Below are 144,179 nucleotides of genomic sequence, written 5' to 3'. Positions count from 1 at the left end.
ATTTACACAGGAGATTTGGGAAACAACCTTAGCTGGAGGTACCTTTGCTTTGCAAGATAAAGCACAACCCTATGAAAAGATGACTCAGTCGCTGCTCCTGGCATTGTCTCTGATTTCTTAAAGCTGGATAGGAGTTTATGGGATTCATTTATCTCCCTGATCCATTTTCTATGGCCTCCTTATTGAAGCTTCTTCATGGTAACATCTGGAAACTGGTAAGAGTCCTAAGTGGCTGAAAGCAAGGGTTGAACTACACATTACATACAAATGGCAGCGGTGGGTGCTTCTGGGTGAAGCAGCTCTGTGAGAGGGCAGCCCCCAGCAGAGAAAGAGCAGGAGGAGAGCTGTGGTGGCACAAGCATTGTCAAATGGATTTTTTTTTGCAATGTGCTTCATGTGGGGCTGTCCCTTGGGCTTGGTTCAGAAGCTGCAAGCAGCGCAGAATATTGTGGTAAAGCTGGTGAGTAGCAGCTAGTGGCAAATATGGTACAGTGGTACCTCGGGTTACATACGCTTCAGGCTACAGACTCCTCTAGCCCAGAAATAGTACCTCGGGTTAAGAACTTTGCTTCAGGATGAGAAGAGAAATCGTGCTCCAGCGGCCCCATTAGCTAAAGTGGTGCTTCAGGTTAAGAACAGTTTCAGGTTAAGAACAGACTTCCGGAACGAATTAAATACTTAACCCAAGGTACCACTGTACAACAGTTTGAGGAATTGCACCAGTTGCCAAGAACAGCTGGTGGGAAGGCATATTCCATGGACCTGGCCTCCTGGAAGTGCTGCTGCTTACTGGAGTGGTGTGGGAGCGATGTGGCAGCAAGGTTGTGGTGGGCGCATCTGTAGGATGAACTCCGCCAGGGCGTCCCTACCACCTTGCCCTCGCCACACAACCCAGAACTGCTATTGCTGGAGGCCAGGCCTGCAGCGCTGCTCCCCCCTGGCCTCTTCTGCTTGCTGCCAGTTAACTATCAAGCCAGGTACTTGTGTTGATCCGTAAATGGCTTAGGGCCCAGGAAGGCAGTTTCTGCATCACCTCCTCCTCCCCTATATATGCCAGCCTACTCCTTGAGATCAAGTGGACTGGAGACACCCTCTAACAATGCCATGCTTGCCATTGGGGTGACATGGGAGAAGACATTCTTAATAGTGGCACCCCAACAGTGGAATGCCCTCCCCTCGCAGTTTGGTTGGTTCCAACAGTGATGAGCTTTAAGCAACTTGTAGAGACATAACAGGGCTTTTTTTCCAGGGGGAACTCACAATAACTCAGTTCCGGCACCTCTCAGGTGGGCACAATTGCCATTCTTAGAGAACAAGGGAGGCATTCATGGTGAGTTCCAGCCAGGGACGCGGACTTATAAAAAATATTGGGGGGTCCCGGGAAAGCTCATGAATAATAAATAAGCTCATGAATATGCAAATAAAGTGGCTCCGGCCCTAAATAGGGCAAGCCACGCCCCCCAGCCAGCCGATTGGCTGGCTGGGAGGTGTGGCCAGTCGGGATTCCCCTGTTCTCGCGGGATTTCCGGCAGTGCCTTGGCAGTGGCGGTGGTGCTGCAAAGCAGCGAGGCAGGAGCCCCCGCCCCCGGGGATTCCCTAATCTCGCGGGGGACGGCCGGGGCTCTCCGATTAGGGCGCGCGGCTGGCTGGCTGGCTGGCGAAGGAGCAGGTGGGGAGGAGGCGGGGGACGGCGGCGGCGCTCTGCTGGAAGGGCGCCCGAGATTATTGGGGGGGCTGAGCCCCCCAAAAAAATTTTTTGAGGGGGCTCAAGCCCCCTCAGGCCCCATGGAGTCGGCGCCTATGGTTCCAGCACCTCTATTTCTAGAAAAATAGCACTGGACATACTGAGGCATTTCCTTAAGTTGGCTGGAGAAGTTTTGTTGCTCTCCTGGTGCTGCAATGCAAGCTGACACATTGTTGCCATTTGATTCTTCAGATTTTATTATGTCTTATATATTTATGTTGCATCCCAATCTGTAAGGGGGTTATAAAACCTTCAAGACTGCTGCTTTTCCACTACCATTTCCCTCTGCCATAAAACAGAGGCTGCTGCTTCTATGGGTGGCAATGCAGCTACAGAAGGAAAGTAGTCATGGTGAAACCACCCTCACTTCTCTGCAGACAACCATTCCTATTGAAGCCACTGGCACTTTGTTGAACACAGGTCTGAACTTCAGTGTATCCAGGCAGAAGCCCAACACACACACCCTTATTCTACAATATCTTCTCTTTACAATGCCTCCAGGCCCAAACAAACAAACCCAAAGGAATACATACATAATTTGTGCATGTGTGATAAGAAGAATCTGGGGGCATATGCAAAGAAATCTCAGATTTAGAACACAAAAGAGCACTTTTCTAGCCTGTAAGGTTTCAAATAATTAAGAAGTTGATACAGATTTCAGTTTCCTGCAGTCAGTGAGTATGGTTTCCATGCAACTTGTATAGCCTTTCCAGGCAAGCTCCTTCTAGTCTGGTGGAGCCCAGCCCAAGCTCTTTTCTGTTGACCCTATGTGCAATAATTATCCTTGAATTAAAGACCATTTATCCAGTTCCTCTTGAATAGTTTAATCATTAGGGGAATGAAAGAAATTTGGGGAAGCAAGAATTATGGCCAATGTTCCAGCTAACAACCTGGTATGAAGTCTTCTCTTATTTTGCTCCTCTTTAAGGCAGACAAGGGGAAAGAGAAAACACTCTATTTGGTGCAGAAATGATGTCACTGCAGCATTCTTGCATGCCACGTTGTTCCTGCTCTTATACCATAGCTAGGCAAACTGAGGCCCAGGGGCCGGATCCGGCCCAATCACCATCTAAATCCAGCCCGCAGACAGTCCGGGAATCGGCGTGTTTTTACATGAGTAGAATGTGTCCTTTTAATTAAAATACATCTCTGGGTTATTTATGGGGCATTCATTCATTTCCCCCCCTCCAAAATATAGTCCAGCCCTCCACAAGGGGGACAGTGGGCCGGCCCCCTGCTGAAAAAGTTTGCTGACCCCTGTCTTATACTAACTCAGATCTGCTCGTGCATCTAGCTCAGTATTGACTAGTAATGGCTTCCCAGGGTTTCCTACCTGACAATGCTGGGTATAGAATATGGCACCTTTTGCTGCAAGATGCAACCTCGTTTTTCCCGTGAGTTAAGGAATGCCCTACATACATCAACAAGATGTTGCACCATGATGCATGGGAAACGAATGGGGCAGAGACTGTGCCGGCACCTGGAGAACATGCACACTGGAGATCAGCAGAGTTTTGAACTGTGCTCAGCATGTAAAGGATGGGCAAATATCAGAAAACAGATTGGATATTCAGAAAAAACACAAATATATATTTAATAAACGCACACACACAAAATTACATGTTCAAAATGTTATCAATGATTTTTAGGGAAATCACTTACACCAAAGAGGCACATTTTATTTGCTTCATGTCACTGTTTTGTCTTCCTGAGAATGCATTTGCATTGTTTATTTTCAATCTCTGACAGAGAGTAACAGTTTCTCTTGGTTCTCTAAGCACTCTTTCAGTTTATCTTCCGTCAAAGTCAGGCGCTGCTCCAAGATTGAGACAGTCTGTTAGGAGAACAGGGCAACAAATGCTTATTATTGATTGTAATGTTTTATTTACAAAATAACTTCTCTTAATACACTAAAGAAACCAGAGAACTGTAAGATTTGATTCAGATATTCCACCATTTCAGTAGCTCACGGAAACTTTAAAAATACATGGGTTTTTTGCCGTGCTAAACACATCATGGTCTCGGCATCAAAATAAAACCAACTATTGGAGAAGAACTCTAAAATCCAATTTTTTTTCCTGGCAGAGCATCCCTGTATGTGCTATGTATTCAGTTGTATCAGACTAGAGTATTGATTCGGAGAATAAAGCCTCCAGCTTCTATAACTCTGGAAACTAAAGTGCTGAGAGTTCCCCTTTCAAAGCTGATACCCACAGGGCCACATGAGATGTTCTGCACACACGCCAGGGTTTTTCCAAATCTCTCCCTTCCCCCAAACAGGTGTAGCCCTGAACAGCTGCAGGTAAGGCATGTGATGTGGAGACTGCAGCTGGGGAAGAATGAGTGACACACCCCTCCGTACCCTTGGAAGCGCCTTCTCAGGGGGTCCTCAGGTCTTGGCACGTAAATATTGTGAGTTATGAAGGGACTTCAGCAAGGGCTTGGATGGACATCACAAATGTCTGAAATACTTTGTTGTATCAGAATCCAACTTTTCCGTGATATCTGCTTTCAAATATATTCTCCACTCTATTGTGGAACACATTAAATTGATAGGAATGGTGTTACTGAGAAGTGTTGAGCAAGTTTTTGTGGATCTGAACACACCATGTAAGACACGTTCTGTGTTTCTCGGGTACCAGTAGAAATTGGGTAATGCTCTGATAGACCTTAATTACATCGACAATAACAAAAATGATTAAAGGATGTATTTTTTTCTTTTTCTTGGTCATATTTTTTTTTTCTTTTCACAAGTTTTACAAATTTACTTAAGTTTCCAAATATGTTTTTCTTAAAATTTTGACTTCTCACCCTTACCACAATGATGTATTTTATTCCTACGTTATACCTACTGCTTTATATAACATACTTTTATCTAATACAATTATCCTCTATTTCACCCATTATTGTTTTCATTCTGCAGCTGATATATTTTTTCTAGGAGCTCAAAGTACTTCACATATAAAGCAGTTTGTTTTAAATCAGTAGATCACATTTGATAAAATTAAGTTTAGGATTTGCTGAAATAATTTTGGAAATTGGGATGTAGAAAGGGGAGGTTTGGGGGAGTCCGAGAAGTGAGGTTTATGAAAAAAAGGATATGAAATTATACATGTTTGTTTCTTTATTTGTTTGTATTGTTCATAAAAATTTTGTAAAATCAATAAAAAAAATTAAAAAAAATTAAATCAGTAGTTCTATCTACTAAGGCATTTGCTAATTGGGGTGGGGAGGAATTTGTTATCCGTTGGGCTGAGCAATTTTTTTTTATTGTGGAAAACTTCTTTTTCGACACTATTTTAGCTCAGGTATGTTAATTATGGTGGCATATCCATCTGATAAAGAGTAGCAACTTTTATTATATTTAAAGTGCTTCTACTTCCTTCAATATCTCAGAAAGACATATACTGGCATTGACATATGATATGCAATTTCTTTCGCTGACTAATCAAAAGTCCTACTTCACAAACATAATATTGGTAATTATTACAACTCTGTAGATAGTATTATTATGCATTTATGATCAACGAAGGGCTGAGGCAGAGAGACCGAGTGTAGCCTGCCTTAGGTCAATGAACTTGTGAAGGAGTTACCATTTGTGTAGGCCCACCTGAGAAAGTTTTTGAATAGAAAGTTTCTGATGTCAATCTTTAAAATAGATAAATGTTGAACTGAGGGCCCAGAGGCGTAAGGAGACAGGAAGAGTCCTGCTAGACCAAACGCAAGGCCCAGCTGGCCCCTGAAGTAGGAACAGGGCTATTTGTCGCTTCACCACTAGCCCCAAGAAGCCTAGTGATTTATTATTTACTTGCAGGCAATCCAGTACATGCAATGGTGTTGGGGATTTACTCACAAGAGTAAGAACATCCAGCTGCTCCACAATGTGTTCCAAGGCATTAGTCAAAACGGGAGAAATGCCTACTGGCTCATCCATGGTGTGCGCAATGTATTTACTTCCGTCTTCCAAACTTGTCCTTGTTGCTCTTGGTGAGGATAAAACTGAATGCTGCTGCATGTCTTGGCTGTTCATTCCATCTTGCTGCATGATCACTCTCTCTTGTTGCATGGAAGGTTGAGCTAAAGGCATACTTGGCTTTGTCTTCGATTAAAAGGAAAAGCAGACGGTGGTAAGCTTGAAAAAGTTCAGCATCCTCTTTTCCCTTTCGGGAAAAAACAGAGGAGGTTCCTCCTCAGCCTGCATCTTTTCTCTCTCACATTTCCCCAAAAGGACTTACCAGTTTTAATAACTCGTATTCATTTTTCTTTTATTCTCTGCTGTTCTGGAAGCTCCCAGAAGTATTTTACTTGTAGCCTTTCACTATCATGAAGTGGTTTGCAAAATAAATCTCCCTGGTGACTGCTAGCAGGAAGACTCGCCATGAGACTGAACTAACACATAGTGATTAGAAGCCTGGTTTTGCATGCCCTTGAGGGTTGGTTCCCAAGGCTGCAAAGCAAGTTCTTTATGAGTTGGAGGGGCCTACTAGGCAAGCCCAAGCTCTCAGGGCCACCTAAAGTAGCTCTTTAGATCTCAGCCACAGTTAGAAGTGTTACTGCACCAAAACAGTTTTTTCTGCATGGAAGCAGTTTCGGCAGATTCCAGTCTTGAGTGTGGCAACATCTGAACCTGCTAAGTGGGCTGAGGTTATTACAGACTCCAATGCAAAATAAAATAAAATCAGGACTATTCTTAAATAAGGTTGTAGGGGTGGGGGGGGGGGCGGAGGTATTCTGTACGTATGTTGAAACACATATGGGAAATAAAAGGAACATAAAGTGAATTCTCTGTAGCTTAAATAATGAAAGCTAAAAAGATAGAGCCAAGTATTTAGCATCACAAAGCATCACAGAGAAATAAATTCTCTTCTCCACATTAAACCAAGGCTAAGTTCTTATTTGTTTTTTTTCATAAAACTGATATACGGCTTGATCGTAGAAAAAACCTCAGTACAGCAGTCCTGCACGAAGCTTGTTCTAGTCAGTGTCCCTCCCATTTGACAGATACAACAAGCAGGCCTAGTCAAAGAGACCAGGTGCTGCTCTCCCTGAATCTAGGCAAGAAGGAATTTATTCCGTGTAGATCTGCCATATAGCTAATGACATCAAACACTGGTACAATTCAAAGGCAAAAGCACATCCTTAACAGAATCTATTTAACTCCAAAGTATATCAGTTGTAAGAATTTTGCCTGCAAATAAACTAAGTCATAGCGTTCTGGAGAAAGTTCATGCCATGTTATCCGACTCAAAAACCATCTGCATTTAATCTCTGGCCAGGCATCACACACATAAACCATATCTGACAGCTTCCTGTGGAATACCAGGAATGATCTCATGACAAACAAGGATTTGAAGATAGGCTTTCTAATGAATCATGACGTTGGTGAGGCATGTACTTTAAAAATAGGATGGCCAGCTTCTGATGTTGAACTTTTTTGTATTGCTCTGTTGCATGCAAGGTGAAAAACACACACTCTACCTCTTATTTAAGAACAGACTAGGTACGTAATATGGGAGTTCATTAAGAACTAGATCTTCACAGTGATATATGCTTAAGGAGTAGCTATTATAGAAATAAATATCAGTATATCTGACTGCATTGTTTGGAAGGAAGCTTATGCATTTTCCTCGACAGTCTAATAGTTTATTAAATCACAAACCAGATGACGATAATTGAATTGAATTTTGTTCAAGCAAAATAAATACAAATAGCCAGTTTGTAATCATTTATTATTACTCCTACCATATTACTTCCTTTGTAGCCAATTGGTTCTAGTCCTTTGATATTACTTACTTTTTTCACACATTTGAAGTGTCAAAACCAACCATAGCTTTATTATAGTGCCATCTGAATTCGTGACACCTTACAAAGAATGAGAGAGCAGGCAGTTCTCTATCTTCAAGGCATATACAATCATACCTTGGTTTTCAAACAGCCTAGTTCTCAAACATTTTGGCTCCCGAACAATCAAAACTTGGAAATGAGCGTTCCGGTTTTTTAATGTTCTTTTGGAAGCCGAACGTCCGACGAGGCTTCCGCGGCTTCTGATTGGCTGCAGCAGCTTCCTGCAGCCATTCAGAATCTGCGCTTTGGTTTTCAAATGTTTTGGAAGTCAAATAGAATTCTGGAATGGATTCTGTTTGACTTCCAAGGTATGACTGTGTGTGTGTGTATACACACACACACACACACACACACACACACACACACACACCTTGAACCTATCAGGTAACACACACACCCCATGTGACTGTGGAAGAAAGCAATTACTATATACGTTTTATGTATTCCATCCCAGCAACCCTATCAAAACTACTGGAATCTGCAATGGCAGCAAGACTTGGTGGGCTGCACCCTAAGCAGGTTAGGCTTTTAGCTGATGTCTGACATTTGTACAATGTTACCCAGGGATGGGACACTTCAGTTTCTGAAGTAAAACACAGAGTTTTCAATTAAAGTTCATATTCCCTTGATTGATGCAGAGTTCAGAAAAGTGCCTGAATATACAGAATAATAAAATGTTAGTAACAATTTTAATTTATAGGACTTCCAGGTTGGCGCGATCTGGAAATGGCGGATTCCCTCCGAGCTGCGGAGGGAATCGGCTCAACTGAGGACGGGTCTTGCCGCGCCGGCGATGCGGGGACCCTTAGAAACCGCAGGCGCTGAAGCCTGCGGACTAGAAGACTCGGTGGGCGCCTTAAGCGCCCCCCGACCCACGAAGAGCCTTTTTAAAGGCTGCGGAGAGGGTACGGAGGGTGGCGTGGCGCTGAGAGTCGATCGCTACCTCGGTTGAGCGGAGCCGCGAGCCATGACTGGAGAGCGCTGACTTCCTTCCTTGAAATTCGGACTGAAAAAAGAATAACCCGTAAGATGAAATTGGACTTTAAGAATATTTTCCTGTGAATTCGAGACGACCGGGGGGGGTGCTAAAAGGAAGTCCGCACCCCCCCCTCTTGCAGACGATCTAAAGCAACTATAGAAGAACTAAGCTGGAGAGCCTACCCTTTGTGGGGTGAGTTAAAAAAGACATTAACTTCCAAGATTTGGCAAAAAGAAATTTTGAGCTGGAGTGAAAGAGTGGAATTTTAGAAGCTTTTTTTCTGTTGTATGCAACCCCCCCTCCCGGGCCTGGGAGCGTCCTATAATTGAGCTTGTGGAAGAGGAATGCGGAGTTTGACAGCTGTCAAAGCTGTCAAACGGACAGTTTAAAGTTGAAAAATTGTTATCTAAGATCCCTCTGGATTAAAATCAGTTAAAATTGAACTAAAATTGTTGGAAACAAAGTAACAACAACAAGTCAGAGGATTATTGGAGAAAGATTATTAAGTAACCAGATTCCCTCTTTGGGGAACTCTGTGACATTACAATGGCTGTGGATGGAAAGTTACTAGTGGAAATTCAAAGAATGTTTCATTTGGTGGGAATCTTACAAGAGCAGAGTCTGGCTATGAATAAACAACTCATGACCTTGACTTCTGGAACAAGCAGCTCTGCTGAATGTATTGAGGACCTGAATGAGAAAGGATCTGCAGCTGAATCGGAAATGATAACTCAAGAAGTGGAGGAGACTAAACAAGGAGAAGAGAAAGCAAAGATGGAAAGCACCAACCAGAAGCTTACACCAGTGGAATATAAGCAAGGAAACTTTTGGATTACATTGACTACAAATCTGCGAAAGATGCAAAAGACGAAGGAGGAGGCCCCGGGAGTATATGGAATACAGGAACTCAAAATAAAGAAGAAATATGATTGGGGCCTTCACTCTGACTCTGAAGATGCATGGCCTGAGGAACTTTTGCAGCAGTTGTTTTCAAATGTCCTTGTGGGAAGAGAACCTGGTTTGATGGGGACAGAATTCCTTCGAGATTCGACAACCAATATAAAGGACTACCAACAAGACCGGCGGAGAGGGACTGAAAGAGACCTGAAAGCCTCGGACGTGAGGAATCCAGGCTAAGAACTGTTATTTTGGACATGTACTGGGGAAGGGACGAAAACCGGGGATGGGAGGGAGGGAAGAATAGAATGTTAAAAACACTCAGGACTTTTGGGTTTAGTTAATTTGACTTTTACCTAAGACAAAATGGGAAATCGATGGAAGGGAATTTGAGTCCAACTTAGAAAAACTTTTTTTCTTCAATAAAAGAGGTAATATTAAGATGGTTAAGAGGAGAAATACCAATTTGCTGACATAATTATGGGAATTGGGATGCATGAAGGGGGGTGGGGGGAAGTTAAGGAACAAGGTTAAGAAAGTAGGATTTTCTGAAATTATACATGTTTTCGTCTTTTGTCTTTTCTGTGTGTGTTATGTATTCATAAAAGGTGAAAAACCAATAAAAATTATTTTAAAAAAAACAAACAATTTTAATTTATAAAAAAGAAGTGATTACGACTATTCTCTTAAGGTTAGGTGTTTTACTATGTTCAGTTTCTTGTTCAACAGACTGATCCTATGATTCAAGAAAAGGCGAAGCCTAAGGATCTTTCTACTAGCTTTACACTACAAAGATTGTTTGGCGCAGGACAACAGAGGACTCAAGAGTCCTCCTTGCACATCACAGCAGTTATGCACAGGGAAGTTTGTATTGCTTTGGGGAAGGGGAGGAGAGAGAACATGACCAACTTTTAAAACGTGCACTGCTTTCTATTCACCTTCATAATCCACAGAAGCTCAAAGTCTGGCACAAATGTACCCTGGCTAATTCTATAAAACAGGGAATGGAGAAGTACTCAAGGAAAGCTTCCCAGGGAGACAGAAGCAGAAGTAGCCTCATATATTCTTGCAGCCTAAGCCCTAGGAATGAGCTGTAAATCTGTGGCAGAGCAGGGACACCCCCCCAAACCACAAGGGGCAAAACTAACAGGATTACCAGCTCCCTTAATGAACCCAACATTTTCACAGCTCACTTTGTTATTATTACTAATTTAGCATAAAGCTGGTCAAGCTTTTGGAGGGCACCAGGTCATTTCAGAACAAGAAAATAAAAATAAAACCTCATCAACTTGATTATATGATAACATATGCAAGGGAAATAAACTCAGCTCCCCAGTTGCTGCCTTTGCAGCTGTGGTTGGGGAAGCTGGTTTTATTTATTTATTTGCTGAGGTTGACAGCTGTGCTATATTTAGCACAACTACAATGGCATTAAATAGCAGCTGTTTTTCAGCCATGGTCGATCGGAACAGTAAGTGGGTCTATATGGTCTGTTTGACAGATCTGGGTTTGGGGTGCGAAATATGGAAAGCCCCATGAGTGTTGTGCTTCAGACTGCAAATGGTCTTAAAGGAAGCTTCCTGAATAGCTTGTAAATCAATGGTTATCGCTTAGCATTTTTAACACAGGAAAAAAGATCTAGCCTATTACAGGTGTGCGCAAGGGCTGCAGACGCGCACAACAGGAAATGCCAATATTCACTAGTTCTGTGAGCTTGATTAACCTGTCCCATCCTCTTCAGTGTCAAGCTATGCCCCAAATATGAGACATTGGAGAGAACAAAGCATTTTCTACCCCAGTGAAGAAATGTGCTCTATTAGAGCAATGTGTAGGTATTGGTTGCATATAATCACTTGCATAAAATTATACTTCTGTGGAGATATGAATGTTAAAACATTGAATTTTTATATTAAGTCAATATTTTCCATGACCTTTTCATATGCTAAATTTAATTTACATTTAAAAATGCAAGCTGAATTTTCATCTATCAGCAAAACAGGTTGAGTTTAAAAAGAAAAAAGGGGGGGAAAGAGGGCACCACCAGAGACTAAAATCATCAGGCTCTGGGCTCCCAAAGGTGAGAAATTCCCTGACAGGAAGTCAACTCTAAATATAAATGCTTCAGGAAGGAGAACATACAAGTGCCTTCATAAACTACAAAAATTCTTGTGAAGACCAGAGGCGCCAAAAATAACAATATGATCTCTACAGAGAGGGGTAAAGAAATGCCATAAAGGCTGGTTTTCAGTGTCCCTGCAAACAGCTGGGAATGAGAAGGACAAATAACTCAAAACCGCTGAAACATTCCCACTATTTGCTATCAAAATAAAAATGAGCCAAGTTTTATTTGCAGCAAGTTTTTTTCAGACCATAGTTAAGACCTTATAGCGAGGCCTTTTGGCAAAGGTGCAGAGCAACCTATCTCTTTCCTGGTGTGGAGTTCTAGCACCTTCTCCAAAAACAGCTTAACAAGCTCTACTCCTCCTTCCTGCCTTCCCTCTATCTTGTCTTTGATGCACAAGAGGACATGCCACATGAATACACCATCTTTGTCAACTGGATTTTCAGTCTGAAATGGTGCAGAACTGATATATATGGAATCTACTCCAAGCTAAGCAGTTCACCAGCGCTGACTGAACATTTTCTTTCCTTACAAAAGTTGTGGTCCACTTGAAACACAGAGAATACTTAGGGAGCAATTTCACACTCTCTTAATAGTGAGCCATCTTGGTTGCAAGTCCTGAAAGACCTGCTCCCTGCCTTGCAGGCTTTCCCTCACCTGGCCTGGGAGGGCAGCACCTGGACTGACTCCAGCTACAAAAGCTGAGTGTTGGACCTTCTCTTGTTAGCATAATGATTCCATGATGGCTGCATGCAAGCTTGTATTCAGAATGGCTTTGTTCACAAGGAATAATAAACTTTAAGCTTCTTCCTCCCCCCCCCCCCCCGCTACCAGCAGTCTCGCCAGACTAATTTTCTGCACTCTGCTGCTATATATATATATATATATATATATATATATATATATATATATACACACACACACACACACACACACACACACACACACACCAAAATCTAGCAGCAAGGAATGTTGAGTGTCATATGGAAATTTTTAAAAAAGGAAAAGGTGGAGTGAAGAGTCTTAAATTGTTTGCTCAAGTTCATAACAGTTCATAGAAAGGTACAGTGGTACCTCGGGTTACCGGTAAGTACCTAATTCGTTCCGGAGGCCCGTTCTTAACCTGAAACTGTTCTTAACCTGAAGCAACACTTTAGCTAATGGGGCCTCCTGCTGCTGCTGCGCCGCCGGAGCACGATTTCTGTTCTTATCCTGAAGCAAAGTTCTTAACCTGAAGCACTATTTCTGGGTTAGCGGAGTCTGTAACCTGAAGCATATGTAACCCGAGGTACACTGTACTCTGAACAGAACACTACCACTGTGGGGTGAAGAGATGATATGCTGTAATATTTTGTTGTAGGTTGAAATAATATTTTGCATAGATATTGATTTTGAATGGTCACACTGTTTTGCATCTAATCATCCTGCTAAACCTTGCAATAGCTCAGTAAGACTGGGAGCAACAATACTAACCTTATTGCAAATTGTGGGAGGACAAGATGGAGATGGGCAAACAATAAGGCACAAGGAGAAGGAAAACTTTACAAAAACACTGCGACTCTGCGAAACACTGCGAAACATTACAAAAACACTGCAACTCTATGATGGAAAGCACACATATTGTTGTCATGTGTGGGACTAAACTCAGGAGAAACAAGTTCTGCTAGTCTGAAGGACAAGGGACAGTGAAGAGCACCGACTATCTCAGTGCCTGAGATATCACAGGTGACGTTTTCTAGATTGTACAAGCTTTCTTTATGAAAAGCAATTTAAACACGTGTTTCTTTGAAGGCATAAATGTGCAAATAGCAGATAGCTCTTCAGAGGCCTGGGGAAGACAATAGTGTGTTGAGGAAATGAGCATCCACTACAGGGTCAGGTATGCATGGCATCTGGAGAGTGACAGCAAGGGAAAGGTCACCCTTCAGAAGCTAAATACTTTAGCGTCTGCTTTGATGTAGGTCTGTCAAACCCCTGGTGACTTTTGAGCCAGAGGCAAGATTTGAATCCAGCACCTCCAGATTCACAGGCTCAGCTTGGTTTCTTTCCTGCTACACCATAAAAGATTGCAGTTTGTCTGAACCAGTTTTCAATTGTAATTACGGCCCTACTCTAGAACCACTGAATTTCTATGCCTTAGCTTTATCGTGACCCAGAATCTTACCACTCTCTCCCGCATCCCTCATAACACCACAGTGTGTGTGTGTGTGTGTGTGTGTGTGTGTGTGTGTGTGTGTGGAGGGGAACCCTCTTAGATTCCAAGAGCCTTTTGGCCTTCAAACAAGTGCATGTCTCTCATTTACCAAACTGCATGTCTTTCCTCAAGGCTGCATTCTTAACATAGGGACACAATCCAGCCAGAGAGTTTAAACTGCCATGCTGATTTCAATCGGTTGACTTCAGAGGAAAACGGGCATAGAATTGTTCTGTTAAAGTGCTCAGCTTTAGCTGGAACATGAACAAGGGGGGGAATGCAACAGGTTTTTGCATCTTGTAGGCATGGGCGTAGCCAGGATTTTTGTTAGGGGGGCAGGCCTTTTGTTGGGGGGAGCAGAACCGCAGTTTGCTATGTATTTTTATTGAATTTTATTGATGGAGAAGGCAGCTGCCCCTCTCCCGCCTGCGCCCACGCTTGTAGGTCAAGACAACACACAAATTTCTGTTTTGACTGTGCCCATTTTCAGGGGATGGGTGTTTTTGGTGGCATAATTAGCAATGACTGGGGGGGATGGACCTCCCACTCCCCATCATGTGTGTGACATTTATCCTTGGCTCAGCTATATCCTACTCATTTTTAAGTTATCTGAAGGCTGTGCACTCCCTATGCGGCGTGTAATGCACATATATCTAAGATTTCCAAAAGAAGAGCAGGCAGGCAGACATACACATGGTTATTCTGCAATGACATGGTCATTTCCCTTATCACCACCCATCTATCACCACCACCCCATTATGTGTGGGTAGGTAGGGAGGCGGGTGGTGCTGTGGTCTGAACCACAGAGCCTAGGGCTTGCTGATCAGAAGGTCGGCGGTTCGAATCCCCACAACGAGGTGAGCTCTTGTTGCTCAGTCCCTGCTCCTGCCAACCTAGCAGTTCGAAAGCATGTCAAAGTGCAAGTAGATAAATAGGTACCGCTCTGGTGGGGAGGTAAACAGTGTTTCCATGCGCTGCTCTGGTTTGCCAGAAGCAGCTTTGTCATGCTGGCCACATGACCTGGAAGCTGTCTGCGGACAAACACCAGCTCCCTCAGCCAGTAGAACGAGATGAGCGCTGCAACCCCAGAGTCATCCACGACTGGACCTAACGGTCAGGGGTCCCTTTACCTTTACCTAGGTAGGGTACTGTACTATTGTCACTGAAGAGGAAAGCCTGGACTGTTGTGCAGAGGCTCATGCTTCAATTTCCCCAGAAAAATGGGCCTTACAAATATTCCTAACGGAGTTAACTATACAAATAGGGCAAGGGCAATGCTCCAGATTCAGATACAGCACTGCTTCTCTATGACTTCCTTTCATTTCAATGGGGCACATCAAGATGGCTGATGGAAGCCTTCTGTGTCCTGTTTCAACTATTTGTGCTATAGGCATTGAATGCTTAAAAAAGAAATCGTTTACATTTAATGTTAAAAAAGTAAAATTGTTTGTAAATGGTTCCGTGATTCGCAACAATATTTTCCACTTTGGAAAGCAGGCACAATTTGCTACCTAACCATACTTGATGGAATCTGAACAAGCTCGGCCAAAGATATGTGTGCCTACCACATTCAAGTTTAAAGCAGGGCAGTTACAGATTTACAGAACTGCTGATTGCCAGCTTCATTAGCCGCTGGTTATGCTTACAGACTGGCAAAGGCATTGAGATCAGTAGTAAATCATCTTGTAGGTCAGCAGGAAGCTCATTATGGGCAGACAGTCCAAGTGACAGAAGCACTTTCTGAGAGTGCTAGAGTAGTAATTTCCTGTGTGAAAGGCCTGCCGCTGTTTCTGCATTCCTCAGGGTACAGCTCTCAGAGAATGTTGCTTTTCCACAGGAAGAGGAAGGAAGCAGTTGTTCGTGATGGCTGTGAGGAATTTTATATATGCCCCAGAATCAGCTGTGAGAATAATGGTCACAGCTTAGATTCCCAGAAAAATGGGGGAAATGAGAAGGTGTGAAGGAGAGAATTGGTGATGGAGGCAGGATGTCACAGTTCACAAGTAAAATACCCTATGAATGTACTATAGGAAAGCAATACAGAGTGAGCGTCTATGCCCAAATCCCACAGAGTCACTGAGGTGTTAATGCAGCGACAAAGGAATCCTCCTTTCACACAAAGCACTTGGTAAAGACTATTAATGAACAACACAGTGGTGCACATTTTCACTTAATTTCAGAACACATATTCTAGATCTCTAGGATCTATTGGTTGCTATAACATATACTGAACTATTATTTGTCTTTTCAAAGTGACACCTTTGGTCAAGAAAATGCTCCCTAGCTGCAGTATACAAAGGGGAGGTCTCATCCAGAAAAGTGGAGCAGATCTTTACAGTGGTACCTCGGGTTAAGAACTTAATTCGTTCCGGAGGTCCGTTCTTAACCTGAAACTGTTCTTAACCTCAGGTACCACTTTAGCTAATGGGGCCTTCTGCTACTGCCGCGCTGCCGCCATGCGATTTCTGTTCTCATCCTGAGGTAAACTTCTTAACCCGAGGTACTATTTCTGGGTTAGCGGAGTCTGTAACCTGAAGCGTCTGCAACCTGAAGCGTCTGTAACCCGAGGTACCACTGTACTTGTAGTTCATTGAGCCAGAGTAGCCACCAACAGCTCTTGCCCTGGCATCTTTGGCAACAGTCTCACAGGGCTGAATCAAAAACTCTAGCATGCAGCATTTATTGGTGATGGTCTACAAAAATCACATAAGAAGAAATCTGAAAATAATACACCCAGCAACATCAAAACAGAAGGAGAGCCTTTGGGCATAAGGTAATCTGTAGCATTGGATACCCTTGTAATTTGGCTGTAATTAAATAAATAAGGCATGAGTACCAGATGCTGTGCAGGATTTGGAAGTCAACCCTATCCAAACATATGTACAGCTTTTTAATTGCTCTGGATTAGAAAAAAAGTATTAGAATCAATGTTTGGATTATATTTTAGTTTGTAATTCATCCTTGGAAAACTTACCAGTAAAACAGAAGGTGAGGTAATATCTACGACAGGAGGGTCAAGTGTTTGCATATCTGTGACGTCGTAGCTGGGATCTATCTGTTGAAAATCAGAGTTGAAAATATTATGATTGTTTCAGCTACAGAAAATGGACACAGGATGAAACCCTCAAAGACCACATGTCAAGATAATATTCTCCTTGTCAAACTATTAAATGTGTATCAAAATCACAGAATTGCAGAGTTGGAAGGTGCTTTAATATAGGAATAGTAATCTCAGTTAGTAGCAGCCATTTACAAACAGCACAATTTTCTTCTGTATGGCTTGGTTTCTGCCAAGGTAACTGGATTTCTCCTCAAGGTGTTTTGAGCAATTACTAGTTATAAGCCACATTCTTACTTCTAAGATGAACCAGTGCTTTTAAAAACGGTAAGTAAAAAAATGTCTGTTGGAAGCCTTATCCACAAATGCAGAGTGCTAACAGCAGGACTCTCACCGTGACAAAGCATCCTAAAATCACACTAAAATATATCTGAGACAGTCAAGAACAGATCAGTCACAATCAATGACATGATGTTAAAATATCCCTCTGTCACATCAAAACCTTTAAAAAGCTTGCTAACATAATTTTTTAAACATCAACAATTATGTGCAGATGCACACCTCACTATGAGTGCAGCAATCGGCCTGGAAAGCCCCATTCAATCCTGACATTGTTTCAACTTCTTCCATGGATGGGACTTCAAGCAAGGCCTCACAAAGCCTAGAGGAATCTAGTGCAGTAGCTTCTGGGTAACTGCCAAACAGGGTCCATGTGCTCCTGTCTTCATTTAACTTGTCAGGAGAGGGGCTAAGGCATTTGGTACCAACCAAAGCTTCCAAATGTTAGCAGCTTCTGGATCATAAAGCAATTTCAACTCTCTTTTCCAAGTCACCAGATTTAAAACAGTTTTACAAAACTGGTGTGTGCATGTGTGTGCAAAATAAAGGATGGCAGAAGGAAACTAAAAAGTTTAGGAAATTGAGGCCCGGAGAACTTTTTATGGTAATCTCTTGCCTGTGGCTGTAAAAGTTATCCATATCCTGGTCCTTCATCACATATATTGCCCAGGTAAGATTGAAACTATGGGACAGAGTGTGACATTTCCAGTATTTAAAAACATATTCATTCTGGGGGAAAAAATATATTTCATACTGGCTGTGCAAACTATTCTTAAATTTTAGTGCCATCTAGTGTCTGTTTGCCTTAGATGACAACTATTGATTTAATTTTTTTATGGAAAGCATATAGAGCAGGGGTCAGCAAACTTTTTCAGCGGGGGAGGGGTCCACTGTCCCTCAGACCTTGGGGGGGGCAGACTATTTTTTTTGGGGGGGGGGAATGAACGAATTCCTATGCCCCACAAATAACCCAGAAATGCATTTTAAATCAAAGCACACATTCTACTCATGTAAAAACCAGGCAGGCCTCACTAATAACCCAGAGATGCATTTTAAATAAAAGGACACATTCTACTCATGTAAAAACACACTGATTCCTGGACGGTCCGCGGGCCAGATTTAGAAGGTGGTTGGGTCGGATTTGGCCCCTGGGCGTTAGTTTGCCTACCCATGATATAGAGCTATCCTATACTGTACAGAATCTTGGATGATGATACAATGATAACATGACATGGTCTATCAGCATTATTCCTGGGCATCAAGAAGATGACTGAGAGTATTATAAAAAAATCTACAGTTGGTAAATATAGAATAGCCATATTAAAAGGTGTTATTTTTCATTAATGGGAATACTTAATAAACCCAACAATTATGGTGACTGCCTTTCACTGTATGACACTGTTCCCTTCTTTTTGCATGTCTGCATGTATTTCTGTCCTTCTCTGTCTATACCTGTGCACAAATATTTATTTAGTTGATAAAGATATGTACCGATCTATTTGACTTCTATTAAGTTAGCTTGGTCCCAGCTCCTGCCAACCTAGCAGTTTGAAAGCATGTCAAAGTGCAAGTAGATAAATAGGTACCGCTACGGTGGGAAGGTAAACGGCATTTCTGTGCACTGCTCTGGTTTGCCAGAAGTGGCTTAGTCATGCTGGCCACATGACCCAGAAAAACTGTGGACAAACGCCGGCTCCCTCGGCCTATAGAGTGAGATGAACGCTGCAACCCCAGAGTCATCCACGACTGTACCTAACGGTGAGGGGTACCTCTACCTAAGTTAGCAAAAACGTATAAGACAAGTACAAATACCTGCTGGAAATGTAAAGAAAAAGAAGGTACCGTTTACCATATGTGGTGGTCATGTAAAGTAATAAAAGCATTCTGGGAAATGATATATAATGAAATGAAAAAAATGTTTAAAATAACTTTTATTTTAAAAAACCAGAAGCTTTTTTTTATTAGGAATTATAGGTACTGACATCCCAAAGGACCAGAAAAGACTTGTATGTGACGACAGCTGTGCGGATGCTACTAACCCAGAGATGGAAAGAAGACAAAGTCCCGACCAAAGAGGAATGGCAAACTAAGCTGGTGGACTACGCCAAAGTGGCAAAACCGACCAGAAAGCTCAGGAATCAAGAAGACAAAAACTTTAAAAAATAATGGGGGAAAATTGTAATATATCTAGGAGGCCACTGTAAGCAGATGAAAACATTAGCAGGATTTTAATAACACTTGTAATGTAACAATCACTATGGACAATATGGGCAGATACAAAACATGGATCACGAAATTATATGAAGTTGAAAATGTTGGCACTAAGACCCAAGGAGGGAATGGGGGGGGGGAAGTCAGGAGATTCAGAGAAATCTCAAAATGTGGACATTCATTTGGTATTGTTATAACTTTATTTTTGTAAAACCAAATAAAAATTATTTTCAAAAGGAAAAAACCAGACTTGAACTGATGTACATTTCTGCATTAAAGGGAGGGGTGAATATTGGGGTCTGTGCTGGTACTGATTCAATGATTACAGATTTGAGTTACTGAGTGAACACATTAATTCATTACTGATTTGATAACAAGCTAGTTTTTGTTGGGCTTATTTAGGAACATGGGGAAATGGACCATATAAAACCTCAGGGTCTGTAGAAGAGCAAAAGAGTAGATTGAGAGGGAATGGAATAGCCTGGAAGTGAGACTGGTTGGCTGACATTCCAGGAAGCAATATTTTGCTGCAGGTCTCACTTGCAGGCAACTACTTGTTAACTTGTGAATAGTTAGATGTTAGAAGCCATAATGCTTACCTCAACAGATTGTGGTTTTGCATCATGGCGATGAGGTGATCGAGGGTAAATATCAAGAAGGTGAGGGGGTTCATCCCCATGTAATTTCCGCATGTGATTTTTAAGAACTTTCTTGTATTCAAATGCATCAAAGTTTGTTTTCCAGAACAACACCTGTAAAAAGTCATAAATAAAAATATTGACTGAGGTTTAACTCACACTTACTTTTTTGGTTTTGCGGCCCTTGCATTTGGCACAAGGACACAGGAGAGACACTGCAAACTACTTTGCCTCTCTTAGGCAGGGAGGCATCTCAAGGCAAGACCTCGCAGATGCGCAAACAAAGGGGCAGGGGCTCAAATTATAATAATGTCAGTAAGACTGTTAAGAAAGTATTAATAAAACACAGTAAACTCTTAATTGTTTAGAGCATCTAATAAAATTATGTTTTACGTTAAGAAATCAAAATATTTAACAAACCTGTGCATCCACACCACCAGAGACGAATGTTTCTCCACCTTTTGAAAAGGCTACAGAGAGAACAGGTCCCTAGTCAAAAAGAAGAAAAGAAGCCAGATTAAAAATAAAATTAAAAGACTTTATAGTGTTTATAATTTTAATATATTTTCCTCCTCCCCTCCATAATAACCCTATCCTTTTCTTGCCCATCATCTTTCCTATTCCTGTGTACTTGAAGGAGTGTCTCTGATCCCATCATTCAGCCTGGACACTGAGGTCTAGTGCTGAGGGCCTTCTGGCCTTCACAGTGAGAAGTGAAAGGACAGAGAACCAGAGGGCCTTCTAGGCAGTTGTGTCCGCGCTGTGGAACACCCTCCCATCAGATGTCAAAGAGATAAACAACTATATGATTTTTAGAAGACATCTGAAGGGAAGCTTTAAACGTTTGAGGTTGATGTCTCATTTCAACTTGACAACTCAAAGCAAAAAAAATTGAAATTTTTAATTAATATTGCCTGTGTCACAGGCAGAAATTTAAGCCCCTCTCCTTTTCTACAATGCAGTTTACATTGGGGCCATAACATTGTTAGCCATTCATTAGCATGGCCTTTTGCTCCCTTTGAAACAAAAATATAAAACACGTATGATGTTCATTACCCTATCCCCTGTGAAGTCCTACTGAGCTTCATTCTAGCTCTAGGCCTGTTTCAAAAGATATACAGAACTGAGCAAGACTGCATACAAATTGGAAGCTCAGATAAACACACTGATAACACCCAGCTTCACTTTTTCTATCCCTCCAACTCTGTTTAGGCTGTCTCAGGACTGTTTCAAGCTAAGCAGATACCAGTCCAAATTGTATGGTGGCTGCATCCCTGTGATAGCGGCTCATCTCTCAAGTCCTGTGTGAACTAATGCAGTCATGGCTGGCTGTGGCTGGTGTGACAGGTAGTCCAAAAAAACTAGAGGGCACCAGGTTGGTGAAATCCAGGCCACTAAGTAGGATAGAAATTGAATAAATGATTAAGCCCAGTTCTGTTTCCCAGCGGAAGCGAAGTGCCTCCAGAATCAGCAGCCTGCACCAGCACACTGCTCATTCACGTTAAACCAAACTTTATCTTCCCTTTGGCTTCACTTGATGTGTGAACCAGGCCTGTGTAACTCAGTTCAGTTCTCTTAGCCTTAATTCAGTGTAGGAAATCAGTTTTATTGTAACATGTGAAGTAAAACAGCCAAAGATACACCTGTTGAACATTTTGTGTTTGCTAAGTTTGCTGAACGGTTGTATTCACAGCCCAAGCACATACATTGCCACACTTTTCCCATTCCAGTAACTCTGTATTTCCGTTCGAAACAATTATGTCTTGCAAGAAAGCAGCAATGTATGAGGTGGTCCTTAGAAGCCCAAACAAGCAAGAGGGTAGAAGAGAGAACAACATGCTACCTCATGCCCATGAAGCGTGTACAAAAGCCTTCCTCCTAAAAGATCCAAAATCTTAACAGTACTGTCGCTGGAAGCTGTGAGGAGATAGTTGCCAGAAGGATGGAATGACGCGCAGTTCACGCCGGATCTGTGAACTGATTTAAGTAAAAAAGAATTCAGATTTTGATGGCAAAGAAAGGAGCCAATATCTGCACTGGCTAACACCGCAATCCACAGCATGCTTACTGAGAATTGTTTTCAAAGGCACTTACTCCCAGATACATGTTCATAAGAGTGCAGCTGAAAACTGATTCATCAATATAAATGAAGTTCATTCTCTAATGAACAACACCTTTTGTTTTAATTCTGCAGTAATCATCAAAGTATTTTCTACCTATCCCTGCCTCTAACCTTCCTGATTCACTGCCACTCTATTATCCCTAAACCAGGCATGGCCAAACTTGGCCCTCCAGCTGTTTTGGGACTACAATTTCCATCATCCCTAGCTAACAGGACCAGTAGTCAGGAATGATGGGAATTGTAGTCCCAAAACAGCTGGAGGGCCAAGTTTGGCCATGCCTGCCCTAAACTGTGCCTATAGTTCCCCCTCAGCTGCTTCTCCTTTGTGTTGCATTGTGGTTAGGACTGCTTCATTTTGTTGAGCAAAACCCAGCAACCCTGTGTTCTTCTGCAGAATTGCACACAAAGTTGTTAACAGATGCACTGAACGGTGCCGCTTAAGATGGAGGCATATGATCATCAACTGAGGCCCTTCTCCTTATGCCTCCTCTGTGAGAGGTCGGCAACACAAGAACAGGGCCTTTTCTACAATGGCTCCCTTCTTGTGGAATGCTCTGGCTTGCGTGGCACCTTTGTTACATATATTTAGATATCAGGAAAAAGCATTCCTCTTCTCCTAGGCCCTTGGATACCTAAACATCCCATGGCCTTTTAAACTGTTTGTGTCATGGGGGGTGGGTATTGTTTTGCTTGTTACTATGTTTTGCATTTTTGTGTTTTTAAATTGTAAAGCTCCCTGTAATCCTTGGGTGAAAGGCAGTAAATAATAAAATAATAATAATAATAATAGAGCTTTGTGACTCACAAATCCAAAATATTCAAGAGGTAGGCTGGGAACAGAAGGCACAGAGTTATCTAGTCCTTGGGCATGGCCTTCAAAGAAGATACTGCCTTGCTTGCTATACTCCAGGGCAGGGATAATCAATGTGGTGCTCACCTGATGCTATTGGACCACAAATCCCATCATTCATGTTCACAGGCTATACTGGCTAAGGCTGATGGGAATTGGAGTCTGTCAACATCTGGAGGGGAAAATGTTGCTTACTGTTCCAGGGTAAAAGTCCAGATCTTACAGCTGAATCCCTGAACCAGCTGTCTAGAAACGATTTTTAAGAAGGCTGGTTAAATGAATGATTTGGAAAACCACCCATTTTCAAGGGGTTTCAAACCATATGTAAGGGATCTGACATGGGTTTCAGAGAGAATGGCTGTACTTTCGGATTCTCCTGCCCTGGTTTTAACTGAAAGAGCCTGTAGACCAGAGGTGAGGAACTTTTTTGGGTTCCATGGGAAGTTTCCATATTAGATCTAGCCTTGTGGACCCACCTTGTCAACCACCTGACATCCCAATGCCATCAGATGATTAGGACGTTTGAAGCTTCGAAGTTGAGACTTCAAAGCACCACACAGAGCTTGCAAAGAGACCTGCACAGTGCTTTAAAGTGCCTGAGGCTTCAGCTTTCTGCAAGCACTGGTTATGCAAAAGAGATCCAGACAGCTCCAGCTCTGCTACCCATCCAATGGTGGTGTGAGCCAATCCTATAGGCTTTGGCTCTGCTGCAGGTGGTACACAATGAAATGCATCGTATAACATGAGTAAAGAAGAGCTTTTGGCTTCTGAAAGAAATGAATCTCCACACACTAACAGAGAATGATTACAGGGTTAGGGATGGGTCTTTGGGTACAGAGAATCTGAACCCCTTCAACAACCAAATGCAAGAAAAGCAGAGCATAGAAACACAAGCTGGTTTTATTTTTCTCTCCTAGGTCAAGCTCAAAGTATCTACTTTATTAGGGGATTGAAAAAGATACTGGGGATTTTTATCGACACTACTGTGCTGCCATCCTGTGGCTTAAAGTAGCAAGAACACTTAGTTCTTATTGAGGGAAAGCAGATGGATTCTTTTAAAGCCTTGATCAAGAGTCCCAGGGGTCAGCAAACTTTTTCAGCAGGGGGCTGGTCCACTGTCCCTCAGACCTTGTGGGAGGCCGGACTAATTTTTTTTTTTGGGGGGGGGGAGGGAATGAACAAATTCCTATGCCCCAGAAATAACCCAGAGATGCATTTTAAATAAAAGCACACATTCTATTCATGTAAAAATACGCTGGTTCCCGGACCGTCTATGGGCCGGATTTAGAAGGCGATTGGGCCGCATCCTGCCCCCGGGCCTTAGTTTGCCTAACCATGATCAAGAATAAGGGCTCATCCAGACTTCTGCTTGTCCTGCCACTTTGGCCTGGGAAACTCTGAACTTTAGCACAGAATTGGAGCAAACATAAATTGGGTTTTCTGCAAGCTGGTTTTTGCTCTGATTTAGCGCAAAAGAGCAGGTTTTCTAGGGGGAAACAGTGGGACAAGCAGAAAACAACTGTGACCCATGCTTTCTAGGTGCAGTATTGAGGAAATGTGGTTGAGCCCTGAAGTTTCAGAAAGTACATGTTGGTCAAAAAGGAATGTTTCATTAAACAAACAGCAATATCCAGACAATTAAACTATAAGAAGAATATATAGCAACTGTAACTAATTTTACAAAGGCATGTTACTACTTGGCTACACGTTTTAATTTTTGTTTTTCTTATTTACAATGCAGGACCGTATGAGAAAAATTGAGTGTATTTTTATATTTATATCTTGCCATTCCTCCAAGATGAGGGATCCACAAATTCACAAAACACATTGGATAGCCCTCCCTGTTGTGGCATGTTTGGCAAGCTCCTGTCCTCCCCCTGAACTTCAATCTGGAGAGGAGAAGGAGAAGTTCTCCCTATGGTTGAACCGTGCATTGGAGGCACTCCAAGTTACAGCACAGTGTATCACAGACAAGTCCCCACCTTTCTCCTGCTCTTGGAGATAGGAAGGGTGTGTGGGATTGTTCCTGCATATGGACTGTGCTTCTCTAAAGCTCAGGGTAGCATCAGAGGGAGTTGGGGGAAGGGCATGCTTGTGTCTGCAAGTTTTTGCTAGCTACCAAGACCAGCCAAAAATCTGGGGACCACTGACACTAGAAGCATACAATGGGTTATCCTATAAAGTAAAATAGGGCTGAGAGGTTGCAGATTTTACATGGCCACAGAATGAGTTTAAGAAGTGAGCTGGGATATTAATTCCAGCCATTGTGGTCTTCTATGGTTTATCATTGCTATAGAGTTGCCATCTTTTCAGATTTACACACCCAATGCTTTGGGGTTCATCATTTACTATGGCCCTAAAGTGGAAATTGTGTCAGCATTCTGACCTTGCTAAATGTGAATTTACTAGCATGGTACATTGGGCAGTCTACAGCTTGAACTAATATGTTTCTCAAGAAGATTTAGTGGGCAAGAAAAAGCCCATACTGATTCAAGGGCAGTGTTGACACCAAATAAAACCAAAGCAACAGCATAAATAGAACATAAGGGAACATACTTTTAAAATGGCTCATGCAATTTATATAATTACATGCTGCTATATTAGCCATATGCTTATCAAACAGTCCTCTTTTAAAATATTAGTTTTGCATTAATGTATGCTTTCAGATGCTCAGAATACCAGATTTAAATTCCTTCTGAAATATTTAGGGCAAGTCTGTAACATAGGCTTGCTTTATTATCCCCAAGTAAAAGATAAGAGACAAAGGCTTGGCCAGTGAACAACAGAGATATGATTGTAACTGGAAACTTTCTGGGACACAGCCGGCATTCTTAGTTACTAAGACCTTTACTAGCTTTTAGAGAAATTACAAAAGGAAGAGGTTTAGTAACCTTTTACCTCGGTGCTGCTGCAATAATTTGTTTATTCGAATGTCCCAGATCTTTACTGCGTGATCGGAGCCTGCGCAAGCTATACACGTACCATCAGGACTGAAATCCACATAGTTGGCAAATCTATAAGGAAACATTAAAAATAACGATTTGTCATTTGTTACAAGAACAATGCCATCCACTTGGCTTACTTTATTGGCCCATGTTTTTTAATGAGTTTTCCATCACATCCTAAGGACTCAGAGCCATGCTGTCTGCCCTCACTATAGCCCTGTGAGGTAGGCCACACTGAGATACGTTTATTTATTTCATAGTACTTATACAGTGGTACCTCGGGTTAAGAACTTAATTCGTTCTGGAGGTCTGTTCTTAACCTGAAACTGTTCTTAACCTGAAGCACCACTTTAGCTAATGGGGCCTCCCGCTGCCGCTGCACCGCCACTGTACGATTTCTGTTCTCATCCTGAAGCAAAGTTCTTAACCCGAGGTAATATTTCTGGGTTAGCGGAGTCTGTAACCTGAAGCGTATGTAACCCGAAGCGTGTGTAACCCGAGGTACCACTATATTATGATTGTAAACAACAACAAAAAACCTCAAAGCAGTTTCCATAAAGAATAAAATGAAGTTGTTAGCAGAAGCTATCTTACTGAGCAGGATTTGAACCTAGATACCCCTTGCCAAGATACAATACTTTCTCTCGACAGCCATGCTGGGGTCACTTGCATGCCAGAAAGTCCCTCTTTTCACAGCAGTGATGGGTTGTTGCTTCCCTGACTTTCTGGCCTATTTAAACTCCTATCGCCTGCTTCCCAAACTCATGTCCCACTGAGTGGGCCCCTGGAGACTACTACTGTCAGTGTTTTTCTGTGGCTGCCTTTGTCATATTTCCTACCCCTTTCCCTTGGTTGCCTGGCCAAAGAGTCTGAATCTCAGATGCTACCCTGGGATGGCTGTGTGCACTCTCAGCTTGCCTCCTGTTCAGGGAGTAATGTCCTCTCCTTTCCTTCTTTGTGCACTAGGTTGCATGCAAACACAGTTTTGGAGCTCGAGGAAATTTGAGCTCCTGCCTAGAAAGTGGCAGAAGAGGAATTGTTGATACTGGCTGTATCAGTGGGGCTGATGGTTAGGGGCACTGTGCATGTTGTCAAGTCTAGCCTGGGCTCATCATTGTGAGTTGACTCCCTCCGTCTATGGGTGTCACCAAGAGTTCCTGACTGGTGAGTGTCATGCCAAGCTAAGTAGACTCTGCATGCCTCTTTAAGAAATCCTACTGCTGCCGCAGAGATTTTCTTCTCCATCACAGAGGCACAAACACAGATTGCATTTCCTGCACTTCACCTCCACCCACAAGGACAAGGCTAAAGTCTGTTTAGTCTTGCCCAATGGAAAATGGCCCTGATTCTAAACACTCCTTTCTGACCACTTCTTAAGGTGCCCTGAATTTCACAAATATGTGAAACATACGCTTTTGATCCCCTGCCATCTTTCCAATGGCTGAGCTCCTCAAGCTGTCACTCATTTACTTCCCAAGTCCCACAACAAAAATAGAACAGTTTTGGTCATGTTTTTGCTTTCGGTGTCGGAAACCCAAGCGATCTCCACCATGTAAGAGAATTTAGCTTGTGCAGTTTATGCTAGCTTAACGATACTTGGTGTTTCATTTTTGCCTGTACTCTGCTTATTTCTTTCCTAAGCTTTTTATTTTTAAAACAAACTCTAATTAGGAAAACTAGGGATTGGCTTACTACTTGGCATCATCCAAATTATTATGTGTTCCATATCTAAACAGCGTACCTTCCAGGAAAGAGTAGTAGTAAAGGAAGGTATCCAAACACAGCAGACTGGATTGTACTAGGTTTACGTTATCTGAGACCAAGGACTTTTCATTATAGCCCAAACATGGCTATAGAGCAGAATGGAAAACTAAAGCACACCAGAAGCACACCTAATACGTTACAGCACAGTAGAATTCTCTGAAGAGCCTTAAAAGACAGAGACAAACATAGTTACAAACCCCCTTTGGGCCTTGTCTCTGAGTCTGGAAGATTGGTCATGGAGACAGCAAATGGCGCTGCACCTCCAACACTTTGCTTTTCACAACAACTGAAGAGGCCTCTAGCAGATCTGCAAGTGTCACTACAACACTGCCACATTTCCTTTCATATATGAAGACTGCTTACCCTTCATGATCTATTATATCATCAACACAGGTTTTGTTTCTTAAATCCCAGATTTTAACAGTTTTATCATCGCTGCAAGAAACTATTAATCTTCCATCTGGTGAGTATCTAGAAAGGAAAGAAATATACCGCAGCTTTAAAAACGCCGACATCTAGCATCTAAATCAATTGCCGCTTGCAAAGTTAGTGACCATTTTATCCTGAATTGAACAGACATGAGAAGCTGTTTTAAAAAGACCAAAAAAAAGTTACTGCTTTTCAAAAACCAAGAAGGCAAAGCATGCAAACACTCACTTGGCACAGCGCACCCAGTGTGTGTGCTGGAATAAGGTAAACAAAAGACGCTGGCTGTAAACACTCCAGACTTTTACAGACTTGTCGTTGGATGCAGTAGCTAGAAATTGACTGTCGTACGAGAAGTTCACGCTACGGACTGCTGATGTATGGCCTTTTAATGGTGTGGATTCACCGTGACTGTATATAAAATATGTTGCACGTGCATTAGTCCCACAACCACATAACAGATTAATCCAATTTCCCCGCCCCTCAACCCAAATCAAACCTAGTTTGTATCCTCAAAGAGACAGCTTCCCTTGCTTCTTTGTCCCAGCGCGAAACCCAAAACCTTTTGCGCAAAGTACAGAAGACGAGAGCAGAGCTGGGGGACTCAAGGGCCAAATTGAGTCCTCCAGAACTTTCTGTCTAGCCCTTGGGACTCTTAGGCTGCACCCAGTCCTTTGCCTGCCCTGCCCAACAGCCTCTTTTGCCTGGCTGGAATGTGTCTGCAAACTGTCATAATGCATTTGCTTGCCTCAATGGAGATGTGTGTGGGGTGGAATATAGAAGCTTCTGACTTGTACGTGGATAGAACACAGCCTATTGTAGAAAGGCAAGAATAACATCCATGGCTCCACCCATATTTGCCTCTGGTCCCACCCACCACTTGCATACAACCTCTAGAAGGTTTCCCTTGAAGGAATCCAAGTGGATAGCTCAGTTGGTTAGAGTGTGGCGCTGATAATGCCAAGGTAGCAGGTTCGATTCCTGTATGGGACACCTGCATATTCCTACATCGCAGGGTACCTCCCCAACTATGATTATATGAATCAGGCCTCTCTGAACTAGAGGAAGCAATACAATGCCTAAGCCCAACATCCCTTCAGAAACCAAAAACCCTGGAAATATTTAATAATTTTCAGTAATACTTACATACATGGAATCCATAGCCTGGCTGTCCTATCCTGAGAAGCAGATGCCAGCAAGTTTCCATCTGGTGAAAACTGTACACTGGTCACACCTTCCAAGTGACCCACAAATCTGAAGGCTTTGGTGTTTGGCTTCAAGTTCCATATCATAAGAAACCTATCCAAAGAAGAGGTAGCTGGCAAGAAATAATTATAAAGCTCCACACTTAGATATCAATTTTGTGTTCCAACATAAAGGTCTGTTTTACTACCAATTTCATGAACTGATATAAAAATAAGATACAGAATCTAATGAAGTCCAATCATTCTAGTTTGAGATCTAGGACAATAATTCCACAGAGAATTCAGCCAAATAACAAACTATGTTACCTATTTAGTGTTTGGATGAAGAATGAAAATGGGTAAGCAAATAGGTTTGTCACTACTTATTTGCATATTTTACAAAAACATTATTGTAAGGTGACCATTGTTAAATGCACTGTTAAATCCTCTTGTCATGGAGCTGTGATACCATAGGCTTATCCTTGGTTAGATCATGACTCAAAAGGCATCAAGAGGCCTGGGGCTGCGAAATGCTCAGAAGTGTTGGGATCTTGCCTTAAGTTGCCAGAGAAGGTGGAGGGCATCAAAGCAAAACCAGTGCAACTGAAACAAAGCCTGCAATTCTGTGTGCATTTCCTTGAACTCAACTGAGCTTATTGTTTCTCAGTACAGTGTTTCCCAACCTTTTTTGGGCAAAGGCACACTTGTTTGATGAAAAAAATCTCGAGGCACACCAGCATTACAGCCCCGTGACGTCAGCGCGCAGCGTCACGCCGGGAGGGACGCACGAAAGTGTAAGTTTCAATTTTTCCCCTCCCCCTTGCCTTCCTTCTGTGCCAACCGCCAAAAAGCCAAGAATCGCGGGACCGCCGGCGGAGGGGGGGAGGGCAGGCGGAGGCAGCGGCGAGCCCCGTTCCTCCCCATCCGCCCCATTCCGTGCAAGGAGCGCGAGCAGCAAAGCGAGGCAGGAAGGAGAGCGCGGCTTGGCTGGGTGAGCTTTGGCAGGGGCAGGGAATGAGAGCCGCGAGGCGGGCGCTGTGGACGGAGGCGCTGCCCGCCGAGCTCGCAGGCAGCCAGGCAGGCAGACAGCGAGAGCCCCACGCTGGGCGGCCTCTCCTCGCCGCCGCCGCCCCGCCTCTCGCCGCCCGACTCGCCCGCCTCCCTCCAGGCAACATCTCGTGGCACACCAGGCAACATCTCGCGGCACACTAGTGTGCCGCGGAACAGTGGTTGAAAAACACTGTCTCAGTAAACAGGGTGTGGTGCACATTGCAGAGCAGCAATCCTATGCATGCTTATTCCAATAAGTGATTCACCCTCAGATAAAATGTGCGTGGCCTTACAGCCTTACAGTGCATTCTCAAGGTCACCCATAGTGCAATCCTAAAAACATCTACCAACAATAAGTCCTCCTGAGTTCAATGGGACTAACTCCCATAAGTGTGTACAGTATTACAGCCTTAAAAGACTAGTTACCCAACACTTGCACTACCCTCCCAAACTTGCAATCAAGGCAAATAAAAGTACCCCAATAAATGCAGAGGGAGGGCTCTCATTTTGATACCTGGTGTTTTTGTTGGGAAATATATATTTGCCATTAATACAGTCCTTAACTCTGAAGTGTTGAAGACAAATCATTTGGGGCAGAATTCCAAGGCATTCAGCCTCATATTTACAACTGCCCAACAGGCAAATAACTTATGGAATATCCAAGAGACCACACAAATCATTTGTTCATTTATGCTTCAACAAGTAAGCTTACCAAGTGCTCTAGTAGTTGGATTGAAGGCAACACAGGTGACTGCATCTTTGTGGCCTTTAAAATGACGGATCAAAACCGGATCCTCCTAGAGGAGAAGAAACCTTCTGTGGTTTTCAAAGTTTACTTCAAGCAGTCACCTAATCTGATCATTGAATTGCTTCAATCAATCTATCTATCAATCAATCAATCAAATAGTACAATCAAGCTGTTAGTGCCACAAGAGTCAAAGACCTGGTTTGCACATAACACTTAGCACAAATATGAAAGCTCCTGGAAACGAGATTGCAGCTGTTTTGTCCTCTTCCATGCCTGCTGCTGCAAGCTCAGCTGTGGTTTGGCTTAGTGCGTTGTCTAAACCCAGGGCTCATAGTTATAGCCAAGCCTTGTTGTATGGCTTCTCATTCTGCTATTTTTAAACAAGCCAGCTATAGAAACAGAACAATGATACCTTGTAACAATAAACTTAATACATGAAATAAATGTGTTAACCTCTGTAGAAGCATGCTTTCTATTCTGTAAAAAAATCAATAAAGGTGTCTGTTCTATGAAGAAATAATTCACTGTCTCCCTTCTCTTACTCTCTAATTGTTCGGTCAAGTCATTTTTGAAGATACAGTAGTGTGATCCTAACAGAACTTTCTAAAGAGTAATGTTTGAATAAATATGTGTCGGACTACACTGTTAGGCACACGCTATCAATGCACCTTTCCAGTCAGCAAGGTACAAGATTCTGCCCAGCAAGGCTTTCTGTACCTGTCCAGGTGGTCATGTGAAACAAGAACTGAGGTGTGCATGGGGTGTGTGGGATGGAATAGCACAGTTCTGGGACTCCCCACCGCACTTCAAGCAACAGCAGTGACATATGACCGGCCCTCCTTCTCTGGCTAGTGAGTGAAAGGATAATGAATATTTCAAGTTAGCATAAGAGCATAATAGCCCTTCAGGATCAGGCCAGTGTCCCATCTAGACCAGCACCCTGTTTTCACAGCGACCAACCAAATGCCCACCAGGAAGCCTGCAAGCAGGTCCTGAGAGCAACAACACACTCCCTTCCTGCGGTTTCCAGCAACTGGTTTTCAGAAGCATTATAGCCTTATCCTCCTTGAACTTGCCCAATCCTCTTTCAAAAGCCATCCAAGTTGGTGGGCCATCACCACTTTGTGTTCACTTCTTGTAGGGAAGCACGGAGGAAGTCAGAGGGCGAGCGAGGTGGGTGGGTGGGGAACAGCCATCCATCAAGGGCTAGGCGTTCCTTCCTTTTGGTGCAACTCCTACCCCAAGCTAGCAGCTGAAGCAGGCACCACTTCTTTCGCAAGGTCGCTCGCATTTATTTTCTTTTTCAATAGTTTTTATCGAAGATTTTGTGTGTGTGTGTGTGTTACAAAATAATACAAATAGGTTGTTTGCATTTCTGATCAAAGGATGAACTTCTGCTGGCTGCAGATCTTTGTTTTTGTGTGTGTGTATATATATATATATATATATATACATATAATTTTTATTAAATTTTCTGTTTTACAATTTAGACTACTCATTTAAACATCCTTAAAATATCAACGACTTCTCTTTCCACGGTTCATTTTACAAATCATAAATCCCTGCTAAACTAAATCATTCAGTATTCCATTATTACATCCATCACAATTTATTTACACTGTTGAATTTATCTTAATGCTGTGTTTTCAATGGCTGGAGATCTTTGTATGCGTCTCCATGCTGCACCTCCTACAAGCCACGAAGGAAGCACAAAGGATTTTCCCTCCCAGCTCATCGCAGCCAGCAGCTCTGCTAACATCGCGGGGCGGGGATTGAACCCGGGGCTTCCCGTGAGCCCCCGCGCCTCGTTCACTACACCCGCCGACGGAACTCCCCGCGACAAGGGAAACAACGACGGGGAAGAGGAGCCGCGCCCTGAATGGCCAGCGTCGCTGCCGGCTGCCCAGGGGACCCGCCCTAGACTCTCCTACCAGCGCCGCCGCCGCCATCGGCCTCCCGGGGCCTCCGCTCTCCCGGCCAACCACCTCCCGCGGCCCTGTCAAAATCCCCGCTCTCCAGACCATATCAGTCGAGTCCCGACCCAAGGCTGGCCCAGCCTCACCCGCGGAGATAGGCGGGCGCTCGAGGCGGGGAAGGGAGGAGGAGGAGAGCGAAGAAGCGCCGCTCGGCCTCTTTTCGAAGCCGAGCTCGCCCATCCATGCCATCGGCGTTCGACGATCCCTTAAAGGGGCCGGCTTTCTCCGAGGAAGCGGAGGCGGTTGCCTAGTGACGGCGCGCGCGTCGCGGAGCTTTCGCAATTGGGGGGGGGGGGAGAAGAACGCAAAGAGGAAAGGACAAGGGCAACGTCACCTAGAACTACGGAGAGGAGCGAAGAGTTGTAGGCCCCGACTAAAGGGGGTCTCTAGCGGGTGCGCTTCGGCCTGAGGAGCAGGTGAGAGTGACGTTAGGTCAGTTAAGAAGTTCAGAAAAATCGTACTTCATGGATCTGGGAAGGGGGGCAACTTTTTCTCAGCTCCCTGCTGGGGAAATGCAGACGCACCTATGCATATATGTGCACATGCACATCTATGTCTACATGCAGAGGGAGCTGGAGAAGTTAAAACGTATGGTATCACGGATGTGCAAGGCTTTCTTTTCTCTTTGCCTTAAGCATGCAAACAACGCCACCACAACGCACTTCTGATATGTGGGAAGAGCCTGGAATCTCTTGTATGCAAAGCGGTTGCTGTGCCATTGAGCTTAACAATGTGGCTGTCCAGTCTAGAATTATAAGTAAGGCAGAAATTCACCAGGACCAGTTTTCCCCCAGAAAAAGCACCAGCTCTTTAGTTCTTGGCGCAGAAGTTTGCAAACAGGGATTGGGGAGAGGGAGTGGCAATCCCACCCCCCACTGAAATTCTATGTCCATTATGTGTTAAATCGAATTAACATTTATATTTTCCATTTCCATGCTAAGTTGGGTAAAGTTCACCGCAAAATCATTTTCTGAAAGAACAAGGGCTTTGACACTGAGAAAAAAGTGATCGCAACAGCGGCTTGCTTTGGACACCATGATGCATGCAGGGTTTAGATTAAGATTTGTTATTTCCAGCTCATTATATAAGTTTTTAAAACTTAAAACTGTAGTGTAGTTAGCCTACCTGAGTGTCTTGCCAGCTAGAAAGGCTGAATTGGTGTTCATCCTCAGAGACTCACTACACCAAGAACAGTAATACTAGGGGACCCAGAGGCAATCTGCTTGTGGGGCATGACAAAGAGCTCACTCACACCAATCCTGTGAGGTGGGGCAAGCTGGGAGGCACTGCTTCTTATATTTAGTCCTTGATAGACTAAAAGGAAAGGTGGTGTAGAGATCCAGACTTAGAGTAGTTATAATGATCTGAGCTATATACTGTACTGATCTGAGCTGATACTATCCCAAATCCCCGACTTGTTACAAGTAGCCAGAGCCCAATCTTCAATTCCCAGCATCTCTCCTTGAAAGTTTGGAGGGTGGGAAAGCAAATTTGTTGGGTAACATTAACATGAGCAGCTCCTGCAGCTGGGCAAGATATCAGAGTTCAAAATAGAAAGATCATGTTTATTTAAATCAGTAGAAGAGTAGAAGAAAAGGGAACAAGCTTTAAAAGAAAGCACATATAACTAAAGCAGTCCAAACTATTTACGAAAAATATATATTCATGCAACAGCAGCATAGGTTCATCCTACGCAAGACATTTGATTGTTGTTCATCCTACGCAAAACATTTGATTGTTGTTAGCCGCCCTGAGCCCGGCTCAGCTGGGGAGGGCGGGATATAAATAAAATTTATTATTATTATTATTATTAAGGCAGTCTTCGTCAACCTTTCGTTCAGTCCCCAGATTATGATGCAGCACAACTTCTTTTATCTCTGACCATTGGCTGAGAATGATGGGAGTTACAGCCCAGCAATATCTGGGGATCCAAGGTTAAAAAAGGGAGAAACAAAAAAACACTGGATCCTCACTCCTTTTATCACAGGAAATATCTGTGGCAGGATCGGACTGGTAGGGTCCAGGATCCTAGCAGCAGGTGGAACTAGAGCAAATGGCAGGCAGAGCCAACTAATTCTGGCTTTGTCCGCATCTTCCTCCATGGTGAGTTTTACAGGGATTGAGGAGGAAGTTGACAGCCAGGCATCCCACCTCCAGCTGTTTGCAGGAAAGAAGACAGGCAGGTAGGTAGGGGGCTGGCTGAAGATATTTTGAAGGTGTGGCAGTACCGTATCTGCCCTTGTGGTCAGGGCAGAACCCCACTGGGTTCCATTGAAAGGCGTTATAATTTTCCTACAATTCCTGAAAATTCTCAGCTTGGTGTCCAACATCTTGTAGCAGCAAGTCATGTGAAACAGCTTGGCCAAGTTCCACCACTCTGTCAGCTTACACAGAAGACTCCTGTACTCACTTCTTCCTTCTGCTGACAATCATCAGCATGGGATTTTGATGAGGTGACTCTGCTCCTTTAGGAACAGCACCGTTCAAAACTTGAGTCACCATCTCAGCAGGAAAACTTTCCTCCAGTGCTCTGATGTCATTTGACAACATTTGCCTTAAATGAATTCATCATGAAATTGTAAAGAATTGCACACTTCCACCTCTTTTCACACCACCAATTCTTTTGTACAGATTGTGGACAATTTCAGGGTGCCCATTCTGAATGGAGAATTGCCAGAAAGAAGTATGCTGCTTTCTGTACACACATGACTGCAATGGCAATGCATCTACAGCAAAATTTTGTTTCAAACGAACTTAACATTAGGAGATCAATGGCTATGCAACTGAAGTAAGAGGTCCTAATATAATGATTCTCTCCCTCCCCCAAAAAACACCTGGGCACAAAGTAAAAAGAGTACCCATTTTACTGCAAGTTCCCTAAAGCATGCTGGGGGGGGGAACCCTACAAAATTTACACTGATTTAATCATCGTTATTAAATTTATTACCCACCTTTCACCAGCAGGTTCCATAGCAATGCATAGCTAGTCCCATTGACTATTCACTGCTTCATACATTGTTAACCTAAGGTCATGAAACATCTGAGAACTGCTCCTGCTGTAGATATACCTGCCTGTACCAAGCTTGCCAGCAAACACTGCCCGCAGACCTCCTACATGTTAGGGAGATAGGCATCCTGTTTTCGCCACATGGTCTCCTTCCACCTCCACAAGGAAGGAAGTTCAGGCAGCACAGGTCTAGAAAGGTTCGTCCTAGACTGAAGCAAGAGACCACTCAGGCAGGCACCCTAAGGTGATCAGAGGGAAACAGTATATAACTGCATCATAAAATGACATTGCACCTTTCACAGACTTTACAGTCAGGAAAGACAGCTTCAAATGATTCATTTCTGGTGTCACTCATTTGTTGCATGGAGCATTTGTAAGCCAAAGAAGAAGAAAAACAGCCTGTGTTCAAATATTATTATTTTATAGATCCCCACCATTCCTGACCAAGTACTGTGAATGAAAAACCAGTATGTATTCTTGTGTTGTGATAAGAGCTAGAAGTTTACATTCTGTAAATGTGCGGTTCATTTTATTAAAAAGTGCAATTAATATTTATCACATAGTTTCTTTTATTTGCCATACATGCAATAACTTCAAAAGGAAAAGAAGATCAGGGGGGGGGGGGAAATGCAGCTCTTTCATGCCAAGATGCAAGAGGATTCCTTGTGAACAAAACTGTGTTCACCACTATGCATTATTTTTAACTTACCGGTATATGTAATGAAATGGGACAATAGCACCCTCTGTTTCAGTATTTCTAAATTATAATTTCTGAGAGATCCAACAGAATTTGAAAATGTAGTGACAAAAGGAACAAAAGCATCAACTTCTAAGTAAAGACGTAAGATATGTATGAATATAGATACAAATTATTTGTATCAAAGTAACAGCAAAAATGAGACAGAATATTCTGAATGAATACGGCAACCAGTGCCACAGCAGACATTATGCACATTTAAAAGAAAGTTTCCTAAAACTGTTATTTAAACACCTGTGTACTTTAGTCACAAGGTATAATTTTGCAGTTAATCTTAGTTACTACAACTTCTGTTACTACGTTTTTTAGTTGTGTACCAAAATAGAGATATTTGGAAATTAAACTAAATTGGTAACAGGGTACAAATCTGCAAAATATCCCTTAATAAACGTATTTGGATATGTCAAAGATATAGTAGGATTAGTGGATGCAGAGCAAGTCAATATACTTGCAATAAATATACATTTAATCATCTGTTACAATTAGAAGAAATAATTTATTCTCAAGATGGGTAAGTAAGTAGATTATAAGAATTTGGGAACTGGTCCACAGGGTAAAGTTAACATTGGAAGGGTACTTGAAGGTAAACAGACTGCTTCATTTTTACTAGTGTAAATACTAATCAGATATTCATCCATACAGGCTATTGGAAACAAGTTAGTGATTTATAGAATAATTCGTTTGCTCAGCAGTTTTTATGGTTCCTTTTACGTTCCTTTTGTTGTTGTTGTAAAAACTAATTATACATACTTGAAAACTTTTTTTATACTTGTATGTTATACCAATAAAAAACCCCCACTAATTTGAATAAAGATGTAAGGTTTATGTTATTTAAAATCTAGGTTTAAAAATAAAGTTCTCCTGAATTAATATCCATGTTTTCCCCCTTCAACATGCTCCCACATTTCTGAGAGATGAAAATTTTCAAGGGTAATACTACAGTATTTTGTTTCCTTTGGATGAGAATGCGCTAGAGACTTGGGGCAATGTTATTGTTTGTTTTATTTACTAATCTACAGGACGAGCATATCAGAAACACACAACAAGTAGCTAATCTTCTAGCCCTACGAAAGGTTTTCAGATCATGCCCTTGCATTCAAAATCGCTTCACTTTTAGCCAGTTTATAGCTCCTTTCTCCCCAAATGTAAAATTGCAGCAACTTGTTTCAAAGTTTTTTCCTATCTCTTCTCCAACCAGGTTGGTGAGTATTTGCATTATGTCATTTAGGTTGTATTCATGGAACATCATTTGCCATTAGACAAAGGATAAGATCCCCATATCCATAATACAGCTATGTCCATATATGAAATACAGGACAAGGAAGAACTGCACTTACACCAAATGATAAATGACCTGGGAAAGAAAATAAAGAGAATCTATTGAGGTTTTAACCAGAGGAAGAGTAGGATGTCAGCATAAAACTGCCAGTGTCTTCTCTAGTGTGCTGCAATAGAGAGAGCAGTTCCAACAGCCCCATGAGGAACGATTACAACATTTGGAAATTGCTCTCTAAAACTTAGTAGAAGTGCCAATTATCCAAATAAGTTGAATTGCACCATATGAACGGGGCCACAATTGTTAATATTGTTAATACCTGCCTTCGTCAAGATTCTTGCTCTTTCTCTCACATCGTGATTTCTGTTTCTGCGCCCTTACAAATCCAGTTTATCTTCCCTTGCCACCCTCAATTCCAAGGCAAATATTCAACATTTCCCCATCCCCCCATCTTCAATAATCCCAAACACATGCACATAACAGAGTGCATCCTGTCCTGCTATATACACACATCCCAACAGATCCCAAACTTGTCAGAGAGTAGCTCCTAAGTATGTGCTACCGATTTGGTTCAGAGGAGATTAATAGTAGAAATCGCCAACATGGTGCCTCCTCCGGAAGTTGTGAGCTACAACACCAGTCACTCCCAAGCATTGGTCATGCAGGCTGGGACTGATGGGAATTGTAATTCACAACATCTGGAGGGCACCATGTTGGCCACCGTTTCTGTAGCACAAATGTAGGCAATGTCTAGGAAACCTAAGGCCAGGGGCCAATATTTTCCAGTGTCTAGGGACAGAGATGCACATCCATGAATTTGGCAGTTGATGTTGACTGAACCTGACTTTGACAGGGCAAAAAACACTGAGGATGATTGCTTTTAAACTCATGGAAGTTAGGTTTAGTTAGTGCAGTGTAATGGTTAAGGTGTTGGACTATGACCCGGGAAACCAAGGTTTGAATCCCCACTGGGTGACCTTGGGCCAGTCACTGCCTACGCCAACAGGTGCAGGTAACTCACTGGAACTCGCTGATCCCCAATTATAATGGGGATTGGGGATTGCAATTGTTCCCCATGAACAAGGAATTCCCAGGAATTGTGGGTCATAAGCTCACATTAAGTCCCTGCCCTGCCAGGATTGAAATGGGGAGGTGGAGCATGTAACACCTTACACAGTTGGTGGTATGAACTACTCTTGGCCACTGATCAAATTCACCCACACTCTCAGAATGTTTCCAGTTTTGCTTAAAATCTGATACCTGTCTAGCCTACAAATGTTTAAAATTAGCCGACAAGTTCAAACATCGACCCTCCAGGTTCAAGCATCTGTAAAGTTACTAGATGTTGCTGGTGAGCAGCTACACCATCTAAGTGTATTGTGTCCAATTCATGGCTGTGCAAGACCAATTTATAGGTGACTATCATACACATAACCTGGAGCATCAAAGTAAACCACTGGTGCTTTTTTTTGTAATTAGCAGAACGATTCTGCAAAACAAGAATATGCCTAAAATGTGAAATTATTCTAAGAGCTGGAGAAGAATGGTTATTAGCAAAGCCATATAAAAATAAACATGGTTTTCACCTGAACAGAAATGTGAACGCACCTGCCCACACTTAGCTGGAATCTTCTTATAAAGACAAGATTAATGATGGCCAAGTATGGTGGTTTGATGAAATATATGAAATTCCAAGGCAAATAATTAAGAGTTCTGGATAACAAAAGTACACAAAACAGAAGTGGCATGTTTCAAGAGGGACTATTAAAGGGAAAGCATAATATCTTACTAAAAATAATAAATAAGGCAATGGCTATGCTAAGTGAAAATAACATTCATTGGTCAAATTCATTTGGACCCTAAATTTAACACAAGCACTTTTAACATAGGATTCACAGTAAATACAAGTGGGTCCAGCAAGGAAGTCTTCTAGTGTAGAATTTTACTTTTTAAAGGTTCCAACCACACAGGCCCCTTTCCAAGATACTCCATTCCACCGCCACCCCTCCAATAGCCAGCATTCTGTGGCCACAGCATGCTCAGACCTCATTAGGGATGGACGAATCTGCCAATTTAGGTTTCTCTCAGTTTCTCATTTCCCCCCATCTCAGATTCAGTTCTCCACATTTCCACAGCCATTTCTGAATTTCCTTTTTAAAAAAATCTTCACAAAAATTCAATAATTCAGAACACATTTCTGCAACAATTTCACCTTGTAAATGCTGTACGTTGCTTTCACTAAAGTCTGCATGATACACACATTATTTGGCTGTAGAACTGCATTGTAAAAATCAGAGAAATGCAAATTTCAAAGGACAGCTTCACAACCTAGTGCGGAAAGTACAAATTAGGTAGTTTCTCATTAAAATGCAAACAAAATTGAATTTCTAACCCTAACCCTCACTGCACTGTTTGGGTTTTGTTTTGCTTTTGGGGGGTCTCCTCGGGGTTTCTCATGTATTTTGCTTCCCCCACCACCCTGTTTATAGCCCCTCTTCCGCATGAATTATCTGCAAAAATGATTCACACTCTAAGAATGAGTTTGCTATTGGTAGATAAAATGGCTTACATTATAAAGTGTCCTACGCTTCCTGCAAGGATCACTTCTGCTAACGGACAAATATAAGATACAACCAATTTCCACCCAATCCTTCTCAGTGACAGCCCCCCCTCAATGAACCATTACAAGGGGGTTTCCTGGTCCTCAGGAGAAGCAGTGTGAAAGCATGAGATGCCTCATGGGAAGGAAGCAGAAATGCCCCAGTGAATGAAATTCTTTGGAACCAAGGCAATAGTTACAAATTTATATACCATAAGTGGGGTCGACGCTTACTGCTGTTTTAGACATAGTTTAGGTGTCTAAAGTTCAATGGACATGTCTAATGAGTTTATCTCATACTGATGTTAAGGGAACTAAATCTGAGAGATTTTAGAATATGATGCCACTGGAGACAAGGATCATTCCGTCAGCCTTAAAATCGTAGACTAACTGCAAACATTGATACAGTCAACGAATGTAAGATTACCTGCAAGACTGCCTGCCCCCATATACACCTGTAAGAAATTCTGTTTGGGGTGAACTATCGTATGACAATGACTCCAAAACAGGCATTTCCTTCTGTTGTTCCTGTACTAGGGATACCTTCCCTCTGCCATATGTGAAGCAACAACTACCAGTTGCTTCAGATGTCTTGTAAATATCTCTTTTTACCCAGGCTGTCCCTGATCCATATGATTGGGCCCCTTTTTTTGTTTGAATTTTTGCTTGTATATGTTTATGTATGTCTTGCTGGTTTTATATTGTATTTTTGTATCAAGAAGATATTATTTATTGCTTTTATGTTGTACTACTTGAAATATAGGTTTTAAAAGGCTTTTAAATAATAAATAAAAGGTATGTGGTACATCAGCAAAATTGAAATATTTCCAAATTCTATCAGACCATTATTTGGAGAAATTAAATACATCCTCAACCAATATTGTGGGATATTGCCCACATGTGGCCCAGATATATAGGAAGAGGCACTAAGCCAAGGTTACAAGAGTTTAGAATCATACCCTCAAACATTGCAGAAAGTTGGACTAGATGACCCCACCAGGTCCTTTCAACTCTGTTGTTCTGTGATTCTCCAATAGTTTTATTTCAAAGTGTGAGTAATTCAGACGAACAGAATATGTCTGTAGCTGTGATGCTCTGCATTGTGGCCTGCAGTGTTTTATTTGCAAATTACGTAAGCTACTACAAAAAAGCAAGAATGTGGTTTCAGAGAAAATACACTGCTGATTTTGAGACTGAATTTTTATTTTTAAAAATTCATGACAAATTAAGCAGCTTATGTGAGACTTTTACTGGATTAATGATACTTGGATAAATTCTATCTGTTATGATCCTAAATCAGGCTTCCTCAACCTCAGCCCTTGATGTTTTTGGCCTACAACTCCCATGATCCCTAGCTAGCAGGACCAGTGGTCAGGGATGATGGGAACTGTAGTTTCAAAACATCTGGAGGGCCAAGGTTGAGGAAGCCTGTCCTAAATCAAAGACTAGTTGTCTATGAAAAGTGCTAGAATTTCTAAACACTGCAAAAAAAGAACAAGAGGAAAAATGATCACCTTATGGAGAAAACACAAATGCAGAGACAACTGAGTGAAAGTTGTCATGAGTATTACCCTTTTCTATTGGAACTACCTTATAGTCTTAAAGTACACAATTAGTTTTGCTCTTTATTCACAAAGAAAAGCAATTCAGCTGCAGAAAAGAATTCTGCTGAAAAACCAAGGAACAGTGCTCTAAATTAGTCATTACTGGAGCCCACAGGTGTCATATCACTATAAATTCATTTTGCATGGCATGTTTACAATATTGCATGACATATTTACAATAGTTAAAACACTCAGCTGGTGAAATCCAACTTCTTGTCTGCTGAGCAACTGGATATTGTAACCATATCCACGTAGCTCACCTGTGCTGGAGGAGTCTTCTAATTTCTATTCCAATGATGGTGTAGCAGAAGAATTCTTGCATGGGGGTATACCTGGAAAAATGAGCTGCCTATGTTCTAAGTTCCTAGAATGTCAATTTGACCCTTTCAGCATGAGACACGTGCAACAACTTTCATCGAGTTCAATTAGTTCTGGTGCTAAACCTGAATCGGAGGCTTCACCAGATTTTCTGGGTCTAACATTATGTGGATTGAGTTCTCCAACCCACTCACAAAAGAATAAAATATTTACATAAAATTTGAATACGCTGTGCGTGAGATGCAAATTTGTGTCTTGTTTTGTGAGAGGAGTGGAGAGCCCAAACATAAATCTGTGGTAACTTCTGTACTAAAATGTTTGACGGAATGTGAACAGGTGAAACTTTCCTCACAATTCTATTTCCATACTAGTAAATGCTTAACCTGTTGAATTATGGCCTGCCACACAGCTGTTAAAAGCATAATAATTTACCTCTGATGCCAACCATAAACCAAAGCCTAGGCCGCAATCGTGTACCTGAAAATCCTTTACCTGAAAATAAGCCCATGAAACACAGAGACGTACTTATGTGAATATATGTGTACTGTACCATTGTACTGTAGGATCAACTTTGCAGTGAATTCTGGGCTGCTTTGGGAGAAGTGTAATGAAATAAATGAGTGAGTGTGTGAGTGCCTGGTGGTTTAGCTAAGTAGGAGATATGCCCAAACAACTTTGCAAAGTTTTCACATTTTGCACTTTCCGTTGGGTGAGTAGAGATTATTTAACAGCCACAGTAGTGTTTGCAGAAAATCGCTTATTGTGAGTACCTGATGTCTCACGAACTCACCCCAGCAAAACTGCATCCTGGTTGAAAGGGGGGGAAGGAATGGCTAACTACACAGATTCAGAGGACTATGAGTATGAGACAGAAGCAGGAAAAATGCAGTAAAGGAGAGGAAAAACAGCAGCTCTTTAGGACTCTAGGAATCCTCATATTGCCTATCCAAACAACTCGCTTGTTAGTCATAGCTCTGTCTTCACTCATAAGCTAAAACACTGAAAGGCAGCAGCAGCAGCCAGGCTGGTTCATCTCACAGAAATCACTAAGTACTTACTTACTTTGTAAACTTTCTTTGTAGAAGAGCTAGAGACTTGATAAAAAAGAAAGCTTGTACACCAGTAACCTCTTTGCCTGTCTCGTGGTGGGCCTGAATGTGGCTCCATTATTTAGTCAGCATTCATAAGTCATTAAAAAACTTCTGCAAACAGAAATTCTGTACAAGTTTCCATATTATAAAAATAACACAGTACACATCACACACAACTCTTAAGAAACAGATGCAAAGCTGGTTGCTTATTTAGAATAAAGTTATATATTTCAAATAAAATAAATACTTTCAAAAATTTCAGTCCCCATCCAGAGACAGATAAACAGCACATTTATTTATTTAAGTTACATTGAGCAAGCTAAAAAAAGCCTTACAACCAGAGAAAGCAATGTGGGGCTCAGCAGTTGAAAAGCGGCAACGATAGTTTGATAACTAACATGTTATGGTATGTTGCTTTCACAGTAGTAACGTTATTGAACAAGTAGTCCCAATTTCAGATTACACTTACACTTGCTATAAGACTCAATGTACTGTTGGTCAACAGGATCAAAATGGTTAATTTGTACACAAAGTCTACAGTTCCTCAAAAAAAGGTCTGAAATGTATAATTCACAGTAGATTTTTGGACAGTAGAGTGCAATCATGACTACCATTCAGACAGGAAAAACCCCAGGATTGTGTTCAAATAGCAAGATAAAAATGTAACAAGTACTATTACATTGAATCTCGACAGTTAAATTTCACTTATCTATATCTGTTGTAGGAACACTCTCCTCCTGGTTACAAGATTGTACCCTTCCCAAACTGTATTTCCTCTCCACTTATAAGAAGGAACCTCTGGAATAGCTGTTACATAAAAGTACAAATGCAGTGTGACTATATAGTGAATTTTCCAGAAGGGACTAGGAGAAACCATTCATGAAATTTGAATGAGTGGTTGACAGTGGGATACAATGTGCAAAACCTTAAGGATGGCTATATATGCCCACTGAAGAGAGTTGGTTTGATACCAAAATCCTAAATATTTTACTTGAACATTTGTACATCATTTCACTGAAAAACTGAAACAATATGCATTTGATTCAGGCATTACCTCCCCAGTATGATGTCAACTCAAGCACTCTTAAGTGTAGCCATTTCATTCTCAAGTTGTTTAATTCTGCACACTACATATATGGTGCATTCTCTTCTCTTTACCTTGTTAGGTTAGCTTCCCCAGAACTACTCTCCTCCAACTAGGTCAAAACACCACCTACCATCAGAGCTGATGCATGCCAGGTTCCCTTATGAGAAAGGCACAGCTCTTACAAAAGGATTTAAAAACAGATCACTTTGAAGAGTGAAACCTGGGCGCCTTCAGCCATGACTCAGAACACACAAAGAGCTACTGTCAAGGGTCCTGTTTCACTTTCCCACTCAGCAGTACTTTCATCAAACTACTTATCTGAGTTATTTATTCTTCTCCTCTTTGTTTGGCTTCACTGGCAAAAGAAAAAAAAAGGTATCCAAGACTTGCAGGAGGAGAAAATGCTTTAGATGCAGAAAAGAAATCCCAAACGGAGGAACAGATTGTTACAAAACATTGCTTTTAGAAAAATCCAGCTTTCAGAGGCTCAAGTGTATGTTTTCCAGCTTCTTGCTACCTGTACTATTTTTGGCCCCCCAAAAAACTGCTTTATAAGGATAGTCAATACTTGCCATCTGACTTTATTTCCAAGAATTCTGGTTTTCTTTTTTAAGTAGTCATGGGTAACCTTATAGGAGAACACATTTTGCTGCCAATATTTAGACCTTTAAGCCTTGAGAAGATATCCAGCCTGATTCGCAAATCTCATTTGTTGCACCAATGAGAACAGTGAGTGATATTCAGCACTGCACCAGTGAACATGAGACAGGACTTCCCCTTCCCTTGTAGCCACCTCCCATGCCCCCTCAAGCTGCTCCACTGGGACCCCTAATCCTATGGGGCAGATTCTGGGGGCATGCAGGGGGAGGAGAGAATGGTGAAGTTTCAAGTCCTATCGCACAAGCAAGACTCACTTGCAAAAGCGGACTGACACTGTTGGATATCACCCAGTGTATTTTTTTTGAAAAACTTTCATTAACTTCATTCTCAGCGAAGCCACCAAAATCTATTAAAAAAACAACAATTTGTAAAGATGCTGAATCCTGTAAAAAACATTGCCGCATATTTATTTTAACAAAAGGGCCGATTTATTTATTTTTTTACAAATGAATTTCAAAACAAAAAGAAAACATTTATGCTACCTACTCATGACTTTCCAAATGCCAGCAGCCCTCATGCTGTAAAGATACTAAAGATCAGAAAAAATAAACAGCTTCACTCACAGTTCACCAAGACAGCACTAAGCTACTGTGTTTAGACAAAAACAAAAAGGACTAAGGTTCTGATGTATTTTGATTTAATCCATTTTGCCTGAGATAACAAAAGTATTTCAAGCAACTTCCATCACGTTGTCCTGCATTAAACAATCCTCTACTAAATTCTGAACAGAAGTTATTCAGTAAGTTTCTCAATTTTTAAATTTTTTACAGTTGCTTCAAAACCATTAAGTAGTAAATGTTTAAGAAACTAATTAGGACAGAGGCCATAACTTCATCAGAACACCACTGCTCATGGTTTTTTTTCCTGTTTTTTGTTTTTACAAAGCATTAGTGTTACCTATTTGGCTATTAGTAGTAGCAATTTTATCTACAATATTTAACAAGGTAAGTTGCAGGCAAAAATTTAGTAGTTTCAATAGAAACACCCTTTCCTGAAAATACAGCAGTATTTGATGGACTAATATTTTCTGCATCATTTATAAGGAAGCTTCCCATCTATGAACAGGAACAAAAAAGTATCTACAAACCTTGTAAACAGATCTGTATCATTTATAAACATAAATAATCCAAATTATTAACAGCCAACAGCAGAAATGAAAAATCATCATCAATTCAGTGATCCAGAGCTCCCTTGCCCTTTCCAGACCTCTCCTCAAAAAGGAACAAGAAACGAAAGCTCCGCTAAGACATTCTTAAGGGCCATTTTTAAGTACAGCTGATGATCCACAGGTCACTTAAACCAAGTTACTGTTTATCTGTCAGAGTTCATTATTACTCCCACCCCCAAAAAAGCACCCTCAAGTCTGGCAGAAAGCTTTTTTTAAAAAAATAAATCTACATTCGTACAAGTATATCTTCTTGTTGAAGTCCAAGACAAGAATACCATCTTGCCCATCTCAGTGAGTGAGAAGACCCAGTTTCAATTTGTTTCTTTACAATGCAGCTAATGTATTAACATTCGGCTTACAATCAGAGTGATGTTTCCAAACTATGTAGTGGGCTCCCTGGGGATGAAGAGGTAGCAGACTTGTTCAAGTCTGTTGTAAGATGAATTCCACTGTCAACCGCATTGTTATTTTTGTTGGGAGAGGGTGGAAGAGGAGTGGAGTTTCGTTTCGTTGGAGCATCATCTTCAGCATCAGTATCATCAATAAGGGGAATATGAGTCTCAGAATCTTCTATGCTAAACTCCGGATGCGTCATAAAATTGTGGATCGAACTTCGTGTCTCAGGTTTTTCTAATCCTTCATATAAGGAACTACGAAATGCATTCACCACTCGGATCTGCAAGGATGAAAAGCGTAAATGTCAGTATACAGCAGATTGTTCTAAAGGGAATACGGTTTTTATGGGTTTGAATCCACAGACAGCTAGACATGAGTGAACTGAATTTGTATGTAATGCAGTGGAACTTGCAATAGACTGTGAAAATAAAAATAAAAATGGAGGAGCATTTCAGGAGAGCACTGCCAGGCTTCAGTAGGAATAAAAATGTCAAGTGCCCTGTAAAAAATGCAAAACCCTACAAAGCTGAACTGCTGCTGCACTTATAAATTAAACATGGGCTAAGCGATAAATATATATATATATATATATATATATATATATATATATATATATATATATATATATATATAAAGCCAATCTGAAAAATCTACTCCAATTTAAATGAGTAAAACATTAGACTTCTGAAACCATAAAGATGGCAGGAATTTTGGAAGTTACTTTTCAATCATGCTGGGAATTATGGTGTCTCCTGGATTTATGGAGTGTCCAAGTATGAATAAGTCAATAGTAAGCAGTGTCAAAATTGCTGACATTCTTTCTAATATCAAGAAAGGAAAAAAAAACCTTTACAAATGTAAATATTTGAGTATATACCACACAGAACACTTGCATAGTCATTTGTATCACAGTTTGCAGAATCAAGAAGAAATACAAATATAAATACTATAAATACCTCTGTAAGAGGCAGTTATTTGTTCCCCCACACATCATGTATTTCAACCATATTATATACACACAAGCATTACAGTCACATTCAAATAACACCAGAACATATGAAACAGCTGGTCCATGATTTATGAATACAGATTTTAACTTTCGTAAACTCCATAGTGTAATTGTCTTCCAAACAACTGAAAAGGGCAGTGATAAAAGACCTCCAATATTTTTTGGAGCTCATTTTGTTTTACAGTGAAAAGGCTACATACAGTGAAAAGAATTTGTACATCTCAGTTTGTCAAATGAAGTTTAATACTGTGAACAGCTATGAATGTAATGCTATCTTCTAAATCGTAATCCCATTATGACATTTCATATTATAACTTTTCTGCTATGAAAATAAACCATCTGATCCTATTCCAAATAGTACCTTTGCAAAACTGAGAATCTGTGTTATAAAATGACTGGTGTTTTCACTTGTACTGCACATAACTTTGACATTTATGAAAACATCCTCATTACAAATGGAATGCCAGAACACACATTCTTTAGTCACAATACATATAGAACCAAGGGGCAAGATTCTATTTTAAACATAAGCAATTTTTAAAATCCATAACAACTTCTTTTTAGTAGGATTATAGATTTTTGAAGCATCACCTCCTTAGCTATAACCAAATGCTAGGCCAAAATGTGTCAGACAACTTATGCGAAAAGAATGTTTACATGATCTATTCACATTATCAATTTGTTTCAGGGAAGGGACTTGTGCAAGTTTCCTCCTCAATGTTTATATTCTAATCTTGTGATATGCCTGTTCATAGAAGAATCTCATACCCCAGTCGGCCCACCCTCTATGTTGCACTAAAATTCTGCATTTCCAACACGACAAGGTTTCCTTTGCTATCAGAAGAAAAGTAAGTCCAAGAAAAAAAAATCTTGAGCTAATGCATCAAAACTACTAGGCAGAAGTCAACTGCAGACCATTTTAAAAGATCTATATTGGAAAGAGGTGTTACCTTTCAATACATGAACTGCAGCAAGCATGTTGTGTACATGTGAGTTTGCATGCATTTTTATTCCTGGACTTCTGTATCAGTATTCATATAGGGCTAAGCAGCATGTGGAGGCCAAAAGACCACCAAATTGATTTAGACTGGTCTACTGGGAAAGACAAGGCACCCCATTCACAGAAAGGACATCGTCACCAAACTATCAATAGGAAGCAACAGAAATAATTGCTCACCCCTACATTTTCAGTATTATGGACACTATTGGAAATACCATTTGTACTTATTTTTGAAATATCTGATGTCAGTCAAATATTTCATGTACTTTCTATAAGTTTGACATTTGAAACATACTGAAATTCAAGCACATAAAACTCTTGGACCGGGATCCAAAAACATACAAATCTCACAACATCAAGACAATAGCTGCAGACAAAGAAAACTTCCTTTTACTACAAGAGTTTGCAAACAAGCCTGTGGGGCCTTTCCATTTCTATGGGTATCATCCCTCTTTCATGCCACTCAAATACTTCATGAGAAGCAGTATTTCTAAGAAAGATTTCTCAGGTCAATGTCAATGTAATGAGGCACCTTTGTTATTTTGAAAACAAAAAACCCACCAGGCACTTTCATTATTTAGGGGGGGGGGAGAACACCCACTTTTCCATTTCCAAGTATTTTTCAAAGTTGGCTAGAGATTGTGCTTACACATGCTTGAGGTATTTTGATTCAAGTATTTAAAGTTCTAAGTTACGTCCTTTCCATCTTAAAGTATTACTAATTTTAGAGGGCAGTTAGCACATACAATGGCAATATTGTGGGTGAAAAAGGCACAAGAAGAAGAAAGCTGAAGAAGTAACCAAACTGAGGTTTACAAATAGTTGCCAAGATAACCTAGGGGGCAAAATGCATCAAATTACCTGATATAAGTAACAGACTTGAAACAACTAATTTGAATTAATGAAAATATTTAGTTTCAAGTCTCAGTAAGTAACTGAACTCCTACAACTTTGAAGGAAATCCCATGTAAAAGAAAGAATGCAGCAGCTAGACTGGTGGCTGAGCGGCGGCCGAGACCATATAACACTGGCCCTGAGAGACCTACATTGGCTCCCAGTGCATTTCCAAGCACAATTCAAAGTGTTAGTGTGGACCTTTAAAGCCCTAAACGGCCTCAGCCCAGTATACCTGAAGGAGCTTCTCCACCCCCATCGTTCAACCTGGACACTGAGGTCCAGCTCCAAGGGCTTTCTGGTGGTTCCCTCACTGAGAGAAGTAACGTTACAAGGAACCAGGCAGAGGGCCTTCTCGGTAGTGGCACCCACCCTGTGGAACGCCCTCCCATCAGATGTCAAGGAAATAAAAAACTATCTGACTTTTAGAAGATATCTGAAGGCAACCCTATATCAGGAAATTTTTTATGTCTAATGTTTTACCATTTTTTTGTGCTGTAAGCCGCCCAGAGTGGCTGGGGAAACCTAGCCAGATGGGCGGTGTATAAATAATATTAATAATAATTATTAAATTACTTAATTTACTCTTACAAAATGATGAACCCTCAATATTTTATGCATGTTATGCCCAACATGGATTTTTAAAGTTGTATTTGCAAATCAAAGTTGTTACTTTCAATATAACTAAGCTAGCTATACTAAAGTTGCAATTGAAGTTTTGTACTTCCCTTTAGCAAGGATATGAAAGCCAGTTTCTTACATTTGCCAGCTTTAAACATTTAAATGAACTGTATTGTATATCTTCCTGCAAACAGTCATTCTTGAAGGCATATACTCAAATATTTATAACGGTTTCCTGAATATTTTTTAAACTCCCCTCTGCAAGAATCAAGGCACAATATGTGCAGGCTCACAGCTTTCATTGTAAATCAATAGTTGCAACTGTTCCACCTGTGTTGTAGCCCTCTACGAAAAAAAAGGGTTTCGAGGACTCCATTTTGTGAGAAAAAGTATGAAAAGTCTTAACGATGAATTTAAGGACTGAAGAAGAGAATGAAACGTTAGGTGTGTGAATTAGGAAATGTTAATTTCATGCACTTAGGAACACGCACTCACACCCCACAGTAGTAGAAGCAGTAGTAGTAGTAGAAGAAGTAGTAGAGGAAAACACTACATGTGTAGGGGTAGAAATATTTGTTACATCATGGTGCTGGCTGGCGATGGAAGGTTGCCGCCTTAGAGCCCCCTGAATAGAAGTTCCACTCTGGAAAGCATTCACTACATCCATCTGCAAGGAATCAGAGATTGTGACAGCTTGCTCAGCAAGAGAGAGAGAGAACAAGAGAAAGGAGCATCCCATCTATAAAACATATAAAAAAGTAAAGAAAAAAAGGCACTTTTATAGAGCAGGTAAAGAAGCAAGAGGCGCATTTAGAGATGAAGTAAAGAAGGAATTTGAGGGATTAAAGAGCCAACCACTTGACCACATAGCAAAGAGTTCAGTCACACCATTTATAGCTACCCCCCAACCAATGGCAAGAACAACAGGAAGATTTATAGCCCCCTCATCCCTAACCATCTCCTACCTGTTCCAAGACCATACCTGAGTTTGTATCCTGTTTAGGCCCCTAAACCACAATATCTGACCACGCCGCAGTTCTCTTTCAGCATGATCAATCTCCTCTACATCTTCTGCCAACTCTTCTTCTGGAATCTCTTCCTTCTGGGTTCCATGACCAGCTTCTTTAAGGAATTTCAAGTGGCTGGTTGGAATTGTTGATATCAACTACAATCATGAGAAAGAAGTTAACAGGCTTGTCAAAGCTAATTATAACACAAGCTGTGCTGAGGAATTCTGGGAATTCCAGATAAACAACTGAGATTTCCCACCCACCGACCACAACATTTACTTGAAACCTTCTTTTCTAACAAAGCAGAACAGACAGTGGCTAACTGGGGTGCAGGGAGATAAAGGAGGCTATGGCAAACAGTAGGTAGAAAGCACAGCAGCAATAGATGCAACCAAGGCTGCTTAGTAACTGACAACTCACAGCAGCAGGAAAAGAGATTGCTGGTTGCATTTAACTGTGCCACTGAGTTGACAACATGGCTTACATCAGGTGAATGGAGACAGAAGCAATTTTTAGTGATTTCCCCCACTTGCACCCCAGTGTGTCCTTCCTAAATATGCTCCAGAGGGTTACCCCAGCCCTTTGCAGCAGGTTTAGGGAGTCAGGGGGGCTGCAGGGAGGAAGACAGAATTGCCAAAAACTTGCTCCACGGAGAGAAGTCTTACCATCAGGTGAGTGACACTGCTAGCAAATTCTTCCTTTCCCTAAGTTCCCTACAAAACTTCAAAGTGGGAGTAATGGAGCAAGTTGCTTACAGGTGGGGAAACCACACTTGCTATAGGAGGAGTATAGGATGCACACACACATATTTTTCCAAACAGAAGCACTGATAATTCCAGCAAGTGAACTGCACAAAAAGCTGTTGCTTCTTACCTGGCCCCAGAGAAGTGTGCCCATTCCTAGAAAAATTGACCAGAGCCATTGTTCTACTGTAAGCTCCGAACAACTGAAAGGTTTTCCTCCAAACTGCACAATGACAATCTGTTAAGAAAAATCACAAATATCACAATTTATTTTTAAAAGTCGGTGATGGCTATGCTGCACCAAATATTTGACCCGTCTATTCCAAAAATAAAACTCTGAGCTATTTTTCTGTTGGATTTTTAGAGCCCCCCAGAAGCTTGCTAGTGCCAATGCATCTGGCCTACTGTTTGTCGCCACCACTGGCATCTTTTGGTAGACAGCTAGGTCACGATTTGTGAAGCCCCTGGGAAACTGTGATGGGGTGATATTTTTATCTCTGCTTCCTGGAATATTATTGTTTAATTATAGTTTTATATTGGTACTTTAATATTTTATATTATTATGTTGGATTGTATGTACATTGCCCTAGGTTTCCTTTGGGAAGATGGGTGGAGGAAAAATGCAATGAAGTAAATAAAGAAATCAATAAAAACTATGCATGTGCATTATTTGCATTTTAAGGGGCAGCTACCAGGGCAGTTCTGGGAGGAGTCATTCATTTTTTTGGAACCATACAAACATATTTAACACTCCAGTGCAGGTATCCAAAATACTAATTACTAATTCTGCCACATTCTTGCATGGATACACTTAGCTTTAGTTGACAGCAGACAGGATCAGAGTCAAAAGTTCAATCTTATCTAACAGGCAAATATAATGCCCAGTTAATTGTGAAATTAGAAGCTGGATTTAAGTCACATATGAAAAGATCAGATTTCCAAACAAAATTATGAATTCATCAGAACAATGGGCAGAGATAAGGACCTTAACTGTCACCTGTATTTTATCTCCAAATTTAAAGCATTTCTAAAGATGTCAGCCAAATTACATACTATATTAGACCTGCTAAGGATGTTGTATCCTAACATATACATATATAGAGAGAGAAAAAAAAGCTTTGGCAACAAAAAGTAAAAAATTGTTTATCAAGTAAGTTCAGTAACCAACCCACCTGTACAATAAATGTGCCCAGAACTATGGTACAGAATATAGCATTATTGAAAATTCCTTCAAATACATTCCTTTCACCGTGGATTTTTCGAGCATTTATTTCATTAAAAAGCTGCATCATAACAAATGTATTAAACACAATAGTATAGTGCTCTGAAGGAGGTGCGTGAAGAGGTGCATTCCGTCCACTATCAATGTCAAATATTTTTTCACCTGTGAAGGGGAGATTAACACTCTCAGTATCTCGTGCTGATTTAGATTTTCATGTAAGGCATTACCATGTAAACATCAAATACTGAAGAGTTCATTTGAAAACTAAAATAGCTATTTGAGAAGCAGTCACAAAGTAAGCACTTAGCTTCTAAAAAGTTAAAGCTTAGGAATCTAGAATTCTTACCAGCAAACAGGAGTGTAAAGACAACCACAAGCTGATAGCAAGCATGGCCCAGAATATTCTTCATCATCGTTCGCGAGATGAGAGGTTTATTTCTACCGTAAGGCTTCCTCAGCAAGAGAGCTTCTGTGGGTGGTTCCGTTGCCAAGGCAAGCGAAGCCAGTGTGTCCATTATGAGATTTACCCATAACATCTGAACAGCTTTAAGTGGAGAATCCTACAAAAATGATACATTTCCTAATACATAAACACAAATATCCTAGAAACCAACAAGCCATGCAGCAGTTAAATATTTTCTCCATTGAGGTTTGGGACTGTGGTTTTAAAAATACATCTAGTAAATTCACTCTAAAAAAGCTAGTATCAATGCATAATACCTACTTGTGTAATACATGCTCCTGTGAAAGCAACAATTACTGCAACTACATTGACAGTAAGCTGGAACTGAAGGAATTTGGAGATACTGTCATACACATTTCGGCCCCACATAACTGCTTTAACAATGCTTGTGAAGTTGTCATCTGTGAGAATAATATCGGAAGCTTCTTTAGCTACATCAGTTCCAGCGATACCCTGAAAGAGAAATCCCCAAAAAGTCACAACATGATGAACAGCATTCCAGCTATACACATTGCAGTTAAAAAGTGCACACACAAGTCTTGAAAACACTGGTCCAAAAATTACCATCTTACAGTGGTCTCATCCTTTGCTTTTAACATATATTTCAGTACAAAAGCTATTATTATGATGCACTATCTTGATAGCAAGTTTAAGTAATATCAAATGGTAAGAAGAATAACTATTGTGTCATATCCAATTGTTTAGGCTAGACACTGTCAGCATTTGTATATAAAAATCAATTGCAACAATTATTAGTTCGGGTTTCTATCTGGAGATAGAGAGTTGTTGGCACTAATATTAACTGACTTAATAAAACATGCAATCCAATCCTTTGCACATGTTGAAAAAAGTCTTGATTTCAATGAGTCTTAGTCTAACGTACTCACTACATATTTGCAATGCATAGACTCTACAAATCTTGAAAGTGAATTTCATCTGCTCCCATTAGGGATGATTACTGATGAAGCATGGCACATAAGCTGGTTAAAGCTATTCCAGTACAATAAACCCACAATGTACGTATCTGAAATGGCACATTTTGGCTTCATTTGCCCTTTATCAACATTTTGCACATTTTTTGCTTAGATGAAAATAGCCTGATGCTCTAAAGCCTCTTTTGTTAACCTCGAAAGCCACTAGGTGGCACAGTAGCACAGCTCCTGAATGTTCCATTCACATTAAGCAAATTCCACAAGTTCTAGCTGAGGAAAGCAATAGGTTTTGGAATCTAGGCATGGTCCCTTATGTATCATTCCAACAAGGAAAGTAGTCAGCTACTTGTGTCAAATGATTATGATCCACAAAATCTGAAAAGCTGCTAGTGTTAAAAACTGTTGGTAGTATAAAGCATGTTACATAACAGCAACATAGCTATCCCCCCCTTTTATTCAACTAAAAAAGGAAGTGTGACCTTAAAATGCTACTACATATGTGAGTGGTATGGAGGGAATCTAAAGCTTCACCTCCCACAAGAGCAACAAGACCAATTCATTTCTACTTCTTGGAATGATCAATGAACCAGACTCAAAAGAAAAAAACCACACACATAGAAGCATTCATGGTTCAGCATCATGTAAGTGACACCAAATTCTAAAGAGATAAGCTAGTCTACACTCATCTTAGTTGCAGTGGCACAATTCCACTATGACAAGGAAAAGGAACAGAAGAAACCTGATCTCAGCAATAAATGCTCAAATGTAGTATCAGCTTAGCATGAACCACATTAACTTCTCATGATCCATGAGTTTCATACAATCTGACCTCAAGCAGCAACAGCAAGATTTCTCTCTGAGGTTTTCTTCACATTCCGTTTTCCACTTCTTCCCCCACTATCCGTTCAGAACAGCCCTCCCCCCCCCGAATGCTCAATGATGGCTTTATATGCCTTTACACAAACTAAGAATCCCAGCTATATTAGCTGTTATTATCAAAACATAGGTTTATTGTGCCATCTCCACATTAATAACTTCAGGTTCCTACTTTTGATTTTAGATTCAGAGACACAAGTTACTCCACATCCCATCCTTCACCAAGAAAGCTGCAACATAATATACTGAAAAATCAAGTTGTGCTTCTATCCCAATTGACAGAGTGAACAGATGGGAACCCAACTGCAGTCCTGTTTCACTTTCCATACACGTTTAATCCTGTATATGGACATTGTAAGTTTATGCAGTTTCCCTCTTCAAGGTTATTTCAGAATAGGGTTAACAGAAAGCCGAGGGAGCTGCAATCAGTTTTGGTCTTGCCACTGCTGAGTGTAAGTTAGATGTATTCAACCTTTGGTATAAATCCAAATGTTCGTCACAATGAAAACTGGCAGTACAGCTCAGCAAGGAGCACTTATCAAAATCAGTAGACAGCAGTTTAAACTTACCATGGCAAAGCCAACATCTGCTTTTTTCAACGCTGGACCATCGTTGGTACCATCACCAGTCACCGCTACAACTTGCCTCTGTTCTGAAACTGTGCTGTCTATTATACCTAAAATGGAAGTACAGATATATGAATTGCCATCAAAATACAAATCATGAACTGATGTTTGGCCTTGACCTAATATTAACTGTATTAACAAGAGATATGGCCTCTTGATCCTAAAGACCTTTATCCAGTCAGTGAATAGATGTCCTTGAATAAATGGTTGGACAAGTCTAAAATACTTTGGTTAACACCCAATTAGAAAGCAATCAGTTATAGTCAACCCTTCTATTTGAGAATGCTTATTTACCTTTTACCAGTGTGTGTTTGTCAGTGGGGGACGACCTTGCAAGCACACGAAGCTTGGGCCAAATTTTGTCTATTCTCTCTTGTTCTATCTGCAAAGATAATTTAGATTAGCTTTATAACTAAGCAAACTTTCAAAAACCAAAATTCAAGGGAATAATATTAACCAAACTTACCTCTCCTTTTTCATTACGTATTCGTCGGTTGAATTCTTTGCCTTCTAGGCATAAGAAATCTTCACCAGGATGCAAAATGCCACATTTTAAAGCAATAGCACGAGCAGTGTTGATATTATCACCAGTAACCATCCGCACAGTTATACCAGCACGCTGGCATTTTTTTATTGCATCTGGTACCTAATTTTTATTTTGAATAAAGAATAGTTTATGAAGAACCTTTGCTACATGGACATGCTTGAAACATTATTTATCCACAGCTTCCTGCCCTCCAATCTCCTGCTTAATCTCAAATTGTCCTTCAGTTGAAATAATATGGCTTAACACAGTTCTATAGATAATTTTCTATCATCATGTTATTAGGCATGTATTCCAAATCATGTATATTTGGGTGTTAATGGAAACAAGTGGGCACCTGTAACACTTAAGCTCCTATAGCTTACAATTAACTTATTAAATGGGGAGGGTTTTTAGTAGTAACATTTGGGTGACCCATCTTTGAAAGGTTTTAAGGCTGAGAGAGAGACTGGGACTGAAGTCTCCTGTTTAACTAATGTATAAAATGTTTCTTACCATTTTGAGACAAAGCCTAATTCTCAGATATTTGACACAAGTTTTGTTATCAAACCCTGTAACACAGCAGACTACTTATGAGGGTTCACTTGCTATCTAAGCAAACTACAACTTAAGCTTGATCAGCAGGGCAGGAAAAAACATTCTGCAAATGTCTAGTAACTTTTAGATTAAATGCACATGCTGTTTATACTGAATATTTCTCTCATTTGGGGTATTTAATTAGGTTTTTTTAAAAAAAGTAGTTGATTTCCACCACCACCACCTATTGCATTGGAGCATGGATAAAGACATGTTCTTATGGAGGCAGAGGGATCTACCTCACCTCACACAAATTCAGGATGTCATATGTTTCCCTAAAAATGACACCGTCTGCAGCAGTTACTTTACACTCACAAAAGGGACTTGAAGACCGAACTCAAGCCAATCAAAATGAAGATGTGAATTTATCTTTATTTGGTTATGTTAAGTCTCGGGAATTATTTTAATGCCTTGACATGCTTACACCTGTTTTCGAATTAAAGTACGGCATTGTTTCCAAACACTGGCAGAACATTAAGTTATTACTTTAGCAAATAATGTTCTAAAACACACTTTAATGAAGAGTTTCCGCCTACCTCTGGCCTCACAGGGTCTTCAATGCCTACAATAGCAATACATGTAAGCCCAGTGACAATGTCATTTTCATTGTCCCATTCTGGCTCAGGTTCTCCAGCTGGGAAGTCTCTGAATGCCAGACATATGGTTCTGAGTCCCTCTGAGGCCATAGGCTCAATCACAGTTTTTACAATATCATCACGGTCCCTTGGCCTGAACACTTTGGATTCACCATTCGCGCTCAGTATCTTGAAGCACCTGAAAACAAAACAGAAACAATTTTCAAGATTCAGAACACTCAATAAAAAAGGTCATCTGCATCGCAGGTACTTTCTGGGGCTAACATTAAATATTCCTAAATCTTGCAGCAGCTAGATACACATGCATCCCAGCACAGATTTCATGAAGAACTTGGTTGCCTTGTCATCCCACCTCCCAGTATGGGAACATTTTTATGCCAATGCTTGGTGGTGGCGATAGGGAAGGTAAAGGCTAGCGAAGGCACAAAAGTGGGGGAGGGATTCACAGTACGGCATTCCTACCATGTTCTAGGAGTTTTTCCCAGGAGTTTATCCTGCTTCCCTTTGCCAGCATCTCACAGCCCAGCAGTAACAAAGGTAAGTCAAATGCACCCAAAATGGGAAAGGTTTTCACTCAGATGTTAAAAACATTAGGACAAGGCTCAGAAGAGTAGCAAGATCCGTTCCAGTAAGAGGTGCTGTAGTCCTGGCATTGTCATATTTTATATATAGGGTAAGTGCTTAGCAGATCATAAAATGCATATTCATATATTCACAAGAATGTCAAGGCTACAAGCCAACTCTACAAGTCTTCACAAAAGAGGGAACTGTTCAGGAGCTGAACTGTCATGTTTTCCTACAGACCCCCCCTTATCTTCCGCAATCAGTTCAGTGGACCTGTAAGATAAAGTACACAATAGCCTGAACTGCAAAAGCAAAATGACTGTTTCTAGCTCCCTTTTCACCCAGTCCATGTGAACAAGATTGCCCTCACTGACCACCAAACTTTGCAATTAAAAAGTAAGAAAAGAATACATTTCATTCAATAGGCAGATAATGAAAATTATCATCTTAAAGGGAAGACGAGCAGGAAATACTTCACTGTTTCTATGATTAAGCGACAAGATTATATATCTAACCTCTAGCAAAAAGTAGTCATTGCATCACATGACTAATGAAAGTAAAATGCAACTTTGTATTCACCGAAGACTTGGAAAGTAACTAGCTTAATTTTGGGTCAATGAAGCATTCAGCTGTGTTGCAAGCCCTATAACAACATCTTATAGGAAAGGTTTCTAAATTAGCTAGTTCTAAGAACTCCTGACTTGGACAATGAAGAAATACAGTGCTTAAAAGCCAAGAAACAGAAGGTAGCATTTCAGGAATTTCATCACACCGTTACATGATAAGAGACCACAAAAAGTTAACTTGCTTTTTAAGTACTATCTCCGAGGCGCCCTTGCTGAATATCCGGAAACTGCCATCAGAGTTCTTTAACACAGTACTCATGGACTTTCTAACAGAGTTGAAGGTGTAGACTTTGTAAAGTGCCTCTTCTGGTATTTCGTTTCTAACATCCTGGTAGTCTCGTTTCAAATCCAGAAGCAGTCCCAGCAAGGCACATTCAGTTTTATTACCAACATGACGGGGCAAGCCACCTTCCTTTTCAGGAGGCTGAAAGACAGAATAAACCCTTGAGAAGGAATTTGCTTCTGGTTCAAGGAAATAAGGAATAGGCAGCAGCTTAGAATTCAGCCTCTCAGAAATCATACACTGAAGGTTTGCAAGTTATATGCTGAAACTGGATGCAAATTTTAGCTTACACACATCTTTAAAGAATATGTCACTGCTTAGGGGGCAGTTTAATGTTCATAAAGTGCAACCAATAGAAAAATTTATATTACGAATTTGTCTTCTCAAGTCAGAGTACAAGCACTAAAAGTCAGAGACAATTTCAGGAGTCATATTAGTTCTTAGAAAGCTGTTAAATTAGACTCAATGAGTAACTGAGGGTCAGTTCTTACAGACTGGCAGGATAATGGTGCAATGAGAAAGGTCAGGTGCACATTTCAATACCAGGCAAGACACAGAGACACATTTGTAGTTTGGTGTTCAGCATGGAATGGCCCTTTTACCAAGGCCAAACAAAAATAAAGGATAGTGTCATTTGTAAACATGTCCTTAAATCAGTACAACTGCTAGTTTGCAGGTATGTGGGCCTGCATAATACAACACATAAAGCCAAACTCAATTCACTAACCATGCTCTGTAAGCTGCTCAAGAAACTTGTTTTTGCTGCCTACCTGAGACTGCAAAAACAGGGGATGTTGAGCACTGTCAGGCCACACAGAGAATGGTTGGTGTTTGGCTTGGTGAGTCTGCTAAGGCAATTCTTGCATATTTCACTGCTCTTCCCAATCAGAGCAACAGATAAAATACTGAAAGGACAAGAAAGCTAAAATGACAAGTGAAACTTTGTGACTCCAGAACAGTTTCAGTAGATCATATACATTAGTTCTTGAGAAATTTGAACTAATTAAGCCATGAATTAAGTAAGCCGAGGCATAAAATTATCAGTTTCAGAATTACCGTATTTTTTGCACCATAACACTCACTTTTTTCCTCCTAGAAAGTAAGGGGAAATGTCTGTGCGTGTTATGGAGGAAATGCCTACGGGTGGCATGCCTACGGATTTTCCTCCTCTAAAAACTACGTGCGTGTTATGGTCGGGTGCGTGTTACAGAGCGAAAAATACGGTAATTGATGCTATTTTATCCAGAAAATAGACAAACTTTTAAATTATTACTATTTATTATACTTTTATTATTGTTGCTATATCCCAGGAAATACATGTCAACTCAAAATGCATTAGAGCTGAGAAGAGCAACGTAGAGCCATTTGGCATTTCAAAAACCAAATGTCAAAAAATTATATAGCCAAGGAAGCTCAAATATATTAACATTCATTTCAATTGCCATATTTTTACATGTATAGGACGCCCCCATGTATAAGACGCCTCCTATTTTTGGGGACTCCAAATTAAGAAAACACCCATCAGCACTACCCGTATATAAGACGAGCCCCAATTTTAAACTAATTTTTTGGTAAAAAACCCCTAGTCTTATACACAGAAAAATACGGTATATTCCCAATAGTTATTTAGAAGGATCAAAGCTTTCCCATCAGCTTAGTAATCTTTCAGTAATGTACATATATGACTTTAGTAAACATGTTTATTATAGAACTCTGAAGAATTTAAATGAGAACAATCTTTCCAAAGTTATGAGACCTATTGTTTCAATGGGAGATGTTAAAACACATGCTTTAACTCTACCACTGAATCAATAGTTTCCAATACACACTTACCAAGATTTTGGAAGTATAAGCAGAGTTTACAGAGATTCCTGTTACAAGGTATGACAAGGTTTTGTCAGGAATAGCTTGTGCCTCAGGAATTTTTTTATAATGTTTTTCACTGATGTAAGCTTGGACTACCGTCATTCTGTTCATTGTCAATGTTCCTGTTTTATCCGAGCAAATGGCTGTTGCATTTCCCATTGTTTCACAAGCATCCAGATGTCTGACCAAGTTATTATCTTTCATCATTTTCTATAAAAAAGAGATTAAGTCAGTCTAACAGCATTAAACACATTTTTAGAATTCACTTGTCATTGTGCATGCTGAGGTTGAGGTTCCTCAATAATAAATATTCAATGGATATCACATATTTAAGCTTTATAATTAGTACCCAGAGGGTAAAGATAAAATCAATTGACAGATGCATCGACTGTAAGGGTTATTTTAACAAGCATATTCCTTGTGTTTGGAAGAGTTACATTTAATGCTGAGTGATTACTTTATGACCACAGTGTTTGTAAAGATAGGTTGATGCAGAACAAACCAACAGAACAAGCAGATAAACCATTCCAAAACATTTCATTGATCCAGTTTCTTAGGAAAAACATCTATGAATATATATCTATGCTATATAATGTACTACCATACAGAAGCATAGGTTTCTCACACATACCTTTACAGAGTAAGCCAGTGAGATAGTAACTGCAAGCGGAAGACCCTCTGGAACTGCCACAACCAGGACAGTAACACCAATGATAAAGAACTTTACAAAGTACTGAATATATATTGGTGTACATTCAGCAAGCCAAGGACGTTTCTGGACCCAGAAGGTATCAATTACAAAATATAATACAAGAATGATGACTGTGACTGCAGACATCAGCAATCCTTTTAGGAAGAGATGAGAACCAGTTAATCATTCATATTATTGACAAAACTCTAAAAATAGGTCTCAAAAACTCATTTCAAAATTTTAATACAAAGTTGAGTTTGAGAAAAGATCTACAGTTGAATGCTTGTTCATTAAGAATCTGGCATTAAGGATGAACACTAAATAAGCCATACCTGCTTTACCAATCTGAACTGCTAGCTTAGTGAGCTTTCCTTGAAGAACCGATTTTTCTTTCTTGGGCATATTGTTTCTTTTTTTGTCATCTCCATCACCACCATCTTCACTTTTTAGGGGCTGCATTTCCATCGCTGCACCATCCTGAGCTTTTGCTAAGTTTAAGGGGGGAAATAATAGATAAACCACCACTCCTAACACTATAAACATCAAATTAAAGATTTAGTCATTGACATTTATTCTATATCTAGAGCAGCATGTATTTAATATTCTGAAATTAAAGGGGTGAAGAATAGATAGCAAGACTGGCTTATGTGACCAAGCGACTCCCTACTCCATGTTTGCCTGTTTTGCATGCCTCCAACAAAAATCCTATTACCCAAATTCTGCAAACTACAGAAAACTCTAGGAAAAGGAATGGTGTTTGCTTAGCTTTAGGCACTTGTCAAATGCAGGGGTAAGGCATACATGCATCCTTTCCCCCAAGTTTTTCTCCAGTTCAGAGAACTCAAGGGGTGTTTAGTGGAGTTCTCTTTATTCCTGCTGAGACAAAGACAAACAGCATTCTGCACATGTCCAACACAATGACGAAGGGCACTATTCATTGCCCTTCTTACCTGAGTACTCCACAGGGTTGGGGTGCATGAGAGAGGGGTCCATGGCAAACAAAGATCTGTAGCCCCCTGGATACAGTTATTTGCATCTCAGGCCACAGAGAATGAAAGAAATTGCTTTGAGAAATAGATTTATTACAGCACAATGCCTTGTGATATTAAACATGGGTCTGTTGCTGAAATGTTCACTGACTGGACATCACAAGCAGAGACGGGGAAAGTACACTAAGGGAAAGTGACAGTGGGCTGCCATTTTCAGACACAATCCTGCATTTTATAAGAACAGTACTATACCCTCACAGAACACGGCAATAGAATACTGACTTTTCAGACTATCAACTGGCTTGGACTTGCTATAAAACCATGGTCAGATTGAGAGGAGACCTCAGAATTACATCCTTCACTCCGCCGCATCTGAGAGTGAGCCACTTGGAACCCTAGCTAGAACTCCGTATTAAGCAAAAATCCAGCTTAGCTTTAACTTTGGTGAATATTGGCACTGATCGAATTCTTAACTGCAGTTTAAGCTCTGTGTTGGGGAAAGGAGCACATGAGCCTGTGGTCCCTTTTCAATCTCTTAAACATATTTAATAATATGGGAGGAATTCAATGTTGTGCTTTAACAAGCAGCTTGCCATAAGGAACAATTGTTCCTCCCTTCCCCTCACATGCTGTTCTAAAGGTTCTCCTGAGCCACACCCCCCAGCCAATTTTTTTTTTGGGTACAGACAGCAGAAAGGGGAGAAGGTTCCATTGTGCAAGTGGAAGTCCTTACACAGCATTTCCACTGACAGGGTGCATTTGCTGAATCCCATCAGTTCCATATATCCTAGCATAAGATTGTGAGGACAAGTTACATATATTAGATGCAAGATTAAGCTATGTATAGTTTTAAAATGTGGTGCACAACTTTTGCCTAAAAGTTATGGTTAATCCGGCTTGCTCAAAAAAATCAAGTTAATGTTGTAAGTACTGTTAATTACCTTTGTTACGATTTTCAATAGCCCCATCTTGTTTTTTACCTGCCAATAAAAAAATAGTTGTTTTTAGAAATCTAAGATCAAAGCACTTTTAGATTTGGATAATGAGACCTTCTGCTCAATTATCTAGTCTTAAAGGGCATTGCTGCACCAACAGCATGAAGAGGAGACTGTTTATAATTTCTCTTATAATTGCGAAGTCTGCTAAGTGTTTATTGCTGCGCTGGACAAGGCTCTTTCACAGTAATTGAGTAGTTTTCTGGACTTCAGGGATGCATACCAATCTAAAACCATACTAAATGTATTAGCAACTAAATCAGGTAGGTTCTTTTAAATGACAGGGTTGGGAAAGGGGCTGATAGCCACCAGGATCACAGCATGCAGGGAACTGTGACTTAACCCTTCCCTCCCCAGTCATTATATCAATAAAGATCCTTCCTCACACCCCATTCACCTTAGGAAAAAAAGCAAAAAAAGAAAAAAAGAAAAAAGTAATGTCCCATTGACATTACTGGTGGCAGGGGCAATTTTCATTTCAACTGTGGCTGTGAAAGAAAGGGTTAAATCTCCTGCAATGTTCCCCATGAAGTTCAGCTCTCCCTGTGCCTAGTATTAAATATTAAAAACTTGACGTAATTGCTAATGACACATTTAGAATAATGTCTTGCTTGATACTAAGGTGCAGATCCCAATGTGTTTCAGAAGACAGTTGGAATGTTCAGGTTTAATTTCACTTAGAATAAGCCTGCAATTCTTTAAATGTAACAGTGTTCAACTGTTCAGAGGTGCCATGCTTTGGGGGAACTTTATGCCTCTGAACATTGTGACAGGAGCTGGAAGGTGATTAGTTTCATATGTAAGCTTACAATACATATATACAGTGGTGCCTCGCAAGACGAAATTAATTCGTTCCGCAAGTCTCTTCGTCTTGCGGTTTTTTCGTCTTGCGATGCACGGTTTCCCATAGGAATGCATTGAAAATCAATTAATGCGTTCCTAGGGAAACCGACTTCAGACCAGGTCCGGGGACAGTCTGTCCCCCGACCTCTTCTGAAGGCTGGGGGGGGGGGGACACAAGGGCTTTTCTTCCCACCCCCAGCATTTTAAAAAACCCCGGGACAGCGGAGGACTTCTCCGCTGTCCGGGGCAATCTTAAAATGCTGGCGGGCGGCATTTTAAAATCGCCCCGGACAGCGGAGGACTTCTCCGCTGTCCGGGGCGATTTAAAAGCCCCTGGGAAGGCAGGCAGGGGGGACAAAGACTTTCGCCCCCTGCCAGCCTTCAGAAGGTGTTCCCGCCCCCCGCCCCGCTTCGGAACAGCTTTCCGAAGTGGGGCGGCTGGGGCAGGTGTCCCCGCCCCCCCTCCCCGCTTCGGAACAGCTTTCCGAAGTGGGGCGGCTGGGGCAGGTGTCCCCACCCCCCCTCCCCGCTTCGGAACAGCTTTCCGAAGTGGGGCGGCTGGGGCAGGTGTCCCTGCCCCCCCTCCCCACTTCGGAACAGCTTTCCGAAGTGGGGCGGCTGGGGCAGGTGTCCCCGCCCCCCCTCCCCGCTTCGGAACAACGTTCTGAAGTGGGGCGGCTGGGGCAGGTGTCCCCGCCCCCCCTCCCCGCTTCGGAACAACATTCTGAAGTGGGGCGGCTGGGGCAGGTGTCCCCGCCCCCCCTCCCCGCTTCAGAACAACGTTCTGAAGTGGGGCGGCTGGGGCGGGTGTCCCCGCCCCCCTCCCCGCTTCGGAACAGCTTCCCGAAGTGGGGCGGCTGGGGCAGGTGTCCCCGCCCCCCTCCCCACTTCGGAACAACGTTCAGAAGTGGGGCGGCTGGGGCAGGTGTCCCCGCCCCCCCTCCCCGCTTCGGAACAGCTTTCCGAAGTGGGGCGGCTGGGGCAGGTGTCCCCGCCCCCCCTCCCCGCTTCGGAACAGCTTTCCGAAGTGGGGGGGCTGGGGCAGGTGTCCCCGCCCCCGCCCCTCTTCGGAACAGCTTTCCGAAGTGGGGCGGCTGGGGCAGGTGTCCCCGCCCCCCCTCCCCACTTCGGAACAACGTTCTGAAGTGGGGAGGCTGGGGCGGGTGTCCCCGCCCCCCCTCCCCGCTTCGGAACAGCTTTCCGAAGTGGGGCGGCTGGGGCAGGTGTCCCCGCCCCCCCTCCCCGCTTCGGAACAGCTTTCCGAAGTGGGGCGGCTGGGGCAGGTGTCCCCGCCCCCCCTCCCCGCTTCGGAACAGCTTTCCGAAGTGGGGCGGCTGGGGCAGGTGTCCCCGCCCCCCCTCCCCGCTTCGGAACAGCTTTCCGAAGTGGGGCGGCTGGGGCAGGTGTCCCCGCCCCCCCTCCCCGCTTCGGAACAGCTTTCCGAAGTGGGGCGGCTGGGGCCGGTGTCCCCGCCCCCCTCCCCGCTTCGGAACAGCTTTCCGAAGTGGGGCGGCTGGGGCAGGTGTCCCCGCCCCCCCTCCCCGCTTCGGAACAGCTTTCCGAAGTGGGGCGGCTGGGGCAGGTGTCCCCGCCCCCCCGCCCTTCTTCGGAACAGCTTTCCGAAGTGGGGCGGCTGGGGCAGGTGTCCCCGCCCCCCCTCCCCACTTCGGAACAACGTTCTGAAGTGGGGCGGCTGGGGCAGGTGTCCCCGCCCCCCCTCCCCGCTTCGGAACAACGTTCTGAAGTGGGGCGGCTGGGGCAGGTGTCCCCACCCCCCCTCCCCGCTTCGGAACAGCTTTCTTAAAATGCTGGCGGGCGGCATTTTAAAATCGCCCCGGACAGCGGAGGACTTCTGTCCGGGGCGATTTAAAAGCCCCTGGGAAGGCAGGCAGGGGGGACAAAGACTTTCGCCCCCTGCCAGCCTTCAGAAGGTGTCCCTGCCCCCCCTCCCCACTTCGGAACAGCTTTCCGAAGTGGGGCGGCTGGGGCAGGTGTCCCCGCCCCCCCTCCCCGCTTCGGAACAACGTTCTGAAGTGGGGCGGCTGGGGCAGGTGTCCCCGCCCCCCCTCCCCGCTTCGGAACAACATTCTGAAGTGGGGCGGCTGGGGCAGGTGTCCCCGCCCCCCCTCCCCGCTTCGGAACAACGTTCCGAAGTGGGGCGGCTGGGGCAGGTGTCCCCGCCCCCCTCCCCGCTTCGGAACAGCTTTCCGAAGTGGGGCGGCTGGGGCAGGTGTCCCCGCCCCCCTCCCCACTTCAGAACAACGTTCAGAAGTGGGGCGGCTGGGGCAGGTGTCCGCGCCCCCCCTCCCCGCTTCGGAACAGCTTTCCGAAGTGGGGCGGCTGGGGCAGGTGTCCCCGCCCCCCCTCCCCGCTTCGGAACAGCTTTCCGAAGTGGGGGGGCTGGGGCAGGTGTCCCCGCCCCCCGCCCCTCTTCGGAACAGCTTTCCGAAGTGGGGAGAGGCTGGGGCAGGTGTCCCCGCCCCCCCTCCCCACTTCGGAACAACGTTCTGAAGTGGGGAGGCTGGGGCAGGTGTCCCCGCCCCCCCTCCCCGCTTCGGAACAGCTTTCCGAAGTGGGGAGGCTGGGGCAGGTGTCCCCGCCCCCCCTCCCCGCTTCGGAACAGCTTTCCGAAGTGGGGCGGCTGGGGCAGGTGTCCCCGCCCCCCCTCCCCGCTTCGGAACAGCTTTCCGAAGTGGGGCGGCTGGGGCAGGTGTCCCCGCCCCCCCTCCCCGCTTCGGAACAGCTTTCCGAAGTGGGGCGGCTGGGGCAGGTGTCCCCGCCCCCCCTCCCCGCTTCGGAACAGCTTTCCGAAGTGGGGCGGCTGGGGCAGGTGTCCCCGCCCCCCCTCCCCGCTTCGGAACAGCTTTCCGAAGTGGGGCGGCTGGGGCAGGTGTCCCCGCCCCCCCTCCCCGCTTCGGAACAGCTTTCCGAAGTGGGGCGGCTGGGGCCGGTGTCCCCGCCCCCCCTCCCCGCTTCGGAACAGCTTTCCGAAGTGGGGCGGCTGGGGCAGGTGTCCCCGCCCCCCCTCCCCGCTTCGGAACAGCTTTCCGAAGTGGGGCGGCTGGGGCAGGTGTCCGCGCCCCCCCGCCCTTCTTCGGAACAGCTTTCCGAAGTGGGGCGGCTGGGGCAGGTGTCCCCGCCCCCCCTCCCCACTTCGGAACAACGTTCTGAAGTGGGGCGGCTGGGGCAGGTGTCCCCGCCCCCCCTCCCCGCTTCGGAACAACGTTCTGAAGTGGGGCGGCTGGGGCAGGAACAGCGTTTTAAAATGCTGGGGGTCGGGAGCGAAGCGCTGCCGACCCCCAGCATTTTAAAACCTTCCCGGGACACGGGGAGATTTTAAAATGCTGGGGGTCGGCAGCGCTTCGCTCCCGACCCCCAGCATTTTAAAATCTCCCCGGGACAGAGACTTCTCTGCTGTCCCTTGGAGATTTTAAAATGCTGGGGGTCGGCAGCGAACGCTTCGCTCCCGCCCGCCAGCATTTTAAGATCGCCCGGGGCAGGCGGGGGGGGGGGGGAAGGCAGGCGGGGGGGAGCAAAGACTTTTGCCCCCCGCCGGCCTTCAGAAGAGGTCCTCTTCTGAAGGCCGGCTGTGGGCGAAAGTCTTTGCTCCCGACCGCCAGCATTTCCCTATGGTCTTTCGTCTTGCGATGCAAGCCCATAGGGAAATTCGTCTTGCGAAGCGCCTCCAAAACAGAAAACCCTTTCGTCTTGCGGGTTTTCCGTCTTGCGAGGCATTCGTCTTGCGGGGTACCACTGTATACAGTGGTACCTCGGTTTTCGAACAGCTTAGTTCCCGAACAACTCAGAACCCGAACGCTACAAACCCAGAAGTAAGTGTTCTGGTTTTCAAACTTTGCCTCGGAAGCCGAACGTGCTCCTAAGCTTCCGTTTTCACTGTTGTGCAGCTCATTGGAGTCCCCCACATAGTAATTAAGGATTTTTTCATTCTGTTTTACCCTTGCGGGGCAAATTTAAGTCCCCCCCAATCGTAATAAAGGCATTTTTCATCCCATTTTACCCTTGTACAACAAATTTAAGCCCCCCATCATAATAATGGTTTTTTATCCTGTTTTACCCTTACGCAACTAATTTAAGTCCTCCCCCTCATTGTAATTAAAGCCTCCCGTTTCTGATTGCAGTGTTCTGAGGTGATATTTGGTGCTTTTTGTTTTGTTTTGCTATTTTTTGCGTTTTTGTTTGTATGGCTTTTTCATTTTTGTGACTGTGGCTTGTTTTTCATTTTATGATTGATTGATTGTGTGACTGCGGAAGTGTATAAAAGCCCCCCATCCAAACAATGATTATCATCAGTGCAGGTAAGAAAAAAAATAATTTTAATTTTTATCATCTACAATACTGTCTTATTTATTTTATAGTACAGAACATTATTTTTGCTTTCATTTTATCGCTCAGTGGTCTTGTTAGATAGTCACATTCATGTTAAATTTCTGTTTTAGGGGTTGTTTTTAAAAGTCGGAACGGATTAATCCATTTTGCATTACTTTCTATGGGAAAGTGCACATTGGTTTTGGAATGCTTTGGTTTTGGAACAGACTTCTAGAACCGATTAAGTCCGAGAACCAAGGTACCACTGTAGTTATAAGCTCAAAAGTTGAAATCTTCCTCTACCCCCAACCTCAAGGAGTTGTTATTCTATTCATGAGAAACAGGGGAAGTGGGGGATGATTATAACAAATGAGATTCTTTTATAGCTATAGTTCAAATGAAATTAGAAGAATGCTTCTGCTACTCCTTTTACTGGCTTACCCAGTACAAGCATGGAGTGCATACAGCCCTAAACCTCCTCGCATTATAGTATTGCTATTAATGCAAGTCCTGACATATCAAGATTAGTAAAGGTGAGTTTGACATTAATTCAAGCAAATGTGGAGAGATTTCTCAGTGTTGATTAGGTTCACACTAAAAAAAAAATCTTTTTCTGAGCTAGAGCCAGGTCATCTATGAGGTGCAATACAAACCAAAGAGGAGAATATCAGTTTCCAGGTGAAGCAGTATAATTTTAAACAATATCTGAATGTCTCCATGGCAGCTGTGGTATTATACCTATCTGTATAGGTATTGCAAAATAAAGAATAAAAAAATATCAGGGGCTAGAGGAGAGGGTTAACTTCAAAAGGGACACAACAAATGATATGGCCTTTCTTCAAATATAAAAAAACAAAAAACACCATTCATATTTTTCCCATTAGTATAAAAGAGGGAACACTCTATAATCTATGGAGTTTACTAATATCAGACAGGCCTCACTTAACACATCCTATTTTTGTGATACTGTTAAGAGCACTTGAGTGATTGTATTAAGTGAGTAATGAAGTGTCAGCTGAAGCAAGTTGGGAATGTTAACTTGAAAGACTTCAGAGACAAAATTGACTATTTAATTTTCAAACTTACCCGCTTGGACAATGGAATAAGTGGAAGCAGGAGTTCTATGTAGTTATTTTGTACCTGCCTACGTTGTCATTCTGCATGGTCAACACCACTTGCAAACATTCTTACAGAAGAGAAGCCAACTACAAAATGTATCTCTAAAGTCCGTCCAAAACTTCATGCTTACTTTTCTTGTCCTTTTTCTCTTTTTCTTTCTTTTCTTCTTCTTCATCACCTCCAGCACCAAGCAAGGTGAAGATAATTCCAGTTTGTGAGTTTACACCTACAGCAGTAACTACCATTCGTCCAGAACCTTCCATTACATGAGTACCTGAAATGTGAAAGCATTCATATTCTTGAAAAGTTCCAGACAGACTTCTGCTACAAGTTAGCGAGAAACTTGTTACAATACTTCCATTAATTTCCTATAGCAGAAACACACCTTTGATCAATAAAGGATATTCAGAAAAAATAAAGTAAAGGGTTTTATAATACCCAAGAAACGCTAAGCCAATAAAAACCATTAAGTAAGACTATAGCCATTAGAAAATTTTGTGCCTACCAACAGCCAGCTACTGGCTAGCCAATATACAGCTGATGTGCAAGATCACTGGTAAATGCCTAAAAACTGGCGCTATTGCAGTTATATCCCCCTTTCATAGCCACCTTTCAACTACATTCTCAGGGCAGCATACATAGGATTACTCCCATTTTAGCCTAACAATCTTTCGGGAATGGGTGTGTGTGCAATTTTAGGAGTAAAAGAGTGCACAAGTAAACCCAGAACAGTTACCCTTTACATTCTGAAAGCCCCCTGCAACTATTTCTCCCCCCGCCAAGCTCCTCCTATGCAAATCTAGCTGAAGGAAAGTCACATGGGGGCAGGCTGCAGAAAAATAAGCTGGCAGGTGAGCAGGATTTGTGCAATCCACATGTGGGCTACATTTGTGCTTATATAAGATGCATGCCTACCAAGTTAACATGCACACATACATGCACTGGGATGCATCCAATGTAACACTAAGTTAAAGTGACTTTAACTCCACTGGTGAAATGCTTTGCACCAACAGAATGCTGTTGCACAATCTACTGAACAACAAAGTTACAAACAATGTGATGTGCAACACTAAAACTCATGCATCTTTGGGACAGCTGAATATTCCTGCATCACAGGGGGTTGGACAAGATCATCCTCAAGATCCCTTCCAACTCTACAAATCTATGATGTTAGTTTCCTGTTAATTGTGTTGCTTATGTTTTATTCTAGATTGTTTTGTTTAATATGTTATTGTGCTGTAAATATCTTTAAGAGTTTTTTCTTAAAACTATAAAGCACTATAGAAATGAAATTATTATTATTATTATTATTTCAGCTACATCTGGAGGGCCAAAGGTTCTCCACACTTAATGTAAAATATAGTGCTGTACTGTACTTTCTTCTTGCAGGAGAACCACTAAACACACATTTCGGAATGAAAGGTTAGTGTAGCCATTTCTGGTTTCTGACCACAATATTTTAAGAATGTGGCCAAGAACCAAAGGCACATGCACTTGATCCTTCCTTGCCAGCATTATAGTGGGGCACCCTTAAGTAGCCCAAAACTTTGGATAAGGTGCAGGAAAAGATGAGAGCTGCCATTGCACCTGTCTACCAATTTCTCCTTTAACTACTTTCCCATTCTCTATGGGGTCTTTTTTGGAGGGGTGGGGGTATTAAATGTGAGATGGGGCAGCTGAAAGGAATGTTTGAGATTCTTGGAGATGTACCTTCTGAAAGGATCTCTCTCTCAAAATAAAATAAAATCCATTGTATAAACACCTTTCTCCACATTTGTAGAAATAGTCAAGGCCTATCTAAGCTGGAAGTAAGATGGGAGTAAATCTAATAATAATAATAATAATATCTTTATTGTCACTGCCCCCTCTCGGGGACAACAAAATTACTTATTAGGTAAGTAATTAGGCCTGTATTATTCCTCCCTTCCTGGATTCAGAGTTTTGTTCTAGTGATCTAGCCAGCAAGCCAGGCTGCCTTGTCCACCTGTTCCAGATTTCCCAGCAATTCATATGCTGAGGGGAGTGAAAGTATTGTGCACTGTTGCACAATCACAAGAGATCAGACATAAGGGGTGAGATGAATCGGAAGACATGGAGCAAATGCTGAAAGAAAAGGAATGAACAGATGGGTTCTGAACTGCAGAGGTACAGAAAGAAGAAAAATGAGTTGGTAACATGTTATGCAGACACTTGCAAGTGGGGAAACAGATAGACTGCACACTTGTAGTGGTGAAGACACAGCATGTACTATGGGGCACAAAGAGAAGGAGGGATGTTTGTTTAACAGAGGTCAGAGAAAGAAGAAACAGTACTATGGGAGCAAAGCCAAGAAGGGATTAGCAGAATGCACTGAACACAGTTACAACTGTAGCAAAAAATGCTTTTCAGTAGTTAATGCAGCTGCCATGCAGTCGTGCTCGGTTAATAAACGAAAGTGGCCCCTGGAGGAATTTGAGTTGGGCTCTCCAGTAATGTCCTTTACACTAGAACTGCTTTTTATAAGACATTTTATTACAGTTATACAAAACTGCAGTGTAGCATTAGACAGAACATAACATTCTTACTATTAACACACTCATGTATTATAATAATGAGTTGCATGATATCAAGTTGATTAGGGAAGAAAGTTTCCAAAAGAAAAAAACACATTCCAAAGAAAAGACCACATTTCAGCATTCCCATAAGCTGCTAATATATCTAAATATTGCAATCAGTCCTTTATATCTGGAGCACATCTGAGTTTCTACTGGAATACTTTAAATCTTAGGCCATGATTTGACAAGCCCCATTAGGCTAGTTAAGGGTAGCATTCTAATAAAATCCATTATTTTTCAAATGATTTGTAAGTATACTGTCTTGCAAAGATAATGCCTATCTACCTCAAGTGCACTGAACTGAGCAGCTGTAAGTATCACCAACAGCAAACTCAGGCAGTGAGTGCTGACAGATATATAGCCAAACAGGGCCACTGAGAAATAGCAACATGCTCAGGAGACCGCTCAGTTTGTTATTGTTCATGGCTATACAGTGGTGCCCCGCAAGACGAAATTAATTCGTTCCGCAATTTTTGCCGTCTAACGAATTTTTCTTCTTGCGAAGCACGGTTTAAACGGTTTAACAAAGTCGCAAGACGTTTTCGTCTTGCGAAGCAAGCCCATAGGGGAATTCGTCTTGCGAGGCAAATCGCGAATGAAAAAACCTTTCGTCTAGCGAGTTTTTTGTCTTGCGAGGCATTCGTCTTGCGGGGCACCACTGTACTATATAAGACAGTGAATCAGTTAATTCGAGACTGGCAATAAGGTTTAAATCTGCATAGTCTCTGGGGTATAGTGGAAAACAATAGCTGTATATTTGCACAACTGAATTCTGTCAACTGGAACACTCTGCAGTACTTCTGCAGTCTTAACCGTATAACTCACTTCAGGCTTTGAATAATTTCATCTTTTATTTCATTGATGAGGAGCTAAATGAGGGCATGCTGACTTAATTCAGGGGGTCACCGCATCCATATTACTAGCGTCTAATAAAACTACCCTACAAACAGTGTTTAATAAATATGGAAAGTTGAGACATTTCAGCGATGCACACTAGCTTAAAGTAATCACATTAAAGGATGCTTGTATGTCTGAAATCCTACCTGTTGTTAAGACCCATCTTTCCGGCCCTGAGAAGGTTAAAAGCATGATACATAATACATAAGAGTACTAGATCTTAGCATGGTGTCACCTAGAAAGACAGTGTTTCACATAACCTAGTTCTTGAAGTAGGAAACTTTGTCCAGTTTCCAAAATACCTCATGCCCAGTTCTTCGCTATCATTTGATCACTCACCTGAGAGCAACATAGGATCTCGATCAGATGTTTTCTTAACATGATCAGATTCTCCAGTCAGTGAGCTTTCATCAATTTTGAGGTCATTTCCTTGTATAAGTACACCATCTGCTGGTAAAAGGTCACCTAAAAAAGAAAGAGCCCAAATGGTACTTTTAAAATACATTCAATAAGAAGTTACCAGAGATGACATCATAAATAATTATATTTACCATATTTTACTTGTGCAATATCACCAACAACTATGTCAGCTATAGGTATCTGGATGACTTGGCCACCCCTGATGACAGTAAACTTCTGCTCTTGTTCAATGCGGCTTTGCAGTCCCCTAAATTGTTTCTCTTTACTCCAGTCATTGAAAGCTGTGACCAATACCACACAAACGACAGACAGGAGAATTGCAGCTCCTTCGATCCACCCTGTTTCACTTTCATCCTCGTCTTCACCAGCTGCTACTGTTCCACATACTGGAAAAAGTAAACAAATAATCAGCATCGCATACTCAAATTTTAATATTGTTCTGCATTAATCTGAAAACTGAAATTTATCATCCAAACTTTATTACACAAGAAATCCAATAATACTGACTGAGGCCCCATATCAAATGTACACTAGCTTTGACAGCTTTCCTAAGGTTACAACAAAGCTTGAGTTTTAAAAATATGGTTAATGTTCATATTACGTGGCTGCAATTAGGCTACCATGACAGTGGTATCCTACCACTATATTACAAGTGCTATAGGATTATTCAGATTAAATTTATCAGTCGACAAGGGTTTACACACAGCAGTTTAAAGTGCATTCAATGCATTCCACGTGAGCATACTTTTCATGTCATCCACATGATTCAGTCGCCATCCAAGTGGCAGTCCACATTCCCCCCAATATAATTTGGTGTTTCCACTGTGGTGCAACAGACAATCTTTTCAACTCACAGCTTTGTTCAAGTTTAGTACATGGGAAAACTTGCATCTCAATTATAAAAATAAAATTACTCAGCGCACAGGTAAACAATTACCTGTGCACATACCCACAATGGACCTCAGTTTCTGGAACTCTGGGACAAGTAAGGAAGTACTTATTGAGGGGAGGGGACAACACCTCACAGTGAGAATACATCCTATCAAGACACCACACTAGTGCACACCCGTGGCTCCTAACTGGTGGTCTGTGGAGCCCAAGGGGTCCACAGAACCATTTACATAACAAAAACTACCATAACATTTTCAAAAGTAGGGTGTCCATGGCTTGGCTATTCAAAAACTGGGGGTCTGCAGAACATAGTTAATTGGGAACCACTGGCGTAGACAATAAAACACTTAAAAGAGTTCAAATGAATGTTCATGTGCAGATGAATGTGACCAAAAGCACACATGGAAAAATCAGGTCTGTGTGACACACATGTGCATTAAGACTCTGGTATGTACACAGCCAAGGTATCTATGCCCATGCAGGGTGTGTGGGTATTTCTGGAGAAATATCCCTAAACCTCCCCCTTCTTCTCATGCTGGCCTTGGAGCATTCAACAATTAAAGCAAAAGTGGCTTGGGAAAAACAGAGGGGTTTGCACATCGCATAGAGCTTCCCTGCCTTTCACCTTTGCCCACTACAGGTGAGTACACAGAGACTATTAATAACAGGCCAGATGTCTATGTGCTGCAAACAGACCCATGCAATCTCCGTTCTTCCTGTCTATACTAGAATTGCCATGATCTGGAAGTGGAACAAAGGACTGATGGGGTCCTTACTGCTCTTGTTTCAGAGAGGTAAGTGGAGGGCTTGTTGCAAAATTATTGGCAGTTTTGGAAAGATATTCTTATGCTTGATCATTTTGTTGACATACAATGAATGTGGAAATCCCGAGGAACATGACTCCTTCCCACAGAAGATTATTTTTCTCCATTTCACAAGACTAAGATGCAACTGAACGCAGAAATATCAGCAACGGAAGCTGGTATTTAACTACATTAGGAAGAAGGCTTTAACGCAGAAGTAATTTAGATGTAAATCTTGATGTATTTTAATTAAGAACCAATCCTAGATAGTCAAGCCCAGGTATGGAAAACCTTTGGCACTCCGTATGTTTCTGAACTACAATTCCCATCTTCCTTGGTCATCCTTCCCTGATCATGCTTGCTGGGGTTGATGGGAGCTGTAGTTCAGCAGCATCTGGAGGGCCAAAGATTCCCCACACATAGTCTAGTCCAGGGGTGCCCAAACATTTTTCAAAGAGGGCCAGATTTGATGGAAGTGAACATGCATGAGGGCCGACCAAAGTTGAGCTTTTTTTTAGGATTGAAGAGCTTTTGGGGGGATGTCCCCCCAAGGTTTATTGACCTTTTTAAAGGATTTGACAGCAATAAATGAATGAACTGCCACAGGGGCCTGATAAAACCGGCCGGAGGGTTGAATTGGGCCCCAAAGCAGACTTTGGATATGCCTGCCTTAAGAACTAGCACAAAATAATCCATATATAAAACACAGTACTTGTTGCTTCTTGTTATGTGTTACACACACACACACACACACACACACACACCACGGTACTTGTTGGTTCTAGCTCCTGAAAGCTCTATCTTAAAAGACCTCCAACCCCTTTGCCACCATCTATTTCCCGAATTCTTCCGTTGTCCCCCTGTTGTTGTCTTTTTATAATATAGCATTCATCAAGAATACAAACAACAAAGTAATGGATACCGGTCACCAGCTACAAAGCGAAATGAGGTAGAAAATAATAGCAGCATGCTAAAATTGTACCTTGGCTTCAGGATCAGTGCTACAAACTTTTCTGTTTGTTTGTTTTTTGGAGGGGGGAGGAAAGCTGCACCCTACTTTGCTAAATTCCGACTTATCCTCATGAGGGAGGTTATAATCCCACCGACACCAGACCCATATTTTTTCCACCTCTCTGACTTCCTCCTCTCTCATATCTCTATCTATATCGGGGGAGGCAGCCTCGCCTGCACAATAAGCGATAAAAAGAAGGGTGCTGCTGCTGCTGGGCTTTTCTTCACGGGCTTTCTGCTGGGGGGCGGGGCGGGCGAGGCGGAGAGCGCTCTGCACATGCTCAGGAGACCCCTTAGCCTACAATAAACACCCTCCCCCCGGACCCTGAGGAGGCAGCCCAGCCTCTCTTGGCGGCTCCCCACCTGCGCTGCTCCCGGACGAGGCTCCGCCGTTCTCCTCCACGGGCATCGCACCGCCGCTTCCGACTCCCGCCGGGTTTCGAATGCCTCGCGGCGCTTCCGGCGGAGTGGGCGGGGGAGGGGGAAAAACCCGCACGCTTTCCAAATATCGCGAGATAAAAGCGGCGGCTTCGCGTGAAACTGCCGAGACAACAAATCCATAGACTGGCAGCCGGCGGCGGCTACACGGGCCACACGACGAGGTCTGGCGGGCCGGATTCGGCCCGCGGGCCTTGTGTTTGACACCCGTGGTCTAGTCCATAACAAAAAGTTCTGGTAGCAGAGCTTACATCAATACTTAAATTTCTTTTCTTGTGATCATAGGATTTAAAGTTTCTACCTTTTCCGTTGCATGTAACAGATTCCCATATTCACTTTTTAGAAGCTATGGGCTTATAAAAAGGTAGCACGATGGGGACCAACTCTTGGCAGAGTACTACAAAATTTATGGATAAATATGTAAGCAAATTTGATCAACCAAGAACATCGCTCCTGAATCTCTTCCATTTATTTCAAGATAAGTCTGATCCATTCTGTCCAATAATATATTCCAGGTTCTAACAGATTAAAGCCAAGGATAAAAAGAATGTAACTGTCAGTATACAACAAATTAGAGAGGTGGTTAAGTTTTCATGTTTTGCAGCACACACACACACACACACACACACACACACACACACTAGTGGAGATCACGTAGGTATTACTCATTTTTGTGGATTAAGTCTATTTTGAAGTTTTGACAAAGGATAGTCCTATTTAGCCCAAAGAACTGACTCAACTGATGTCAAAGAAGAAAGAAATGAGAGAGAATGGGTATGTTTTTAAACTCTCCAACTATCTATTAAATGATTCATGCAGAACTCTAGATGTGACAAGAATGGCAATAGTTTGACATAAAAGGTACACTGATGGGCAGTACATTCATTATGTTATCTTTTTCCAGTGCATTTATATCTGGTTCAGAGTTTAAACACATCATCCAGGTCAGATTACTTTCTGCCCAAGAATAGGGTAATGATGGGAATGCCTGAACAAGAGAACTGCTAGTCATGTTTCAGTTCTAAAATTCAGTCTTGAGCCTGTTTGGAACTCTTTGGCTGAGGTTATTTGTAGGTGTGGCTTTGGATGTCTCCAATATACATATGACTTCTCGTTGTTTCTCTCCTTTCTATCAAAACTAGGTTAGGCCGTGGACATTACAAATCAGTGCTTGGGCATGGTAATGAACTGGGTAAGAGGCAATAAACTGAAACTCAATCTAGACAAGACAGACGTATTATTAGTGGGTGGTCTATCCAACAAGCTGAGTGGTGCACAATCTGTTCTGAAGGAGGTTGCACTCTCCCCAAAGGAACAGAAGCATAGTCTGGAGGGTGTTCCTGGATCCAGCACTGTCTCTTAATGCACATGCATCCTTGGTAGTTCAGAGAACCTTTTTATCAGCTCAAAATGATATACCAGTTATGATATTATCTGGACAAAGATAGCCTTGCTATAGTCATCCATGTTCTGATAACTTCCTGTGGGATTTGCTCTTGTCTGCTTCTGAGCTCAATTCAAAGTGCTTGTATTAACATTTAAAGTCCCAAGTGGCTTAGAGCCAAATTACTTGAAGGATCATTACCTGAAGGCCCACTTCTATATGTCCCTGCCAAATCCGCTGAAGTGGAAGCCACAAGGGAAAGAGCATTTGCAGTAGTGGTGCCCATTATGGAAAACTTTCCACCCCCCAGGAGTTTACCTACATTGTGGTCTTTTTCAACACCTTGTAATGACCTTTCATTTTCCCAGGCTTTTGTTTGTTTGTTTTATTACTGAAATGTGTTGCACTATTTGTTTTCTGTTGCTGGTTTTATTATGTTGCTGTTTTGACTGTTTATTAGTTTAAAACCAACTTCATGGCTTTAACTTGTGTGAACTGCCTGAAGAATATTTTTATTTGGCAATACAGGAATGTTGCAAATAAATGAGTTTGGGGTTAACCTGAGAAGAAATTTTTACTTGATTATCCTGGATCTCACAGCTTTTGAAACCATTCAGCACAGTATACTTGTGGATCACCTGTTCAGGCTAGGACAGGTTTTGACAAATCCATTCACTAGGTTTAATTATGATGATAGCCTTCCCTGCTCTTGCAAATGAGGTGGTGACACATTTCAGTTTTACTATTGTTGGTGATTATTTGCTGGGAATATCATCTGGCCCATTTCTTCCATGCCTATGCTTTTTCCTTGGTTTCCTTTTGGCAATGGCCTAAGTGAGGCTCACTTACACTATGGGATGGTAAAATAAAAGCAAAGGAAAGGGTAAAAATCCAGTTGCTACCCCACCCTGGCTTAGTAAAAAGACAGGGTGGGGAACAGATGTCCTGCAGTGCAGCTAAGCAGGAAGTGAACTGGGGAGAGGTCCTCTGGCCCAATCAGATGACTCCTGCTCATTTGCATCTTCTTGCCCAGTGGCGTGAGTGGGTGGAAATACCCCATCCAGATTTCACTCCCCTTTTGTTGATGGCATTCTTAAGTTTAAATTATAAAATTATTTGAAAGATTGTTCAAATTTCCAATTAAACTATAAAGGCTGCATTTCAGCTGTCTGAGAAGCCTTTTTAAAACTAAAGCTCATTGTGTTTTACAAGTTGAATTTTTCAAAAACAAGCAGCCTTAGAATCCAATTACGTAATTGGGAAAAGCTAGAAATTAGGTAGTGTTTTATCAATTAAATAAAACAGATTTCTCTCATCTCTTCCCCTTTAGAACACTGTTTCTGAGAGGCATTAAGAGCACAGTGATATGCTTGACATTGCATGATTTAGTCAGATCACTTGCCATAGTGGTTGGTGGAGGAAACAAATCACCATTCTAAGAACCTTAAATCAAAGACAACACACACCAAAATTTGTTTCATCATTAATTCCATTTAAAAGCAACAACCCCATTCAGTTGGGGTGTGTGTGTGACTGCAGCTGATAAATACAATCTAGTTTATGGGGGGAAACTTTGGGGTAATATTCACTAAGTTTTACTCAGAATAAACCCATTTAAATTAACGAGCATGATTGTTAGGGCCATTAATTTCAATTTTTGTAATAAAAATTTAGGTAGAAAATGAATAAACACGTTATTGGTCAAATTCCATACTTTCCCCCATATTCTGCAGTATAGTAGAAAACAATGCAGGTATCCAATACTTGAACTATAATCGTGAAGGAGGAGAGAAACCATTTAAATCAACCTACATGAAGCCTGAGCTACTTAGATTTAAGACAACTTCTGCTTTGATAAATTTGTATGTTGTTGTTCTGTCTAAGTGTGACTTAGACAATCTGCGAAGTCATGGCTTAGAAGTTACACTTTATTGCAGTGACTTCAATACCTATCAGGCAGGAGTCAGCTGTGGAGCGAGGTATGCTGTATGATATTCTACAAAGTTCCATCTTCTGTAATACTTTTTAAAATTTACATGAAAGAGAGATACTGTAATATAAAAAAGGGGGGTAATTACATCCTATTTCTCCTTTTTGGTAGATCCACTAGGTACTAAATTCTTTAAATGGTACCTATGGATAACAACTGAATGCATGATAAAAAGGAACTGAAAGAATAATAAATGATAAAGAAATCTAGGCTAGACTGATTTTATTGTTGGCGATAGCTCCTACAGATGTAGGAACCAGCAGTTCTGGAGAGGACTTAATTTCCTGAAGAGCTGGGCATGCAAGAGATGCTATTCCTAGAATCTCAGTTAGTCACCATAGCCAAGAATGCTTTATACCTTCTTAGGTTTGTAGGCCAACTACACCCACTCATAAAAGACAGTATTTGCTTCATCAAACATGCTTTGATAACCATGAGGGTAGACTCTGTTACCATGTTTAATCAAATCCTGGCTTAGAAAGTCAGGATATGCATGAACCTCATATAGCCCATTCATGTGATCCAATCCTGGCTTCTTCAGAGGTCACTAACATCAGAATTCTTGGTTCACATATAATGGAAAGTCATGGTTAACTGCAGCTGCCTGGTTTGTTTTTCCACTTGATCAAAGAAAGAAGTGGAAGCAAAAGGGCTACATTTGAGTGCATGATGGTTGTGCACATCCAGATTTATTAATCAATGATCTGATTGTCTAAACTAGGCCATCATATGGGTGCATTCAGATAACATCCAGAAACTTCAGTTAGTTCCAAAAGCAGCAGTGCATTACATAGCCATTGGTAACACATTCACACCTATAATGGCACAACTGCAGTGACTTCAAACCTATTTCAGTTCACAATTTGAAGTGCTAGTTTGAACCTTTAAAGCTGTAAATAGCTTTGGTCCAGATTACCCAAAGCAGCAGTAGAAAACTTGTAGCTCTCCATATGTTGTGGTACTATAACAACATCATCCCTAATCACTGGCCATGGTGGCTGGGGCACATGGGAGCAGGAGTCCAATGATATCTGGAGGGCTATGAGTTCTTCACAACTGACCTAAGGAAATGATTCTCCCCGCACCCAAAAATCGTCAGGAGAGACCCTATTATGCCTTTAGGAACTGATGGAACACCAATACTGATGGGGCTTCTCTTATTTCAGCAGGGTGAGCATTCTACAACACTGGTGCCACAAGTAAAAAAGCCTCCCCTTTTCATTGGTAAGGAGTGAGCCTGCCCCCACTTCTTTTGCTCTGGTTCCTTTCTCAAGGGATAATTCAGTGTAAGAGCCAGAAGTTCCTGTATTCCAACGCTTCAATTTAACTACAGTGGTACCTTGGTTTACGAACTTAATCCATTCCGGAAGTCCGTTCTTAAACCAAAGTGTTCTTAAACCAAGGCGTGCTTTCCCATAGCAGCAGGGGACTCAATTTACAAATGGAACACACTCAACAGGAAGCGGAACATGTCCTGCTTCCAAGGCAAAGTTCACAAACAAAAACACCTACTTCTGGGTTTGCAGCGTTCTTAATCCACGTTGTTCATAAACTAGGCTGTTCTTAAACCAAGGTACCACTGTATTTACATTTCTCCTTCTTGATGAGAGCAAGAAGAGAGAGCATGAGCTTAGGTTCGCTCCAGGAAAGAAATCTGAGTACACCTCAGATTTGGGGAAATTAAAGAGTATACCTCAAAATTACAACAATCTCTTAGTAAATACATTGTGACAGAACTTTAAATATTTGGTTCAAGTGCTGACTAGAAGTCATTCTACTCGGCACTTGAACCAGAATTTGCTTATCATACAATTGTACTATGAAGCAATTATAATAGGAAGCAATAAAACAACTTAATGGCTTCATGAGGACCAATTCTGCAATATGAAGATTACTGCAAACGAGACATGAAGGCTGGCAACATCAAGCCTGCCATGTGGGAATCTCTTGCAGACGACCGCAGCGCCTGGAGACAGACAGTCAGGTCATGTAACCACACCAGAGGAGGAATGACAGCTGGGAGGAGTGCAAAAAAGAAAAGAAAAGAAACGCCATGCTGAATCTGCAGCAGCACAACCAGACACCTTCATCTGCCCCAGCTGCAACCAAACATGTCTCCTCCATATCAGTCTCTACAGCCACAGCAGCTGCTGTAACTTTCCGATGTTTGACTTCACCCACAAAGGCACATGTCTCCATTGTCTCCCAAGACAGAAGGGTATAAACAACAACATAACCAATACATAAACTGGCAGACAATACCCAAACTCTGAAATACATTTTGAGGTACACAAGTATAAAGAAACAAACTCTTTACTTACATGCTTCATTCCCTCCTGGTGGTTGGTAAAAAGAAAGGCCCAATGATACTATGGCTGCAATTTCTAATATAATTAATGTAACATCCTGTAGTGCTTCCCATACTAACTGAAGAAATGTTTTTGGCTTTTTAGGAGGTATAAAGTTCTTTCCAAACACAGCTGCTCTCCTTTCTATATCTGCCGGGTTTCCACTTAAGCCTAAATATTAAAAAGAAAAATACAATTTTAGAGCAATTTCATTATCTATACATCACTTAACAAATCCCTTTTTGCTATGTAATTCTACAAACACCTTAAGTATATGCTGCACAGTTGCTCTTTTGGTATTTAGTGAATTTAACAGGACTCTTTATGTCCTATGCATTCTAGAAGTTACAATATCAATATCAAGTGGAACTCTACTGTAGACGTTTCTAACATGGGGGAAAGATAGCTGCAGATTTCGCCTACCCACAGTGTTACTTGGCTAATAGTGGTTTTATTTGAGTTTTCCCCACAAATATATGTGCTGCAGACTCCAAGCAAAGCAATTCCCAAGAAAGTCAAGCATTTGTTTTGGAGCACATCATTCCAGTATATGCTGAAATTCCTAGTCATTTCAGAAATTTAAATTAACAAACACGAGAGTTAAGCAGAAGTCTGTTTCTGTTTTCCCAATACAAAAGTAATTCTTTTTATAACCACAATGCACAACATGGCAACACCCATCTAGATGCTGAACATTAGGAGGAAGCAAAGCTACATCTCTAAGGGGTCTTTTCCTTATTACATATTACACAGAAGCCCATAGTGCAATAATAGGCAAGGCCAACACATAGGCTGCAAATACATTTTTATTTTAAGGATAGCGGAAATTGTATATCTGGCCTCAACAATTAGATCTACATGGTTCACCTTTGAACTAATCCTTCTCATGTAGGAAAGGATCACTCAGCAAGTCATTCGGTGAGCGAGATTCTGCATTTCTGCTAATTCATTAGTTCAGTACTAGCTGGAACAAGTCCAGGTTTCTCCCTTACACATCTTATCACTTCCCATCTGTGGTATTTCAGTACTATTCAACTGGACCTCATACTCATCCACATTTCAAGATGAGTGTAGTACATATAGAAGCAAGTTGCAGACTCACTGGTAACCTTCACCATGACTACTGAAAGCTTCTTGGGTGTTTAAATAGCTCTTCAGTTGAAAGCTTCAGTTGACAGCCCTCTCACAAGAATCATTTCTTATCCAACATGGATGATATTTTTAACACAATTCAGGCCAGACTATGTATCCCTATTGAAACGAGTTTACAAGTTCCATTCTATTATTTTCCAATGAATTATTAGAGACACACAAAAAAGATTCTCCCCACTTTTTAATGTAGAAATTCCTGCAAGCTGGGATATCCTGTCCTACTCTTTCATATAAAACTTAATGGAGCAATATTTATTCATCACATTGTGTCTCAAAATTCTGCTCCAAGGATTAATGAGAAAAGGAAAAAAATACAAAAGCTGGAACAGCAACCACTACATTTTTTTCCTGCTACAGGAAGGAATTATTCAAGCAGTAATTATTAGTAGCAGGAAAAAGGAAACACTTCTCTTCCTTCAGGCTACTATACCATAAAAAGCAACGGTCCATTCGATAGAGATAAAAGGGTTTAGCAAAAGATACCTAAGCATTGCAGGGTGCTAAAACCTGGAAATAGATACTACCTTACAGAGTTTGGTGCCTGTACATTTCAAGACAAAATTCTTTTCAACCAAACATTAGAGATATCTCATTGGAGGCACTCTGCTCCAAGAAAAACAACAAGCACACCTCATAGATATGCCCACTCATTTTCATAATTCTTTGATTTACAAGGTATCTGTTTTAACAATTTTGCATTGTCTTGTCTTTCTGGCTGTTCGGAGTAAATAATACAGACTACTAGCCCCAAACAAAATTCATTTAGGGAGTTTCAGATTCCACAAATTTTGAGGGAAAACAAGGCAGTCTGTGAACAATGAGTTTAAGAACGTTAAAATTTTATCCAGCATGGCACACAACTGATACGTAACACAACTGCAACTAGAAGTGTTTACAGAAAAACATTTGGATTGCTGGAAGTGCAATACTGCACATAAAAGGTTTCCTCCTTTTGTCTGGAAACTAGTGACTGGTGGAATTTCAAAAACAAGAACAGTGATCTTAACCTGATGGCATTGAGTGCCTTCACCCATTGAGAACTTGTTTAATGCCCAAACATAAATTGCCAATTATAATTATGGAAAGGCTGGGATAGGCATTGGACAAATTAATTGCTTTACTACATATTAAGTATTTGGGTAGTTCTGAAACCCTTCCCACAGGCAGCAAAGGTTTAGCAGAAAAGCACCATCTCACTATCTTGAATGGTTTATTTAAATTTTTATCTTATTTTTTCCTCGAAAGAAAATGTTTAAAATAGTACATTTAAACACATACCATAAACTAAGGTTTCATTGCCTACACACACAAGTTCCCTAGACTGAAAAAAATCAACATTGTTTTCCTCAAATTCAGTGCATGTGCCTCTTGCTCCAAGGAAACCCCTTCCCCAAATCTGGTGCTCTCTGGATGTTTAAAACTACAACTCTCATTGGTCCCAGTCAGCATAACTAATGGGAGTTTTAGACCCAACCTGGCTGGGGAAGGCTGCTTTAACAGCTCATTTTACTTTGTTACCTTTACCAATACGCAGCTCCTATCAACAACCCTAGGCGTCGCTCTAACAACCATCCCCTTAAATGTTGAAATAGCATAAGATGTAACTTCTGAGTGGATTTTAAGTACAGCTGATTTAAGTTACAGCTGCAAGCTGCAAGGCATTTGTGCTAGGTTAACCTTAAATATTCAAGGAAGTTGTGTTATATATTTCTACGAAGTTTTTATGTACAACACCTTAAGTTGTCTAACATTTGTAATTTCACAAACTTCTTGTAAACTAATGTGTAAGATAACAGCGGGCTTTAATCCAGGCCAGGAATTTCAGTCACTGACCAGTAAAACATCTTAGGCAAACAATGAATGCATCTATACAGACCTAAATATTTTTCACTATAAATTTCCCATATAAATGAACACACATTTTGTAACTTTTTGAATTGAGATTCTTACCTTCATTTGGAGAAGTTTTCAATCTTGTACAGATTCCATGTGCATCTCCATAGCAATCTTGTATTTTATGCAAAGCATCTGCAGCACGCAATTCCATAAGATCACGAAGCTCTTCAAGTGTAATGCCAAAGTCTCCATGATTGGAATCTTTTATAGTGTATTTTACACCACTGTATGCTACCGAGTTGTTAGCCATGTCTCCCATGATGTATATTGTTCAAGGAAGAAGTTATTTCCAAGGAGGAACAATTTTTTTTATTTGAAATATTTCCAAAAGGAAAATCCTTCAGATATGAAAACCATCAAAAGTGCAGATATAAACCACCAAAAAAGATGAGAGCCATTAGATACCCTTTCCAGGAGTGTTATCTTGAGTGCAATCCCATTGTTGGTTCCTTCATTCCAATCCAAATGAAAGGGGAATACAATCTGCAAAAGAAAGAAGATCATAGCAACAAGATTCAACATTGCTCACAGAAGCATCACAGCCTTTTATTGTCTGCTATGCATCTGGCTAAGCAGCACTATGACACCTCTGATACACAGTGCCTCTTCTCTACCTCTGATGTTCTGCCAAGGCCTACCCCATCATTTACCCATCCACTCCTTGTTCTCTTACCAAAACTTTGCCTCCTCGAGGCTTCAATACCAAACTAGCTTTCCAATCCACCTTCCTGCCCCCTACCAGTTGCCCATTTTCCTACACTTCCCTCTACCCTCTATTTTGACTACAGTCACCTAACTAATCCTCTGTCCTCCCATTTCCTGGTTGCTATCTCCCTTACCATTATCATTCCTCTTGTCCACATAATCAACCTCTTTGCCCTCTGGCTCTTTCCCTCCTCCATACGTTCTCCCTTATAAAAACACTCCTTAGTCCATCTTCCCTCTCCACATCACCCCAGTTCCCTTTTTCCTTTGCCTCCATAACTTCTAGAGTGCGCTTGCCTGTTTACTCTGAACTTTTTGACTTCCCTTCCAAGTCTATTCTTGACCCCCCCATCTGGTTTTCACTCTTTGCATGCCACTGAAACTGTTCTTTTGCTCTTTAAATAAAAATCTCCAGTCCTCATTTTTCTTCTCTTGCATTTGATCAGTTGGTCACACTCTCTCTTTATTCTCTTTAAGCCATAGGTCTCTGCTATGTTGCCCTTGCTGGTTCTCCTCTTACATACTGCTTTATTGCTTGCCCTGCCTCTCTTCCTGTTTCCACTGTGCCAAAATTGTAAATTGTAAATGACTCTCGATCTGTCCTCTCAATCATCAGACTGTACCAAGCATACCAATGGTGTTATATAAATAATAATTCAATGAGTTAACAAATGCAGCACTAAGGTGGTGAAATGAAATGCTCAAGTTTCTTAGTAGTAAGATAATTGAATAAAGGATGCTTTAAGACTCAAATTAATATACCCTTTAAAACTTTTAGTCTCACCATTCACCAACATGCAGTTTAATTTTCTTGGTATCAACTTGAATAACTTTACATTAAATTGAAAATATTAATTCAAGGTACTCAATGGGGACAACATGGAGATACTTTTACACTGATATTTTGCAGATCCAAAGCACACTCACTCAGCTTACTCAGTTGTACCCATATCCTGAGCTTCTGGCTATAAGCTGAAGTCAGGACTGAGCTTCCTTTATGACAGGGGTATGAAGTAGTCCGCAGAGGTCATTTGACCGGCCCACGAGCCACCCCAAATCGAGCTATCGGTGCAGAGTGGAGCAGGGACTCACTTCCGGGGTGCCGGAAATCGCGTCTGCACAGACGCCAAAAATCACAGGGGTGCACGCTCATGCACACACACGATCCAACCCACGAAGGGATTTCCGCGGAACTGATCTGGCCCAGGCAAGATGAACCTTGCTGACCCCTGCTTTATGGACATGCTCTAGCTACCATAAGCCACCATGCTATGTAAATAACTAACGTACAGGCCACGTTAACCAAAGCAAGGCAGTCTTCAAGCTATTTTACCTCTGAACAACATATCTGATATAATCAGTCTTAAAATTAACTCCAGAAACCTTCCTCCCAGCAGAAATGCAAAACGATTCAAATGTTTTAACATTTTCAACTTGCCATATACTAAGAAGAGACACCACTCACAACATCAATCTCTTGCAGCAATCAACAGATACCACCTTATCAAGATTTCCATTGTGCATGATGCTGGAATCAGGTCCTCAGAGTCGCAACATCGACTCTTTGTGACTCCTTCCAAATATAATTCATCCAAGTGTCATCTCTATTGTCTTTTCAGCACCTGCTGAAGACTTTCCTTTTTCAACAAACCTTCTAAGTGGAGATTGTAATACCAGCTGGTATCTCTATTGGATTTGAAATTGATTTTATAAAAGTAAATGCTGCTGCTGTTGTTTTTAAGTTGATTTGTATGTGCTTAAAGGTAAAGGGACCCCTGACCATTAGGTCCAGTCGTGGCCGACTCTGGGGTTGCGGCGCTCATCTCACTTTATTGGCTGAGGGAGCCGGCGTACAGCTTCCAGGTCATGTGGCCAGCATGACTAAGCCCCTTCTGGCAAACCAGAGCAGCGCACAGAAACACCGTTTACCTTCCCGCTGGAGCGGTACCTATTTATCTACTTGCACTTTGACATGCTTTCGAACTGCTAGGTTGGCAGGAGCAACGGGAGCTCACCCCATCGCGGGGATTCGAACCGCCGACCTTCTAATCGGCAAGTCCTAGGCTCTGTGGTTTAACCCACAGAGCCACCCGCGTCCCTTATAAGTGCTTAGCTGGTTTTATATATGCAATTGTGGACCAGGTGGTAAGACAGTAGCTACTTTTTTGAGCTTTGTAAGGATGCTGTATGGAACCCTCATGTGGGCCCACTCACACATTGCAGTATTGCAAGCAGTGCAACCTAAGTTCTTATCCAAAATATTGGGGGTACCTAGATCTATTCTAAGGACCTAGACAATTCTAAGGAAATTGCCTGATTAAAGATGGCCTTTCATTCAGTGGGAATGCTTACCCAGAAAGTGGCCATCACCTGTTGGCTTAAGACAGTCTTTTGGCTTCACTTTTGGTTTTATTGGTATCTGAGGATTTGAGGAGGGATTCCTGGGAAGCTATGATGTATGCACTTTTTACTATTTGGGCTTTTCATTAGCCCACTTGATTATGATGGGCTGCAACTGTGCTCAGTTCTCCAGATGACTTGACTGATGTCAATTTTCAGACCACTATGGAACTGACTGCTGGGTGCTGCTCCAATACAATATATAAAGATTTTGTCACTCTTCCTGGGAAAGTGCCCCCTTGCTCACATGAGCTAAGATGGCTCCTGATTAATCCTTACAGCTGATGATGGTGAAAGGAACTATGGGACTCAGTATGGTGTGGCTAGAAATTGCCCAGCTGGATGCCCCAAAGTAGAGGACTTGGCACACTTTTTAACAGAATGCCCTTTGTATTCAGATTTAACTATTTGATATCTCAAGCCCTTAAATGTGGGGATGAATAACATTTCTCTCTAAGTATAACTCCATTCCTATTGGCCACTAGAGATCACAACAAGTCATACAAGGGCAGCCAAATGTGTCAGATTGGCTCATGAATACACTGAAAGCAACTTTGATCACCCAGCAATGGCTATCAAGTTATATAACCAGTCATCAATACTCCTTTATTGGCAGCGCTCACAAAATATTCTGGGGATCGGAAACAACATTGGGACAGCCTGATAGCATCGATATAACTGGAGGCATCTAACAATTTTTCAAGAAATTACAAAAATATGCAGAGTGTATAAAAAATAGCTCTACATACGCATCAAGAAAGCTGATTTTTTTACTACCCAGGAAAAGATTTTGAAAGGTTCACTGAAAACATCAACTTAATGTGCTGCAGTGGAGAAAGAAGTAAATCCAGTTTGAGGAATGATTAGGAAAGCAATTAAAATGCCAGATAGTATCATAATGCCATTAGATGAGTGCTGTCCAGCCACATTAAGAATACTGTGTACAATTCTTGTTCTATGAACCATAAAAAGGAACATATAAAATTATCAATGAATTACAGTACCTTTACACTGAACAATTGTTGAAGAGGATGGTTTAGTTTGAAGAAGAGACACATGGAAAAGGCTTATAAGGTTACATAAGTAGTAGGGCCACTAAATGAAATTAACTGGCAGTAGGCTCAGGACAGGAAAACAATACTTGCAGAACTTACAGAGTTTAAACAAATATTGTTATTATTGTTATTTCAAAAATGGTAAGACATATTCATGGAGGTTTAGCAATGACCATTGGCTATGGTAGCTAAAAATACAATCTCCATGTAATAAGGCAGCGTAAAAAGAGGTGTGAGCAACACAGCTATGAAAGATAGCTAGATCTCCTCCGCAGCACATTTAGGTATTATGCCCCATTGTCATCGACAAGGTATAAGGGGAGTTTACTACTCTTTTAACAGGATTATGTTTTAAAGCAATGTATTACTGCATCTCATCTGGAAGGATTTGAGAGACAAAAGTGGTGGCACAGAGTTGGTAGTGCCCACACCATGTCACTTAAGCTGCCTTACATAGTTCCCAACTGAGAGTAATCCACCTCTTGGAAAGTACCCCAGACTACTTCACTCACAACAGTAATTTGTTTTCTTTTTGACACTGTAGCATAGCATAAGTCAAAGAAAAAAACAAAAAAGGTTTACTTTTTAGTCGGTTTGCTTAGTGATACACTAATGCAGAACAGAGAGATATTTGCATATGTGACAGGAATTTCTGCTCAAATATCACAGTGCTGGCCTTTACTGCACAGTTGGTAGTATGGAAGAAACACCAGGAGCAGCTGTGAAATTATTATTTTAGAGACAATTTACTTTAGCTGTGGAGCCAACAAATTATCTCTTCTGCTGATGGACTCTAAGGAATCCATGTTCAACCCAGGTGATTGTAATAAAGTATGAATAGGGGAAGATACAGGGTGTTCAAGGTTGACTTTGTAGCACATGTTTAGTGATGTAGCAGTTTGGAACCCCCAAAGGTGGGAGATGAAGTGTGCATCTGTGTGTGAGGAATGAGGACTTAGAATACTTAAGTTGCCTCTATGCCTTACTAGCTCATGCATTCTGCATGTTAACAATATTATATTTAAAGTTTAACACTACCCTTCTAAAATCATGTCTCTCTTCCCACATAGGGATAAAAGAGATCCCCTTAAAAGCAATGACTAATTTCATTTGTAGCTGTGTCATTTTAATCAAGATATATTTCATAGCTAACCAGAATCCAGACGCTATCCATAGACTCTGGGCTTCGTATCTTGTCAATATTGGTAATTCTGATGACAACATGCTGCAAGCTTACATAAAGGTATCCAACTTTGTGTTCCCAAAATGAATTGTACCACTACAACATGCTATTTTGCTGACTTTAGAAGTAATGTGCCATCACAAGTAGGTGAAAAGTAAAAGCTTTTAACACCCACCACCACCGGTGTCTGAGCTGCAAAATATTTTTTGAAACATTCAGGAATTCAAATATTCTAATAGTTCATTTCATAACCCACAGTTTAATCTTTGGAGAATACTATGTAGAAGGTTTGACCTTCAGCTACACATTATCAGCAGCCTGGCTCCAGAGAAGGCTCCCAAAGTGATTATCTTAGGAAAGCCTTTGCTTAAATCTAATTAGCTCAAAAGTCCTTACAAATCTGTGAAGCACCACATTGCAGCCGTCAGATAGTATCTTAGTTTTGCTTTCTTCTTAGTTTTCTAGCATTACTAAATACAACTGCTTACTCAACAAGTGTTTAAACAATGTTTTATTAACATTTAAGACGGCCACAGGGCAGTCTCAACACAATTAGTGTTTTCAGCCAACTTCAACAAAAAAGAAAAAGAAAAATGAGAGCCTATTCATTACTTCCAAACATGAATCAATTTCTATTGATGATTCCACTAGTGAGCAGTATAGAAATTTAATAATAAATTTGGTAAACATTGGCCAATTTAATAGAATGAATTATATAACCTCTCCTTCGCTTGGTACCACTTATATCATTCTTACTGAAGCATGGCAGTTTCATGGAACAAATCTATTTTGTGCAGACAGTAAGGTGACATGAGGTATGTGATATTATCAACACTACTAAAATTAATAAACTTGTGTACATCTTTCATTGTCCCATAAGTATTTACAAAGGCAAAATAAACCTGAAGTGCTCGATAAAGAAATCATTATCCCACCAAGTAATATTTAGACTCCTATAGTACTTCGGAAGGTTTTCAGATTGAAATCACCAGGAAGGTCCAAGTAACTTTTATTTTATTTTCTGGGTAAGGACAGTTACATTCTTGGTCCCTACTGAAAATTGCTGAATCCTAGCCTAAAGGTAATTTAATTATGTGAAGGCAAAATTGAACTCCTAGACCCAAGCGTTCAATCTCATGACTATCTCCCAAAGATGCTGGTACTCAGATCAAGGCTTCTGGAAAATCTAAGGAGGCGCAAGATGTTTGCCTGTAAGCAGTACTTTCTGTGACAGTACTCACCAATACGGTGCACCAGCACTTCAGGTTTTTTGCTGCCTTTTTAAGCACTACTTTTGGCTACTGCTTTTGTCCCAATGGGCAATGCTTTAGAAGACTTAAGATTGTGATAAGCAAAAACAAAGAAGAAAAATGGTAGCATATAGTAATTCTGAAATCCATATCAGGCTACAAGAGTAGTTAGTTAGCTGGCTGCCTACATTCTGTATGTCTATAATGGTACACTATACTGCCATTATTTTAACTGCAAATACTGAGCTTTAGTATTTTAACCATACTTGTTCCTAGCCCTAAAAATCACAGACTAGAGCTTCAAAAAGTATACTAAGCCTGAAGAATCCAAAATGAAGTATTTTTGTCACCCACAATCTTGTTCCCTGTTCATCTGTACATCTGTTACTATATCTCTCTACCAAGAGCAATCATTCCAATCCAACTAAGTGAATTTTATTCTATATATGGTATATACCACTTCTATTACTGTGCTAAAACATTTCCCCACATTAGTCAGAATCAAGATTACCCTGGAGGAAGAATACCAGTGTAGCCTCTGCTCAAAGCAGCAAGGTTAATAAAACAGAAGTATTTGGAAAATGTGCAGTAATCTTCTTTCAACTAGTCACATTACTGAAAGCTAAACTTAGTGATAACACTGTTGTCAATACCGCCTGAAAAATACTCAAATGCTAGGTAAGCAAGCTACAAAAATATTTCCATTTCTGCATCTAAAAAGATGGAAATTTATAAATACTGACATATATAAGGGCCAAATAAGCCCTCTCATCTAGCACCAGTTTTGTCATTGCCTCTCAGAACCTCTGCAACTCCTTTACCCATGAACAACCCAAAAATGTCCCTGTTCTGGAACAATATAACTGAACTACTAGATTTTAAAATCCAACAAGGCATCAGTGTGGGTTTACCATTTTTTCTGAATTGATGCAGATATGATTTAGCATGTTTATCTGAATTACTATTCTACATAGCTCTACAGTCACGGTTCCTTCAGCACAAGGACTTTCCTTTCGCGGCAGTTATCTCCTCCTCTCCATTTCCTAAATCTATTCTGGCAATTCCTCCAACCCTCCAAATAAGATTTGGTGATGGCACAGAAGGGGGAAATTCCTGATTTGCTATTAGGAATCCTTGTGGAATAGGCTTCACCTATTAATACAACAATTTAGTTGAATATAGCCCTGATATCATGTTACATTAAAACTTTTTGAGGGGTTTCCCCCCCAAAAAAGGTCAAAAGTGGCAGACTTAAATATGACTGGGGAATCAAAGTGCTCTTTAATGTAATGCTACATTAAAACAAACTCACTTTACTTTGAAATTTTTATTAGGATTCTTGGAAGTATTTTAAACACATTTAAATAGGACACACTTCCCTTGCATGATATTTTATGTGCATAAATGAGGAATAATTACTTGATTTAAGTTAACTACAACTTTGATTTTATAGTTGATCGGATATTTTTCTATTCTAGCTGTCAGATCCTGCCTGTATTCAATATGTTGTATGAAATTATTAACAATGCACCTTTTCTACAGACATCAATATTTGTGAAAAGTTTTTACATACTGTACATACTCTATTATATTCTGACAGTATATAAGACATTGCAGATGTTATACATTTCTATTTTCCCTGTCCTCAAGTACTGGATGTTAGGGGACTCTGTGGAGGAGCTATAATGTTGTGAACTATCCTATAACCTGTGTTACCAAACACTCTAGGATAGTTAACTATTGCAGTTGGTAGACAGGAAAGCGTTAGTTAGAAAGGTATTCTCAGGCAATTGATGTATTACAATTTAGTACCAAACAGTATGCAGAGTATTTTCAATTTTTGTGAACTTATGCTGAGCAATAACACGCTTGGTGGAGAAATCCGCTTAAATGCGAGTAGTTTCTACAGACAGCTTTTTTGTTGCAACATATACAACTCTAATGTCGACTTATCCAATAATTCTCCATTAAGCTAATCATACAAGTTCCCACTCATTCCAAACAAATGACTTGACAGATTAACCATTTGGGCTGGTTCAACCAACTACAGTCAAACAATGTCCAATACTTAATGAAACAGAAAGCAATGGTTACCAGCTTTGGAACTAAAAATATTTTTGTTTAACTTCTTTATCTTCCAGTTTCTACAACTACATATAACAATTATATATCCCTTCCCACAAGAAACAGCCCATGCATATACAATGCAAATAATAGCTCCAATATTGAACAACCAAAACTAGGGCACAGTGATTTAAGTCAAGATATATATGGTCATCTAAACACAACCAATTACTCTCACGTACATTGACTGATTGCCTTGAAATCAGCAAAAGCACATTAAAGTGATCAAACATTTTACCATGGCTGTTCAAGAACTGACAAAAATACAAAAGTTAATTTCTATACCATACCAAAGTGCAGGCATCTTTTCAAGTCATTCATCTGTAAATCAACTGAGTAATGCACGCTCCTTTACAGCTTAATATAGTTAAAACAGGGAGCAGTAATACAAAAGTACAAGCCATGACATTCCCAAATAGTTCAACACACGTTCACTAGAGGTGTACAATTTAGCTCATACATATATTATATATTTATTTTTGGATCTGTATTCTGCCTTTCCATCAAATGATGCTCAAGATAGCTGTGTTTGTAGACAGAGCTGGCAACAGAAAAATACTGTGATGATAATATATAAGAATATTCAGCCATTGTGTGCGTCTGTATTTCAACTGGGGAGAAAGGAACACTGCCTTCCCAGAATTAGTTTGCACAAGATGGGAAAATAGAACTTTTTCACATATGCTAAGCAAAATGAACAGCACCTGCCAATGGGACTTCATGTACTCCTAGAAACTAGAATCAAAGTCATCTGAGTGTTTTGAACATCCTCAGAAAGAAAAAAGGTCCATCTGGGAGGGAGCAGAAAGCAACTGTTTTAAGGGCACTGTGTTGCACAGTGAGCACACCATCAGGTTTGAAGGATTAGATTTCTATTAGTAAGTGGATATAAATCTTAAAAGTACACAGCTTTCTAAAGCATTTTCATCCTTTAAAAATGTGGAAGCGAACAAGTGCTGGCACACAGCTTTAACTTCCCAAGCTCCATTGAAACCTAATACTATAATTGGCAAAACTGAACAACCTGACACTTCATCTTATTACTAACAAAACTTCTCTATTATGCTTTAGTTAGCATATATTCTTAGCTGATATATATTTAGATATATTGTCTCCTAACTTCCAAAGCATAACCAAAATTGAAGCTCTGATGTTACCTATGTATCCTTGTAAATATATGCCACAGCATAAACTGAACATTTAGTTACCAACTTTTGAAAAGCCAGTAAGAGGGAGCACACACGTTCTATGGTATTTTTGTCCTACCAAGAGGTTCCCTTGAGGGTGGGTAGATTTCAGCAATATACGGGACATGCAAATACACACACACACACACACACACACAATTCTAAACTTATTGGTAAGAATGAAATGTCAAAATAAAGTGGGTTTGTGATCTAGTCAACAAAAAATGAAAAGAAATTTCTTCATCATGTTTTATTTTCTAATAGTTATAAGTTAATAGTTTTACAAAAAACCCATCTGGCTATAAAGCTGAGGTTACAAGTTCCCCTTTGAATTCAACTCAAAACAATTGCAAAAGCCACTCTCTACAGCTTTGACCCTGCTTTAAACCCAGTTACGTTATACAGCTTGCCAATTTAATTAAAGATACTAATTTCAAATTTGGTTTTAATTAGGCTAGACCACCTCCCCCAATACAGATCAAGTCAATCTTTAAGATTTTCAGAGAAGTCTTTTCACTATCGGAAGATGGCTATATGAAGAAAAGTCAGAAGTAGGCCTTTGAAATACCCTCCAAAATGCCTTCCCTCAGGTAATTCATGGAGTGAATCTTGACTCTTAATTTGTTATTTCTCTGTTCTGTGCATTGCTCTGTTTTATATGATACATAGTTTTGCTTCATCTTGAGTTTAGCTAGTCCAGGAAATTTTATGGACTGTTATGGTTGTGCTTTTATGTAAACTGTACCTTAATTGCACCATTTCTGTTGCTATAGTAACCAAATGACTCAAAAGTTCTAAAAGGTGGTTGCCAAACTATAGTCCATGAGCTTCATGCTGTTGGTCCTCTTTGTGACTGAGAAGAACTGTGGGAGCAACAGCTCCTCGGTCATTCTAAGGCTTTGCACTGAATGCTGTTGGAGGCAGAACCTGTTTTGCAACCCAACTCTTCTGTGGCTAGTGGAACAATTCACATTCCCCTTCTCTCACATTCACCCTTCCTTCTAAACTGATTTCATTTTCGAAGTGTGGAAGGTTACTGGATGAGAGCAGAGGAGAAGTAGCAACATATTTTACCCAGTCCTCCAACTCTTGTTGCAGTAGCAACTGACATCAGTTCCGGTAGCCCTTTCCACCCTGTAGTAAAGTTAGTACTTCCCTAGTAGCTGTTCTTTGGTCAAATGGAGAGTGAGGCCTTGTGGGAAACCAGTAAGAATCATGAGAGCCGTCTGTGGGCCCGTTGGCTCCAAGGGAGTGAAAGGACTACTATGGGAAAGGAATTGTCGGGCTAAATTGAAGGTTTAACAACTGTGTTCAAAGCTATGAACATACCCTCTCTGATGTTATCTATCCTTGATTGCTTGGGAATGTACATCTGCCTAAGCTCCACCAGTCTCCATGGGAAGGGAGGAAACACTTTGATCTAGGTTCTGAAGGCTTAATTGGCTCAGCTGCCACAAGTTAGACTTATTAGCCCACAAGCTGGTCATTGGAGAATTCAAATGTAATCAAGGGTCCTGATTGGGCTTGGGGGTTTCTGATTTCACATGCAAATTATGGATAAAATATCTAGAGAATGGTTTTGAAAGGCGCGCTCTGCAATTCGCAAAGAATCGCCCGGCTGCTGATGTCCACCAAAGCAGCCGTCTTTTCGTCCTTTTGTGCTTTTGCATTGAAGATTTTCTGAGACCTTTGGATGCGGATTTCTGAAAGACTCTAGCTATCCTATCTTTGCCTTAGAGTATAGAAGTGAGTATATAGTCAGCTATAATTTACAACGTTCTTATTTTTCTGTACTTGTAATTTACCAAAAGATGTGCCTGCTTATTAGCATGTTCTTTATGTTTTTAAAATAAATTTTAAGAAAGAAATTTTCTCGTGTATTGTGTGCCTATCCGGGGGAATGGCTAATTCCAACGCCTAGACTTCTTGGTTGCGCTATATCAAAGGATTTCAGCCTGCAAGTTTGTGGAAGCAACTTGTAGTTTGGGATTAGCCGGTAACAAAGGAGCACAGCTGACTCCCTTGAGCTGTGGCTTCTGGTAACCCTGGGTTGAGGGAGTGGTGGCAGCCCTACCAGTTCTATTTTGTCCTGTTTTTGAAAAAGTAATCGGGCTTGCCAGCCTTGCTCCAGAAGCCTGCTCTGGCCAGAGAAGCAAAGACAGGTGAGGGAGGGGCAAGTGGCTGGGCGCCCGATTACCACACCCCCGCTCCCTCTTCTGGAGTATGTGCCTGTGCACCAAGGATGTGGCAGTCACAGAATATTAATCAGCCAAAGGCCTGGTTGAGGAGGAATGTGTTCGTCTGGTGCCTAAAAATATATAATGATGGTGCCAGATGAACATCGCTGGGGAGAGCATTCCCCAAATGGAGAACCATGGGGGGGGGCAGTTTTCATGTTGCCTCCCTCCAGACCTCACATGGAAGCGGCACACAAAGAAAGGCCTCAGATTATAATTGCCACAGAAGAGTAAGGCTTACTTTTGAATAAAAGTGCATGAGATCAAGCTTCTAAGGCTGTAACCCTATGCATATCTACCACTGATCTCAGTGGGGCATGGGTACTGCTACAGGATGAGGTGTAGGGAGAAAGAGAGCCAAGTTGCAATTATGTTTAGAAGGGGAAAGTGGCAGGGGAAAATAATAACAAGTTTAAAGGGATTTTTGCAGATAACAGAGATTACATCTGGAGTGCTTTGAGTAGAAGTCTTTTCAGTCCTTTCCCACCCGCTTCACAGATGTCTTGCCTTTTGCAACCAATCCCCCCTACACACAAATTCCTCAATAAATTCCACCCATTTCTGTTCCATATGCATCTCTTGAATTAAATATTTGTATTGATTACAATTGTGTTCTATTGCTTCTTTCAATACTTGTATATTGTATAATTAAATTCCATGAAAACTGTATTACAACAAAATAGATAAATAAATAAGCAATTAAAAGACAATTAAAAATCATACAGCACCTGACACAAAGCATTACAACTGTTGCAGCTGGTAGAAAAACCCATTGTGGCCTGCCAAGACCCTCAGCAAGTTTCCAAGTGGTTCACAGAAAAAAATGTTGGGAACCACTGTTCTAAACTCACAAAAGAGTCAGAGACAGAAAGGCAACATCTGTAAACCGATGAAGCATGAAAGAATAATAGCATCTAAGCATCTAGTAATTAATTTCCAAGAAATATTTTAAGTGCTCATTATGAACAGGTGACCTCTGAACTAGAGCTGAAGGTTGGCCTTGTTTTACCCTTCACGGTGATACACAGCTACTGATGTAATCAGGATCCACCTATGGATGTGTGTCCAATGTGACCCCAACAGGTTGATAAGTAAAATTCTGACCATGGAAAATGTAAAGAGCTCAGATAAGTGTCTTATTTCTATCAATTCTATAGAATTTTATAAAACAAAATGAAATTCTGTATTATACAGTGGTACCTCTGGTTACATACCTTTCAGGTTACATACCCTTCAGGTTACAGACTCCGCTAACCCAGAAATAGTGCTTCAGGTTAAGAACTTTGCTTTAGGATGAGAACAGAAATTGTGCTCCAGCGGCGCGGCAGCAGCAGGAGGCCCCATTAGCTAAAGTGGTGCTTCAGGTTAAGAACAGTTTCAGGTTAAGAACGGAACTCCGGAACAAATTAAGTACTTAACCCGAGGTACCACTGTATAATGAAGTTTTACACTACAGTACAGCTTGAAACTTCTGTGTTGGTGACTTCCTATTTTTTCCCCTACCAAGCTAAACAATATTTTGAAGTGGTAACAGCAGCCAGTAAATTCATGTATACAAGTGTGTTGTTTGTACCAGATTTAAACATAACCTCAAGAGTGATAACATTATATTTTATCACAGCAAGAGACTTTTTCTATAGGTAACTAATGGTATGATTAGAGTGAGATATTGCATGTTGTTCTATGTAGATTTCCTCTGCAAAGTTCCACTTTTTTAAAAAAAATGCCCTCCCAACACCCCATCCTCTTGCCTTTCTCTGCTCAGACTGCCAAGGCTAGAGACTATTTAACTCTTTCCCCTCTCTTCATCCACCTTTCCCATAGGCATCTAGCTGATCACTGTGAGAACAAGATGTTGAACTAGATGATGTTTTGGTTTTGGTTCTTATGTCTTTAATGGTAGGCATTTTGGTAAAGGTCTGAGAAACAGCCTATAGGATTGCATGGTAAAGGTCTGAGAAACAGCCTATAGGATTGCATGGTCCTTCCCAACAACACCTCTTCAAAACCATCTCCCACACACCTTGATCATGGGTTAAATGTTATCAGTATGTTCCAACTGTTGATGTTAATTAAGATTTGAACTATTAAGATGTGTAGCATTTCATACAACACAAGATTGCCACTATGTGACCTGGCTACCCTACTGAACAGTTTTCCTTTGCAAAGCATCCCTTTCACTCCCAATCAGAAGCATGATAAATGACTATTTTTCACGTGGTAGTATTAGAGAACTCCCCCAATTCCTGGCTCTTTTGCACTGTTTAACAGCACTGTAAGTTATACCCACAGTTGTATTCAACAAAGTAATCCTGTTAGCATAATGACTTTCTGCCTATGCAACAGGATTTTCTTTTCTGTTCCTCCCCTCCCACCCCCAGCAACTGATCTAGAGGGTTAGCAGGGGCATGTCAGGATGTTTAGCATTGAAGGATGATTTTTATTCAGTTATGAAGTGGTAGATTCCCAGGCTACCACCAGGTGAACACCTGCATTTTCCTGGATTGCCTTGTTCTGTTTTGTTGTTGGTGTTTTTCTTCTCCACTTTCTGAGATTGCATCAATGCAAGATTTAATTGGAATACTGTACATTGGTTTCTGGGAAATGGTGGATAAGAGGAAGTACTCTCCCCACAACCCTGAAGAGTGTTACTTGCTCTCAAGTAAAATCAGGGTATTGAAAGAGATTACATAGGCTTTTCTCTTTTTAGAAACTGATCTAGAGATATCTCTTATTACTTCTGTGGGAAGTTAATATAACTAATAACATAAGTAGATTTTTTGATAGACGATTCTATGATGTACCACCTTAGATTAATTTATCATTATTAATTATTTTTAAATCAAGACATTGCTAACAACTTTTATTTTATTAACTCTTATTGTGAGCATCTTATATCATATTAACCTCTTATATTTCAATAAACTAGTTGATAGAACTTTTTTATTTACTTGGGAACTAGAAGTAATTAACTACATTTGCTACACCAAAGAAAGCAAACAGAAGGTTAACGACAACTAATGCAGCAGTGGAGAATTTCCAGCCTGCAGGCCTCAGGTCTTGCAGCCCCTGCAGGCTATTCCCCCCCCCAAAAAAAACCCCACCCATCTGTCAATCCACTGACATCAATTGCATGGGCTGATATGTGGGGAGGAAGTTCATTTCTGTGCTTGTTGCACATGTTCCCTACAGAGAACTGGCAAACACACTACAAGATTTAACCCCTGCTCATCAGCTCACAAAGGAGGTTGAATTCTGCTCAGTTAGGGTGACCCCACACACTTTGCAAATCTGGCCCACAGTGTGAGATGAGAAAAAGATCTGGCCCACCAGGCAAAAAAGATTCCACACCTCTGAATTAGCAGAACAGAATAGGGCATTTCTGTCTATGTTTTTTTAAAACGTATTCATGCTTTACACTACTCGAGAAGCTATTGTCTAATATGGATCAAAGACTGGTAATACAAAATCAAAACCACCTATAGATAAATTAGAACAATGGTTTGTGAAAACCCCATTAAATGCCTTAAAAGGATGAGCAAGAAAGTCTTAAAACATTTTAAATATTGTATTTGGGCTTAAACCATACAAGCAGTTATCTGTGTTTTTCATTCACACAGCAGTTAAGTTGAAATACACTGTAAATGCTAGAAAACTGAAGGATCAGAGTCAGTTTAGTATATTTTTGAAAATAAAGGTTGGGATAACGAAATGACTTTTATAATACACACACACGGTTTACTTGACAGAAAGCTTTTAAGCAGATTTCTTATAACAGATGACATGTGTAGAAAATGGAATGTTTAACACTACATTTGTTTGTTTTAATTTGTATGGGAACTGTTGTTACAACTTTTGTTACATGTACAATATATTTCAATTCATAATAAAACTGAAGGACACCAATGTATCTGTCATGTGAAATGAGCACATGCCATGAATTCGGAACCTTAACTTTTCACAGGTTCCACTGGTGTTTTTGAAAGCTTTCAAAATATGAATCCTTAAGAAAGGCATCAAGAAAACTGCTTGCCACATTCAGCAAAGTGAGTGTGACTCTGCTGACTGGTGAGCACAATGAGAGAAGCAAGCCTCAGTCTCAGCACTGAAGTCGCAGAACTGAATAAAAACTAAACAACCACCACCTATTAATTACAAAACATGAAATGCTGGAGTTAGTTTGGCAAGTGCCCAAACAGCCTTGGTGATACAGGTCCAAACCACAAAGTCAGTCCCTGCCTAAAGGCACTTATGATCAATGCCCAGCAATGCATTCTCCCCACTTCATCTTTCCTTCAGGAAAGGCAGGTGTGCTTGGGACTGGACCCCTGTGCTTAATTTACAGACATAACCCCCCAAAAAACCCTCATAGATAAATATCGCTAGGGCTTATTTCCCAGCTAGATACTTACTTATTCTACTTCTTTGCGTGTGGATCAGTAACCACGAGAGAGTACTAATCCATTTCTCATTTCTTTGCTTATTTTCTATCCCTTCATACTACTATGAAACTTCAGCAATGTCAAAGGCTGCATTTTAAAATGTTTCATTAACTTTAAGCAAAAAGTCACAGTTTGGGAACTCCAAGTCAACACAATTATGTGCAATTCAGGGTTTTTCCTCTGGGACTGATGGGGGCTATAATCCAAAACATCTGAAGGTTACCAGTTTGGGAAGGCTGCCCTACATTCCCTCAAAGCCACACACAAGACCAGGAAAATCTCCATAGTAGTATTCAAGGGGGTGTGAAGAACTGCAGCCAGCTACCAACTTCTGTGCAAGTATTTTGAGTACACAGGTTCCTGTGATTCCAATTGTACCTGTATACAGAACTAGCAAAAAACCAACCAAAATATTTCAGTTTCTGAGTGAAAAAAATGTCAAGACCGAAATAAAGCTAGAGACTCCTGTGCAAATATCCTAGTATAAGGTAAAATAAGGTAAATGACCCCTGGACGGTTAGGTTCAATCAAAGGCAACCATGGGGTGCAGTGCTCATCTCACTTCAGCCGAGGGAGCTGGTGTTTGCAGACAGCTTTCCGGGTCATGTGGCTAGCACGACTAAACCGCTTCTGGCACAACGGGACATCGTGACGAGTGCCTGAGTGCATGGTAAACCATTTACCTTCCCGCCATAGCGGTACTTATTTATCTACTTGCACTGGTAGACTTTTGAACAGCTAGGTTCACAGAAGCTGGAACAGAGCAACTGGAGCCCACCCTGTTGTGCAAATTCAAACTGCCAACCTTCCGATCAGCAAGCCCAAGAGGCTCAGTTGTTTAAACCACAGCGTCACCCGCACAGCGCTGTATAAATCAGTTTCCCCACCTACTTAAGTATCAGAAGGAAAAAATTATTGCATTAACTTAGCAACATCACTGGTGCATGTACAAAAGTTTAAAAAGTTCCACTGTTTAATAATCTGAAGATTACACTCAAAAGTGCTTCTACATTTGAGATGTCACACACACACACACAACCTAAATATTGAAGTTACTAAAAGCAGATTTGCCTGCAACAAGCAAGTTTGTAGGAATGAATGTTGTTTCATGTCAGAATACCAGTATTAAACAGTCTAGTTACTGACTTCAGCTGAAAACATGAGGTCTCACTAGATGGCATCATTTGTCTCCATTTCCTAAGATTGCAATTACTATATTGATTTAAGCACTATTTGTACTACTGAAGCAGGTTCTAAAACACAGCCATAATATACTAAAACCAGTTGCTGTCCATTACCCCTTCCCGACTATTAAAGGAGTACTGTGATGACATGGAATGTTTGCAAACATCCGGAAGCTTAGGAAAAACTTGCCAGGAGAAAAGTATTCATGAACAGTGCAGTTTCCATATGGAAAGATATAGTTACACTTGAGAGAAAGATTTCACACTAGGCCTACAGACCAGAGACATGCTTGCTGTTGGCAGTAGAGGCAGAGACAGGTGTGCAGAGCAGGTAGTTTTAAGGCTGGAAACCAGTGTGACGAACACTGGAACTACAGCAAGGAGGTTCAGTGGGCAGTGAGCTTCAAGACAGAAGGCCTGAAGTTCAGGTTAGTCATTTGACCATTACATAACTATCCAATAATGGTCAAGAATTTAAAGCACCACTTTAGAACCGCAAGACACGCTATGAGCCCAGGTTAGCTGTGAAATTAACTATTTGTAGCTATCAGTGATACACAGACAAGGAGTTTTGTTTAAAATGAAATAAACACACACACCACATTTCTTATGCTAACGGCCTCAGAGCAAACTTAAAGGTAAAGGGACCCCTGACCATTAGGTCCAGTCGTGGCCAACTCTGGGGTTGCGGCGCTCATCTCCCTTTATTGGCCGAGGGAGCCGGCGTACAGTTTCCAGGTCATATGGCCAGCATGACTAAGCCGCTTCTGGCAAATCAGAGCAGCGCACGGAAACGCTGTTTACCTTCCTGCCAGAGCGATACCTATTTAACTACTTGCACTTTGACGTGCTTTCGAACTGCTAGGTTGGCAGGAGCTGGGTCCGAGCAACGGGAGCTCACCCCATCACGGGGATTTGAACCGCTTACCTTCTGATCGCTAAGTCCTAGGCTCTGTGGTTTAACCCACAGCGCCACCCGCAAACCTAACAGCCATTAAAAAAAGATGTTGGCTTTAAAACATGTTTATTGACCTAGTACAGTGGTACCTCCGGTTGCAGACGGGATCCGTTCCAGAGTTCCAGTCAGATCCCAAAGTTTCCGCAACTGGAGGGACCGCTTCTGCGCATGCACGCACGGTGAAACACTTCTGGGTTTGTCGCTTTCGCAACCCAAACTTTACATTACCAAGGGTAATGTAAGCCAAGGTGCTACTGTACAGGGAAGGGATCGCCTACACCTAAGTAATGCATGTAACAGAAGACTCCTCTTGAATTGGTGAGCAGGCAGGTTTTACACCTATCTTTTCCATCACATTATGCCACTACAAGGTGCAGATCTCCAGCTAGAAAAATTATTTTGCTTTATGACATAACTTATTAAAAACACTCTAACACAATAGGCAATATTTGACCAATTTACAAGGCTACCCATCTATTGTAGTATTGAGGAAAGTAGGAATGAAAGGGGCAGAGGGAACTAGTGATACACTGGGCATAGCAATGGGGGGTGGGAGTGTTTTGTGCTATAAAGAGGAAGGGGATTGCTTGCTTTTAAAAGGGAAGCAGCCTTCAATTAAAATACTTGTATCCTACCCAAAGTTTATAAAGATAACCAACCTCTCAAACACAGAAACTTTCCATAATGCTTTAATTTATCCATTCAACATGAAAGGTAGTTTTCCTTTCTCCAAACCACTTCTAAACCACAGCTTTTTGAGTCAAAAAGAGCCCAAATTATTTAAATGTTTGTACTGACAAGAGGAAAACTTCTACCCCTAAGGTACATCCATCCAGTTTAAACTGCTACTGATGAGCTATGGCTGCAAATACACACACTTTTCTAGTTCCATTTCTTACAGCAGCCACATCCTGTACCCCAAAAAGTTGCTATTCAACCAAGATTCAAACAAAGTACATAAGGATTCGACCAGAGGTTTTAAATCACTCACAGGTGTGCTAGGATAATACACTGGAGCAGGATTTGATACCTACCCAGGTATTCTACGCTCTTTCCTCAGACTACACTAGTCTGATTTTAGAAAAGCCATTTTAAAGACTGAAAGAGATTAAAGCAAGAAACACATGCATGTACATTACTATTACTGCAACATCAAGCAATGCATGCTGAAGTGTTCCCTTATCACCTCAAACACTATTTTTCAATAAAAGTAATTCAATAGAAGTAATTCACACACTAAGCTACAAGTCAGAGACAAAACAGTTATGAAAGGATTTGCAGGTGTTAAGTGGCCCTGATGTCAGAGACAAACATATCACCTCAAATCAGTATAAATTGTACTACAACCTTAAATAGTTGTTCAATTAAATTAAAAAGGTACCTCCAATTAATCAGTCAGCAGATTTTAAAGAACGAATGCATAACAAACAGCATTCTTAAACAAACAAAAATTACAATTGCAAGGAAAGTAACAGCGCCATCTTTATTCTATTTAAACATGTTGTATACAACTTAACTACAATCATCTATAAATACTGTACAATACAATACAGAGGCATTCCTTTCTATACATGAGAACATTGAGATAGAAATGATAACTGATACATGTACGTATGTAGAAATTCTGACTATTAAATGGATTAAGCCAAAGGCCCATCTGGTCCAGCAACCTGTTCTCACAGTGGCCAACCAGATGCCTATGGGAAATCCACAAGCAGAACCCAAGTGCAATAGTACTTTCCCCCCACTGTGTTCCCAGCAACTGGTATGCAGAGGTATATTGTCTCTGACCCTGGAGTGGTAAGCTATAAACTGGAATGGGAACCTGAGTATTTTAAATGTACATATGGCCAAATGTCTGACTCGGCTTTCTCAAATGTATAGTATATGGCAGTTAACCCGATTAAAGCAATCATAGTTGGTCATGAACTTGTCAATAGATGAAGTATGAATAGATTTGCTAACAAGGAAAAACCCTTTGTTTTTAATAATGTATTTCTGGTACCACTTAATAGTCACTTAATAGTCAGAATGCCGATAGCAGGTGTGTGTACTATGGTCACTGAAGCACCTTTCAGGTAGCAGTCAACACAAAACCAACCTTAGTACCAAGCCTGATTACAAAATCCAGCACAAAAAAACTTTAACCATCTACAATTTAAGATGTGCAGGCGTATATAGCCAACAGAATTCATCTGTCTTCAAAATACTTTGAATAAAATAGCATTTTCCTAAGGGAAAGCATCCAATTATGATTTAATGGAGTGTTTCCCAAACTTGGGTCTTCAGCTGTTTTTGGACTACAACTCCCATCATCTCTAGATAGCAAGACCAGTGGTCAAGAATGATGGGAACTGTAGTCCAAAAACAACTGGCGACCCAAGTTTGGGAAACACTGATTTAATGTGATATGCTAACCAGGCCACTGACAAGTATTCTAACATGGAGGTGCTAAAGCTGAAAAGGTGCTTATTGTAACCTTATTAAAGAAAAATACAAAATGTAAGGGATTAGATGGCAAGATCAAAGGTTCATCTCACTTCTTTAACAAAGATCACCACCCATGAACTGCAGAAACATAGTGGAGAGCAGGAGTGTTTGTGGTGAGCTTTTGCAAAAAGCAGTAAAAAATTGCATATGCCTTCTGTAGCAGTTTAGCATGATGGCCACATAAAATGCCTCTCCCTTTCAACAAGCCTCTGCTGATGTCAAATGTTTGACAGGCACCAGGACAACCACAAATAGTGGCTGGCTATCATGCAAAATAAAAGTTCTGTGGATGTCTGCAGAAAGATACAGTGGTACCTCATCTAGCATCTTCCTCGTCAAGTGCCCGTTCCATTGAACGTCCGCGGCATACCCAGAAGTACCAGAACGGGTTACTTCCGGGTTCGCCACTTGCGCATGTGCAGAAGTGCTAAATCGCACTTCGTGCATGGCAGAAGCGCAATTCACTCCGCGTGTGTGTGCTTTGTCCAGCATCCTTTTCGGCTAGCGACCAGGGCTCCAGAACAGATCCCGGTCGCAAAATGAGGTACTACTGTACTTTCTTCAGACTGAAGGGATCTGTCATCAGTCTCTGGATCTTTGGAATCTTTTGAAAGGAAAATGCAACATACTGACAAAATATGCTTTGTTCCATGATGCTTTCCAGTAGAAAAAGAGCATTAGACAGAAACTCGCCAAAGGCTACCTGAAAATCATGGTTGAACAGTCAGTTGACACACTGAAGCAGGAAATAACTCGGTATGACTTGGGAGGGCCTCAAAGACTAGAGAAAATGGAAAAGGGCAGGTTCAATAGTTATTAACTGGACACAAATGGATAGTTGGGTTATCAGAGAAGACTTTAAGTATAACATTTTTGTGACGTCTCAAAACAACTACACGTCAAGATTGTCAGATCTGAGAAAAAAGGTTTTAATATTCTTATCTGATATATTAATTAAGACCCACAGGCCCCAAGCAAGATCTACTCTCCAAGCCTTTCCTCTTTCTCAGGAAGGGTGTGGGGACACGTTTCAGTGGCAAAACCTGCCTAACGTACATCATGCAAACCAACTACGTCCCACTCCTTGGATATGTACAGCCCCGGACTGCCAGAGAGATTCTAAAACTCATTGTTTGCAGTCTTATTTGTGAGCCAGGCTTCAGTGTCATATCGACACACTTCAGTTATATTTTGTGTTTCTCCAAGCTCAGAGTTTTCAATAGAGTTGGCATCAGTTTTTCCATTGTGTTTCAACCAATCAATTTAACCATGTGCTCTACCTGTTATATGAAGATCTCACCACGTGAACTGCTGGAAGTCTAATCTGCCATTCTGGGAAAGTAGGGTTGCTAGCTCTTCAACTGCTCAGGCTAGCTGCGCCTTTAAAGGCAGATACTATTAGGTGCCATTGTTTATTTGCATGCTGTAATGATATTCAGCCTAGTGCACTAGATTCTGCAGAAGCTGCTGTTCAAGGCTGAGAAACAGGCCAGCATGGGTTGGCAACCCTACAAAAGATAGATTTAAATATGTGAGTGAAGAAACCAATGGTAGTACAGAGATATAAACAAGGATGTAGATGTACAAGAAAGAAAAATGGGTAGCAAGCTCTCAGAGTAGCACATTAAGGAGTGAACAAAAAAAAGAGTAAATGTTAAAAGATGCAGGTGCAGATAGACTTTGCGGTAGAAAAAGAGGAAAACAGAAAGGGTGTGCAGAAAAACCTGCTGGTATGGAAACATGAGAGTGCCACAGAGTGCAAAGAAAAAAGAAGGATTAGAGGTAGAGGCACAGAGACCCCAGGTGGAAAGGAAATATAAGGAGATGGCAACAGACTGTTGAGAAAAGTGTGCATGCTCCAATGTGTGGAGCGAGAAATATAGGGAGACAATGTTTTAATAGGTAAGAGTACAGATAGAATGTGTTATGTGCAAAAGATTGGCAGACTGAATTGTATTCAGACACAGACTGTTCTGAAATTAAAATAACTGTGCAGCCCTCTTTTAACAAAAATGAAAATAGCCCTCAGTGCTTTGGGTTGTCTCTTCCTACTCTGAAGCATCAGGTGTATCACAAATGGAGATAGGGGTCTGATCTATGACTCAAAAGATGTATGACGTGAGTTTTCCTGGACAGTTGGTATATTACGCCACATGGACATGGTAACGTATATGAACATCTACTTGCTTGAACACTTGACCACAAGTTTGGAGATAGGAATTTATGCCTAGCATGAAAGCACCTAGTGCAGCCATGCAATTCCCCACTCACCTGCTTACTGAAAACTGCACACTGCTCCATCACTGTGAAGAACTACTCCTAGCACTTTAAATCCTGGAGTACAAGAGAGTATATGTGCAGCCAGCCACAGAATATGTTTTCTATACTTAGAAATGAAGCAAAGGTATGGGCAGCAGCTCTACAGAAGAAGTGGGGCAACATGAGGTACAAGTAAAAAGAAAAGAGAAAGGCAGCTGGGAGAAAGAGAAAGAATCCTGTTAAGTGAAGGAGGGAGTTGCTAAGTGTTGCTTCAAAACTTAAAAGCCAGAGTTAGCAACTCCGAAGGTATTTGCATTTCTATTGCAAGGCCTGTCAACTTCTGCTTTTCAATTTTATGGTATATTTGAGATTATATTTACAACATCAGGAACGAACAGGCAAGACGTTCGCATAACTAGGTACCAAATGAATGAGATCCACAAATGTGTATCTGTATACCCATTTAACTTTAGTTCAGAAAGGCTTCCATAAGAGTGCAGAGCACGTAACATGAGAGGTTATTATGTACATTGGGGAAAACTATCTAGGTCCCAACCATGTTTAAAGCGTTATAGGCCCATGACCGGTACCTTAAGTTGCCTTATACTCTAAAAGTACCCCAAACCTATGCTTCTACTTGATTAAATGTTGGATCCATTCTTCTGGACTACAAGATCTGCCAACTATTATTACCATGATCCAGCATCCAGTACCTTGCCAGCATCCAAAATGGCTGACTGAGACAGACAGACAGATACACACACACCATTTTAATATGAAGTTCAGATTAGATATAAGGTATTCATTAGCTCTGATAAATGGAAGTTACATGAAATATAAGAGCTACAGCTTTTCTACTTATAATATGTAGCATGATGGTGGTCTTTGGTGCTAGATAAGCTGCCTCCTCCCTAGATAGAAACTACACAACAGTGCAACCCTATGCATGCTCACTCAGAAGTAATTTCTAATGTAATTCAATAGCACTTACTGCAAGGTAACCATACATAGAATTACGACCCAATTTGCAAGATCCAAACATACATGGATAGCAAGTACTTTCTACTACCATCACCAGTTGTATAAGGTGTGTATGCCCATAAACTCCAGTGTTCAAGATAAAATGAAACCATTTTTCTTAGCATACAAAATATTTACATTTTAAGGAAAATTCTCCATTACAACCTGCAAAACACACACACACACGTGTGTGTGTGTGTTTATATATATAGGTTTATTATGCAAAGGATAAGGGACAGCATGCCTTATCAACAAGCAAACTAAACCATTAAACAAGCATTTTCATATGTACAGGGTTAATCTTTTGCACTACACACCTAAAATATATAGTCCAATCACTACCAACTATCCAAGAAGAAACACTGTCTCTTGCCTTTATTAGAAACTGGATCCCGAGGCAGTTGGACAATAACCTACCAACATGTGTGCCCAATAATAAAGTGTTTAAATCTTCATGAGAGTCACTTTTCCTGGTTTTTAGAACCTTACAAGATTTACCACCTGCTATCTTCACGCCAAGACTAACTGTATCATGAGTAAAGTATTTCAAAAGAAATATTGCTGAACACAACAGATAAATCTAGAAGTTTTTCCTTCAAAAAATAGAATTTAAATTCATTGTGAACAGATCTGTTTTTAATCTCATGTCAAAAACCATTCGGAATGAGCCACAGTACTCAAGTTGTCACCTGTGAAACATTTATAAATGAGGTTGCTACAACCATTTCAGAACAGATCACCTAAAATAATCTATATTTACAAACCCAACAACCAATGACTGCATGCTATTACTTAATTTCGCAAAACACAAGGATGGGATTTCAGCGTATTCAGTTGCAGTTATAGTCTGTGGAACACAGCCATTAAGTAGAGGCAAAATGCAAAGGCATCTGCTTCCCTCTGGCTTGATTTTAATAGAAATACAACTTGCAAGGTAACACACATTTTAGTACAAATATTCACTATTATCATTATTGTGTATTTGCAACACCAGTGGTACTGCCCAGAAAAAACTATAGAGATGATAAGTATAGATATCATGTAGCCTGTGTGTCATTTTTGAAACACACCATGCACCTTGCTAATTCTGAGTTTTAAACTTTGACAGATGAAAGATAGTGAGTTCATGCTAACCAGAAGCAGTCATGGGGTTTCATATTGGAAATATGTTGTAGAAACTTAGGAAGCTGCATTATGCCAAGTTAGATTACTGGTTCATCAAGCCCAGTCTCCTTTAGACAACTGAGGGACCCCAATACTCAATGTTATATAAACTCAATAAGCTTATTAAGAAAAAGTAGTACTATAATATTAGAAGGGGCACTACTAATCAATAATATGAAATGCTCCCCTTGTCATAATCAGAGCATCAACACACATAGCTATGCTCCTCTTTCTCCATAAAGACACCATCTAGGTGATAGATTTGCTACCCCTGCATCAATCCACACAAGAAACTGTTTTACAAATAGATCAACACCTAATTCAGAAACAGTTTGATCCATCTTTTATTTCAACTCATTTTTCTATTTGCATCCACTACGCCATAAATACTGTCACTTCCGATCTGATGATCATGTAGACTTCTACAATTGGAACTGAAGTTCTAAAATGTTAAGGACCATAAGGTACTGAAAGGTACTTATTTCATGTGTGATTATTTCTTCATACTAAACCTGCATTAATATAAGAAAAATACTAAATATTAGTATTTAAGATCAACTGCCAATAGGGGTGTGTGTTTTGACCAGGAGACAAAAGACCAAGAGACTACATCGGGTATGGACATTAAGTGTGTATTTCTAGTATTCCTATGGTATCTCTTGTAAATTCTACATAGTGATGCTAAACCCTTACACTGTGCCTTTTGACACCCTTGGCTTTGTTCTCATTGCCACAGGATCTGCATTTGGTTGTATACATATACTACGTGAGTGTCATATCTATCCCCAGTTTCTATGGCTGCCTTCCGCAATGTGTTGGCCTATGAATTTCATCCAACAGTAACTCTCATCAGCCTCAGTCAGCATAGCCAATGGTCAGAGATGATGGGGATTGTAGTCCAGCAGTATCTGAAGGGAACCACACTGAGGAAGATTATGGCATAGTAATATTTTACATTTCTGTTTCTTTTGGAAAATGCTCAAGAATTATTAACCTCACATACTTCATATATCTTTGGCAGGGATAGGCTGAGACTACAATAATAGAGGCATGTTTTAAGGGCAACAAGTGAATTAATGGCAGAGATAAATTTTCAACCAGGGACTTGCAGGCTCCCAGTCTCAGCCACCAACTCTTAAATGGATGAGCAACCTAAGCTTGATTTACAATGATAAAAGGCAAGGCATACTACTCTGTGAATCAGCAAATACTTTGAGTTCCTATACTTGTATTCGTAGAATGCGAGCAAAGCAGTTCAGTTATCTTAAACATCTCAAAGGGGTGGGGGTGGGGGATAAGTATAGCACAAGGAAAAATGGCATTATTCAAGACTCTTACAACAGAATTTAATCAAATCTGCAGACCAAGAAGAGATAGGTACTTCAACCAGGAACCTCCTACCTTGTTTTAATGAAACTGGATCTTTGCCAGAATAGTCTTCTACATTAGGAGTGGTTACAGTAGGTACAAATTGGCAACAACAAGGTCAGATACTCCAAATGTTTATCAGTTAGTTTCCAGGTAAGTTGCTCACAAAAGTTTTTCCTCCAACTATATCCAACTTTTTACATCCAGGAAGTATACGTGCCAGCTGTCTGGAAGATGAATGTGAAGATATTCCTGGTCACCCATCTAAGTTCCCCTTGGGCAGGTAGTAGTGTGGCAAACAGGCAGCGCTTTCTTCCTATGAAGTACACGCAGCAATCTTCCCCCTCAATCCCACACCTCATCCCACTACTGGCACCGTGAAGGCATCTTCATGAACTCACGTGGTGGTCACATCCAAAGCTTAGGCATACCACTTGGCGGAGATGACAGGGTCATGAAAACTTTCGATGAAATGGGATAAATCCTAACGCCACCTTCCTCACATACAGACGCTTGCCCCGGGGAGGCTGGTTTGGTCAGCCTCGCCGACCCACGCGGCATTCGAGGGCGCTTCCAAAATGTTCATAAGCGACACATGCAACTAAGCCATTAGTAAATCACTTTAACGTCGTGATAAACCACAGAGGGGCTTGTGCAGGGAGAGAGAGAAGCCTGACATTCCGCTCTATGCCCAACCACAACCCCTGACTTGAAAGCAAGGAGTCAGGCTTAGCAGATAGGAGCAGGAGGACCCTCGGCCGCCAGCCTCCGGCTCCCGACTCCCTTCCCCAAGAGGAGAGAGGCTGGCCGGGCGGCTGGGCGCCCCGCAGGGCGGGTAAATAGAAGCTCAAGGCTGCCGAGGATGATAATGCCGTGCATTGGCGGCGGCGTAATCCCGGCTACTTAGCCCGGCAGAGCAAACCGGAGACCAAGAAGCACCTTCACCTAACGGGCGCCCGGCGGCCCATTCTAAAGAGCAGCAGCAGCCGCCGCCGCCGGACGGGGAGATGAACGCTGACCAACCGGAGGGGCATGAGGGGAGAGCTCTCTCCCCTTCCCTCGCCCAGCTGCCGGCCCGGCGAGAAGGTGGCGGGCGGGCGGCCGGCCGGAGGCACTGCTCCCGGGCTGCCCTCAAGGTCACGCCGCGCCTGGCTTCGAGGCGGCCGGCGTGGGCTCCCCGTGGGAAGGAGGGGCGCGGGCAGGGCCCAGGTCTCCTGCCCCTCACCCCCACCCCGCGGCCGCCTCCTTCCGGCAGGCTTATCCCCCAGCCCGCCTGGCCTGCGCTGCTCCGCGGCGCCTCGCCACCTGCGCCTCCGGAGGTGCCCCGTCCGACGCCCTCGCCGCGTCCTCTCTTCGGGCTGCCCGGCCGCACGCTGCCCACCCTTCCGCCTCTTACCTCAGGGTCCGCCGCCGCCGCCGCCAAGCCCCACACGCGGCCAGCGCCGCCGCCGCCGCCTCCACCTCCAGTGCCTGCCTGCTGCACAGGGTCCCCCCACCCCGCCCCAGAGCGCGCGAGCCCCAGCCAAGCCCGCCTGAGACCGGGAGGGGACGGAGGGAGAGAGGGAGGGAGGGAGAGAGGAGGTGGAGGCAGCGGCAGCAGCCGGAGCGAGGGAGGGAAGGAAGGAGGGAGGAGGGGGAGGAGGAGGAGGAGGAGGGAGCCGGGTGCCCTGCCCCGCCCTCCGCGGTAGCTCCCCAGCAGCGCCTCGCCCTCGCTAGTCAGCGGCAGGCAGGCGTGCGGGCAGCGCTCGGCTCCCTTCGCCGAGCCATATGCCGCGCGGGAGGGAGCCGCTGCCTTCGCCGCCTCCCAGCCACAGGCGGCCCGGCTCGCTCTCCCTCTCCGCTGCTCGCTCGCTCTCCACCGCGAGGGTCGGCCACTTACTAGTCCGTTCGCCCGCTTCTCCTCAGGCGAGCCCTCCTCCCCAGGTTCCGGTAGCCACCAGGTTCCGAACCGGCCCGACCCCCCCTCACTCACACACTCACACTCTCTCCCCGGTCCCCGTCACGTGACAGGGTCTCGCTTGGGTTGGAGGAAGAGGCGGGGGTCTGAAGGCGCGGCGCCTTCACGGGTGGGGGGGGCAGGCGGGGGAGAGAAAGGGCGGAGCCTCCGATTGGCACTGGCGCCTGAAGGGGCGGCGCGTGCCGCTTTCTCCGCCTCCCCGACCTCCCGCTATTGGTCGGAGTTGCCTGACGTGCTTGTTTCCATGACGTATGTGGGTCGGGCTGAGGCGTTTGATGAGGCCCGGCGGGCTCCGGGTCGTTGACTTTGCCACGAGCGTCTCCCTGGGGAGGGGTGGGGGGAGGCTAAGGCGCTTTTGCCCCTCCTCTTCCACCTCACTTGCACGTCCCCGCCTCCCCCCCTGCTCCATTGGGCCACCCCCACCCCACAAACTGCGGGCAGGGGGTCGTCTGGCGCCCGCGCGGGTCGCTCTGGCCGTAGACTCACTTCAGGCTGGGAAAGGCGAGGGGTGTGTAGAGGAGGATTTGGGGGGGAAGCGGGGGGAGGGGCGGTTAGAAGACCCAACTGCCAAAGGAGGCGGAGGTCACCGTTTGTCAGCTCGCGAGCGCGAAACGTGCGCCCTCGAGGAGACCGCAGAGAAAACCCCGAGCGGCGGCCGTTCGCCCTTCCGAGCGGCGTCTGCGATTGAAATGACAGTACGAGAGACGAGACTTCGACGTGCCTGAGCGATGGGCCGTCTTAGGGAGGAGCGGGAGGTGGGCCTGAAGGGGTTAGAAGGCAGTTCACACAAGCTAATGCACACGACGTTCCCTCAGAGGGCCGGCATTTACAGACAGAGACCACGGAGGAGGGAGAGGCGACCGATTTCCGTCACTGACACTTGATGATGATGATGATGATCGGGGGAGGGGGCGCTGGGAGAGACCGGATCTCTCGCTCTGCCGCCTGTCATGTCCTCCCTGTCAGAACGAAGATGACGACGCGTGCTGCTGCTTCGTGTTTAGTCACTTCCTCGCCTTGCCAGAGCAGTTGCTTTTGCGGAGCCTCGCGGCAGCGTGTGCGTGAGAGGAAGGGGGTGAGGGACAAAGTGAAGAGCTGCCGTTTATATTAGAGATCATATGTATAAAAGCGTGGTGGTGCTCAGCCTTTAAATCCGTTTTATTCTCCATCGACGTCGCTAGCCCAGTCCTAAACTGTTTGGTCATGCGGGTGCATTATAGCTGGGTGGCTTCCATGTTCTATGTGGGTCAGCTGCACACACGGAGTTCAAATAAAAGTTGAGGTAACAGGGAAATGATGTTCACGTCTGGAGGAGAATCCTGCCTGTCTTTCGCCAGACATCATACAAAAACACTGTGCCCAGTTTGTTTGAAGGTCCATGCCTGTGTTATATATAGACCTGCACCAGGACTTTCTGGATCTGTGTCTGGAAGTAGGATGGACAGTGATCCACTGCATGGTTCCAATGTGTTACAGATGTCCAAAATTACAGGAAACACACACCCTGGTATAGATGACACGAGGCTTCCTAATTCTATTCATCATAAGTGGTACCTTGGGTTACAGACGCTTCAGGTTACATACTCCGATAACCCAGAAATAGTACCTTGGGTTAAGAACTTTGCTTCAGGATGAGAACAGAAATCGTGCTCCGGCAGCGGGAGGCCCCATTAGCTAAAAGCAGTGCTTCAGGTTAAGAACAGTTTCAGGTTAAGAACGGACCTCCAGAATGAATTCAGTACTTAACCCGAGGTACCACTGTATTGGCGCCTTACTGAACACAGCTTCCACCTAAATCAGAGCTCCTGATTTAAGGTACACTTAAGCTGTTATTTCCACCTTCTGCTCATTGGCACTGTATTCCTGAAGAGGGGCAGATACTGCCTTCAGCGTGTTCAGTTCTCACACACCAGCTTTCACAGGGTTTCCCTATTCTGCGTCCTCTTATTTTGCCAGGTGCAAATACTATAATGCTTATTCTTAGGCTGGTCCACACCCATTGTCTTCCAAGACATTTGTACTAAACTTAGAAGCCACATGAATAGAATGCACTCTGAAGTAGTGCTACCTCTTGCTCAATCGTAACACAATGCTCTTCACATACAATTGCAATAAGTGTTCACATACAAAAATGTGTCATAATATGTGTCAGAAAAATGTAAATGTTACTGGGGTGGGAACATTTTAAAATATAAGGCATGCTGCTTCATTGCCCCAGCTCATCCCAAATCTACCTCTGGAGTCTGACTGTTGAAACTTGTGCTTGGCACAGCTGAGTGATCTTTCATGGTCTTCAGTAAGTCCTAGCCTTATAATATTTTTCTTCTCTTGTGTTTTCTCATATCACTGGCAAAGCTTCCTGGGTGAGGTAGCACAATATTTACTCCAAAATCAACAACACAGAGGAAACTTGCTTGATTTCTCACAATACTCTTTCGGATCAAAGAAAGCTTTTTCTGACCAAAGAGCTGTGGTGTGAAAGGGTTGTGGAGAAAGGCTAAGTTCCTTATTATGTCTTATACAATGAAAGACAAAAAAGGACATGATAAAAAGTTTTTCCTAATCATAAAAAGCATAGAATCATTTATTCTCTTTAATCCCATAGCTAGCACAAGAAGAAAGAAATATGGAGGACAACAATGGAATGGAAAGAGAACAAAAAAGGAAACAAAACCAATTTAACTAAATACTTTCTACCTGCATTATGAGTTGGGCACTCTCATAAACAAGCCCAGCACTTAATGGGGGTTCCCATCAATGCTTAAAGTAGTAATATTCCAAATTTATGTTTGAGATTCTTGGTGAATTTGAGCATATATAATTCAATAGAACAAGTGATATAAAAATAGGTACCTTTTTCTACCTTATCAGATTTCCTCTGGTAAGCTACCCAAGTACTTGGGTGGTGAGGACATAATGGGCCCCAGACTGTAATGTTTCTTTTTAATTCTGTGCCTTATGCACACATACAAATGATTTTAAAGAAACACACCTGGGGTGTTTGAAGTTATGGTGATAGGTTGGGGCCCGGCAGTGGGTAGGGTGAGGAGAGACAACGCAGGGCACACTGCCTACTATACAACAGGGCCCAAGAGTCAGTCAAAAGAATCCTATCAGATCTGTTGAAATGGCTATATGCTACTTTATGCTGTTTCTTATTTAGCCTCAGTTTGCTTCCCTCCCTGCAAAGTTCTTCTTTAAAGAATGCAGTCAAATAAGAATCACTGCAATATTTATTTCCTTTCTGAATGCAGCTGAGTATTACCTTATGCCAGATATATTTAGGTCAATTGAAAAATCAAAACAATGAACAGACGCATCCTGCAGACTAATTTATGTGATTCTCTTGCATGTCTTCCCAGTAGGAGAGAATAAAAATACATCACATATACAAAATTCTCTTTCTCTCTGCAGATCAGTGTCCTCATCTGTACTGATCACTGTGGCTCAGCAAGACTTTCCCAGACATTTTAAAAATTGCATTTGGGAACACAGCTTTTTGGGACTAGCAGATGTGTTCCACTCAATTCATTTTCTAGCTCCTAAGTGGAAATGGTAACTATAAAAAAACTAATGAGATAAGTTCTTAAGGTTCAGACACTGAACCTGGTGATCTCGCTCTCTTTGAAATGCCATTTTTAATGCTACAGTTTTGCTTCTTCCCTGGAAATAATTATATCCTTTTGTTCCCATAAACAAGAGAAGAAGGTAGCAAATTCAGATACACATTTCCTCTCATCTACCAGGAGGCCTTAAATACAAATCTGGCAAACCCTGTGGTCTGGTGGTGTGGTTTCTTAATTCTAGATCAGTAGTCTACAACAATATTCTCATCCACAATTTTATTTTATTGTGGATGAAAAAGTTTACCTAATTCGGCAGTGTCCACCAAGGTTTAGTACCCGTCTGGCCATTTTTTATAGAAGCACCATCTCCCTGACCAGAAAACTTATTGATCCTCGAACAGGCTTAAAGAGTTTGCACCTGGTGTTGAGCCAGAGACACAGATTGGGGATATCAACCACATTGCTGCCCTTCCTGGTCAGTGCCCTTCCTGACCAAGTTGGCCAAGATGGTGTCTGGCATGGTATTGGAACACCACAGGATGATAATTTTAGGTGACCCCAGAATCCATATGGATGCTGCTGTTGGGCTGGTTTGGGACTTCATGTCCCCATGAAAACGGGGGGGTTTTCTCAAAGGGTCATTGGTCCAACACATCAAGCAGGGTATACCCTTGATGCAGTCTTCTTCAAGTGATTTGAGGGATGAAGCAATGAACTCCCTTGCCACAGCCACACCATTATCTGGTGACCTTTGGATAGGTGGTGACAATTTCCCTCCCACTCCTGCAAGAGTGAAGGCCTTTGTGTGGTGTTTGGATAGCCTGCCCCCAGAGACTGATAGGACATGACACATTCCTGAATGCTCTAGGGTTCTTTTCAGAGGGGAAAGGTGATGATTTTGTCTATGCTCTAGTCTCACGATGAAATGGTGAGATGACATGGATGGTCGGCACTTGAGCACTGTCTCCAGTGGCTACTTGATACTCTGGGCAGCTGCAGGATATGAAGCAAGCCAGATGAATGACTAGAGTGCAACTGACACAAGTGAAGTCAATCGAGAGGAGGTCAGTGCACATAATGTGGCAGTGCAAGTAGCGAAGAAGGCTCATTTCACAGTCTCTTTTATCCTCCAGTAGCCAGCAGGCAGAGCTCTTTGGGTGGCCCAGAGGTTGCTGAGAGCTGATGGGACTGGGTCTGGCTTTAGTCACCCTAGTGGGTGACCTTGTCTGAGAGTGAAACAAGGGTTGCACATTACCAAGGTTCACCCCTGTTGGGAGAGTGTTTCTAATATCCCAGGCAATTACACTACAGGGTGCCGCAGGGCATTATCTTGTCCCCTATGCCATTTAACATCTACATAAAGCAACTGGCAGCAGTCATTAGGAACTTTGGGGCAAGGTGCCACGAGTATGTTGATCACACTTTGTTCTATTTCTCACTGACACCTAGAACAGCAGAAGCTGTGCACGCCTTGGACTGGTGCCTGGGTGCAATGGTGGGCTGAATGAGGGAAAATAAACTGAACTTGAATCCTGGCAAGATGGGGGTCGCTGTGAGAGAGTAGGTCCTGTGTCTGACAAATTGGCCGGCTGCCTGCTTTGGATGGGGTTGTACTCTTACCTTTGGTCCCTTACCTTACCTTTCCTGCCCTGATCTGGCCACAGTGATCCATGTGATGGTCACCTCCAGGCTTGACTACTGTAACTCGCACTACACGGGGCTGCCCTTGAAGTTGTCCCAGAAACTCCAGCAGGTACAGAATGCCGCAGTGAGGCTCCTTACGGAGTCCTGGCCGTGGGACCACATTCATCCAGTGCTTTTCCAGCTGCACTAGCTCCTGGTCAGGTTTAAGGTGCTGGTTTTGACCCTAAAAGTCCTTTGCGGCCTAGGACCCTCGTACCTATGGGACCACCTCTCCTGGTATGCCCTGTGGAGGGTCCATAAATAGCAACACTTTGTATGGTGCTTTATGCCTTATGTACTTTAAATTTTGTTGCATAATACCCTGATACTTTATTTGAGAGGTGATCTATAAATATTCCAACAAGCAAGCAAGCAAACAAACAAACAAATAATAAACTTGCAGTATCTCATATTGGTAAAGCCTCACTCCAGCATTCTCTGTCTAATAGGCAAACCAGCACCAGTTATGTCTTGCAGATTTGCAAAAGTCAAAGAAAATACTACATATTAGTACAGCAAATCAGTACAAATCCTGTATTAAGCCTAGTACAGCAACTATGCTGGCACATCTCTACTTTTTAAACACTTTACTCCAATATTTTTAATGTGGATCTTGTAATCATATTACAAAATCTAGAAACGAATGTTATAAGATTAATTTGACAAGGTTGCCTCAGCCTTCTTTTATTACTCCTTTATTACTCTACATGGTGGTGGGCAGAAAAGAGGGTTTATCACATAATGCTTTCCTCTTGAGTAAGTGGGAGTAGAGATTACTGTCTTCACACTAGCTTGTTGTCAGCAAGAATAGCTTGCCATAATTAATTGCTACATGAAGTAATTTATTTCTTTTCTGAGCTAAATGGGTACCTTGAAGTCAAAATGCCTCTTGCAGTAGCTCCTGGGGATGTATGATGGTGTGATGCACAATCCACCAGGAACATAAAAAACAAAACAAAACTAGTGTATTGGTCCACAAGGGGAGGGAACCTCCAAAATCCACAGTTGGGTAAAACCTTTATTTGGACTAACCAGAATGTCACAGAAGCTTCTGAGTTTCCAGAATGCTTCGTCAGGCAGGATGTTACACAAAGCAGGGGTGACGGAGGAATAATCATGATAATCATAATAATAGTTAAAAATTAGGCCAATGTTGTTGCCTATCCTGACCCTCACTGCTGAATTTCTGTTTCTACCGAATTCTTTAATGCACAGATCTGATTGATGCATAGGCAAGGCACAGCTTGTGAATTACATAGTTAAGTGTGAGCTGAAACATTGACCCAACAAGCTACACACTCTCTGTCTCTTTCTATTCTACAGTGGAGTGGGCACAAGCCTTAGCATGGCAAACAACAGGTGTCTGTGCTCTGGGCAAGCAAACAGGCACTTCTGTGAGTGGGCTGAACCTGTGAGCTTTGTTTGTGCCAGTGCTGGCATCTCCATGTCCTTGGAGCTGGCTCAATATCCTACTTTCAGATGCTTACTCCTAGCTTTGATTCTGATGCTGGTGATCCCAACATTGGGAAGCAGTGATGTCACAGCACTGGAGCTGAAGACTTTCACAACCACCTTCCCCTGGGCTCAAGGAACAATGTGCCTCTCATACTAACTTGTAGTTCAACAGCACAAGGAGCCGGTCATGGCCATGGAATGTGGGATAAGCTGCCTCTTTAAGGCAGTTCTCCAAAAGAGGTCAGAGGTAGACTGGTAGTCTTCATTTCTGAACCTCTCAGAAACAAATTGTTAATTAGGAGCTCTCCTTGGTCCTGTAACCAACCAACCTTCCATGCTGCTTCCTCCATGGGACCAGTAGTGGACAGGAAGGGACAATGTCCATTTTTTCTCTTGAAAAAGTATGACAGTATTAATTAGTGGTAGATCTATTACTGCTGCTATTAGTACTACTGTGAAGTATTTAGTTAAACTATCCTGTCTGAACTGCACTGGCTACCAATTAGTTTCTGGCCCCAATTTAAAGTGCTGGTTTTGACTTATAAAGTCTTATGTGGCTCAGGACCCCAATACCTCAATGCCTCTCCCCTTATGAACTGACGTGGACCCTGCAATCCTCTTCTGAGGTCCTTCTTCAGGTTCCTCTTCACACGGGAAGTCAAAAGAGTGGCCAAAATCTCCCTGAAGGTGTTGAGACGTCATTCCCGGAGGTTGTAAGCTGCCCATGATTGAACATGCAAGCCTGGTAGACCTTTATCTTGTTCTGTGCTGCACATTGCCTGGATACCTATGTTAAAGGCAGTATATAAGTTTTTCTAAGGGATAAATAAACCAGATTGTAACATCCTATGGTGTGCATTTAAATTAGTTGCCTGTATTGCCTTGCCAAGTGATGATGAGAACTTCTGATCAGATGCAGAACTGTGGTGTGATTTTCTTATTGCTTGGCAGGAGGTCTTAATACAGGGGTGTTTTTTTTTAAGTTGTGATTCATGCCATTGGCTGACAGTGGCGGTGGTAAAACTTACAATATGATGTTACTGCATTACATAGGGATGGCTTCTAAATGTTACAGCAGAGAGAGGAAGGACTCACCACAGGGATGCTGTTTTCACCACCCTTTGCTTAGTGTGCATACCATTTAGCTCAGTTTCCAGACTCAACAGACCCTCACCAGTAATCCTGTTCCAGACATAGGGAGCAGCATGGCAGAAAGTACAGGGGCAGGAATGGGACAAATGGAAGGCCTAACCTGTGCAAGAAAGGGGGGACTGAGATTGAAGAGCATGAGGAGAGGCAGAGAGATGGAGTTTTAAATAAAGGCCTTGCTGGTAAATGTTGGAATGAAAACTAATGCATCCACTGGGTTTTGTGTGTTTTTTAAAATAAAAGCAAACCTCTCTGATACTGTCTGTTTGATGAGATCTCAGCAGTTCTCGTCACAATAAACTGCTTCTCTTTTTGATAGTCTACGTCTGAGGAGATGAACTTCCCCCCCCCCACAAGCAACAAAGAGCTATAATTACGTCATTGATTAAAACCCCTTCAGAAGAAAATACACAAACTATATGAGATAAGAAGATACAAAATATACCGAAGATATGCTTGTAAAAGAATAATAGATTCACTGCTAACTGGAAGAGTGAAATAGATCGCTTGGATGCCTCTAAGTGCAATCCTATACATCAGGGTGGTCCAACACATGGCCTGTGACCCATGAGACCTTGCCTTCAGCCCTGCTAGTGCCCTTCAGCGGCTCTGCTCTTCCACCCTTTCCCATAAGAGCTTCTCCTCCCGCTGGTTGGTTGCTTGGCCCCTCTTCCCTCAACAACAAAAGAGCACTGCCCCTTTTTTTACAGCTGGGTGGTGAGTGGCTGCCTGCCAGGGATTGCAGGAGTTTGGGCTAGATGACCCTTAGGGGTCTCCTTCCAATTCTACAGATCCCCCCACTCAGTTAACGACTGGCCTGATAGGGCCACATGTGTGGGGAAGACGGTGGTGGCCGTGGCAACTGGCAGGCAAGTGAGGTGGATGAGGCAGCTGTTGTCCCCCTCCTCCCCCAACCCCATGCACTCTTCTTCACAGGGCTCAAATCATTTGGACTAGAAGGCTTCTAAAATAATGTCATTATTATTGTTGTTGCTATTATATTTATTTATACCCCACTTGTTTTATCTTGACAGGGACTCACCGTCCCTGACAGGGAGTCGACCTATTAGTTGTGTATTTAATCATATATATTCAATTTAATATATTAAATGTTTATATTAAATAATATTAACTATAATGAAAACACTTTAATTCATGATATGTAAATTTAATTCCGTGTGTGACCAACAGGTTCTGTGGTGAAGTACTCTTGTGGCACACTTGTTCTGAGAGGTTGAACCACCCTGCCATACATGTCTACTCAAAAATAAGTCACATTGAATTCAGGAAGGCTTATGCTCAGGTAAATGAATTACAGCCAGATTTTCAGTTCTAGTGTGGTGGAACTCCCATGATTTTTGGAGGATACTTGCCCAAATTTGCAGTAAATTTCATCTGATAGAAATTTAGCAGCAGCTGCCTTTCCTATCACTTCACCTCTATAAACTTCATTAATGAACTCCTGAATATCAGGATAGATAGATAGAAAGAAAGATGGCAGTCCTACTGTTGGATTTTTGTAGACTTGATTCTCACGGCTTAGAAACTGCAAAAACTAGCACTCCTTACCAAAACGATATAGTTTGTTTTTTTCCTGAATCCACCAGTTAGACAGAAGAGCTTCTCCTGAAATAAGATGACAATTGTTATATATATATTTCTCTTTTTCCTTGGTCCCCAGCATTTTCACATGGATAATACATGAAAGCTGTTAAGCTAAATGGTCTGTATGAGTAAGGCTGAAACTTTTATTTGTTAATTTTATAGAGCTGTTAGTTAGAGATAAACACTTTGACTCCTACACTCATCCTAATCTCCATATGTTCAGTTATCATAGTCACATAAGCACGCAAGAGAATAAAATTTCAGGAAACAGTTATCTGCATGTCACAATAATGTTTCCTTGGAGGTACTAATTTCTATCAATATATTTGACTTTCATAGCCTTACTAATAATTACAGTGGTACCCCGCAAGACGAACGCCTCGCAAGACGAAAAACTCGCAAAACGAAAGGTTTTTTCGTTTTCGAGTTGCCTCGCAAGACGAATTTCCCTATGGGCTTGCTTCGCAAAACGAAGCTTGCCCCGCAAGCTCCGGGGACAGTGGGTCTTCCTCGCTGTCCCCGGACCTCTTTTGAAGCAAGGGGCGGCGTGGAGAAGCGATCTCTCTGCAGCCCCTTGCTTCAAAAGAGGTCTGGGGACAGCGGGGAAGAAGCGATCTTCTCCCTGCAGCCCCAGGTCCGGGGACAGCGGGAAGCGCTTCCCTCTTTTGAAGCAAGGGGCTGCGGGGAGAAGCTATCTTCTCCCCGCAGCCCCTTGCTTCAAAAGAGGGGACAGAGCGGCGCTTCCCCTCTGTCGCCGGACGGTCTCCATAGGAACGCATTGATTGATTTTCAATGCATTCCTATGGGAAACCGTGCTTCGCAAGACGAAAAACTCGCAAGAAGAAAAAACTTGCGGAACGAATTAATTTCGTCTTGCGAGGCACCACTGTACCTACAAAATCTATATACTTAGTACCATGTCCATAAACAATAGAATATCTGCTTCTCAGTAAAGGTTTAACAGACAAAATAAATTGAGCTTTCAGCAATGGGACTTTATTACTTTTTCAGTGTGCAGCATAATATTTTCACCATGATGGTATGAAATATGTCAAATAAACTGCTCTAAAATATTTTCACTACATTCCTAAGATTCCTTTTTGCCTGGTGCCCCAACTAAGCCAATGAGCCCTACTCACTACTAATACTTTGAGAGTAAGTCTCTCTGTGATTTATCATCCTTAGTTCTTTTTTATTAAATGTTTCATTTACCAGAGAATTGGAGAAGGGGTGGTCGTCCAGCAATTTTTCCTTCCACCAAACCACCAAATATCTTTCATTTTTCTCTTTTAAAATTAAGTGTGTCATTTGTTTGAAAAAAGCATTTGGGGATGGGGAGGGTAATATGTAGAGTTAGTTAAAGGAACTGTCTGATGCTATTCATGTTTATTCTGAAGGATTGAGTTTAATGCAGTCTACTTCCAAATAAGTGTGCCTAGGATTGCAGCCTTAGGGAATGTTGATGTGGATTCACAATGGGCCATTAACATTACCATTTTCTCCTGCTACAAAGAATCAGATCTTTGAATACCTACAGTGGCGTAGCGTGGGTTGTCAGCACCCAGGGCAAGGCAAGTAATTTGTGCCCCCTAACCCATGGATTTGCACCCCCTAACCTGTGGATTTGCGCCCCCTAACCCTAACCCCCAGATGTTGCGCCCGGTGCGGCCGGGCCCCCCTGCACCCCCCACGCTACGCCACTGCATACCTAGTCTTGAAGATTTTCTAATGTTTAGGCCCGACAAAGAATCAGACGGACTCCCATTTCTCCTGGTCAAGTGAGCCATGATACAGTTTGCAGGAAAGTGAACATAAGTACAGTGGTACCTCTGGTTACTGGGGACGCAGGTGGCGCTGTGGGTAAAACCTCAGTGCCTAGGACTTGCCGATCGTATGGTTGGCGGTTCGAATCCCCGTGGCGGGGTGAGCTCCCATCGTTCGGTCCCAGCTCCTGCCCACCTAGCAGTTCGAAAGCACTCCTAAGTGCAAGTAGATAAATAGGTACCGCTTTATAGCAGGAAGGTAACGACGTTTCCGTGCGCTGTGCTGGTGCTGGCTTGCCAGAGCAGCTTCGTCACGCTGGCCACGTGACCCGGAAGTGTCTTCGGACAGCGCTGGCTCCCGGCCTCTTAAGCGAGATGAGCACGCAACCCCAGAGTCGGTCACGACTGGCCCGTACGGGCAGGGGTACCTTTACCTCTGGTTAAGAATTTAATTCGTTCTGGAGGTCCATTCTTAACCTGAAACTGTTCTTAACCTGAGGTACCACTTTAGTTAATGGGGCCTTCCACTGCCGCTGCGCCGCTGCCGCCCAATTTCTGTTCTCATCCTGAAGCAAAGTTCTTAACCCGAGGTACTATTTCTGGGTTAGCGGAGTCTGTAACCTGAAGCGTCTGTAACCTGAAGTGTCTGTAACCCGAGGTACCACCGTGCTGATTCTATAAAAATAATTAATGAAATGCTTGTGTAGCATAGAATTTATTTTATGTTTGAAGTGAGTCAAACATAATATATTCCCCCTCCCTCCACCTTCCCTCAGTGATGTAGATTGCATTTGATTTTTGAAGGCTCCATTTTCTGGTGACAATGCACGCTAAAAAAATTGTTCTAATGACTCAATCATCCTACACATTGAATTTAAAACAAGGAGGATGCCTCATACCTTCAAGAATCTTTGCAAATGGTCTGACACAAACCTCCATCCTTATACAATTAACCATATATTTGGCAAATCTTTCCTGCATATGGTCCCAACATATTAGGGACTCTGGCCACAGACTAGGGACCTTTCATATATTAGCATGTGCTTAACTCAATAAACTCAGCTGAACCATTACAAATAAGCCTGCTGGTTCAGCCTCTGAAGTAGCTTGATGAGCCCAGGTACCACGCACCACTCGTGCATAACCCTTTATGCTCTTTTTCTGATAAATAAAGTGTAATCACTAACATTAATCCTCTTTTTTATGAGTAACATCATTTCCTTGACTGATGCTCCCTTAGGCCTCTAGCCAGGTCAGTGTTTTCTCTTGACTTCCTGCCACTCGCTGTCTTTACCCACCCCCCTCCCCAAGCAAGTAGAGATTGTGATAGGAAGATGCCTCACCACTTATTTGTGTCATCAGCTTAGTTCTCACAACTCGGTAAGCCAAACATGTGTAATCTCTCTGAGTACCTCCTAGCTGCTTTGCTCCTTCACTGTCCTTTTTGCTCCTGCACTGTGCTAAGCTAAGGTTTGTGCTTAGAGTGTCACGCAGTGGCATAGTGTGGGTTACCAGCACCCGGTGCAAAGCAAGTATTGCACCCCCTAACCCGTGTACCCTGCTTGGTACACACCAAGACAATGTATATAAACAGCGTACAGAGCACCTAGGTACTGATGGGTGTAGGCCCTGGTTGTCGTTATCAATTATATGTGAGTTGACAGAGCATGCACCAGCCCAAGGCTTACTCTATGTGCTTGGAGTGTGAGAACTGCCCAAAGAGACACAGATTAAAACAGAATCCCATCCTTCAAATCGCTTATAGAAAGCAAGATGTAAAGTAGAAAGGGCTAGATTAAGGAGCCAGGGAGTTTATAAGGAGCTGTTGTATATGGCAGTTCTTCAAGATTTCAGGCAAATATGTTTGCTTGCTTGTTTATTATATGCCCCACCTTTTATCTAAAAAGTTCAATGTGGCTTATGGAGTTCTCCTCTTCCTCTTTTATTCTTGCAACAACTTTGCGAGGTAGCTTAGGCTGAGAAGCGATGACTGGCCCAAGATCACCCAGCAAGCTTCATGGCTGAGCGAGGATTTGAACCCTGGTCTCACAAGTCCAGTCAAACCACCCTAACCACACAAGTGCACTCTAACCACTGTATCACAATTATTCTTCATTGTTATTTTAATTAGAAATTTCAAGTAGTTTTCAACTACTTAACTACAATCTTATGAATTGAACCTGAGAACATATAAATTCAAAGCATGTGCTGGATCATTGAGTCATGCGTTCTCCCTATGTTGCTCAGCTACTTCTCTACAATGTTATCAAATAAATGTATTTAGCCAAAAATCCAGACCCTTTTACTCCTTTATAGGATCTGATAGGAAATGAACAATGGTATTATGGCTCTAACAGAGAGCTGAGACTTTGCATCTACAAAAGAAATACTGTTCTGCAGAGGCCAGAGTCAGTGGTCTGATGCATGTATGATAGGTTGTGCAAAGATGTAGTGATTATTGCAGGGACTGAAATCCACACATGACTTGTTAAAACTCAATAAACTTAGAAATAAAAAACCCAATCAATTTTATGACCCATCTACAATAATCTATAATAAACCCATGTTAACCACATTCTTCTCTCTCTCTCTCTCTCTTTTGGAATACATAAACTATAATTACTTATTTCATTGGAGCAGTCTACAGCAGAGTGCCTTCAGGAAATGACTTACATAGAGAAGCTGCATGAGAACAAATCTCCTAATGCTAATTTATCAATCCCGATCCTTAACACAGATTTAGCACATTCTTTTGCAGACATAAAATAAAAAGTGCCTATTTACCCAATTTCCCTGAGGTCTGAGCTGCTATTAGAACCCAGTCCAAGTTTGTCCTGAAACTTGGATTTTTGGGAAACAAGATGAAAAACATAACAAAATCATTCCTAAAAGCACATCCACTTCTTATATGTGCCGTGATTTCCATCATGCTAATATATGTTCTCTTTCATGTGTTTTCTAGGAGTATGCATTAGCTCTCTGTGTACCCCGAATAACAAGACAAATCAGGGTGTTCCACGTCATCTTTCATGCTACCAAGCTGGATCACACCATGGGCAAGATGTGTTGGGGAGGATTAGCAGAGTCCACAACAAACAGGAAGTGTTGCCTCAGTTTGCCCATAAGGTTTTCTGAGAAACAAAGCCAAGCTGACATGGGAAGCACCCAGGGCTCAAAAGGGGAAGGGCCGGAAAGGAGATGGCCGGGCTGTGGAGACTGGTCTATTAGGGCAGTATTTCCCAACCACTGTTCCGCGGCACACTAGTGTGCCGCGAGATGTTGCCTGGTGTGCCGCGAGATGTTGCCTGGAGGGAGGCGGGCGAGTCGGGCGGCGAGAGGCGGGGCGGCGGCGGCGAGGAGAGGCCGCCCAGCGCGGGGCTCTCGCCGTCTGCCTGCCTGGCTGCCTGCGAGCTCGGCGGGCAGCGCCTCCGTCCGCAGCGCCCGCCTCGCGGCTCTCATTCCCTGCCCCTGCCAAAGCTCACCCAGCCAAGCCGCGCTCTCCTTCCTGCCTCGCTTTGCTGCCTCCTCCCCCAAAGCTTGGAGGTTCCCCGGCAAGGGGGAGGGAAAAAAATTGAAACTTACACTTTCGTGCGTCGCTCCCGGCATGACGCTGCGCGCTGACGTCACGGGGCTGTAATGGTGGTGTGCCTCGAGATTTTATTCATCAAACAAGTGTGCCTTTGCCCAAAAAAGGTTGGGAAACACTGTATTAGGGTATATGTGGCATTGCCCCATTAACCTGGGCAGCCCCTACTTACCTGCTTCCTTACAAGCAATCAGGGGAGGGTCTCCCTGTCATTGGCTCTGGCTCCACCTACTTTGGGCTTTCTGGCTTCTGCCCTACCAGCCTCAATGGACAATAATCACCAGAGGGTCCAGGGGGGCCATGGCCCCGGCCACACATTTTTGAGGGGGCACAATCAGGCGCCCCCGCAATAAGCACAGAGCTCTGGCAGCTGAGGCATAGCAGCAGGTGGGTTGTTCTAGTGGTCTGGTGGATGGAGGCAGCAGGCGAGGAGCTGGCTGGAGACGGGCTCCGTTCGCCCTCCATGTGGACTCCACACGCACCCCCCTGGCATGTGTCCCCAACCCAGCTGCCCAGTCCACCAGGGGAGTGCAACACTTGCCCCGTCCTGGGTGCCAGCAACCCTTGCTATGCTGTTGACAGCCACCACTATGGTGGTGGGTGGAGGGGTGAGAAATAACTGGTTGTCATAAAGATTTAGGACAGAAGTAGTCAATGGCATGCCATTGTTTCCTGCGAGCCTTAAGCCTGCCTAAACAATGGATATCACACTGTGAAGAGCAGGGCATAAATAACAGAGTTCAGAAAATGTGCTGCTTTAGAGTGATAAGGAAGTAAATTATATGATATGGTCCATAATCCTTTTGCTTCACCCCGTATATGTCACATCTGATTGCCAGAGTATGGGTGGCATAAATTAATTAAACATAGATGGTAAGTTTTCACTTGCCAGCATCACCACCTCTGCTTTCTTGTTTTAGTGATAGCAGTATTTGTTTTGAAATGTGTGTGCAGGAACACTCAAAATACGAGTCCAAAACTATTACATGTGCCATCTTTGCTACCCTGAAGTGCTGATCTAGGGGAATTGGTTGAGGGCCCACTCACCCGGCTGCATGAGCTCATAACAAATCTGCATGTAGTAAAACACACACCACACACCAAACATGCTTGTAAATGCCATTCTTGGTTAGAAGGAAGCAGGGGCAGAGAGACCCACCTTTGATCATTTGTTCTGGTCTGATAAAGCAAATCAATCTCAAGGTTAGCCAATGGACAATTTTCAGCTTCAGTATGTTGAAATAAATTAATATATGCAAGTAAGTGCATTTCCCTATAGGCAATGCTCACTGGCATTACCATAATTTGTCCTAGTAAGTGAGGGGAAATAATGGTGATCTTGTGCAGACACAGTGAAATTTATAATGGATAAAAGCAAAATGAAGGGGGATGAGGGTGGGGATAAAGCCGCAGTCCTATCAGGACCCGATTTGCAGGATTTAGATGTTACGTTAATCTCCTAGGTGCAGTGAAAGCATGTCATGTGCTCCTTTTTATCACAACCCAGCTAGTTTTCGCCATGGTTTTCCTGTTTTGTTGCAATGCTAAAAATATGAAACTGATGACTCATCAGTTCCAACCAACATATATTTCATTTGTGTGGTTACACAGACACACTGTAAATAAGCAATTACCATTGTTGCTGGGAGATTTATTTTGTTGTTGCCGTGCCAACAATACAATTCTAATCTTTGTAGTTATGTTTACAAGAGAGGTGCTGGAGAATCTGAAGATCAATCAATGTTGATCAAAACATTAGACAGTTACTTGGCATCTTTGCATAGATTTCTCTCACCTTCTGGTCCAGATTCGTTTGTTCAGGTCCATTAGTGCCCTGTTATTGAAAGCAGGGACACGGGTGGTGCTGTGGGCTAAACCACCAAGCCTCTAGGGCTTGTCAATTGAAATGTCGGCAGTTCGAATCCACACAATGGGGTGAGCTCCCTCTGCTCTGTCCCAGCTCCTGCCAACCAGGGGCATAGCTAGCTGCCCCAGTACTCAGAGTGGTGGGGGGTCTGGCGAGCCACCCACAGGGGCGCTGCGGCAATCCGCCCGGGGTGTGTGGTGTGGTGCGGTGAGCTGCCCACGGAGTCTGCCTGGTGGACGTAAGCCCCAAGCTGCCATTTTGGGCAGAGTGGGGCCCCGAGCCACTGCGTCACACTCAGGAGAGACACATGGCTGGGGCGCGCTGAAAGTCAGGCCCCACAGTAAGTGCCACCCCCCCGTGGTGTGCCATTTTGTCACCCCCCTCAAGAGTGACACCTGGGGTGAACCGCATCCCCCGCACTCCCCTTCCTACGCCCCTGCTGCCAACCTAGCAGTTTGAAAACATACCAGTGCAAGTAGATAAACGGGTACCACTATGGAGGGAAGGTAAACAGCTTTTCTGTGCGCTCTGGTTTCCGTCATGGTCCTCCTTGCACCAGAAGTGGTTTAATCATGCTGGCCACATGACCCAGAAAGCTGTCTGTGGACAAATGCCGGCTCCCCCGGCCTGGAAGCGAGATGAGCACTGCATCCCAAAGTTGAACTCGACTGGACTTAACCTTTATTATATAAAGTCCTTGCACAGCTATTTATACCAGTGCAAATTCAAGTCCAATGCTGGTTTTCAACATTGTGTGCTAATTGTGCAGATTTGGGACTCATTTCACACAGGCAAATTTAAAGACAGTTACAGACATTATGGTTGTCAAAAGGAGTGTTAAAGCATAGGATCTGAATGAATTGCATTGCCATGTTAGTGTTGCTTGCAGCATGTCATCTTCATTGTGATGAAATTTGTTTCCATGCAATTGAACTGTACTGGGTTTTTCACCTTACATTGGAGTTGAATATAGCCTTAGAAAGTGTCCTTTATATCTATTACATCAATCATATTTATAGGTATTATCTGTGTGGATACGAAGAAGGAATTTCTGTTTAAAGTATCATTGGGACATTTTTTTAATAAAAAAAATGGCTTGTAACTTTACAAAGAAATGTATTTGTTTAGAAAGTCAGGCTAGGAAAAGAAAAGCTTCACTGACATTTTAAAGCTATTAAATTCATTGTAGAAAACCATCAATATGCATACAATGCTAAAATGCATTTTAAAGGATAGGCTGCAAGCAAAGTGATATTTTGTATGACAGAATTTTTAAAAAGCCATCTGCTGCATTAAGAACATTTGATATTTCACCATGGTATAGGCATTTGTCATCAGTGTGACTCAGATGGCATGTAATTTGCTCTTGAAAGTATTCTCCTGCAGCCCTGTAGATTTCAGGAGTCATTAAATGGAATTACCAACAAAAGTCTAGAGAACAGCAGTAGGCTGCCAAATAGCTGGGCTGTAGATCTTCAAAGCCTACCTCTGGTTCCTTGCTAGGATAAAAAAAAATCTTAATGTGTCAGCTGTAATTATACTCAGAAGTGGCATGATCCTAGGAGATGCAAGTATAAAAAGGCCTTTTGCTAGTGCTTCTTGTTATAAGAGACAGCTGAAATCCTTTTGGATTTTTCTCATGGTGGTATATGGAAACGTAAATATACAGCCTTCACGCTTGTATATGACCAGCAGTGCTAAAAGCAAGAAACACATTTTGCAGCAGGCATCTATTAGCTTGGAAGGAAGGTTTCAAACCTCACAATGCTCATACAGAAAGCTCACACTGTTTGTGTCCACACCATATGGGCAGTTCATGAACAGTTCTTGACAACTCTGTGTCCTATATTTTTCCATCCTGCATCCCCTTTCATCCTATTCTAACCCTTATTAAATTAAATTTAGCAGGCCAGGGACTATAGAACTTTATTTATTCCTTTTATTGATTAAGCAGTGTTAGGCAACCACCCTAATAATGAAGAGATGCCCAGGAATTTTGGCAATCCTTGTTCATGAGACTGGAAATCCCCGAGGCCAGATTCCTGACTGTCTTCAGTAACACTTCACTGGGGATTAATCAGGCCCCAAAGCAGCATACAAAACATGGCATGATTCTGGGTGATTGATTATGGTCAAATCTTCAGCAATAAAAAAAGGGAATGGATACATTTTGGCTGCCGGATGTTTATATTTCTTTGCTTACTTAAAGCACTGCTCAACCACTTACTATTTTAAAATCTCTTAAGCAGTATACAAAAATACAATACTTTTTTTTTTACAATTATCATAAAAAGAGATATCAGCAGTGAAACAGTGATATAAAAGAAGAAATCCAGTACAGTGGTAACTCGGTTTTCAAACGTAATCTGTTCCAGAAGACCGTTTGACTTCCAAAACGTTCGAAAATGAAGTGTGCATTTCCGGAAGCATTTACGTCTGGAAAACTCAATACAGAAGCCGTGTGGCATGTTTGGCTTCCGAAAAGCATTTAAAAACCAAAGCAGATACTTCCGGGTTTTCGGCGTTCAAAAGCTGAAATGTTCGACTTCCAAGAAGATTGAAAATTGAGGTACCACTGTAATAACAGGATCCTAATCATATGGGTCTGGGCAAGACTGGGTGAAAAGGTCTGTCTTTACAAGACATGTGAAGCAACTAATGGGTAATGCTTTGTGTATGGAAGAGAGAAAGGCTTTCTAGAGTATAGGAGCACTGGTGGAAAACGCAAGTTTTGGTATCACTGCCTTGTGATATTCTGTAGCAAGCAGTTTTCCAAGTAAAATTTTCCCAGCTGATCCCACAGGTCTATAAAGGGCCAGGTGGTCCTTTAAATAACCTGGTCCCTTATTGTTCAGGTCTTTAAATGTTAGTAACAAGATCCTGAAAATGGCCCAGTAGCTAACTGGCAGCTACTGCAGTTCCCTCAGCACACAGCTGTAATATGTGTACATCCAGGTGATCACTCTATAACCTAGCCACAATGCTCTTATCAAACTTAGAAAAGTGGGGAATCCTTCCTTCCTTCCTTCCTTCCTTCCTTCCTTCCTTCCTTCCTTCCTTCCTTCCTTCCTTCCTTCCATAATAAAAAAATAGAGAGGGTAAAAGCCTGAAGATAAAGTTAAAATGGAACGGAAGGAAATCCTCTTAGAATTTTCTGATCAAGTAACACACTTCTGATCAAGTAACACAAGGTGTGCATTAATGTCCCAGTGGTGTTGTTCTGTGCAACCTGCTGCTGCCGCCACAATATTTAAGGTACCTCCAGTTCATAGTGATGAAGCAACATCTCCTCAATAAATTCCAAGAGGATGTAGCATGCTACAATTGCAAGGGCCCTGTCAATCACATAGGTTTCCTACTTTAAAGCTGTCACCCAGCTGGGATTGATTTCACTGAATGTATATGACTGATTGCTATGCTTGCTAGTTTCTAGTTAATCCTAGTTTCTTCTTCATTATCATATTTAACTGAACCTCCTTTGCAACCTTGACCCCTCTCCCCTCTACCACAACTCTGAGGGCTTTTCTTCAATGTCACCATAGCCTTGGCTATACAGTTTTATGGTAGCTCCTCTGCGTACCATTGGTTGAACTGCTCTGATGTCACAAATAGGCTTGCCAGATGTGGTCTCTGAGGAAACTTTTTGCTTAGGGTTTTAACAAACAAACAAACAAACAAACAAACAAACAAACAAACAAACCTCAATATCTATATTCAGAGATTTGTAAGGAAAGTGTATAAATTTTAAGCATTTCATGAATGTGAGCATTCAAAAGCAATTTTGTGGGTACAAATTCATCCAGGACTTTCGAAGTTCTTTGATAATATTGTATTTCACCCTTAAGAACCTGATTAAGGAAAATCCAGGCCTTTGTGTCATGTGCTTCTTTTAGCTGATATAAAAGCAAGGCACGGGTGAGTCACTGGAAGCACATTGTATCTGTACTGCAACATCTCCTTTATTCCCTAGCTACGCTGGTAGGGAGAAAAAAGACCATGACCCCCCAACCTGCTACATGACTTTTACATTTGAATGTCTGAAGACCCATTAAAGAAATGCTACTGCGAATTCAACCCAATGCCACAGTATGCTAATGACTTAGGCACATGATAAGCCTTGATCACATTTTCATAATAAGGCCTGCATTCTGCTCCCTAAAGACATATACTGTAGCAGAGAATCTAAATGAAAAATGTGTTCGTGAAATGTTTCTTATGAACATTTACCTGCTCAGATGCCTTTTTACGTCAAATGCTATCATAATTTTATTGAACAAACTGCCATATTCAGCTTCTTGCCTCTCTTCTTATGCTTTATACTGAGTGGGGCTGCCGGCCCATCTAGGCCAATGCTGCTTTTTCTGACTGGCAGCACCAGCAACCCACAGATTCAGAGAAAGATGTTTCCAGCCCTACTTCCTGGAGCCTTGTGAATGGAAATGGAAATTGAAGCAGGGACGTTTTGCCTGGAAAGCATGAGCCCTACCACTCAGTTGCAGCCTTTCGGTTAGTACTACTTCTGGTGTGAGGGCATATTTCTTTTAAAGTATACTTTATTTTATTTTTTTAAAAAAATCTCTTCTGTTGGACAGGATCAGTCAGTGATTCCCTGGCCATTCAACATTTGCACACAAGGCGTTATGTGCTACACAAAACATGCATACTCCTTCCCCAAAGGTTAAAAACAAACCCCAAAATGAATATTCAGAATTATCACAAGCTACCAGCATGAGTTTGACCAAAGTGCGGGAGGCAGTGGAAGACAGGAGTGCCTGGCGTGCTCTGGTCCATGGGGTCACAAAGAGTCGAACACGACTAAATGACTAAACAACAACAACCACACTTTTCAGTCTGCATATCCAAATGCTTGCATGGGGCCTCTCTTTAAATGAATGAATGAATGAATGAATGAATGAATGAATGCTAGTATGTGGGCAGGTCATTGGGATGAAGCTCTGAGAAGGTTTGAGGGGAAGCCAGGAGGCAGAGGTCATATTTTGGTTTCTGTTAGCTGGAAGCAAAGAAAGAATGACCATGTCATTTTGATTTGCTGCTAATGGTCCTGCAAGGGGGGGGGGAGAAAGGCAATGGAATAGAGAAGTGAGGGAAAATTAGGCTCAAGGCAGAAGAAAGTAAGCAAGAAATGGCTAACCTTTAAACAATATGCTCGAAACCCTCATTCTGCATGTATGATATCTATAAAGAGAGGGAAGCTGCTTTGCTGTGGAGGCCTATTTTTCTCCCCTTTTACATGTTGGCTCCATATTCACATAGCCTATGTTTTAACTAATTCAGAGCTCCAAGGATAAAAGGTGTCTATAAGCCAGCAAATAGACTACACTCATCCCTACAGATCGCTCTGCGACAGATTGAAAAATAGTCTTCGTTTTCTTTCGTATCTCCAGAACACCATCTGTGAGAGAACACAACAGAATGGAAATTGCTCATGCAAAATGAGTGGGGGAAGGAGAAATGGCAAAATTTCACAGTATGTGGCTTAGGGAAGTTGTTTGGCTGGTTCTTGCAGCTTGCTGTCTTGGTCTCAAAGAGTGAGAGAGAGAGAGAAAGGAGGGAACTTGGCATTTTGGAAAGCAACTTCCTTTCATGAGTCAGCCAAAACCAAGGCTATGAATGATACTTCAGCTGGTCTATCAATGTATGTGACTGCATTTGTTCAAATGCTCAGGAGCCATTTAAAATGGAAGCTTGAGCAGTCCAAGGAGTGATAAAGACAACAACAACAACGTCCAAAAAATAAATAAATCATAGACTCCACATTCTGAATATTGGTAGTCTGGTGTAAATCAAAACATAGATGCAGAATCATGGTTGATGTTGGCTTGGGCTCCTTGATGAAATGAGGTGTTGCTATGCTGACTGAGATTATTGTTCTTTCGCACACCATGGACTTGTTCTGCCATAAAGCCCTCCATGTTCTTGAGAGTTTGATTACAGAGATCTAGGATTGTTCTTTGAAGCAGTTTCCTTTCGTTGAATTTCAAAGTTGATAGTCCTGGCTGTGGCTGTTCTTTGGCCCACTGAGAAGGACATGACTGTGTAGCAGCAGCCTGATTAATACTCTTGAAAAGAACAAGAGGACCTACCACTGTGGGTATGACAACAAGTCAATGCTTTTAGTTGTGTGATTCTGAGGTGAAATATGTAAGTTTATCATGCCCTGGACAGAACAGGGTGGTCTTTCATAGTTTGCAGTCCATCTATTGTTTGTAGAGCTCAAAATATGAAGTATGGTGTATCCACACTGCTGTGGTTTTCAGGTGGGCTTCAATCACATACCAGCAAATTCAGGCCATGCAAATAAGAGTTGATATGCAGCTCTTGCATAACAAAACTGCTGCCTACATTCTCCCCTAAATAGACTGTTGGTGATAAGTGATGGGAAAAGGCACCAAAAAGTGTATTTGTTTGATGTATCATTGCCTAACTTTCTTGCAAACATGAACAACTGCTCAGTAAATAGTGGACATCAACAAATCTCCCTACAAATGAATCAGGATGAATGCTCAATAAACAGGTGATTTGGAAGTGTCCATTGTTACTATATATTCATAATAGCTGAAATGATAGAACTTGATAGAACAATTTGGAATTCATATGTAGACAGGGAATAGGTGGTGACTATGGAAGAATTCTGCTATTTCAGGGATGGATGAAAGAGGATCAGGGATAAGAAGTACAAGTATCCAGATTTCTGACTATTCGGACCCTTTTGATTTCTGAGTGGTTAACATACTGCCAACTTATTTTTATGCTTTGCTCCATTGAAAATGAAAGGAAACATTTTCAGATGACGATATCACTGGGAATTTTCCACCAGGATCCACTATGACAGCACAATCCCAAGGCCACTGGGCAGGATCATGGCCATGGATTACATTTCGAATCCACATCATACCATAGAGCGTCAGTTTTAAATGCTAATGGCCCAACCAGAATCTCTACAGAGAGAGTGCCATTAGCACGTCCTCTTCCAACCCAATGGTTTCTGCATTGCCATACAAATGTATTGTTGGAACCTATTGGGATCTGTCAAATGTTTCTTTTTATGAACACTTAACAGATTCTGAAATAGAGATCATTCCCTCAAATCACAAAGCATAAAGCACCATTATGAGACTGCCTATGAAATTGCCCTATTCCAGGGGTCGCCAAGGTTTACCTTGCCTGGGCCGGTTCACTCCAGCGGAGATCCCTCTGTGGGCCGGATTGTGTGTGAGAGTGTGTGTGTGTGTGTGTGTGAGAGAGAGAGAGAGAGAGAGAGAGCGCTCGCCTGTGATTTCTGTCATCTGCCTCTGTGCAGACACAATTTCCGGTGTCTGCGCATGCGCAGATGTGATTTTCGGCTCCGCAGAAGTGAGTCCCTGCGCTGCACTGCGCCGGTTTACTGCAGTGCCCGGGGACTCGCCAAGCAGGCAGCTTGGTTGGGGGGTGGCTTGTGGGCTGGTTAAATGACCTCCTGGGCCGCTTGTGGCCCATGGGCCTTAGGTTGCCTACCCCTGCCTTATTCCAACCATTTCCAGATGTTACTCTGAACACTCACAGAAGGAAGAGTGGGGTAATTCCTGTTGGCTCCACCTCTGTGCATGCTGACCCAGTGGCGTAGCGTGGGGGGTGCCAGGGGTGCCAGCCGCACCGGGCGCAACATCTGGGGGGGCGCAAGTCCAGAGGGAAGGGACAAATTCCTTCCTCCGCCGGGCTCCCCCCCCCGGCGCCGCCAGCCTTGCGCCCTAGCGCGCGCGCGCGCCCCCGCCGCTGCTGCGGCTGCGCTCCACTCACTGCTCGCAGGAGGAGCAGCCGCTGCAGCAGCGCCGACGCCACCACCGACGCCTGGCCGGGAACAGGCAGCCTCCGCACCCCGCCGCCGCCGCCATCCCCTCGGCCCAGCCACAGGCGGCGGCTGCTTCTGCCGACTGGGAGAGAGGAGAGCTCCGAGGGGCCTCGCCGTGCCCTGTGCTCCCCAAAACCCTCTGAGAGGAAGCCGGCGGGCGGGCGAGGATCTCTTGGCAGAAGGGGGCGCCGCTGGCTCCGGCTCTGAGCCGCGGGGGGGGGGGCGAGGACGGAGCACGGCTGGAAGCCCCCGGACCCGGCCGGGAGGAGGAGAGGCGCTCGCCAAGCCCGGATCTGGAGCTCCACCTACAGCCCAAGGAGAGGAGGGGGCGGGGAGGCGCCCGAGGGGAGGGGGCTTCGGCTGCCTCGGCCCGCGGGGGCTCCGCAAATAATAAATTTAATAAATCCCTGCTGAGCCCTTGGGGGGGGGTCCTTCGCTCCTTCGCTCGCCCCCAGCCCCAGTGGCGTAGCGTGGGAGGGTGCAGGGGGGCCGGGCGCAACATCTGGGGGGCGCGCGCTCGCACTCGAGTGCTAAAATCCACGGGTTAGGGGGCGCAAATTACTTGCCTTGCCCCGGGTGCTGACAACCCACGCTACGCCACTGTGCTGACCACAATGATTGTACATGCAGTCAGGGGCCCTGCTTATTTAAGGGTCCTGATTATACACAGAGAAGCTACACATGTAGTATCTATGCACAGAGGATATTTCATACATTGTACTGAATGTGTGAATGGTCTCTCTTCTACCATTTCTCTGAAGTGGCACCTGCTACTTTTCAAAACCAAACCAAACAAACAAAAAAGCAGCCAATGTAAGTGATCTGGGTATCACTTTTACACTTCAAGCTGTAACAGAGGTAGTTACAACCCCTCTTTAAATTAGTATCACCTTTGTTTCCCCTGGATCCTGTTTTAGACATTATCCTATTTGACTTTAACAAAACTGAAAGGCAGGTACCATATATTTAATATGAAGCTGGGTATCATTTTCACTCTGCTTGCACTTGAACCAGTGTTGTCAAACTGACTCCCTCAAAGACTTCATAAAGGGATTGAATAATACGACAGATGAGCAAGCCTGGTGGGAAATCTACAGATACTTTTTAACATTACGCCTTTTAATTAGAAACTCATTCCTTGCAGGCCTAATGGAAGGAGTAGGTTTTAATGTGTCTGGCATACAGCTGCATAATAGGCTTCCATTTACACATACTTAAATAATTAATTATGAAGAGTCGTTAATGGCAAGACTAGAACAACATCATCTAAAGCAAATGCTTCACAGTTGACTTTACCTAGTAGGCAATGGTAGGCTCCTAATGAACAATTCATTTTTTTATGGTTCTGCATATTGTTTTTAATACTATTTACTATACTATTTCTTTTCATTTTTCTCCTATAAATATTGCCATTGATTGATATCTTTTAAGATCATAATTTGAAATGTAATGTTGAAGCCTTGGTCTCATAGCTTCTGTGACATTATTGCAGTTAGTTCAGCAAGTGGCTGATAGGAGAGCAAATTTCAATGAATTGTTTTCCTCACCCAAGTCCTGAGCCTTGAATGGTGCAGAAAAATCACCCTTTCTGTGCAGGTGAGTCCAGAGGGGTTATCTGCCATAACCAGGATCAGACCCAGAGAACCCTAAGTCCTTTGATCCAGCCCCCTCTTTCAGATCAGGGTCCCAGAGGCATGCATATGAAGGGATACAGAAAATCTCAGAATCAGAATCCAAGCTGTCCAATGAGGAATTCTAGGAGAGAACTTGAAAAACAGCACCTGGAGAAGGTGTTGAAGGGCATTCCAAGTGCTGAAAAATATTGCTGAGGATTAACCTTTTATGAACTTGCATGAACTTGAGTTGAACTAGTTCATTTTGTAAAAAGAACATGCTTGAACTTGCTCCTATTTTGGCAGGATGAACTATAATTAATTCCTTTTTAATATGAACTTCTCAAGCTCTGTGTGGCATCCATATTCCTCAAATTAGGCTCTGCACCAAACCAGAGAGATAATGTTGCAGTTGCTGAGGACCCCAATGTAATCTGAGCAAACTGCAGGTTTGTGCATAGATCAGTGTTTCCCAACCGGTGTTCCGCGGCACACTAGTGTGCCGTGAGAAGTTGGCTGGTGTGCCGTGGGAGGGAGGCGGGCGAGTCGGGCGGTGAGAGGTGGCGGCGGCGAGGATCTGCGTCGAGCCGGGGGCGGCTCCGCGGTGGTGGTGCCGAGGTTTCTCTCTCCATTCTCCCCTCACACACACACACAGGAAATAACACAGGATCAGCTGACAGGACCCAGCCAATGGGGCGGCGGCGGGGCAGCGCGTGCAAAAGGGAGGAGCGCGAGACAGCGGACGAGGAGGAGGCCGGCATGTCCGGGCAGCAGCAGCAACAACAGCAGCAGCAACTCCCGGCGACGGCTCCTCAAGCCCCGGGCAACCCTACTCCCTCACCGGCCTCGGCCGCCCTCCTGCTCCACCCGCCGCCGCCTCCCCCGCCGCCGCCGGCCACCTCGGCCCCGCCGCCGCCCCCTCCTCCGCCCGCTATCGCCGCCACCACCACAACAGCCGCCGCCTCAGCTGCCGCCGTCCCTCAGTCCCTCGCTCTGCTGCCTCCTCCCCCCCCACCCCCAAAGCTTGGAGGTTCCCCGGCAAGGGGGAGGGAAAAAAATTGAAAACTTTCACTTTCGTGCGTCCCTCCCGGCGTGACGCTGCGCGCTGACGTCACGGGGCTGTAATGGTGGTGTGCCGCGAGATTTTTTTCCTCAAACAAGTGTGCCTTTGCCCAAAAAAGGTTGGGAAACACTAGCATAGATGATACATTTCAAACCAAAATTTCTGCAAACCACTGTCTTCTTCTTTAATCCATCTGGGGTGCAGTATAAATGTAGGATGGGAAATTCTATCCTCATTGATTGAGAAGATCAGAATAAGAAAAGTCCTGCTAGGTTAGTCTAAGACTCAATCTACTTGAGCATCCTGTTTTCCCAAAGTGGCCATCCAGGCAGAGTTTGTAGACCATAGCCCATTCCTGCTGTTGCTTCCTGGGAAAGGCCTGTAGATGGAGGTCCCTATCACCACCACAGTTAATAGCCATTGACAGACTCTCTGAATTTGTGCAATCCCCTTTCAAAGTTATCTATGCTGGTGGCTGTCACCACACCTTGGCAGCAAATTCCATTAAGTACCATGGGAAGAAATACAACCTGTCTTTTCTGAATCAATATCATTTAGCTGCCTCTGGATTATAATGTGTGAGAAGGAAAACAGCAGCATTCTATCCACTTCCTCCAAATCGTGGATAATGTTATAAACCTCTCGAACTGATCTTTTTATGTACTAGGACGTTGAGATATCTTCACAAATATAAATCCTTTCTCTTGACTATATTTTAAAGGTTAGCCAGCTGACTCCATGGCAGAAGGAGAATGTAGAAGACTGTGGGGGAAAGAATGGAGTCAGAATGAGACATCTTGGTTTCTTAGAGACTCCAACACCCCACATCCTTTCCTGCACAGACTGTACAGCTAAAGATGCATCAGTAACCAGAGCTTACTGCTCTCTCATACAGTCTGTTGCTAGTAACAGATGACTCAGACATATTATTACCTTTTCCACTGCAAGCGGCCCAGTACCAGTGTGTGGAACCAGGGGCTTTTCTTCTACAGAGAGGAGCAATGTAATATTGGATGCAAACAACTTTCCCGTTCAGAACACATTTTGGCCAATGTTCAGAAGGAGCTGGGAGACAATGTTCCAAACGGAAGTTTCTTTCTAAACTTCCAAGGAATGCAGCTGGACAATTAGATGAGTACATATTCAATGTGACTTGATGGAACATTTTTTTAGGACAGCGATGAGCAGACTTCAGGGTTGTCAGATCTATTTGTTCGCTTGAATGCTGTTTTTCCCTCCTCTAGAACCCCAAGATCTACCAACCAGAGCCAAGTGCAAAAGCCACACATTTCGGATTAAAGAACAGTCTGCCTCTGAACATGTTTTGAGCCTAGGGAATTGTTTTCAGTACCAGAAGTTGAGCTCTCGGAAATCCAATCCTGGTTAGCTTTCTACGTTAGAGCCAGTGTGGTGTAGTGGTTAAGAGCAGTAGATTCGTAATCTGAGGAACAGGGTTCGCGTCTCCGCTCCTCCACATGCAGCTGCTGGGTGACCTTGGTCTAGTCACACTTCTCTGAAGTCACTCAGCCCCACTCACCTCACAGAGTGTTTGTTGTGTTGGAGGAAGGGAAAGGAGAATGTTAGCCGCTTTGAGACTCCTTCAGGTAGTGATAAAGCGGGATATCAAATCCAAAAACTCTTCTTCTCTACGTTTCAGTAGCCCAGTTTCCAAAGAAGAAGTCATTTTATTGTCAAATCACAAGTC

At 42.4% G+C, this 144,179-nt stretch overlaps 2 protein-coding genes and 1 long non-coding RNA gene across 11 annotated transcripts; 1 reads left to right on the top strand and 2 right to left on the bottom strand.

Annotated features, from left to right (window-relative positions):
• Positions 1-3,360: 3,360 nt before the first annotated feature.
• On the bottom strand, positions 3,361-33,295 carry POC1B (POC1 centriolar protein B). Its single transcript, XM_081211243.1, has 12 exons — positions 33,047-33,295; positions 31,080-31,164; positions 29,280-29,451; positions 28,365-28,544; positions 28,071-28,178; positions 25,897-26,012; positions 21,870-22,003; positions 20,447-20,515; positions 19,988-20,140; positions 16,755-16,835; positions 5,598-5,843; positions 3,361-3,578 (listed from the first exon to the last, which is right to left on the bottom strand). Exons 1-12 carry the CDS (start codon positions 33,278-33,280, stop codon positions 3,480-3,482), a joined length of 1,677 nt encoding a protein of 558 aa, XP_081067369.1. The 5' UTR covers positions 33,281-33,295; the 3' UTR covers positions 3,361-3,479.
• A 5,024-nt stretch (positions 33,296-38,319) lies between these two features.
• Positions 38,320-45,296, top strand: LOC308596366. The gene is made up of 2 exons (XR_014012496.1): positions 38,320-38,487; positions 39,226-45,296. It is a non-coding gene; the product is annotated as an uncharacterized lncRNA (long non-coding RNA).
• Positions 44,018-115,374, bottom strand: ATP2B1 (ATPase plasma membrane Ca2+ transporting 1). Of its 9 annotated transcripts, XM_081211192.1 has the most exons (23): positions 115,198-115,313; positions 113,352-113,545; positions 86,347-86,775; positions 83,218-83,415; positions 74,511-74,765; positions 74,299-74,424; positions 70,599-70,742; positions 64,127-64,165; positions 62,529-62,684; positions 62,137-62,351; positions 61,473-61,715; positions 59,539-59,780; positions 58,107-58,344; positions 56,917-57,096; positions 56,745-56,832; positions 56,394-56,500; positions 54,278-54,469; positions 53,900-54,113; positions 53,504-53,715; positions 52,462-52,569; positions 51,561-51,743; positions 51,159-51,245; positions 44,018-47,334 (listed from the first exon to the last, which is right to left on the bottom strand). In XM_081211192.1, the coding sequence occupies exons 3-23, from the start codon at positions 86,549-86,551 to the stop codon at positions 47,020-47,022; spliced, it is 3,747 nt and encodes a 1,248-aa protein (XP_081067318.1). In that variant the 5' UTR covers positions 86,552-86,775; positions 113,352-113,545; positions 115,198-115,313; the 3' UTR covers positions 44,018-47,019. The 9 variants fall into 9 exon arrangements, with proteins under 9 accessions (XP_081067318.1, XP_081067321.1, XP_081067317.1 ...); XM_081211195.1 differs by lacking the exon at positions 113,352-113,545 and having other exon boundaries at positions 115,299-115,374; XM_081211191.1 differs by lacking the exon at positions 113,352-113,545 and having other exon boundaries at positions 115,198-115,343.
• Between the last annotated feature and the right edge of the window lie 28,805 nt (positions 115,375-144,179).

Source organism: Podarcis bocagei, assembly GCF_964188305.1.
Source record: "Podarcis bocagei genome assembly, chromosome: 10".
NCBI lineage: Eukaryota > Metazoa > Chordata > Lepidosauria > Squamata > Lacertidae > Podarcis > Podarcis bocagei.
This window is presented reverse-complemented; position numbering and strand designations above follow the sequence as displayed.

Bases quoted from the DNA above. Each gene is read 5' to 3' on its own strand.
- POC1B (XM_081211243.1), bottom strand. From the start codon at position 33,280: ATGGCATGGATGGGCGAGCTCGGCTTCGAAAAGAGGCCGAGCGGCGCT. The intron at 29,452-31,079 runs GTAAGCTTACTT...ATTTCTTGCCAG, and splicing joins TCCAACTACTAGAGCACTTG to CTACCTCTTCTTTGGATAGG. The intron at 5,844-16,754 runs GTAAGTTTTCCA...TTTTAATCGAAG, and splicing joins CCTCACCTTCTGTTTTACTG to ACAAAGCCAAGTATGCCTTT.
- ATP2B1 (XM_081211195.1), bottom strand. From the start codon at position 86,551: ATGGGAGACATGGCTAACAACTCGGTAGCATACAGTGGTGTAAAATAC. The intron at 83,416-86,346 runs GTAAGAATCTCA...TTTAATATTTAG, and splicing joins GAAAACTTCTCCAAATGAAG to GCTTAAGTGGAAACCCGGCA. The intron at 58,345-59,538 runs GCAAGTTAACTT...TTTTGTTTTCAG, and splicing joins TCGGAGATAGTACTTAAAAA to GTGCTTCAAGATACTGAGCG.